General features: G+C 37.3%; 3 protein-coding genes across 6 annotated transcripts; 1 reads left to right on the top strand and 2 right to left on the bottom strand.

Annotated features, from left to right (window-relative positions):
* Positions 1-77,223: 77,223 nt before the first annotated feature.
* htra4 (HtrA serine peptidase 4) lies at positions 77,224-95,845 on the top strand. 2 transcript variants are annotated; one of them, XM_088624193.1, is made up of 9 exons: positions 77,227-78,111; positions 83,215-83,314; positions 84,335-84,539; positions 85,921-86,115; positions 87,258-87,290; positions 91,563-91,677; positions 92,537-92,594; positions 92,762-92,857; positions 94,596-95,845. In XM_088624193.1, the coding sequence occupies exons 1-9, from the start codon at positions 77,691-77,693 to the stop codon at positions 94,759-94,761; spliced, it is 1,389 nt and encodes a 462-aa protein (XP_088480319.1). In that variant the 5' UTR covers positions 77,227-77,690; the 3' UTR covers positions 94,762-95,845. The 2 variants fall into 2 exon arrangements, with proteins under 2 accessions (XP_088480320.1, XP_088480319.1); XM_088624194.1 differs by lacking the exon at positions 92,762-92,857 and having other exon boundaries at positions 77,224-78,111.
* A 200-nt stretch (positions 95,846-96,045) lies between these two features.
* On the bottom strand, positions 96,046-102,313 carry tm2d2 (TM2 domain containing 2). The gene is made up of 4 exons (XM_088624195.1): positions 101,794-102,313; positions 101,469-101,556; positions 100,663-100,778; positions 96,046-99,043 (listed from the first exon to the last, which is right to left on the bottom strand). The coding sequence occupies exons 1-4, from the start codon at positions 102,003-102,005 to the stop codon at positions 98,830-98,832; spliced, it is 630 nt and encodes a 209-aa protein (XP_088480321.1). The 5' UTR covers positions 102,006-102,313; the 3' UTR covers positions 96,046-98,829.
* Positions 102,314-102,874: 561 nt separating this feature from the next.
* Positions 102,875-143,565, bottom strand: plekha2 (pleckstrin homology domain containing A2). 3 transcript variants are annotated; one of them, XM_088624189.1, is made up of 12 exons: positions 143,472-143,565; positions 130,426-130,589; positions 128,980-129,036; positions 128,519-128,567; positions 128,109-128,206; positions 114,933-115,064; positions 113,554-113,682; positions 112,720-112,788; positions 110,359-110,429; positions 109,729-109,792; positions 106,387-106,464; positions 102,875-105,675 (listed from the first exon to the last, which is right to left on the bottom strand). In XM_088624189.1, exons 2-12 carry the CDS (start codon positions 130,564-130,566, stop codon positions 105,322-105,324), a joined length of 1,242 nt encoding a protein of 413 aa, XP_088480315.1. In that variant the 5' UTR covers positions 130,567-130,589; positions 143,472-143,565; the 3' UTR covers positions 102,875-105,321. The 3 variants fall into 3 exon arrangements, with proteins under 3 accessions (XP_088480315.1, XP_088480314.1, XP_088480313.1); XM_088624188.1 differs by lacking the exon at positions 143,472-143,565 and adding an exon at positions 143,256-143,402; XM_088624187.1 differs by lacking the exon at positions 143,472-143,565 and adding an exon at positions 141,766-142,109.
* Positions 143,566-144,179: the final 614 nt, after the last annotated feature.

The following is a 144,179-nucleotide window of genomic DNA, read 5'->3' as shown; positions in this document are numbered from 1 at the left end:
AAATACAAAGAAAATAATTTTAAAGAAACAAAACAAATTTTCAATATTTCAAATATTTGCTTTGTGCTTGAGGAAGGCTGGGAATTCTGAATGTAGCTTATAAGCTCCGAACAAACAGGTACCACACTACACAAGTTTGAGATTATGTAATTTTGCAAAAGGTAATCATATCAAGGTCTTCACCTACTGTATGAATCCAGATTCAAACAAATTAAAATACATATATAAATACTGAGTCTGTAGTTTGGTTGGTTTAGGGAGTTTTGCTCCATATTTCATGAGGTTGAAAGGCAGAATTAAATAAAAATTCTGGTCTGGGGGTAAGGTTAATGCAAAATGTATTACCTGTAGGCTGTTGGCTCATATTGGTCCAATATTTGCTTGCACTGGAGATTGAAATAAAATAGGTTTATGCTGGATCTATTTCTGCACAGTATATTGAACTTCCACTTCGTGAATAAGTCAAGGGATATGATATGTAACCCTTGGCCTAATCAGATTGAATTAAGACAGACTTAAGGAGTTGTGTTATGAAGAGCACCACAGATGCATTGCTTAGATCTTTTCTCATTTCTTAAACAAAGCAGACAACAAGCTCGATGCAGAAGGGAAAAATATTATTTTCATTCCTTTGTGATAGCCTGTTTGCTACAATGGGAAGACCTTTGGATGAATGTTATCATACAGTTTAAAAAAAAATGTGATGGGAGAAATGAAAATTTTATTATTCAGTTGGGTTTTCTGAAATTCAATTCTCAAACAGGAAAACTGTAGTATTGCTGTGCACAAGCACCTCAGAATAACTGGTGAGAAATGTGGAGTCAGGGCTCTCTAAAAGCTGTTCCTGAAGCAGAAGACATCGCTATGAAATCTTTTTTTTTTAATGTGAGTTAAAGAACCTTTTTAAAGGTCCAGAAAATGAACTTGCAGGTTTTGTAAGGTGAGGTCTAGTAAAGACAATGTGGCAGATACAAGTTCTAACAAGTGTTACAAGATAAAATAAAGAAGAGGCCTTAATATCTTAACTTATTATTAATACAAGTTATAAATATAATAATTTGTTATTAATAAGTTGAAAAACCACAAGGGAATACAAGGTAACTAAGCTGGAAAAACTGTTGGAATGCAGGAAGTGATAAAAGAAATAGGGGATATTTAGAATTACTGGGATTTCGTAAATAAAGGAAACATTATCACTCCTACTTATTTGCATTCTGGAACAATACATACTTTATTGGAAAGCGACTTATTCCTAATAAGGGTTAATGGTGACCCAGAGCTTATGCTAAAAAAATAGGGTTCAAGGTAAAACCCTAAATTGAACACCCATCCATGGTACAGTATGTTATACTGTATGTACACATGCACAGGATCCACACAGGTACAAATTAACCTACCTAGAATGACTGAAAGTGAAATCTGGAGCACCCATAGGCTAAAATAAAACCCAACAGTTGTGAGGGTAAAGTCCTAAATATTTTGCAATAAGTTTCCAAAACTTAGAACTGGAATAACTGAGTGTCACAGGTTAGTGGGTGTGACAAATCACAGGCTGTGCATAAAAACTAAATAAATGTAATTTTGTGATTTAGCTGTAAGCATTAAGTGTTCCTGGTACTTCATCTCTTTTGAAAAGACTTTCCTGGGGGGGGGTCAAGCTTTGAAGACCCTGAGTCTGTAGAAGATATGAATATTATGCTGACCTAAGCAAGGTCATTCAAGAATATATCCATGTCTGCATGAGATGATGAGGAATGGAATTATATACAACCACAGCCAGTGAATTGTAATAAATTAAACAGGATTTATAACAACACACTTTATATTGAGATGTTATCCGAGGGGATCATTGTTTCAGGATATGAAAGGACTGTCCTTGTGAAAGTGCAGAGACCATTCTCCGACTGTGTTTCCTTGAAAAAGCACTCGGCTGTTTCGAGAATTTGAAGGCGGCCTTCACACATCACAGTGGATGTTATGAAAGCAAATGGAGAAAGGGGGGCTGGAAGGTGAACTTCATTAATGCCCAACGCCTTGGTTCACCATGTGAAAACAAAATAAATTTGCATGCACACATACAGGGACACTACCCTCTCACACTGCATTTAAACATACAGTATTTCCAAATCAAATCAACTCAAGAGACCACAATTAAAAACAACATGATGTAGGATTTATTTAGCTCGATTCGTACTATGTAATTTTGGAAACTATAAAAGTGGTCATTAACCAACAGTATGAAAAGGCTTGGGGTCAGATATTCTTTCTGGTATTACATTAGGCTTGCTTGTGTCGGTGGTTTATGTAGTGTCACCTTGTGCCTCATGCATTCAGAAACAGATTGTGCTGCATAACACTGAAAAACACAGCAGTTACTGATGTTTTTAGTCATTCTGTTTTTCTACATATGGATGCAGCCGGTTAAATGTCTGTGAGACACATACAAACATCCAGCAAATCAAAATCTGAAATCACAACCTGTTATACAGTAACTAATTTCACGTGTGACTTAAATTGCTAAATTAATTAAAATAATAAAACAATTTTAAGAAAAATACATGCAAAAAGAAAAATAATGTAATCTTTTACAGTATAATTTGAGCATCATATTGCATTTATCCCATTAAAACACAACTCAAGTTTTGTACAAGACTTATTTTTATATTTAATATGAACAAAATAATACAGCAAATGAGCATGCTGTTAAGAGTTTTTGTGGTGATAATGAATAGAATAGAACCGCTAGAGACACTAAAGACACTAAAAATGCAACAAATGTTATTGGTTCCAATTTTCAATTCTTATGTTTTTAATAAAACTCAGTATATTAGATGTCCTCACAGAGTGTTATTTTATTTCAGGAAAAGGTTTTCGCTGTAACCTCCATCCTCAGTAAAAGAAAGGTCGCAAGAAAATGAGTACTGTGAAGTCAAGCCAATTTGAGAGAGACCAGTGTTAACAGGGCCATCAACAGGATGGTGCAGAATGCAGCCTCAAGCACCATTGATCCTACAGATATAAAATAATTCCTCACATAATTATTAAAAGTATTTGGGTTAGTCCAGCTGTCCCAGATAGAAGGATGTGCCAGAACAAGGCCCAAAGAAAGCTTCAGTAGGTCCAGGCATAGTAAGACTCTGAAAACATTACCAGGTATAAAGCAAGGGCTATGTAGCAAGATTGCGTGTACAGGAGCATCCCTATGTACTATACTATGCAGGTGGCCAGAAAGTAGACATACTACAATAGAGACCAGGCAAACCTTCAGAATGGAGGAGACTTCCCGTCCCCTCCAAAATGTAGCACAGTTGCAATGGGATATGTGACCCAGTTGTAGTCCTCCACCTGGCACTATGGTTCTTAAAATTGTAATGTAAGGTGCATGTAAATACTATCCCATAGGATGTGTCTAATAACTAGAAGTCACAAAGGTGACTGCCCTTTACAATGCAGTGGGAATTATTAGCATATCATTAGCACAATCACATGTGTCTTGTTGCCAGTATTTGCATGCTTTTTCCTCATTCACCCCCTCTCATCTCAGTAACTCTATCCTTTGTACATCAATGCGTCCTTATCAGATGAGTTCAAAAAGCTACATATTTCAAAAACAGCATACATGAACAGACTTCTGACATCAAGATGGACTTTTAAGACCACAGAAAAACATAAGAAATAAAAAATTCAAACAGAAAACAGAACAGGATCCGGTACAGGGACAGGGAATAAAAACAGGTTAACGAGGCCAGGCAGTCCGAGCCCTGGACTTGGGTGGTCAGGACGCCGTGATGAAGCCTATGCCGTCAGGTCACTCCAGGATCCGCTGGTAGGTGGGCTTCCATCTCCTAATGCTGAGCCCGGAATAGTGAGAGCGCCAGGCTTAAATAAGGAGGGGCAGAACAGGGGGCAGGTGCATATTGTCAGGGAACCAACTGGTAGAATAGGAGGATCCTAATGCATAACCGTGAATCCCGCAGACTGCGGAGTAGCACAGGGTCAATCCAAAAGACGTAATCCAGGGGCTAGGTTGATTAGGGAGGCAATGAGTCCGGTAACAAGAGAAACCCAAAAGACAATCCAAAAACGAAATCCAAAAGGCATGGTCAAGAGGCAGGAGCAAAGATTTGGTACCAGGAGATCAGTCCAAAAGGCTTAGAAGCACGCCCACGCCCACGCCCACGCCCACGCCCACGCCCACGAGAGAATTCTACTGGAGGCTTCTCAACAGTGAGCATGGGTTGGTGTGTGAGGGAACTTTAAATACCGAAAGGAAAGGGATGTGGTTGGATAATTGGTTCGGGAGTGAGAATATGTGGAATCTGGTGCATGTGGGAATGTGATGGCTTCAATTAGGAATGAGATTGTGAAACATTGGGTTTGGGAATGCAACGCTGTTTGCGAGGGAGAGTGTGGGACGTGACACGTATAATCAGCTAAAATATGAAAGAGCTGGAGCGCCATTAAGAGGAGGGATTCTGGTCATGACAATTATTATACAAACAATAGTATAGCAATTCACCTGCATTTACAGTATTATAAATAAATCCAGGTTCAGGTAATATGTAATGGCATTGATTTTAACATAGAAACAGACAGAATTTTCTTTTAGATTTCTAAAGAACAGTTAACCTTTCTGAGGGTAAAGGAAGGTAGATCACACTATGTTCTATGTTTACATCGAATACCGTCAGAATAAAGCATGGGTAAGTTAATCTGATTTAACCTTAATCATTATAATACCTCACAGTTGATAGCTGCACATGAATATAAATGTTTTTTTATACACATGCCTTTGACTGAGCCAATGACAAAATACCCTAATGTAGTGTTAATTCAGAACCCTGAAGCAATTAAGAACCATATGGGCTGTCTTTTGCTGTCCATGCCATTGGAAATGGGATAAATGCCAATGTGTTCTTCAGGCCAGCAGTGTCTTAAACCCTGTGGCCTGCCTTTCCTAGACTCTGTATGTTTGTCTCTCATTGCAATGCCTGTTGCACATTGTGTTGGCTTGCAAGCTAAAGAGTCACTTAGGTACAGAAACACCACAGGCAGTGAGTGCTCTACTTGTTCCAGCCAAGAATGGCATCTGTTTCCTGTTAAATTGTGGTTGTTATCATTGGTATGACTATTACATTTGTCCTTCTTACAGCGCAGATATCCTGCCGCACTGTCCATGAATACAACACAGATTAATTTCTACAATCAAGCTGCACCTCAGCTGTTCCAACCATAAAATTTCCAGGTAATTTCAATCTTATTTTTCACATTAATTGTTATTTTACATAAAGATATGTCAGGCTACTCATTATTCCAGTCAACACTATAAAAAAAGGGATTCACAACAAATTATAAACATACATTTATATGTATGTATACATTTATAATCCTTTTTAATTTAAGGGCTAATAAAAAACTTTCAGATATTTCTAAAGAGATGAAAAAAACAAACAATTTTGAGGTAAAAGTGGCACATTAAAAATAATAGCCTTTATAAAAAACAAATTAATACAGTAGATAGTAAAAGCCTTTTTTACTACAAAGAAGAATTTCACTATAAAAAGTTAAATTATATTTGATTATGGCACAATTCTAATTTTCACATGATGCAGGATAGCAGATATTAAAAGTGTCATTAGGACATCAATTGTATTAACCATGAACAGGCCAAGAATACAAAATCCCACAAAAAAGTATTTGGAATCTCAATAAAATAACTCCCATATCTAGCACATTTTCTATTGTGTTAAATCCTTTACTTGATAGAGGCATTTTTCTTACGGCCTTGATTCTTTGTTTAAAAAGATCTGGAGCTGACATCACCTTCTATGTGATTTTAATTTATCTTTATGTTGGAGGGATTTTTTTTCATTATTATTATCTTTGTATTACCAATTTACTTTTTTACATACAGTATACAGTACCAATCATCTATTTATCCACTGCCCTACAATAACAAAATCTGTTTTGTAATTTAAGAATAGCTATAACAGCAGATTCCTATGCATTCAACCTTGTCCTGATCTGCTAGTTGTTTTTTATGCTGATCCTTTTGTCTGTGAATCCTCAATGACAGTTGCTCCTTGCAAAGTTTCCACTTCAAGAGACAGAGAACTGCAGGGACTAGCCATATGGCTCAGCAGAAACTACAGGTGTTCTGAGAGGACATAATCAGGGTACTGTGATTTCCAAAGGTAACAAAAAAAGTATATTTTGTTTATGCTTGTGCATAATTCTAATTATTCTACTTGTTTGATTTTCAGCTCACTATTTATTATACTCATACATGCATTACAAAATATTTGCAAATGAGACTAATCATAAAAAACTTAAATGAACAAGAACTTCAAATTCAAAGCAGAGCTCCCCAAAGCACTGTGATAAGCAGAAGGCATTTATACAAAAAAAAAGATGTACTAAGGGCATGATGTTTATAAAATGTCTATTTTGTTTGGTTTTAGATGCAAAAATAAGAGAGTTTAGCATATAGAAAGCTTTCAAACATTTGATTTTTGACCATACAGGATTTTAGAAAATAGACACATCTGGGCCAACAACACACCAAAAAACAGTTATAAGGTTTCAAAACAATTGCAGTTTACTTGTAGTGCACAGAAAACAAAATCCCTAAACCAAGCCAATACAACAAAAGTCTAGGCTTCCCTTGAGACTCCTGCCTAAACGTCTTGCAGGTACTAACTATATTGTCGTGGCAGCCAGACACAAAACAAACCATTATGTTCTATCCCAAAACAGTCTCTCAAACTCTTCTCTAATTTTCAAACTACTACAAAGACTATTCCTAAAAACTTCAAAACTCATACATTATGTTCCTTGGTCCGTACTCAGTTCTTCTCCAATGATCAGTGGTGCAAACAGAGGTTCTACTTCCAGTTCCTCTCCAGCAGAAGGCATCTACTCCCCCAGACGGACCCAGAAGCTTCCAGTTCACTTTTTTTTGTTTACAGTCACCAGACAAATTGGCATACTGTAAATGGTCAGGTCACTGAAATGCAGCTCATTCCGCAGAGAAAACTATGGAATGTGATAAATATCGGGACTGTGCTCTTCACGAAGTTGTTCATTGATAAGCATGTGGGTCAGCGAAATTGGGAGAAATTTATTTTTTGAAAAAAAAAACACTTTTCCAACATTTCACATACATCGTAAAGCACAGCAAATGCATGACAAAATGAACACATGTTCATCAAACCCTAACCCTAGCCTGGGCAGTTCTAGAACATTCTGTACATCAAAAGCCTTGACTGAAAGATCTGTGTTTATAAATGTTACCCAAATGACTCCAGATGAGTCAGAATTGCAAAAAGTACCAGTCATAAAGTATTTTAAATGAATCTCCTTAAAGTACTGTTTTAGGATCCCAATTCTCAATAAAGTTTGGCTGAACTTGTCACTTTAATTGGTTTTAAATGCAAAAAAGGGAGTGTTTTGCCTGTGGAAATTGTGTGTTCAAACTTTTGATTTTTAACCATTTTTGATTGACAGGTAGCGGCTGTGCAAAAACTGCCAAAAATGGGCGAAACAAATGTTTTCAAGGAAACAACAAGACAACACCTTTCCTGCACTTCAAATGCATCCTTCAGCACAGTGAAGGTATCACAAAATGCCTAAGTGTTGTTCATAAAGAGATTGAAAAGCACAGTTCAAGAGATAGGTTTCTTCAGGTGGTCTAAGCAGATGTTTTAAGTTCACACCAGTCACACAAAGATGTTTTCAAGTTTTTTGAAAAGATGCTACAGCTTGGAATTAAGTTGTGAGTGTACAATAATTACACCAATTAAAACTTTGGAGAACTGTTCACCAATACATTTTTTCAAACTTTAATCACCAGAACTCCTTATATAAAATCGATTGAGAGAAAAATAGACATTCTCAGGATGACGCAGCATTTATCCCTGTTCCGCCTTCATGAAACAATACCCCCTCCCTTTCACAGAGCTCATTGAAAAATCTAAGTAACTCTCCAGGTGGAGATCAAAATGCTGCTTACAGCATCTTAAGAGTGAAGTCATTCAGACTCCTGGAGATGTACAATTCTTAAAGGGGAACTGGAGTTCCAGTTTCCAAGACCCGTTATTAAATCTCATTAACAAAATACATTCCTTTGACGTTATAGAAAAATGTTACAAATTTTGAATGAATCACAAAATTGTGTACTTTGTGAAAGTACTGTAAGTTACAGTTGCCATGTTGTCGCAAACCCCTGGTCTTGACACAGCCCAGAGTAAGTTTCCGCCAATTGTGACATGATGTGGCGCTTCCTGGTCACTAGTCATTGTAAGGACTAATGTAGTGTGATGTACACAAGCGAAGAGAAATGTTTCAACGTGATCTGCATGCAGAGTTAACAAGTAAGTAATGTTTCTCGGCAAAACCGTCTTGAGATCGAGAGCAATATTCTATTGCATTAAAAATTATGTATTCACAAGCCTGCTTATTTACAATGTAAAATGTCACATTACGTTGCCGGAAGTTGTGCTGGCGCTGCGCATAAAGTACCCAGAAATTTGGTCTATTTTTTGTAATGTAAATTGAAGGTCTTACAAGTTACTGTGTACATTTTACTTTTATTGTGGTTTGAAATACACTTATCAGTGCTGATTCTTTCTAACCCCGAAATATAAAAATAGCATTACAGTTTAACATCCGGACTCTAGTCTTTTTAATATTTGATCATTTATTTTTTCAAAAAATAAAGCAAAACAACAGCATGGAATTTAATAAAATTGACGTGAATGGTGTTAATATTTAAAGTTTATGATATAGTGCTCTGTAACCCTTTAAAGTAATAAAAAGTAGTTCTGCTTCACCTGTATAAACAGTGAGTTCTTTTGTTTTTTGTAAGTCTAAACCACAGAATTTTTAAATAAATTGGTGTATAGCATTCTGGCAGTACTTTTATGAAAAGTATACATATTTTCTGCATTATAATTGTTAATCTTTACAAGCTCCATAGCATCTGTCTTTTACAACTTAAAATAAGCCTGGAAGTAGATTGCAGTACAGTCAGTTGTACTTACCATGGAATCTGGTTTAGGGAAAATATTAAGGTACTGTAGTATTATTTTTAAGCATCATGTACAGTATTTGCATTTAGCGAGCAGCATGGTGGCACATTGGTTAGCTTTCTAATCTCACGGTGCCGGGTCCCTGGGTTTAATTCCAGAGGTGGTGGGGTGATGTCTTTGTGGAGGTTGAATGTTCTGTAACACATCATAATAATGCGCTCAATTAAAATATGTATTTTAGGAATATGGAGGGAAATTAGCTCCTACTAAATGCATGCATCTACTGTACATAATTGATAAAAACATCAGTAAGGCAATATTTCCAATTTAGGTATGCAATTTTAATTTACAGTGTGCAATTATCATTGATCTCTGAAGAAAATAAAAAAATAATCTTTCAATTGTCAGTAGTTTCTCTTCAAAACAGGAGTATCTAGAAAATTAATTCCACATTCAAAGCAATTTTAATGTAATAATTATAGAGGTCATTTAATTAACCACAATCACATTCCTTTTCAGATTAAATTATTAACCTCTAATCTCTGTTTCAGTATGTGATTAATTTCTTTTAAGAGACTGTCAAATTAGGTTCATCATTAACTCAATCAAGGTCTGAAAGCTACTCAGCACAAAAATCAGACACATTTGAAAGCTTTCCAATTTTTGACAGAATTAATGACACCTGATTGTTCACCATTGGTTTTTGTCCCACATGATGTCAAAGAAAAAGAATCACTTCAACAGTAATGGAAACATAAAATGAAACTTTAAATACCTTTGGCAGGTAATAACAAAAATATTTACAGTAAACATGTCTGGCCTGACAGATACAGTAGTTACAGACATCCTAAAGGAAATGGGATAAAACCTTTCACTCTGTCTATTGTCTGCAAATGTAAATGTCTTTTAAAATATATGTTCATTGTTTTCCTAATTGTTAACTTATAGATACGTTATTCAATGTTAGGGGTATGCATGTTGTTCTCATCTAGATTATTATATATCATTACATACTTCAATATTTATTTCACTGAACAAAAATTCTAGAAATACTTGCAAGCACAAATATCTCAAGAGACTTCTAGTTATACTTTTATATTAAGTAAGCATCTATAGACCCTTCACCCTGCATTCTTATTAGGGCTCATCAGATCCCAAAACCAGACCTGGGCTTCTTCATGTAGGTCCTTACGGCTTCTATATCTGCCAGTTTTTGTTTAAATTGAGACCCTGAGGATTTAACACATTTTAATAATAAATTACTATATAATTGTTTGGATCTTTGCAAGTACAAATGATTTTGCATTTACCTGTTTGCAGTGACATGAAAACTGCAGCTTTTTTGGAGCAGAAAACTATTACAGAAATCTATTCAATCACATTATGAATTCACAGCAGAGGTCCCCAATCAACATAGCCCAGGTGGAAAATGAGGCAACAGGTTTCCAACCAGCTAGTTTCTTAATGACTTGGGTCTTCTCATTATTGTCTTAATTGGACAATTTGGACAGTTTTGTTAGACCAGGATTTGAGACCTAAAGGTTGAATGATTGAACTAACCATTCAATTAAACAACCAAGAGTCCAGCTGGAAAAACCAACAGCAAACATTTGGGACAGAAGGACTATGAAACATACTGTACCAGAACTGGAAGTTTCCACTTCCACTGCTTCAGATACTTTGACTTTCTGGCATTGTGAAAAGGTCAAAGATAAGTAACATTACCCATGATTTACAGCCACTCCTGCTTGCTCTTACACATCATAACCCTGAAAGATGTTCATTGGAATTATATATGAGAATATAAGTGTTTTATACAGAGTACTTCCACCCATATTCTAAACTGTACAGGGTTTGGGAGACGGCAAAGCCTAACCAGGCAAGCAATGGGCATAAGGCAGGACACACCTGGACAAGACACCAGTGCATCACAGAGCACATACAGACTCACACTCATACTCACAGCAGAGTCAGTTTTCCCCACAAGCCAATTAACCTATGGGTATACTGTACCTTTGGACTGTGGGAGGAAGCCCACTTGAACATGTGGGAACATACAAACTTCACACGGATACCTGTAGCAGCCCCAGAATTGAACTCAGGGACCCAGCCCTTAGAGGCAGCAGAGCTAACCACTGCTCCATCATACAGCCCTATATGCAGTATACAGTAGTTAGAAAGGCTTTATATGTTAATTAGTAACAGATATATAATGGTTACTTTAATTTGTTAGTGTGAGTATATGAAACTTTTAAATATCTTACAATTTACTATTGTCTGGATTGGGTGAATCTATTTTCGTTAACTGGTGCTTTGGTGACTAACACCTACAGTAATTGTAGATATTAAAATAAAGCATGACTGTTTTGCATCTGAACCAGATTCCCTCTCAGTTGGCACTCAGGCTGACAAAGTCTTTGTTACAGATACAGGTACCTTCCTTAAATAGGATACTGCTTTTAAGGATGCATTCTGTGTTTCTGCAGGAGTGAGTCAGGTTTGATCCCTGAGCCCCCCTAGTGCTTACTCCAGATCTCTCCTCACCAAACTGTGAAGCTTAGATTATTTTAGCTGAGAATGAGCTGCTGAGCCCATCCCACCCATGACTAGGTGACAAAGAGTGCTGGAATCACATGCTGAGGGATAGATGTTATAATCACTGCACACTGACAATTGTTTTACAACAGAATGTAAACACAGACTGGTAACTGCCGGGCACAGAGTACACCCCATTATTAGATATGATTAAGTAAAGCAGCCTGAAAAACATATTATAGAAACATCCTGGAGCTGCTTAACTCACACTTGTAGGAGGTTTCGAGATAGGATGTTTTTTATCTTCATGTATAACACAGAAATTACAGCCCGTAGGAAGAAAAGCAATGTAAGTGCAAGTAATTACAGGACAGAGGACACCAAATGTTTCTTTCCATAAAAGCATGCAAGGTGTTTGTAACAGAATGTCAGTTCCTGTTGGGAAAGCTGAGGGCAAAGTATGGACAAGGTAATTGACTTATTAGGAAACTGGACATGCAAGATGGGCCTAGCAGTTTCCTCCTTACTTATGTTCTTATTGTTAGTTATTTGGTATATTTATGTGGTTATTAATAAACTTTGGGGTACTGTACATCTTGAGCACAGTTAGTTCCATATTTGTGTACCATACATCACTAAACACTGGAGGGTTTGCAAAACAGTGTCCTCATTTCGGAAAACAGAGAGGAAATTAAAATAGGCACCATGAAGAAAAACCTTAATAATGTTGGATTTTTAAAAAAAGACAAAAGAAATAGAATGTATTCTGAGGTGCTTTTGCTGTAATGGATTTATTTTACAAAATATTTACAAGTATTAAGAAATGATTTTCAAAGTCAGCAGTTGCTCATTGATGTTGGGGAGATTATTAAGGGGACTTGTGGCTTCTGTCTCTAATACATGTTGTATTATTGTATTGCTCTCTGTTTCCCCAGTAGGTGACGATTCATACATCCCTCTCGTTCTTTCACATGACTGATCTTAGTACAGTATAATGAAAGCAGACATACAGATTCTAGCAAACTCCTGCAGGAATTTGTTCAAGACTGAAATGGATATCACCTTTATATTTTATCTCACTAACATACATCAGAGCTGTGAAAGTCATTATTCCGCTGTCACATTTGCAGTAATTAAAGCCGTTTTTGCACTCTTTATTAAGGTTTTATTTTTAGCATTTAATAACCTAAAGAACTGACTTATAAAATGGCTTATGAGTTAAAATTATATTTGCTCCCTCCCAACAATAATGAAGCTTTTATATGATTCTTGATCATTGCCTTAATAGCTGGTGTTTTACTTAATAAATGGAAAAAAATAATGCACGTTTCAGCATAATTGCTTTTTTATAGAAATTTACATTGTGACAGATTATTCCCAAATGGCACTTCGGGGAAATAAAGAAAAAGTTTTTGCATTGTTAACAAAACCATGCTTTTATGACTTGTGAATTCATTAAACACTGTGGCACTAATTAGCTTGCTATAATAAATCTCACTCCCTGTCTGATTTCTAATTAGTTCAGAAGTTGTATTTCTCACACATCAACTTTAAAATATTGTTTGACGATTTGAATCTGTGACTCAGTACTCTGATGGACTTAATTTGCTCAGATTAAGTAACTAATCAAATAATCGAATTACTACACCCCTTTTAACCAGTTTGAGTAACAAGATTTTGTAGCTTGGATGTTACTTTATAGCATGTCTTTAAACACCATTAGACTACAAGTGGCATTGATGTTTAAAGAGAGTATGCATTGAATGCTTTTTAAAAATACATTTTTTAATTATATGAAGTAATAACCAATCTGTGCTCCTTATGTTTCACAGTTGTTTTATTAGTCATAGATAGGCCCAAAAAAGAGTGAGGTTTTAGGAGTCTAAATAGACAAGTACCAAATATGACAGCTGTGAAACCTACTCAGTTTCTTTGCTTTTTTTGTTTCATTATGAATTGTTAGAATCAACACTGAAAATAATAATACATATTATTTTCCAAATTAAAACTAATAATTTCAAAGCACTTAAAATCAGCATTATTTCTTAGATCAAGGCCTTTGCTATAACTGCATATCTCCAAACACTAGGAACCGAACAGAGAAACAAACGTCTCACACTATAAACGGATGAATCATGTAATGTTTTGTGAGCTTCAAGGCTCTCAGAAAAGTACAGTACCTAACAAAAATGTTTTTTATGAAGCTGTTTCTATAACTGACAAGCCTGTGCTCTATGGTTTCACGATACAGAAGTTACAACAAATTAGTTTTCTCGAATCAGGCATTTCTTCGACAGGTATTCCTTACGTAAATTGAAATTCACAGCATAAAATACATTAATGTGAAACTGCAAATAAAAAATAGCATCCAGCAGTATATTCATCTTAGCAATAACCTGATCTCTAAAGGTGCCTTAGAAACTCTATCAATCCAAAACAACAATCCAAAAAAGTCATGAACAGTGATCACCAAAATATTTTTTCAGAGCCAGTAAACATACTGTACTGTATATCTGAACCTCTCTCTGAGCATCGGATTTTGACCTGATTCCCAAACCAAAAAGTATGAGTGTGAAAAAATCTAAATCATTCATCAAAGCTCTTGCAAGTGAAAAAGATTAAAAAATGCTTGTTTACAACAGTTGATCAGACTGACTCAGTTTTGGGATACAATTACGGCACGGTGCACCGTGCCATCCAGAGCCCAGAGAGTTTCCGAAAAAAAAAACATTTCAAATAAGAGAAAATAATACTCATCCTTAACTTGACCTTTGACCCCAAAATCCAGCGCTGACCTTAAAAATTGTCTAACTAGTGTGTGAATGCTAACCCTAACCCTACCTGGGCAGTCAACTGACCCTTTCCATGATCTAAAAATGAACCTGTCTAGGCATCACATTTTGTGATTTTCCCCAGATCTATAAGTACAGTATGAATGAGAAACAATCAAAACCATTCATCAAAGCTCTTGCCAATGTATTAGATTCTTAGAACTTTTGTTCCGACCAACTCAGTTTTCGATACATTTACCACGCAGTGCATCGCACCATCCAGGCCCCAGAGAGTTTACGAAAATAAAAATTTCAGATAGGAGCGAAAACTCATCCTAAACTCGACCTGGGCCCCAAAATCCAGCGCTGACCTTATAAATTGTCTAAGTAGTGTGTGAATGCTAACCCTAACCCTACCTGTGGTGTCAACTGACCCTTTCCACGATCTACAAATGAGCCTGTCTAGGCATCGCATTTTGACACGTTCCCTAAATCTATAAGTATGAATGAGAAACAATCAAAATCATTCATAAAAGCTCTTGCGAATGTATTAGATTCTATAATGTTTGGTAACAACTTTTGATCCGACCGACTCAGTTCTGGTATACACTTACCGCGTGGTGCACTGTGCCATCCAGAGCCCAGAGCCCAGAAAAAAATTTCAGATAAGAGAAAAAATTACTCATCCTTGACTTGACTTGGACCCCAAAATCCAGCGCCGACCTTAAAAATGGTCTAACTAGTGTGTGAATGCTATCCCTAACCCTACCTGGGCAGTCAACTGACCCTTTCCATGATCTAAAAATGAACCTGTCTAGGCATCGCATTTTGAGATGTTCCCCAAATCTATAAATATGAGTGGGAAACAATCAAAACCATTCATCAAAGCTCTTGCGAATGTATTAGATTCTATAACATATGGTTACAACTTTTGATCCGACCAACTCAGTTTTCAATACATTTACCACGCAGTGCATCGTACCATCCAGGCCCCAGAGAGTTTACGAAAATAAAAATTTCAGACTTTGGCCACAAAATCCAGCACCAACCTTTAAAATTGTCTTAGTAGTGTGTGAATGCTAACACTAACCCTACCTGGGGTATCAACTGAGCATTTCCGTGATCTACAGTAGTTATTTGATTCATTAACCTTTTACTTTACAGTGCTTGCTTTTCAGCTGAAAAAGTAAAGAAAGCTGTAAAAAAAAATCTCCATTTTGATATACTGTAGCAGTATTGATTTGACAAAAAGTTGCTAGAGTATGGCCTTGAAAATATCATTATCTGCATGATATGCTATTGCGTGTGTTTGGGACTGGCCTGCATTCCCAAGGAAGGTACCATTCCTTTAGCAGTGATTCTGTAAGTGAGTGTACAGTATATGTACTGCAGATGATTTATAAGAAAACTCAATTCCTCATTGCTATTTTAGAACAAAATAGAAATAATCACATGTTTGAATGTTTGGACAGACTAATTGGATGCAGAATACTGTCTTAGGCTAACTCATGCATTTCAACCTTAGATTTTATCCAATGTCACATACAGTATGTAGCAGATAAGGTTATTCTGCTAAAACTTCAAACTACCTGTGTACCAGGTCTGAACACTCTTAGAAGCCCTGCGGATTTATGTCAATCATAATGACATCATGACATCACAATGATGTCATCTTACACGATAGACCATAGTCACAACATAGGTTGTTCAATTTTAATTGGCAACAGCTTCAAGATCAAGCAATTTCATGATGCATGTGAAATTCAAAAAATGAATACTTATCTTGCATAACTTCATGCATCTTATTATTATACAATATGAATAAACAAACCGATCCATACAGTTCTCTAATGTGTTAAAAGATTCCCGATCGGAAAAAAAGAAAAAGACAAATTTAATCATTCTACTCTCTCCTTGTGCTTTGGACAAACATACAGTAGGTTTCAAGTGGAATCTGTTCAGTTCTATAAAAAAAATAACCACTGAGAAAAACATTATTACAAATTTCTCTGTTTTGCTCTCTAGAGACTTAATCTACCTTGAACGTTTGGTGGATTTTGTTCTGAGAAAAATAAGAATAACTAATGAAAAGTGTGAGGCCTTTCTGTATAATCCAGTAGACATAATCAAAATACAGACATTAGGGTATGTAATTTAAATAACATGCTTTAATAATTAAATCTTTCTTCTTTTCTCTTTTTATTTTCCTCGACCAGCAGAGTAGAGACCAGCCAGGGCATAGCTAATTTATGACTCTGGCTCATGTAAATGCATGTGAGGAGAGCAGGAGACTTTTTTCATGCATTTTTCTCTCTTTATAAAAACCAGTACGAACAAAAAAAGGGTCGACCCCTTTGAATTCATTTCTAGTCAGAGAGTAATAGCCTGAGAATTATGAACCAACATGACACTTGGTATAGATGTTTAATTTACAGGGAGAAAATCAAACATATTCCATAGATATTGGGCTTTTGGAAACTTGTAAATATTCTCTTTTCAGTCACATGCTGAAATTATTATTTTTATTTCTTTGGTTATTGTTTGTTCAATTGATTTTTGTTGAGTCTATTTACAATCACCAGGGTTGGCATAGTATGTAGGACCTTACTCAAACACCTTTTGTAATCTATTATTTCCTTTATTTTCATTTTATAATTTACACAGTGAAGAACAGATGGCATGAGATGCCTTGGTTTTCAGTCTAGAACACACCTGAAAAGCTAGCTAAAAAAAAACTATCAGATACTTTGTGGTGACTTCATAAAGTGGTGCAAGTATGCCAATGGACCAAATATTTAATAAAAACTAACCTGTGAACAAAAGTGATGGGATACATTTCTTGAAAACACCCCTAGTTTAGCATTGATTCCAACAAAACCATCATTTTCTACACAAGATCTAGAAGCAAGTTCATGATTAGTACTTACAGTACCTGTTTCCCCATTTGTTTTTAAAAACACAGCTAATGACAAATACCTGTGAAAGTACAAAGTAAATCTTATTCCATTATAAGTGTCTAGCAATACATTTTTAGATCAATATAAAGATTTTTTCAAAGTTTTAAATGTCATTATAAATACTGCAATACAGCAGTATGTTATTAGGGGTCATTTAGCTAGCACACAAATGTCAACCAAATAAATTCACAATATTAATAACGTGCTGCTGAAATGGGAGAGCTCCAAGCAACAGTCATATTACACAACCCTTATTAAGTTGATTTTCTACACTCTCCCACAGATAAAGCTGAGCACCCTAGTAAAAAAGTAAAAAAAATTGTGATACTGCAGAATACTATTACATTTTTTTTTTATTTAATTTGTTTTTGGCATGCTCAGTATTCATCATAAGTGCTCTCACATGAGAACCTGTATCTGGACCTCAGCTTTGCACTCTGGGGTCAAGTGTCACACATTACTGTTGTCTCCAGTTGTCTTATCACCCCTTGAGGGCACTGCTACTAGCACGTCTCCCCTCAGAGGGGCACTCCTGATAGATCTTTCCAAATGAATTAATCATGAGAAACACTGACAGTAAACACAAGATGTAGATCTCGCTCTTTGTTTATTCATTTATGTAAAGTGGAGGTGTTGTTATTCCTATAAGCAGCAGTAACATAATTCTTTGAAAGGGATTTATTGTACTCTGACCTGCTGTCTTTTAAATTATAACAGCTACTAAGAAATTGTTTTATGGAATATGTCAATCGAATCCAATGTCAATAAACCCTAAAAATAATCTGTGATTTACAAGTCTTTTATATTATATCTTTACAAGGATCTCACTGTTAAATAGCAATGAATGCACACCACATCAACTTCTTTTTTAGGCTCCAGAGCACTAGCTTAGCTCAGTCATCCAGATGTGAGCTGTCATCTATCTGTTGTCACTTCAATAGATGATTATCTCCAGATCGAGAGATTCATTTTAAAACTGATTTCTACAACTTTCTGGAATTCCTGGAAGTGCTACAAATGACTTAAAAATAATATCGTTACACTTATATAGTGCTTTTCTGGACACTCCACTCAAAGCGCTTTAAAGGTAATGGGGACTCCCCTCCACCACCACCAATGTGTAGCCCCACGTGGACGATGTGACAGCAGCCATAGTGGGCCAGTACAGAGCGATGAAGCCAATTCACAGATGGAGATTATTAGGAGGTCATGATTGGAAACGTTCCAGGGAGAAATTTGGCCAGGAAACGGGAGTAATACCCCCACTCTTTTTGGAATGACTACAGAGAATCAGGACCTCCGTTTTACATCTCATCCGAAGGATGGTGTCATTTTACAGTATAGTGTCTCTGTCACTATACTGGGGCATGAGGACCCACACAGACTACAGGGTGAGCGCCCCCTACTGGCCCCACTAACACCTCTTCAAACAGCAACCTTAGCTTTCCCAGGAGGTCTCCAATTCAGGTATTGGCCAGGCTCACACCTGCTGAGCTTCAGTGGGTTGCCAGTTGTAAGTTGCAGACTGATACAGCTGCTGGCAATATCGATGGGTAGACGGGTTTTAACTTCCTCCTTCAGCCCATGCAGTACATGAGTCATTGCTATAAAATGACAAGTACAGATCCAGTGGCTATAAAATTGAAATTGTCTTGTTCTAAGGTTATATTGTCATGAGGTGGGGTCTGGAGATGAGCTCCTTTTTATAGACTTGTGTCCACCCTACTTAAAAGAGTACAAATACCCTACATAGATCAACTGAAAAATAAAATTGTGTTGCCATGCCTAGGCTTTTTTCATTAAAAAGAACTTACAACACATTAAACAAATTAAGGGGAGTTTTCTAAATCACTGAGATCTACAGTAGAATAAATAAAAACCTGAAATTCCTGTTAAAAATCAGTTCATTAACCAATCAACAGCTTCAGAGAAAAAAAACGTCCTTGGTTACATTCTAAATATTATTGCAAAAGGAAAGACTGTTTCAGTAGTGGAGTCCTCTACAGGTGTGTAGACATACACTGTACACCTGGAGATTTGTTCTACAGAGTGTTGTTTTTTTTCTTCAAAATTGTATTAAACTCTTAAACGCATTCTTAAACTTAGAATGGTTTTAAAACTCTTCCCTTTAGCAGCAAACATTAAGTTTAAGCATTCAGTGGTATGATTTGTTTACTTTTGTAATGTGTAATAAAACATGATTTTTAAGAGGTAGAAAACCTCTAGAAAAATGCCAAAAGGACCTAAATCTTTTACTGTATGCTCTGTGTTTCCAGCCTTTGAAATGAATATTCTGTCTATTTCGCATTGGCTTGACAGGCAATACGCAGTCTCTTCCTTTCATTCTTAATATTTAAGTATTACCAATGCCAATAGTAAGGTGAGATAGTTAAGTTATCTCATTAAATAAGCTTTGGGGACTTCAGTTGAAAAAATCCACATTTTGTTAGTTTGTTCCCCATAACTTTCTGCTGCCTGGAAATAGTTAGTGGCATCAATGAACCACCAATGTGACTGATTATTAAGAGAGCTCTTTGGTAGCCTACAAAGGTAATTGTGTGGATTTTGGAGTTGCATTAACTCTGTGTTAATTCATAAAATACCTGTAATATTTTCTCTAACAAAAAATCAGAAAAAATAACAGTAAAATGAAGTCTCAACATTTTTTTAATGATTTTCTGTTCTGCCCAAAAATGACTCTTCGTATGGCACCAAAACAACATCATGTGTCGAATCTGACTGATAGTGCATGTCTTTGTTACAATTTCCACTGGTTATAAGGAGAAAAAATTGTCAATGACATTGAACAGATACATAATTATAGACCCGTTTCTAACAGCAGGAGACCAAGTTGCATTTCAGAAAACAAAAGTCAGGAAAAAAGACTTGTGAACAGTGAACAGATCATGTGGCAATCTTCTGCAAAAGCTCCTAAAGTCTTTGCACATGCTTATTAATTTTAAATAGATCTAGTCACAGATAAAAACATTAACCCTCTTCTTTTAAACTTAATTTTGTATAATAAATATTATTTATTAAACTACTGAACACTGAATTGTCTTAGCTGGTAGCAATGAATATTGGCAAATTAATTTAATTCGAGGGGGATAGTTATCTCTGTGGCTATGCACACATGAAAATGTATATATTGTATATATAGAAATATATTGTAACATATAGTGTATGAATACTTTATACAATATACGGTATGTTTATCCTTTATGATTTCACAATTCGATGTCAATCTATTGAAATTGTAGATGTTTTTGGTAATTGTTAATCCTGATTTTTTTCTTTTAGCTTTATAGATATGCCTGTATAGTGAAGGGGGGGAGGATGTTAATGATGAGAAACACCTTGCTTGTCCCATTTTGGAAATTAAGATCACTTTATTAGCCATATACAATTTCTTGCATTATGAATTTGTCTTTTCGCATACCCCAGCTTGCTCTCCATGAGACACACAGACAGGGAGAGAGAAGCTTGGGGTCAGAGTGCAGGGTCAGCCATTTAAACAGCGCCCCTGGAGCAGCTGGGGTTAAGGGCCTTGTTTAGGGGCCCAACAAAGTAGGATTCCTCTGCCGGCTGCGGGATTTGAACCACAGGTGCAGATCCTTAGCCACAGTGCCACCGCTCTGCCCAAACTAATGACAACAGCTGGGTTAGAACGCCTGACTTCCAGCACGCAAAGCACACGCTTAACCCATTATGCCACAGACGTAATCACCCATTATGCTACAGATGTAAAATGTGCTTTACAGGCAGTTAAAATGGATACTTATAACACAATACCCAACACATTTAACATAGCATGAATACATTAACAAGTAAGAAAAATACATGCAGGATGAGAAACAGAAAAATATATACAGTATATACATAATGTAAAATATACAATCAGTTGTCCAAATTAAGCTGGTAAATAGCCATGGGAAAAAAAAGGATAAATTAGCTCTTTTGCACTTGAAGAGACACTCAAATTTAACCTAAAAATGAATCCACTGAAACACAAGTCTTTCCTAATAACACTGTGACACCAGCTACACTTTCTTCCAAATTCTCCTTCTTCCACTCATCTCAACCCTACGCATAGGTGGTGGGACCGATTGCTCATTTCCCCCCCACCCCCAGGAAATATTTTGAATTTCTTAACGTACCCATCACTCTGTCTATTAGCCTTTACTAGACATTGTTTTCTACTGCCCTCCAAGGAGCTTCTTGGATGAACTAGACATCTTATTAAGCACCTCTTCAGAAGATAGCACAGCACTGATTCTAAATGGGAGTATCAACATCCATCTTGACAGTCCATTGGTAAATGTGGGTGTTAGATAACCTTACCTACTGTACTACAATACTTCACATTGGCCACTCATGTATGGTTGACCTTGAATTATTGTGATCAAGTTTTTGAAGATTCAGATCAAAATGAATTGATTACTTAAGACTGCCAAGTGACATCCTGGTTCCTTGTCACCCTAACATAGCTTTATTAATAACATATAAAGCTGAGGAAAAACTAATGGAGGTCTGAGCAAAAGGTTGTGCCCACAACACAGCCAGTCAAATGGACACACTATTCTTGTGCTTCACCAGGTTACCTTAACCAAGGAACCTCATTTATCTAGCAGGGTCCTCGATGGTGACAGCTAGTACAGAGAGATTTATGGCCCTCAGCTTAAAATGGGCCTTTGAGCTGCAAAGTGCAAAACCTTTCCGGAGCAAAGAGTCTGTGGTTTTCACACAATTACCACCCCCATCAGAATCCCTCCTGGACCAACACATCTAGAAGAATGTATCAGATAACCATGCAGACACTCGGGATTATCTACATTTAACAACCCCCAACACCTACTGTATGGAAAAAGAAGAAAGGCCAAACAATAAGCTTGCTATTTGGAAAGCAATTATGCCTGCCTGGATGGATGTCCTGCAAGATAGCAACATGATAGAAACTAAAATAGGCTGCTTTTTTATTTTATCCCATATGACCCTTTACTCTAGGCTTGTGATGTCCCATTACTTCTCAGGTCCTGTGTCATTTTCAGACTTTTTTTTTTAGAATTGCACCATTTGCATTACAGTCTAATCATTCATAAAAAGCCTACTCAGAGACAATCATCCAAAAATGAGAGAGATAGACTGAAGCCTTTCTTCTTAAAAGAAGGTTGTTAGGATGCAAACACTGCAGAGGGAAAGTGCAGTAGCAATTCGTGAATAGAAACATTTAGGGAAGTCCAACACTTCAGCCATATCACCCTGCAACTCACAACTGGCATCCCACTGAAGCTCAGCAGGTGTGAGCCTGGTCAGTACCTGGATGGGAGACCTCCTGGGAAAAACTAAGGTTGCTGCTGGAAGAGGTGTTAGTGGAGCCAGCAGGGGGCGCTCTCCCTGCGGTCCCTGTGGGTCCTAATGCCCCAGTATAGTGACGGGGACACTATACTGTAAACAGGGGCCGTCCTTCGGATGAGATGTAAAACCAAGGTCCTGACTCTCTGTGGTCATTAAAAATCCCAGGGCGCTTCTCGAAAAGAGTAGGGGTGTAACCCCGGTGTCCCGGCCAAAATTTCCAATTGGCCCTTACCAATCATGGCCTCCTAATAATCCCCCTCTATGAATTGGCTACATTACTCTGCTCTCCCCCCCACTGATAGCTGATGTGTGGGTAGCGTTCTGGCGCACTATGGCTGCCGTCGCATCATCCAGGTGGATTCTGCACATTGGTGGTGGTGGAGGGGAGTCCCCATTACCTGTAAAGCGCTTTGAGTGGAGTGTCCAGAAAAGCGCTATATAAGTGTAAACTATTATTATTATTATTATTATTATTATCTTTCAGAATCTTGTTAAACTATTCTTTCAGAAAGTTATACAGCAGGATCCAATTATAAGCAAAGGTAGAGTAACAGATTTTATGCTTTTAATGTATTCTTTTTCTTTTCAGAAGACAGACAAATAATTTTCAGAATAACAGGTAACTGTAAAGTATGTGCTCTCTGTGTTTACATGAGTGCTTGTGTTTCCTCCTACCTTCCAAATACTAGCTAGCTACTGTAGGTTAATCTCTAAGTTGTCCCTGTGTGCATGTGTGTTGTGTGCCCTGTGATTGAATGGCATCTGATTCTGAGTCTAGTCCCTTCCTTTGATATGTGCTTCCTGGATAGGAGTTGTGAGTCTGCAACTCATACCAGGCATAAGGAACCTTCAGATAAAAATCACAGCACAGCATTTGTTGGATAAGTCTGAGCATCTAAGCAAGTAATTTGCTCATATACAGTACACTGTAGGAAAACAGACACAATCCAACAGTCAAATCCCAAATACTATGCAGAGACAAAGTACCAAAGAAATGAAGGATTTATTTTCTTACTTAAATGCATATTATACTTAAAGTTGAGAAGGGACTCAGTGCTGCTTATTTATAATATGTATCCTACTTATCTGCTATTAGTGGAGTTCCTAGAATAGATCATTAGAATGCCACTGAATGCACTGCAAAGAGAAAAAAACACCTCTCAGGACCTATTAGTTAACGTCTGTCTCATTCTTCTAACAAGTGAAGACCTTTCCATTGAAAGTAGTGAAGGGCGACTCTGTTACGAACCTGGTTGCTGTGAGACCAGGTTGCTGTTACAAGAAGCCTTTCAGAGTCAGAATAGCTGCTAATGAAAATCATGGAGAGTCATGAGCTGCACTTAGAGTAGCAGTCCTCTTCATGTAGATAAATCTGAAGTGAAATCCATACTCCATAAAACTCTTTTCTGAAAAGACCACAGATCCTCCATTAATGTTAGAAGAAAGGTGCATTCAGTTGTTGAAAAATATAAAAGCATTTACTAACCAAGAATAAACAGCATGGAAACCTAATGAAATCCTTTTATATAGTAAGACAGGTGCAGGCGTTCAAATCTCATTCACATATTTTTATGAGAACACTATACTGTGACAAACTAGTTTTACATGTATTGTTAACTGTTTCTACTTTGAAATTAATAATTATAAACTGTCTTATATTAGTTTTTCACCTGAAAAAAACACATTTTCTATATTAAAAACTATGTAGATGGGAAAATTACTAGCTGTGAGATTTTGTACACACCATGCAAACAAATGTGATTTTTGATAATGTAAATAAAGATTCATATGTCCACAGAATAATTCTGAAATTACTTATTTTCCAGCTGAACTAAACTACATTGTAAATGTATCCAGCAGAACACAGAATAGATACTTAAAATATTAACGGAAATATCCATTACAGATTTTATCATTACAGGTTATCATTTTCATTGAAAAGTCACAGATGCAATAAATTTAAACTGCGAAAGTTCCCAGGGAATTTTTCATAGGATTTTTCTTTTTAAGAAATAGAAAATAAAATTTGTCTCTCACGGAACATATACTGTATGCCTAAAAACATATGGAACCTCATTTTATACTTGCCCGCAATGTAGCAAAATTAAACATCTGTACATCTTGAAGAAAAAAGCAAATCCCAGCCCAAAGAGCATAGAATGTAGGGAAGGGAGTGAACCATTTCAGAACTATAAAATCTGCATTTGGTGTGCAGATGCTCGAAAAAAGTGTAAAATTGTCTTGTGCAATGGTTTTCTAAACCAAATCATTTAAATCAACACACGTCGCATAATGGATGTTAATGGCATCAAATTCAACATTTTTATGCAAAACTTTGAAAAAGATTGCTGATCGCATTTGCATAACAAATTTAAAAGAGTTATTTTACAGTTCTTTGTGCACAATTTATACTTCTCTGTAGCTCAGTGCAATTCTTCTGTGCATGCCAGGCTACTGAAATAAATGTGGCTTTTGGGTAGGGCAATTAAATATTTTCAGTTGAGACAGAGCTTGTCCTTTGAAACAGATGAGTGTGGCTGGGAGCTACACATTATTAGTGTGGGAGAACTGATCAGGGTTCCCTGATATTTATTAGCTGAAGGTTTGGCAGCTGTGTATAATTTATTACAGGGCATTCATGGTGATGATTGTGTAGCCTTGTAATAAAACGAATTGAGCATTGGCATTCTAATAAACTGAAAAAATATTGGGGGTGATAAATTATGGAACAAATTGTAAATAATGGATTATACTGACTCCTCGCAGGTCAATAAAATCATAAAGATTTTATACTGACTGGGGTGTTTCTGATTCCCTTTTTGTGCTTAGTCCATCTGAAGAGAAAAGGGTGTTGTGGTACAGTTTTGTCTTCAAAACACCGCTGCATGTACTGTATGAGCTGTCAAATTACGGAACATTACAGAATTGCATTTTTGGCACTCATCTGGCTTAAATTAAAAGAAAAAAATAGATTGTACACATCACAATGAGTTCAAAAGATTTAATTATTTTCACATAAAACTGACAATTCACTTTTACAAGACAACACCCAAGCACAGTCTGTTTGAAATGAGAATTCACTATCTCTTCCTTTCCATAATTTTCTCTATTTGTCTTCTCTTGTAAAAAAGGCTACTGTTGTTCCTTCTGTGTCTATCTCTAAGTATGTTCCAATCAATAAATTGCTTCTGGAAAAGTCTTTCTTCCAAAGAAAGCCAGTGAAGTGAGCAAGTGTGTCCGTGTTGTGTCAGCCCTTGAGAACAAAGTTAAAACATCAAACTTTTTCTCCTTGCTGACCCCTCATCTTTACAGGAGAGTTCTGAGAAATCTTTGAAGATGCTGTTTTTGATAAAACAGTTAATTGGTCTTACAATTAACAATTTTAGGTACAACAGTGAGAGAACAAATAGAACTGAAAAAATAGATTAATCTGGTTATTTCATTAAGCACATTTTTTTGTCTTACATCTTTTTAAATTGGATATTTAATGTTCTTCATCATGATTTAAATTGGCTACAAAGCGTGTGAAGAAATGTGCTTTTTCTGATTACTCTATATTCCTAGTTTTCTGAGTAGAAGCAAGTCTCACAAAAAAGCCATAATAAAGTGAATGCTCTCCACCCTGAGATATAACCTGAAAAAAAAACAGAAAAGAAAAAAGGGGGTAATTAAAAACTCCCCAAAGATATGTCATTGAACCCTAATCAGCTCTTTTTCATGAGGCTTTATTTACCCTCCCCAAAGCTTAAAGTGATTGTTTTCTCTAAGGGCTGTGCACTGTTCTAAAATCATAATTCCCTCTCTCTGTCAGTATATTGTCTAATGGGCTATTATAAATAGTAAGTGATGATTTACCTATTGCGGTTTATGCTACAATGCTACTTTATGGTATTGAATTGCAACAAACAATGGTTGCTTTAATTAAACTGTTTGTTTTTGTCTGTGTGTCTAAAGCACATTTGTGGAATGAAGCAATTAAGAGCAGGTCCGTGGTGCTCTTTAACTGTTATCTATTAAAATGTCTCCTGCAAAATAGAACATCCGTTTTTGTCAGGCAAAAAACTCTTTGTATTTATTATGATTTATATAAATATGAAACTGTTGAATTATGTTCTTTACAGCACACTCAATTGTTTCTTGTGAACTTTGGTTAATTCTATTTATTAGGATACCTTTAAAGTTGTTTAGAATACCTTGAGTGAAATTTCATACTGATTTTCTAACTGCTTGTTACCAACTGTCTTGTAGGTGACCAGTTTTCACAAGTTCACATGAAATTCTAAAAAAGGATGAATCTGAAGTAGCTAGGGTTTTCTACATTTATTTCAGGTGTAAGAATCCTTCCAGTGGCATTTTCTGTGTAAATGCAAAGTAAAGGACATCCATAATTTGAGTGAGCATGTTGCTTGGCAATAGGATTCCATTTATTAAACAATTTCTTGTGATAGATTGAGCCTTTGCTATGTTTTTCTTTAACATAACTTAGCTGTTGAGAACATGTTCTCCCATTGGAGTCCTGACTTGTTGATGTTCTGTAACAGGAGGATTTATTACCTGCCTCAGTGAAATAGTACCTGGAGGGCAGAATCTCTCACCAAGCGAGCTGTCTCCCTGCATTAAAAAGTCTCAGAAATTGCCATTTAGAATACATAACATAAGACTTATGGCTATCACTGTTCCTGTGAGAAGATTTGGCTTTTTGTGAACTTCTGCTACCAAGAGTCTTGAAATATTGTTCTCCCCAGGTTTGGAACATCATACATTTAACAAAGCACAGCAGTTTTCAGATTTGCATGAAAAATGACCTTGCGTGAATTGAAAGCTTTGAATATTTTTTATATAGCCAGAATAGGCAAGTAACTTTAATTTACATTTAGTAGTCTATTTGATTTGAAATGCCCAATTCAAAAGATTTAAAAGGCAAAGTAACAAGAGTGTAACAGGTATTTAACATGAAATAGAGCTGTCATGCTAGTTTCATGCAAGGTACATGTTAAGATAATGTAGCTATTCAGGGGTCATATTTTTCATTAGTTCAGGTGGGTAGCTGCGTCAGCATGCGTAGGCTGCAAAGGAACAAGTTATAGGTTTATTCCATGCTGAAAAAAAGAAGAAGAAGAAAGAGAACACAACGTTTCGGCCGTGGAGCCTTCTTCAGGTGTGTATATTTTTCATTAACTTAGGATTCTTATATTTTGTCATGTCCAGTAGGTCATTCACAAAACAAATTTAAAGTCAGTAGTGTATAACTCCACCACACTGATTTGAATTATATTAAAAAGGTTTTTTGTGGTTTAACCTTGATTCTTCTGTGTCCTAGTGTCTAAAAAAAATAGTCTGCCTTACAGTATAAACTGTGGTATAGTGGCTAGCATTGTTGCCTCACAGTGTTGGGGAGGAACTGTGTGGAGTTTGCATGTTTGCATGGGTTTCTTCCCACATTCAAAACACATACTGGTAGGTTAATTGACTTCTGGGAAAATGAATTAATTTTGTTAAATTAAAAAAGTGTGTGTGTGCATGTCATTGTGTGTTGGCAATTGGCTGCCATCCTGTCCAGGCTGTATCCTGCCTTGCACCTGCCACTTGCTGAGATCTGACTCCCCCATGACTCTGAATTTGATGAAGCAGTTAAAAAATGGATGGATATACCTCTCAGACAGCTTGCACTTTAGCCCTATAATTACACAATTAATTCAGATCTAGTCTTTGACAGAGAGATTCATGAACTCACAGCATAACATGCCCATTCTCCCATTTAGCATAACCATAAACTGCTTACAGATAATCTTCCCTTTTCAAATTTATAATGGAGAAAAAAATCCAAATTCCACACATGATGGTGTTAGTTACCTCCATGGCTTGTAAACACAGTACAAGCTTCCTGGTTCTTTTTTTTACTCATGTCTTTGTGCAGTGCATGTCTCTGGAGTCCCTTAAGGAGCTGGGCTGTCTATGCACCTAATGAATAATCTGTTTGACCTCAGGGGCAAAACAAAAGGGACTGACTTCTTCTATTTATGTATTAATATGGTACAGTATCGCAGTGGTTACTATCTGGGACCTGGATGTCATGGATGAAACCATTTCCTGGGAAAAATATGTGAGAAAATACCATTTCCGACTCCAGAATTCTAACCATTTTATAATCCACTTACTGTACATTTCCTTCACAGAGAGTAGCTGACTTCTCATAGACGGTATCATACAAAGCTAGTTCCTTATCTTTGTGTATGCTCTGTCCAGGGAATTTATTTCAAGAGTGCCTGGTCTCTTCTTGTTTCTTTATTGTCCTAAATAGGTGCACTTCCTGTTCACAGTTGATTCTTTTGCCAGGTGAGGAATCTTATCTAGGCTTCCACCAGTAGCAGATGTTGTAGCTGATGTAGCATTGATGTAGTTGACTAATCAGAAAGCATCAAAAAGATGCTTGTGCTGTGCGGAAACAACCATACTACCTAAGAAACCAAGTATCAAAAGTTTATTACAATAGGGCTGTTCTGTAACAGATTTACCTTAAATGACAAAAAAGATTACACTTAACATAGACAGCATCAAAGGTTAATGCATCAGTTGTGGGGCTCAGTACATACAGTATATAGGATTTGCTAATGTTTGATAGACAAAAGTATAATTATATGACAGTATGGTTAAGAAACAATATTTAATTATTACATAACAAAAAAACAAAAGACAAGGAGTTTTGATTACATCTCACTGACACATAAAATGTTTCATAGTCTTGTGTAATCACGTTCTGAAATGTGTAATAAAAGTCATTAATTATGACCCCACCTGCTTTTGCTGGCAGTCCATGACTGTAGGATGCAACCTGAATTTTTCAGCCCACAACAATCAAGTTATTACTGAGATAACCTTGTTCACAGCTCTGAACTCCCTATCATTCAATCTGTATTTGACATGTGTTCCCAACTTTTCAATGTCTGATTTTAGAAGACAGGTGTAGAACCATTTGTCTGAGGTCTCAGAGGACATTCAATACAAAGTTATAGGCACTGCTTGATCAAAAAATATTGGGATGCCATCCACCTTGTTCATCTTTAATAGGACAGAGATAATGTTAGAAACATGCTGAAAACATTTGTAGTCGAGTTCAAAGCACACTAAACTCTAGGAGCATTGTATTTTGACAGCTCCAGCAAAGCAAAGATGAAACCTTAGACACATGGTTTCCATTTCAATAAAATTCAATTCAGGCTTTATTATCCCCTGGAGGAAATTTGTTTTAAGACCAACACAACAACACACAAAACAAATAAACATTACCAACAAAGAGTTCAGGATAACAATATTTCAGGAGATAAAAGAAATATATTTTACATTAAGATTGAGATTGTAGAGGGGAGGCACAATTTCCTACTGTAAGTCCTCGGATGGGAAAAGTGTAAATTCAAATGGAGGGGGTGTGCCACACACTTACTTCTTGTTTGCTATTTCAGAATTGTTTGTTGACTGTAGAGCAGATTTAGGTTGACTCCAATGATTTGTTTGCTCATGCTCACTATTCATTCCAATCTATTATAATGTTACCAAGCCAACATTTGAGATCATATGTTAAGACACTTTAAATACATAATTTGTAGAAAAGTTCTAAAAGTTTCTAGAGCTGATCTTCCTCAGAAAAAAAGTATCTCTTCTTTTTTTATAAATGATGTCACAACACTAGATTTCTAACCCACCTTAGATCTGTATCTATAAAAACAATTGTCAATGCAAAAAACATTAAGAGGTATGAATGGGTTAATATGCATTGATTTTTTTTTCATTGAATCATGAGAATTTCAATTATCACTCTGACTGTGCTGACAAGTGTTAAGATTTTTTATTAAAAGGTGTTTTGTACAGTATGTTGGGCAGACGGAAGTATTGACAAAGCATGTCAGAACTACTGTAAAAAGTCCTGAAATGACATGTAGCACCTTGGAATTTAAAGAAACCAACAACAGACCTGGCAGTCACAAGTCATAAGCTTAATCTGCATTTTTCTATGGGTAAATCAGACAGAGGAGTCTGCATCTTCTCTCCATGTTTGAATTTGCTTTCTCCAAATGCAACAGTTTCCTTCTACATTCCAAAGACATGCAGGTTAGGTTATATTTTGTACTCTAAATCATCCCACTTGTGTATTCTCCCTGGTCTCCATTAGTCACCCAAATACAGCTTTAAAATGCTGAATTCCAGACACATATGATCAGCATACAATATGTACTCCACCACAGATCTAATCCAGCAAAACATAATATGCATTCTCTCTAGAAAACAGGTCATCGCTGTTCAGAATGCCCAATTTCAATGCTTTCCTCTAAACGCCTTTTGTTAATTGTGAATTATAGTGTCTGAATTAAATAGAAGCTTTCTCTGTGGACACCACAACCTACAGTATTTTTGCTTTACTACTGTTGCTAATGAAACAAAGGTGCCATACAAAATATTGTGAATGGAACGTCTCTATGAATAAAACAAAAGGAAAAAATGAACACTGCACTGGAATTCAAAAGCCTCACGGAAATAAATTAAACATCCACTGTCAAGCCAATGAATACTGCCTTATGAAATGTTCATTCTCTCTCTTCTTTCTCTTAAATGGGGCTCCATCCCAGTAATTCAAGTTAAAGCAGCAAAAATGAGATTAGATACAAATTAAAGGCACAGACTCCAGGGAACTGCAAGGTTTGCAAAAGAGCATCAGAGATTTGTCTTAACCATTTTTACAGTACATACTTACAGTATAATTTGTTTACCTTTTTTCTTCCATTGTTTGCACACCCTGAAGTCCTGCAAACCCCTGCAAAATGTATTGACCAAAAAACACACTTTTGAAATACTGAAAGAAACTTGCATGCAAGAAAAAATACCCTGTTCTGTGAGTGGCCGTGGATTTGCCTGCTGTGCTTCTCCTCTAGTCTGCTTTTAAGATTCAGTACAGTCTACTGCAATGCATGAGCAAATGACAGAATGTTCTCTATCACATTAGTTGCTACTGAGGAGAAAGATGGTACTGTATATTGAACTTTCTGTCACCTCCACTACAGGAATAATGTTTACCCTCTAACAGAATGCTATTTCCAAGGTGTTGTGACACTGCAGTATCACAATAACTGTGAACTGGATTAATGGTTCAAAGTGATGCTTTCAAATTCATGGCAGCAGTGCAAACTCTATTCATACTACTGACCTTTCTATGGTTTCATATTTTTAGGGTTTCTTTGACCATTTTTTTCTTTACATTTCTGCTTCTTCATCGGAAATGGTGGCAATATTCCTGAGGGCTAATGGTCAAAGCTTCCCCTAAGTATCAAGGTTTTCCAAAGCTACAGTAAAGTGAAGGACAGAAGAGCAGAGTGTTTTTTTCTCAAATTCCAGCATGACAGATGGGCTAGGACTTCATTAATGGAGACAACAGTTCAAATGTAAAATCTTGAGCAGAAAAAGGTAACGCAGCACATTCAGCCATTCAGCCATATTATTAATTCCTGTCCTTTGTGGTACTCTTGGTTTAGCAGCAATATGGAGTGGTGGATAGGGGATCTAGACTTGTACCAAGGAAGGTTGTGACTTCAAATATTGGGCAGAGTGCTGCCTCTGAGCAAGACACACTACTCCAACTGCTCAAGTAAACTGGCCAACTGTATAGACGGGCACTCTCCAGCCTGCCAATGACATACAGTATCAGACTTAGCTAGTTAAAAGTTTTAAATGAAATATCCCAGACTTTTCAGTGAGAATTAAAACTTTTTAATAGGGCTGAAAACACTAAACAAAAATCTGTTACTTTATATAATTTACTGCTTACCAATAACAGCAACAAGTCTCTAGATCTGAAGTTGGAAAGAATTTGAACACTATCGAACACATTCTACTTGGGTTCATTTAGAATACATGAACTTCAACGGAGCAGGATCAGTACATCTACAGTATATTGCCAAAATTTTAATGAGTGCAATGAGGGTTCTTTCAGTGCCTTGGGGGAATGGTACAGAGCATAGCTTGTGTTTAATTAGTGTGCACAGACGCTTCCATCTCATCTACACCACATCATTGGTATCACAATCACCTTTGTCTAAAAACAGATATGTGACAAGCTTTCCAATGACTGCTGTCTCTCTAAAAGTCAATTGATCTTGAAGCACAACAGGAAAAGCAGTATTTTAGACTAATTTGAATACCAATTCAGCTTTTCAATAGACCCACAAGCTGTAACCTGCTCTCCATAAACTGTATCAGAATCAATTGAGGTTATTTCTGCAGGCTGTGCCTGGAGCATTCTTTCCACTAGCACTGATTGTCAAACATAATTGCAGAAATTGAACACCACCATCTGCATGGGTATCTGCGGCTGCCATCACTGCCACACGTAACTCCTTTTTAACCTCCCTTTCTACGCAGTTGTACCACTGAGAAAGAGAGAGACCCATGTAAAAATCTGGAAACTTCAATTATTAATGTTTACACAAACTATCCAGTTCACTTTTAATTGGTGGCTTTTAACTAACGTCTTCTGATGTCTGGACAGGTCCCTATTGCGTGTGTCTATTGAGATTGAATAGTTTTATGAGTCTGTGTCTTACTTCCTTTATCTGCCAGCAACAGAACAAACATACTTCAATGCTCAGGAGAGATTAACATTACCTCGCTAGGGACAACAACGTCCAAAACTGAGCTGATTTGTGATTTGTTTTATTATTTGGCGGGATAGGTTTGGCTTAACCCACTTGGTTATTGGGCAGCCTCCTGGCCACAGGACAAGAAGGCTTGAAACTGCACTCAAAGAGGAGTTAATCAAGGGGTAGCTGCAAGGTGGAGATGGGTTGGAGGAGGGATGCTGGAGACGAATGTGAAGAGAGGTGTTTGTGTTCGATATACAGGCTGCATAGCTAATTTCCATAATGACTGTGATTAGGAACAGCTGTGTGAGATTGACTTGCCATTGTTATCCCTCCCAAACTTCAGTTAATAACTTCCATATACTGCACTTACTCCTAGCATTAAGAGAGTCAAAAAAAAACTGAGATTGTTATTTTTTTACATGGCAGGTAAAGTGGGTAATAATTTCTTAGAAGTTAGAAGAAAAAAAAGCTTTTCACTTTTGTTTAATGTCTTAGAAAAACACCTTAAGAGAAATGTGTCAAAAAACATTGCAAATAAAAGCCTTTTTAATGGCAGAGCGTAGGAGTTATCTACTGCATTTTTACAGCTGATATCAGCTCCAAAGAATACAGATGTGACTGAAAACACTTTTAATACATAACCTAAGTTTATGTATTCCTGCATCGTAGATAATAATCCAGCAAAGAAATAATGAGCTGACTCTTTAAGAGTCAATTGGATATCATTGTAGTGCACCATTATTGTTAGTGGAAAAACGGTGCCAGAATGGAACATTTTATTCCTTTTTTGTCTTCCATTACAAATTTCAAAGTAACTTAAGAATGGGTTACGGCAACCAACTGTTTGTGTTCTGACAAAGTTGCCTTGGCTTGCAGTTGTAAATTAAGAAAAAAAAACACAGAAAAAAACAGCGTTGAAGTACAAAAACAGAATATAAGTTCTGCCAACCTAAAGGTTGGCCTTCCCTATGTAAAAGTGAGATGGCAGCTGATATATGTTCACATTCCTAGGTTTAAGGGCTGCAATGCATTTTAAGCAGGCAAGGCAATGAAATTCATTATATTCAGGCATTACCTATCTTAATATCTGAAGCACTACAAACTCTAGGAAGCTGATGAATACTCCCTTCAAAACTGCCCAGTTATTGCTTTTTCTTATTGAAAAAGAAAGATGAACATTTCATCTGCTTTATCTCGTTCAGGATATCATGGAAGGATCTGTCTTTAACAGAACTATTAAGGTGGCCATCTTTTCAACAGTTAGCTCTGTGTGTCTGAGGTGTAGTGGTTTCTCCTTGGGTATTTTACACACTGGTGGTGTAGCCATTTCACATGTCTTTTGATTTTTCTCTAGTCATTTCACATCACTAAGAATAAGGGTACTGTTTCAGACATTGCCAAAGTTTCACATGGACATTTAGATGAAAACCATACTGGTAGCAGCCCTAAAAAACTATTCTTCAAGGAATTGAAAAATTGATGCTGATGCACCTCTTTGAAGAGTGAAATTCCAAACATGTTCATTCACTTTGGAGTACGAATTTCTGTCCATGAAGAAAACCTTGTTAAAGGTTATTAAATGAATGGCAACCAAACAGGAAATGTACAGTATGTTTCTATGAGCCATGTGAATACTGAAGACTGAGATCTTTCTTTTACAATACATATATAGAATATTTTGTAGTTTTAGAAATTATTTAGGTTATTATGGTTCGAAAGTCTTTTTTGAAAGCCCCTGTATTATGTGAAAAGAAACTCTGGTCTAAGAAAATGAAACCAGTTTAATTGAATGAATATATACAGTAGTAAGAGTCTTGTGTGAAGATCTGCAGAGCTATTTTGATCAGGAGCTCCTAGCATATGCAATGTAACTATTGGATTTACTGCTTCCATCAATCATCAACCCAGGAACTCAAAACTCTGCTTTGAATTTCCATTTCTCAAAGAATTAAAATAAGCCTATAGAATAACAAGGACACTCCTCACAATATGAATACAGGACCAATTCAAATGTTAGAGTGCAGATGATTCAACTATTACAGTACATTCAAAGATGGAATCAGTTGGAATCACTATGAAGACAAAAGCCAAGGTTTTCTTTATAGGTTGTTAAAATATTTTAACATTTCAGAAATGACCAAAGGAAAATGAGCTATCAGGGTTTAAAGTCATCTTGTAACTAAATTAATCTCAAATGAATTTAAAAGTCTTCATTTGTGATGATTACTTGAAACTGACCAAAGCATAACAACATTGTAATCATATTTTTCTTATTTCTCTATGAGCTTGCATTCTTAAGTCTCTGGATGATTTGTGCATTAAAAATGAATTTGGGATTAAATAATCGATTAGAATATATAATCAATTCAAAAGTAATAAGTAAAAAGTAATAATACAGAGATGACTCATCAGGTACCGTGTGAGCAAAGAGTAGTGCTCACTCTGTAAAATGCAGGCAGTTGGTGCACTTTAAGAATAAATTGCTCACCTACTTGACAGAAAGCAAGTTCTACAAATTAATAACTTGAACTGTGTCCAGAAGAATATATGAGTTTAGGATCGTGCTGATAAGAGTGAAGGGAATATACAGCTCAGGGAGATTTAAAAGGGACGAGACAGGTACCTTCAAGATATTTACTGCATGACCTGAAGAGGAAAAAAAAGTCCAGTTCAAGCAAAGGAGACAAGAAACCTCTCCATCTCTCACAAGACAAAAATGAGACCTGTCATTTTTCAGTGATGGAAAATAAATCCTCAGGTATGACGTGATCTTTTTGTTATGAATCTAATCTTCTTCAGACCAGGTCTGTGACTAATCTCCTTTACCCGAAACATCTTTTTTTTTTTTGCTTGAAATGATGGTATTTTAAATCAACCTGTGGAGCATGAAGTGGAAAATTCATTTGGTTTGGAGTCACCCCGACAGTCCACTAGTGCTTGATTGGTGAATTTGCTCTGGACCGGGCTGACTCAACAGCTCTGGATTAAGTAGTCAGCTCACATCTCGCACAACAGGACCAAGAAGACCTAATGCTCTTAGGTACGAAAAGAGCTCATAAAAAACAAAAGATGAATCCCTGTGAGAACTGAGCGTGAATAACCAAACCAAGTGAGACTTCTATTCTTTCTAGATGGACCCTACACAAACACTCATATGACAAATTGTTCAGGAAAAGACAATCAGGAGCGTTTGCAAGTTTGTTTTTGCTGTGGTTAGGATACTGAATAGTGTATGAAAGACATTACCATAAATATGCTTCACAGTGAATAACGACAGTACATCCAAGAATCAAATGGTTTGTAGATATTTGAATATGTAAGCATGGCATATTTTGGCTTAATCCACTTTCGGTTTTGGTTAAGAACTAGCCTGGCCATGGGATGAGGAGGCTGGGACCCCCCATTTAGAGAAAGGACTTAACCAAGTAGTAGCTGCAAAGGCGGAGTTGGGTTGGAAGCAGGATGAATGTGTTGAAATGTGAGAAGGCTGGGTGTAAGAGTTATATATAATGGGGTTATATATACTGGGTGAAATTGGCTTGTCTGTTGTTATCTCTCCTAATTTAGCTGAGAACGTCCGTATAATGTGATAAAATCAACATTGATAAAAAAAGAACCACTTAATAATTTATTTTTCCAAGCAGGAAACATTGACTGAAAAACTCTGCTATATACCTTACTGTATGTCATATTTGTAAAAGAAAAAAGAATTGATACACTACTGTTTCCACTGATCTTAGACACAAAAAAAAACTGGGGCAGGTGTTTAGTCTGTACAGTATATATATCTTCAGTTAGGACATAAACTATAAAATAAAAAGCAGTTGATCCAAAAACGGTCCAAGTGTTTGAACTGGATAACTCAGGATAATACCCAGTTCCCCTCTGGCCACCTAAAAGTTGCTTGGTTTAAAGGGAGCTAGTAAATTAACCTGATTAAGTGCCCCCATTAACCAAACTACAACAGACTATTTAAACTCTGGGCAACAAAGCAGTGTGGAGTAATGATTGGGGAATCTCAGAACTAGACAGTTTCATATTCCATGTGGCCCTGCTGTTTTTTTTTTGTTGTTGCAAAAGTCAGGTAATGCAGTAACTACTGGGAGGCAAGAAAAATATATAAGACAGAGCATCTACTGTATACTGTATCTACGTCATATAACACACCAGGGAACAACAGAAGAGGAGAAAGAAAAGTGAAAAATAACACAATAAAAAAGCCAAGGCATGCACAACACAACAGTCATGCAACAACACAAATCTGCATCAGTTAAAAATTAACCTAAATTAGTCCAGTACAAGTCAGCTTATATAATATTAACTAAGAAGTATTTAACATAGAACAATAACTAAGGTCACTAACTGAAGTAAGTGGTCATTGGATTGGATTGTACCCAGTTCTCCAAAAGTTGTGTCACATTTTCTTATGAATCTTATAAGAATTCCATGCAGTCTCTCTTGGTGTGCTGGACAGAATCTGGGTTGGCATGACTTTTACCAGTAATAAGCAACTTTCTTTAAATGGATCAATGAGATTTTTAGTAATGAAAAGTAAATGTATCTTTTGTCAGTAAATGCAGCCTTCATGTGATATCAGCAGCCCGTTATCCATGATCTGATGGCATTTTCATATGAAGAGTATCCCCTTCTTAAAAATCTAAATCATCCCTGCAACTTACAGTATATCTTTCAGTATAAACTCCACAGAGGAAGGCTTACATTCCACATATGAGAACTTAGGGGTTTTAAGTATTCTAAAATCTAATCCTTAATGAACTGTATGGTATTTAAGCAGACTAGGCCAGAGTTGGATCTGTGGAATCCCATTAGATTTACTTTAATATCCTAGATGGTGGCTCTTTAAAGATGCGTAAGTTTGTTTTGAAATCCCTTGAGACTCCAAATAGAATATCCATTAAATACTTTCTTTTTTCTGTACAGACTGCTCTCTTAACATCTATTTCCTAATCCTTATTGTAAATAAATCAAAGTTAAAACTGTGTGGAACTGGGTCATGAAATCAACTCTTCCTTCCACATACAAATATACACTACAATATCTTTGATGTGGCTGTGGCTTTCCTTTTGTCACAAGCTGTGCATCTCAAATAAACATTTATTTTATCAAGCCCATTACCTCTGTTACCAGATTTACTATAAAGCCTGGTAGCATTCAAATGGCTCCATTAACTTCGGGGGAGCTTTCCACTGTTGCAATGTGACCAAGGTATTCACACATTTCAATTTCAAGAGAAGCAATAGGCACATCTGTGAATTTGAAATAATGACAGTTTAACAACTCAAAATGATAATGTTGTAAACAAGCCACTTTTGTGAAAGGCCCTTTACAGATAAACAATAAAGTTTCAAAGACATGTCTGTACTGCTGACTTTTTCAGTTACCTTATAAATAGGGACATTGTTTACTTTTGAAATTTTACTGTTTATTCTCATATATTTTTCATGTCACAACATAGTGCAATACATTTAATAATGTAAAGAACATTTCCCATATTTCAGCATGGTAAATAATTTTTCGATTTAATCATAATATACTGCAATATTTACATCTACTTCAAATACTTAAATACTTGAATATATTATAGTGAAATTAGTATATTGATACACAGTTTTGCATTACATAGATTATAATAGTTTTACCTTTCCTTTTGGACTTAACATTTTGCTTAGCTGACTTTTAAATAATAATCCATAAAATGACTTTTAAAATTAATATCAAACAATGTATTGAGCATCAAAAGAAGCAGAACACTTTTTACACTGTGGTTAGTTGAAACAGACAGCCATGGTTACCAACAGACAGGAATGCATTTGCAGGGGCTATTCCGACAGGTCGCAGAGAAAGATGAAGGTACTCAGAACTCGTTGGAAACAGCCAAAGACGAGCAGGATCGTAGTTGAGTCATGGTGGACAGAGGGAAGGAATTAGAAGGACAGGGAAGGACAGAGGGAAGGAGGGAAGGAATCTGTAGACTGGCAGGTGGTTGCATGAAAGACGCCAGTCTTTTACAGACATAGTTGTCAGGAATTCAGGCGGGTTTCGGGTTTCAGGTACCAAGTCGCAGGTTTTAGGTCTCAGAATCTTTTGGGTTTTCTGGTGTTCAGACTGACGCATCTCACAGAGCAGAATGGAGTGCAGTACTTTCTGGGAAAGCTCAATGACAGAGCACAGATCAAGTGTGTTATCGATATTCAATTGGGAAAATTACATTGGATGAGAATTAAGTGGATAGATTGGATCCCTGTGAGATCAGGGAGTGAACTGGCAAAGGGCCCGAACATGTTCTGATGCGATTGCTCATGGGAATGTTACCATGTCCCAGGATAAACCTGGACTGCATGCTGCTGCTCACTGGGGCATGACAAATCTGCAATAGATTCACACATCCTGAATCAGGAAAATACGGTTTTGTTCTAATCTATTGAAATGTTATTGAATGGACATGCCATACTGTAAGTAGTAATCATACTGATAAATAATTGTCAACAAGGGTGATTCATTTTATCCACTGACCCGAGCTCTTCACAGTGCACTTCCAGCTGTACTTCACATACTGTATGTTGCACACCAAACTATATTTTTTTATCTGTGAACTTTGGAATCATTTCTTATTTTGGGTGACATTTCAAAACCAATTTCTCTTAAGTCCAGAGATCAGGCATCAAGCACAATGTTGATAGAGAGAAATGATCAAATTAGTTAAAAATGTCAGCTGACTGCTAACAAGTGACTGCATGCAGCCTGTCTCAACTGTATTTATAACATAAACTTCTATTCAAGTCCTGTTGCCATCAAACACAACACAGATTCACTGTAAATCATCTTCCTTCCAAGAATACCACAATATTTTTAGCATCTGATTGAACATTAAATGTCCCACATCTCATGAACATACAATTATTTTGTTCCTGGACCACAAAAACAGGAACCCTGTATCTTCAAAAATATAAACCTCTTGTTAACCCCAAATATTCAACATACAGGGTAAGCATGCTTTAGAAAATGTATAACAGTTCCTGTCACCAGCTGACTAAATCTATAAGTTTTTCATCCTAAAATGGAATGGTTTCAAAACTCATGAAGGTTTAAAAACTCATAATGTCTAGCTCCCGGCTAATGGACTGTCTACCCTACATTGTCACTTGATGTACCTTAGTACAGGATATTACCATATTATCCCAGCACTAAAGGGAACAATCAGATATATACAGAGTTGACAGGGAGATCCTTCCAGTTAAATGTTAAAATATTATTCCTTTGTTCTGTCTATGCTTATTTCCAAAAATATCTTCACTAAAGTGATCAGTAGCTCTTACTGCATGTCACATCTATATTTTAAACTTTTTTTATTCTTTTCTTAGAATCATCATCCATTACTGAGGTAGCTGCAGGCACAATCAAATCTCAACAGCATCTTAAAGAGCAGCCCCATATTAGAACATCCCTGCAAATTCTTTTTTTTATCTTTTGACTTGTGCACCCTGTCGTGGAATAAAGAGGTTTTTGGCTCCAGGTTATTTAAGAAGCCAAAACCCCCACACATTGCCCAGACAAAAACAGCAGTGAGATGAACACAATTCACATGGCCGGTGCCTTTTTGAAGTCAACAGACAGCTCTTTTTTTCCCAGGAGGTGGAGAGAAGTTATTAATATTAACCACATATTTTAAGACATTCTAAAGTTATTCAGTACAGTCTCCTATAAAATCATCTCCATGCTGGTCAGTAGTGTTAAACGAACACTAGGAACACTAGGAACATTAATAGCCAGGCATGTTTTCAACAATACGTACATAATTTTGAGTTTGCAATTCAACTCTACAAAGTTTAACTACCTCAGACATACTCACATCTATTACATGTTAATAAACACCAAAGCTGTGAGTAATGGACACAAAAGGTCTTTGGCACTGTTTTAATACTTGAAAAACCTTTAGTACAATCTTCCTAAAAGCCTTGTTTATTGTATTTCTGCTCCCAGTTAAATAATCATGTACTGTGGTAGGTAAGGAAAACAAGCTGACCCAATCCCAAAGCACATTATTATAGCCAGTGCTGTTCTTGCATGTTCAAAAAAGTAATAGTTTTGATTCATTCTGTGCTGTTGTCTACAAGGCTCCAGAATTGAAATGGACAAAGAATAAAATTTATTTAAACAACTAGAAAATAAATACACAACAAAGATTACAATTATATTCAAATCCAATATATTTGTTCTAATTTTCCACAATTAATTTACTGGCATTTCAACTCTTTACAATGTGGTTTTATTTACTGAACCCATTGTACCTGATTTATGTTGTTACAAAAACGAGTTATAACGAGTTACGTTATTAGAAAAAACGTATGGGACCTGTGCGCTAAAACAACATTTAAAAACATTTTTTATTAAGGCTAAAAAATTATTCATTCACTGGACTTTAAAAATGGTAAAAGCTAGTATGAGTAAAATGTATCAGAATGCAATGCTATAGATAGTGTTTCCTCACATCAATATTACATTGATATTCCATTGATAAAGTGCTTCCTCATAATAACAAATATTTTTCTGAAATTAATATTAATAAGACTAATATAACATTTGTTAACAAAATTGCAGTGTCCATGAATTATGATTTAAGCAACTATCATCAGCTAGTCTGTACTGTATGTTGGTTTATTTGATATTTAGCTATATTCAACTGAATATTTATTTAAATGTAATGTACTGGACATTTTGTAGGTTTAATTAAACTAAAGTTCACCCCTGACCTATTTTGAGTTAAGAACATCAGACATTCTGTACATTTCATGATTTTTGCAAAAAAAAATGCAAAAAAAATGGAAAACTGAAAAAGCAATTCAGTTATTCAAAACATCTTAGCTGAGAAGAGGAAACGTTTTATGTATACTTGAGTGCAGTGGTTTTGACCTTTTGATTTAATGAGAATTTTGTGGTCTGCTCTAAAGTTTTATAATCTTATACATCATAACCGACAAGCATAAAAATATCATATTTTATTCAGTAATGAATGGTGGAGGGTGTGAATGTTTGCATCTTTATCGCAAAATGACAGTCCCTAAGATCATAAGCTGCACAGTTTCATTTTCCTAAGCTGCTCTGATTCTCTGGTATGTACTGCATAGTATGTATTGCTATACTTTTATCTATTCACTTTCCTTATAATAACTTTTGAGAGCACAGGCTTCAGTGGAGGCAGAGCTTCATACATTTCAGTAATTCCCTTTGAATACCTAAAAGGTTCTTAAGAAGAATAGTCTCCCTTTATAAAGACTAAATGCCTTATTCCATGACCTGGGTTAATGTTACCTTGTTGCTGAATAATAGAAAGATTGTGACATAGCAATAAGGTACCTCTTCTGCACTTCGATAAGCAAGCCCAAAGGTACAGTATGCACTATATCTTTAGTTGTGTTGTAAAGCAAAGGTTCTGCTTTTTATTCTCTGGAAGAACATTGTCATGACCATGCTTTCCACTTCCTTTCACAGAATTCATCCTACTGAATGTAGCTTGCTCTTGCAGTTCATACACACAATATAAAAACAGACCACAGAAGGATACCTTTGCTGGATGCTAAGTCAGCTCGCATATAAGACGCTAACAATGCAACGTTGGCACTGTATTCACATGGGCCCATAAGTAGCCTATGGCAAAAATTAAATGTACTGTAGACAGTTTTAAGTGAATAAGCTATGAGCTTTTTTAGTAAAATGGATATTTATTACTGTGTATGTGTACTGTATATGTACGGCCCATTTGCAAGTCTTAAGCAATAATCAGATGTTTTGTATTTTAAAATCAAAGGCACAAATGTTCTCCTGATTTCATCAAATTAATTTTAGAACCGATAAGAACAAAATAATATAAAAAAAGATTACAAATGAGAGGAGGCCATTTAGTCCTTCTTGTCTTTTTGGTAGTTATTACCTTAATAATTCAAGGATCTCATGTGGCAACAGCACTTCTTAAAAGAAGCAAGAATATCAGCTTTAACACCATGGTAGTAGTTTGTTTTAATACTCCTACAACCTTTTGGATAAAGAAGTGCCAGTTGTTCTCAGTTATAAACGCACTTCCCCTTATCAAAGAGAATTATCCCCTTATCTCATATCAAAGATAATGGATTCCGAGCTCCAATACAGGTGAACCATTTTATTTTTACTTTAACTTTACAAATATCTCTTGTGTTTCTTCAAAGTGATCATATTCATCCACATTTTGGTGACCAAAGGCGCCAGGTAACAGACAGGACAGCTGAGAATTGACTAGTCTGTAATCCATGCAGCCCTCCCCATAGAGTCTGTGGGACAGTAACTGGAATTACAGCACAGCGTTTATTCTATGTTGTGAAGTTCTGATTCTTTTAAATATTTAGTTAAATTTGTTTCCCTGTATGTTTGTGACTCCATTGTGAGTGTGACTGATAGCCCCTCCCCCCCCAAGTGGATCTGGACTCTGGAATTTGGGTAGGGCTGGCAAGCAAGTGAACATTTTAATGTAATGTAATTAATTGTGTACAACTGTACAACTGCAAGGAGTCCTGTTTGCTCCTGGTAATGGTATTGCCATAATTTGCAATAAACAGGGTATTGCGCCCCCTTGTGGGAACTGCAACACACTGCAATAAAGCCATTTTCTGTGGTCCTGAAGAAACCACACTTGTAAGTACTACAGTATTTTAAGGCCTATTCATTAAAAATGACTATGAGCAAAACACAAAACACAACAAAACAGTTATTCTTGCTACTTTAAACCAAATGAATTTGTGAAATTTCACTGAGTAAATCATGTAATCTCACAGTGTTATGCTAACACTTCACTCACTAGTAAAGACAGGTATTAGGCCAGAGCACTCCACAAAAGCACCTGACACAAAATAGAAACACACAACGAGTAAACATGAAACAAGTAGAACTGCTTACAAGCAGAGGTCATAATTGTTATTCACCATTTCTGAGACATGGAAAGAGATTTAAGAATTACTGTAAACTCAGTTAAAATTCTTGTGAACACCACAATTGACCTCTCTGAGGCAGAACTGTACAGTAGCTTAAAAATACTTACTAAAGAAAAAAGAAGACACTTTGAAAAAAACGGAATGATTACTGATACAGAGTAAAAAATAAATAAAAGTAACAAGTAAATGTGGACGATACCATTTACTCCATCATTGGCAAGTATAAGAGGGCATTTGAGGACAAAATATATTAAAACAAAATCTATGAAGTGAATGAAGAAAAGAACTTCCATGTATTCATGTTTTACAATCAGAGCATGTTGTAACTGCCAAGTAAACTGTGTATACATTGAAATTAATTATGCAACAGAGAAATAATGGGATACCAATGGAAGGCAACTCCATGTGACAGATTGCAGCCTGTCTCCATGTTTTAGCAAGACTGGTAGGTTTTTGCTATTGATTTACAGAATGAGCACTACTATTACTTCCAAAACAGAAAGGTATGCATTAGAGATCTCAATGCATGTATGTGTACAGTAGGTCCCCAAACTGTTTTGCTGTGGAGAGATAAAAACAAATTAAATCAGCACCAAAATAAATTAAATGTATCAATTGAGAACACTTTGGGTGGGGATTCTATCACATTTATCAGTGTATATTTCTTCCAATTCTTCTGTTTCCATAGTTAATGTCAGTACTGTATACACATATTGTACATATACACAGTACATATTTCCAGTCTGATTGCTGTGTCAAATTTAAGCCTGAAATGAATTGCATCCTGGCAATCTGAGAACAGCCATTACTCTATCCAGCTATGCACCAGATATGCTATTAATACAGCAAAGATATAGAAAGACTGACCTTCTCACCCTGGTCTACCTTGCATAACTTCAGAATACCAGCAATCAGCAAATGACATAAATTGAGCCTGGCTAAAAAGAAACATTCTCAACATTTAAGTCATCAGCATTCAGTCAGTCTTTAAATGGACGTTTTTTTAAAAAGCTCTTTTCGATTTGCTCATTACAGTGTTCTTCTTTTTGAAAATGACAGAATCGTTATTTTGTGAGAATGGAGACTGGAATTCATTAGGTTAGGAAGAGAGAATCTTGCTCATTTGTGATGGCGGTGTCTGATCCAGGCCTGTTGCTCAAGGGCACGCAGATCTGTGATTACAGCAAACAAACATGTATTAGGTCATGTTTTTTTTTTTTCAGATTAATGAAACTAAAATACCTAAATTTCTTCACTCTCAAAATGAAAGTAAAGTGCTAAATTAGTCCAGCATGCTTTTGACCATTTTGAAAAACAAGCACAGGAGTATGCTTCTTCTCTTATACAGTATGTTGCACACAATACATCGCTTAAAGTTTGTGAAAATGATTTGGATGGGGTTTAATTGTGTAAATACATATTCCTTAAGCATTTTAAAAGCAAAGAGTGATTTATTTGAAATTCAGAATGTGATAATCATCTATCAAGGGAAAAAAAACCTCAGCTTTTCAAGGAATGGTTGGAGGAGGGAGTTCACTCCCTTGTCCTTGTCATGGAACTTGGGCAATGAATAATGTAAAAGTCAGTATCAACACGGTGACGTACAGAGCAAATCCTTCAGATCTGGAATAAGTTTGGGTACAGTAAGGACCAGATACTCAGCAGAACAAGCAAAAGAAGTACCAACTGGAATATTTCAATGGCTGTCCTGGTGGATCAACACTTTGGAAAAAGAGCCTTCACATAATCTTGGTATCTTTGGGTGAAACATTGTAAGTGTTTTTGCTTTTAGACATACAGTAACATGGTTAATATATGCAAAATAGAATGTCACTAAAATCTCTTCTGTGTAGTTGTTGTTGGATTAGAACCTACCTACAGTACCTGCAAGATATACTCCTGCATTTTCATACAAGGAGTACTAAAAGCCCAAATGTCTGAGAATCTTAGCCTAGGTAACAAGAGCAATTCTACTGTTGAAATATCTAACATGGCTTTCTAAACAAGAAATTAACCATCATGGTTTAATTGGTCAGTTTAAAACATCAACATCTCATCATTTATCTTTAAACACTTTGAACACATTTTAAACAAACAACTTTGTCTCACATTAGACATTTTAACTCCAAGATTTTTTTAATATTAATTAATATGTATCACTTTAGAGTGAAACTTAAGGCACATCAAAGCTTCAAATGCTAAACCACAATGGCCAAACAGAATTTTGCACTGGGTTCAACACCCTGTTACACTAGTGTTTATTCAGGTGTAACTTCATGTGTGTAGCAAGAACAGAAAGGGGAATGCATTTCTGCAAAGAACCGAAAAAACACAACACACACACCAGCTATGGCAGGTTTTTGTTTGTTGTAGAAAATCACAATCATTACCTCAAGGTGTTCAGCAAACCTTTATTTCAGTTTGTAAAGTAGTAGTTACTTGAGTGCGAGTTTTTAACAGAAGGAGTCTAATTTGTTTTTAACATAAAATATATCACAGAAGCCCTTAAGAGTTTGTGCCGCTTGTTCTCTTGTACACCAATGACTATACAGTATAACCTTTCATCACTGAAGCAAATCAGGACAGAGCTGCATGGCGATGATGGGGTGTTCCTTGCTTTGATATGGTGCTCACAAGAGCCCGCCAATTTGAACTTGGTGCACAGTCAATCAATAGAAAGAGGGATAGAGAGGGGGTTCACTTATATTAAACATTTATTCAATCAACTTTCGTCAGGCTCCAGGGTCATATTACAGAAATCTATTTTTATTTTGCCACCCATGTCACAATAAGCCTACTAACTTGACAATTTATATCTGATTAAACAAAGAGGAAATGGGGAATACACAAGCAGGTGAGCTCCCCAAACTGGAAGCAATATAAAAATATAACCATTTGCTGACAGCTGCACGTTTGCAATCAGAGCCCATCAAGTGGAGAAAGCACCGTTGGAGGTGATACATAGTCAAAGAATAAAATGATCTAATTCCCCCAACAGGATTTCAATCCAATCTGGCCTTTTAAAGGAAGATTTTTTTGTCTTTTTCACTGTCAAATGCCAACATTTCCAAATCTAAATATTGATTAATGCCTCAGGTGAACAGGTTAATTAAATGTGAATTGTAAGCCAGGAACAAAATATTGAATAACAGGACAGGAGAGAAGAGTCAGTCTTTTAGATGTTTAAAACACCAATCAATATGGCATAACTGGGGAATATCTGTCAACATGGTTTGAACTGATGATATTCTGAGTAATCTACAGAAGGATTAAGTATCTCGCCTCAGACACCCTTGGTCAATTGGAATTTGTTTGGCATTTGTAATGAGACAAAAAAATGCCATATGAACTTGAGAATTTTGTCTTTAAAAGACTTTGTATTCTGGATATATTGTGTCATCTGCAACATACTACACTTCCAAGATATATCTAGCCAAAGGGGTTAATGGTTTATTTGATCTATTCTGTTGTTTTTACCTATCTGACCTCTCTCTCATGACTCCCAGTAGTTCCAAATGGAGGAAACTCTAGAATTTAATGAGATTCCTGCTAATTGCAACTACTAAAAATTCCATGAAACTGCAGGATGCTGTCTTTTACTGGACCAATTTACATGGCAAGTCAAGAACGCACACTAGGCAGCTGATGCCCTAACCTTACAACAGTAAGGTTGAAAAAAAATAGAAGTACTGAAGTGTTTTTGCAGAGAAAAGTTCATACTTGCTTCTTATAAGGGGTTTATAAGAATACGGGAGTTTTTAAACCAAAAGTTTCACAGGCAAGCCCTCCTAAATAAAAAGTGCAAGAACAACATTAGATTTGACATTAAGTAGCCTGAAAAGCTGGAAAAAAACAGTATTTCACAATTTAAAAGGGATGCGTGGAAACGTCTCTTTGATACTGGAAGTGTCTGGTCTGTTGGCGAAACCTAACTACATAAAGATAAGTAAAACTGTTTTTAAAAAATGGGCAACAGCAGTCAGGAGCAATTACTGTAAATTTGCTGAAACTAAAACCCCTGACAGCTCATTCAGAACAAAACAGACTAAGTACGCAATTAAAGCACAGAAAACAAACAGCAGGACATTTATTATTGTTCTAGGGAAGTACAAGTAAGGAACCCATTGAACCAAATTATTATGGATTCCTATGGGGCTGCTTTTCATCACACACTATCGAATAAATAGATCTCTTTCTGTCACCTTGACTTAAAAATACATTCACATTCACGGGGATTGGCATGAAACATTTGCAAATCTCTTTAAAGCTGCTTGCTTTTCATCTCAATGGGTGTTTTTGCTTTTTTTGTATCCCTTCACAATGCAAAGAAATGCATGAACGAAACTGTTCTTCAGGGTTACTCAAATAGTAACAGAGATGTGAAGTACCAGCTCCTAACCTGTAGGCAGGGAGAAGGCTTCTGCATGCATGGCTGAGAACTGTGCCTCACATGACCATGTAATTCATCATCAGTAAATGCACCACATTGAGTGGTAATGCTTCCTGAAGTGATACTGATTCACCTTAAAAGATTCACTGGCAGTAGTATTGATCTATTGATGAGTCCTGTGCCTAAGAACATTACTTCTATTATATGCCAAAGGAGAGGACTGGGGTTTTGTTATCAAATGGAGTACTTCCATTTGGAGTAACGACATGCTGTGAAAACTGATGATGAAAAGGGGAAAAATTATTTTGCAAAGCTATGCTTTTTCAGCATAAAAATATAGCTTTATCAATTATAATTATAATATGTTGTTGTTGGACATACTGCTAAAAGAGGCTAGTTCTGAATCATTATTCCCATCTTCAGTTGTCAAATTAGAGAACAAAATGGCAATCAGGCATTTTGCTTTAAATTGGGAATTGAAGGCCTACAGTACAATAAGACTACAATGTTTGACCAAAGCCAGGTTGATATTTAGAAAGTAACAAAAATAAGATGGGAAAAAGGGAAAAGCCTTTCAGTCATTAGAGCTTCCCTAATGAAAACTAGATCTCTTAACTTGCAGTGATACAGTACAGTATGTCATTTGTCTTCCTAAAGTGAAAGCACTGCTACTTAGAAAGAGACTTCTTTTATCTATCACCGATGTACAGTGCACTATCACCATTACATTCTCCCTGGTGCTCAGGTTTCTATTTGATAATTAACAGTTCCTGGAGAAAAGTCCTTCTGAAGAGATTGCCCATACCTGAATAGGAGGAAGTCAGGATAAAGTTCATAATGCATCACTTACTGTATGCTCAAACGGCAGTTTTTGCTCCCAATGCCTTTTTCATTTTACAACGGACTGCTGTGCATAGAAGGGCAAGCAATGGGATCTTAGGAGCAGAAAAATCAGAAGGAAGTCCCACTGATCACAAACAGCAGCACATAACATAAGAAGTGAGATCAACAATAACATGAGCACACAGTTTGTCACGGCTGCCCTGTCCTACTAGTGGGAAAGGTGCAGTTTAATTTCAAAAGCTCTAAAAGGCAGGAGTATAACAACACAAGAATTCTATTTAAATAATACAACAGAAACTTTTTTGGGAATAAAACGGCACCTGTGGCACAGTGCTTTAATTATTGAGCATAGCTACAAGACAGACCTTTGAATTCCAGGAGAGACGAAAGGATTAATTAGCTTTCTAATTATACCTGGAAAGATATTAATAATTTATGGGTATGCTTTTCAAAGGAGACACTATGATGAATTAAATATAGGACATAACCAACACTGGAAATTTTTCTCTGATGATGATGATCATCCTGACTTGTCCACAAATTATCAGAAAGCTGTTTATTCATGGTAATTAATCACAACAACCCAGAGCCTATCACAACAATAGGGAGCAAGGCATCACTAGATCCTGGACAGTCCATAGTAGTCCATTGCAGAGCTCTCATTCCCAGCAGGTCCTCTGAAGATGAAAGAAAACCAAAGCATCTCAAGAAAACCCACATGAACCAGGGAACAACATGCAATCTTATAGAAGGTGTCCCAGTCTGGAATCAAACTTAGGACCAAAGGGCTGTGAGGAAGCAGTGCTACTAATAATAATAATAATAATAAAACCAATTCTACCAATCGTTCTGCAAACATAATGGCAACTTTGTCACTGAGATAAGCAGGTTTTAAAGGTTGTTTTAATTTTTTTTCTACAAATGAGACAGGAGTTAAATTTACTCTGTTTATCAAATGTCTAATCAGGTTACAATATCTGATTAGAGCACAACAAAAAACAAAAGGGCCTATAGCTCCGGGAGAGCAGTCTGTACATTACATAAAGCAAAGAGAATCTTCAAACAGCAACATTTCAAGAGAACACAAAAACAAACGTTTGCCATATAGAGTGACTATGACTATGGAAGCCTATTAGTGCCATGTTTATTGAGTTTAAACAAGATAATAGTGCATTTAAATTAGATAACACTGCATTTAAACAAGACAATATTGCGTTATGATGAATATACTGCTGCTAACACATCCCCAGCAAGAGGACTCTCTTCATACTGTAAATGCTTGACTCTGTTGGCTATGGCAGCAGCTTGTGTGCCATCCTGGAATTGTTTTGGTTTCGTTTTGCATTCTTGTATTTCATTACATTCTTGTCTGTGCAAACCAACACAGGAATACTGTTTTTCCCCCTTCACATGACATGTTTCATGCCCTTTGCTGTTTAATTCCAAATTCAAACACATTTGATGTATACTATACATAGGCAGAAAGCTTTTGGGGGGTTTTGATGCTTAAATATTCAATGATCAACCAACAGTAACACTAAACCATAAACAGTAGGTATAAGTTTTACTGTTAAGTCATTGTAAATGGATTCTGTTCAGTGTTCAAAGATAAGACAAAAAACTATCTAACGTGATTTTACAGTTTCACATGGAGAATAAAATACATTTCTAAAGGCGTGACATTTCTGCTTTTAACAGAAATTGTGAAAATGACATACATTTAACCCAAGAATGCTCATGAGTTTATTCTTCTTCATGTGTGCAAAAGACATTGCACATGCTGCTTAAGAGCATTAATTCATTAGCAAAAAGAGTAGTGTGGTTACATGCTTTTGCTGTTAATGACAGTGGTACTTTGCATAGGACAATATTATTGCAATATATTAATATATTAGACAATATTGTTGATTGTTGACAAAGTAAATATCACATTTAAACACAATGTTTTCTCATTTAAAGGTAATATCATATACAGTAGTACAACGCAATCATTTTTTATACCGTGTTAGGTTTGCTCCAATCGTTGGCATTTAAACCAAAAGTTCCAGTTTGCTCTCATCTGACAACACCACCTTTTTACCCTATTTTTGCAGGATCTCTCAATTGCCAAAAGGAATAGGAGACAGATTTCACATACATACCAGACTGTGTGTAGTGACAGGGATGTTGTGGACTGGTGCTAATTTTTTCCCATTTGAACTCTGTAGCTTTCTCAAAGTTTGGGTTGGCCACACCAGTTCTTTCCTCACCTGGCATCTCAGTTTGGAGGAATGGCCTGATTTATGGGGTGTTTGTGTGGTATGATGCACCTTCCATGCCTTGAAGATTGAGTAGACTTTCCTCACAGGTGTTTTCAGAAACTTCAGTATATTTTTTGTACTCACCATCTAATCTATAATTTTCAATTACTTTATCCCTGATTTGCTTTTAAAGCTTTTTAGACTTCATGGTTGAGTTGTTGCTTGAAATTCACTACCTGACCTCATAGAGACAGGCATTTGTATGTTAAAATCATGAGAGCTACTGTACTATTATTGCATAGAGACAGAGGAATCTCAACAAACTGTGTGACTTGTTGGGTAATTTTATGCAATCTTGACTTTCCCATTTTTCTTTCATATTGATTATCAGTTATACAGTATTTACTTATATATCTGCCAATATTATATTTACATTTCTACTATATTCATTTTTTGTTTTATGCGTTGAATGTGTTGAAACATTGTGCTTATAACTTATATAAAATATTGTTATTTCAAAGTGTCATGTCTACAAACTTTAAAGAAACAAAATGTGAAAACTGTGCGAGGGTCTGAATACATTAGCAAGGCACTGTAAAATAGACCTTCATTAATAAAAACATCCTTACTGAATCATTACTGTGACACTTTGTCATGTAGCAGAAGTATATTATTTGCAAAATACAAGATTTACAAGGAAGAAATAATGCTTATGGTTATCCTTAATAATGTTTGTGGATGCAAGGTGTGCTATTAACAATGGATTAAAGTATGAATGTAAACTTATATATTATGCCCATTAGAACAGTAAAAAATGCTGGGATTAATGAGTACTTATAAAACTTCCATTTTACACACAGACATATACAGTTCAATTTCACGTTCAAATTACTGTGCAATTAGCTTAAGAATTCCCATCACAATGACAGAACTAATGGGTAGAAATTTCCATATGAAGAAAGCAGTTGGGAAATGAAGGTGTTTTTGTAGCCTGATTGCTGTGAGTGATCTGACATTAATTTCATACATCCTAAAAAACTAATAGATAACACCTTTTCAGTGAAGTATAAAGTGAGAGATGTTTGCATTTTTCGGAATATCCTGCAGCTTCCTTGGAAGTGTCCTTCTGTGTTGTTCTTACAATGACTTGGACACACGCAGCTCTAGACCCTCAAGTTCAATGTGAATTAACATTGCTCAAGAAGAAAATAATTGTGTCAATCCAAGCCGTAGACTGCAGTCATAAAGAAAAACTTGCCCTCTGAGCAGCACAATAGGAAATAATGCCTTAATCGCTAAAAGACTACGGACGATCTGAAAGCTGTGTTTTTGTTTTTCAATTGTTGCAGGTAATTGTTTTGCTTCTCTCTATACGGGAAACAAAAACTGCACATGGGTTTTTTGACAAATCAGTTCACGATACTACTGTACCTGAAGAGCTGACAGATTCACGGGATATCGAGATCTTTCCTCCACTTGCTCCTGTGGCACTGTGCTAGAAACTCAGCTGTTCAGATTTTAACATACAATTCAATACAGACCAAGACTGACGACCAAACCAATGATGATCTGCATTGAGAAGCAAAACATGGACTTACAGAGACAACTCAACAGACAGACCACGATTTCATTATCATTTTTTCTTTTTAGCATTATCATGTAATACATCATAATAATATTACACCTTTAAAAATGCATTTTGCAGCACAAGCACCAATTTTATCATTTTTAGCAAAAGAGTTAGGAATCCCTGAGCGAATTATAACAAATGAAAAAGACAAAGCTACAGTACAGTAGATATGAGCACTTAGGGAATATTCATGTTACCTGTAAAATAAAACCAGCCACTTTCCGCTACTGAATAATGCAGTGTTTTAAACAAATATTTCATGTGTGATGTGCTATTATGCAGGGAAAAGAAGTGAATAAATATTATATTATGCAGAGATACTTGACACATATGGTGTTAAGGTATTAGCACAAGCCAATAGAAAACAATGAAAGATTTGGATTCCACAGTTTCTCACGCAATAGAAAATCCATTAGGAATGTACAGTAGGATGAGCTCTACAGTCCAGGAACTGCCAATCCAAGTATGGGCTGCTGTGAATGTATGCCAAGCAGTGGCATACAATTGGTGAAGTGTGCAACAATAAAACCAGGGCCAGGAACTAGCTAAATGCCTATGAGCTTGCAGTGTCATCAGAGATAGATATATAACTGCTCCAATCAATACCAACTCACCTGTTGGCACTATGGAACTCACAGCATGCAAAATACTGAGAATGTCTCAATGGAATCTTGACAGAGGCATGTTTACAATTCTAGTTTCCCAATGTTGTTTGCAGAGACTGCAGCAGCGAGTATAACTTATCACCAATTATTGACCCCAAATGAAATAAATCAATGAAAGAGAAATTATTCAAAGGTATGGGTTACCAGAAAGGTCTTCGTCTCTTCAGTGAACATAAACCAATGAGAAACTTTTGCCACAGGATAGCTTTATAGACCGCGGGCATTTTCAGCACAGTAATTTTGGTTGGATGCGTCCAAATTAATTTTTCTTAGAATCAGACAAGAGGATTGTATGCAGCCAATCACAAAACAATTTTTAACATGGAAAGAGAATTGCACAAGAGATGTTCAGGACATCTGCTGGGGATTTTATTTCTGGTTCCAGTAAAATGAGGATCCTAAACATACAATATATCAACATCTGAAATTCTGTTGGAAAATACTTTGAAAACTCCTAGCATGAAATCCTAAAATATCTAAGAATGAAATGTTTAAAAATGTCTTAATATATGCCACACTTTAAATGAATAAGCAATATTTCAAGTATTTGTATTTTATTTTAAATATTACAGGAATATAAGAAAATAAAAACCCCTGACTAATTACACTTGCAAGTTAATAAATTCTAATTGGTTGAGTCTGTCAAAAATTATGGCTTCATAGTTTCTGAAATTTAGATTTGATAAGGGATTATGCCAAATGTAACACATTCACTCTGTTAATCCAATTAACCTATCTAGAAAGAGGACACGTTTCATAATACCTTCCATCTGTTAAGACTATCTCATTCCCATTACTTATACTCCCCCAATTTTGGCAGAGCCACTACCTTTTCACATGAATCACGCAGTGGGTTGGTCTCTGTCCCTCTTCCAAGTGGAAAGGCTTGAGTTAAATGCTTACAATAAATGTTTGTGTTATTATCATTGCAAACAATTTTACAAAATAAATTAACACCAAACGTTTATTTGTCAGCCATCAAACTGTATAATAACTATATAATCTCAAAAGAGTTCCTTGAAATTGCAATTATCATGATTTTGGCTATCATCAACACTATTAACATTTTTGTCTTTATTCCTGCTTTCCTTCTTATTTCTTGAAGGAAAGTAGTAATGCTGGACATCCTTTGACACATGTTAAAAGAAACAGCATACTGTACATTTTGGGAGATAAAGATGGAGCACTCAGAGCTGGACTTCAATAATGAAAATAATGAAATTTAGTACTACAGTAATGAGGAAATGAGGAATGTAGATCAGGGCAGCTATTATAAGAAAAGAGAATTATTCATTGTTTTAGGAGCACAAGAAATGATTGAATGACCCTGCAACTGACATGCATACTGCACCGATAACTAATGAGCATGAGCCAATCACCTCTGGGACCACCCTGGGAAAGAGTACCGGGAAATGACAGTGTTTTTCAGAGGTGCTAATTACTCTGGTAATTGGAGGGAGGTACAAGAACTGTAGTCCTAACCCTGAAGCAGGGGCTGTATTTTTAGCTCAGATGCAGATAAAACATCACTTCAGAAATGGCGCAGAAAAGACTCAAACAGACAACAAGGCCTCTGCAATACTTTTTTAATGTGCATGATAATATGAATCCTTTGCATTTGCATAGCATTTTCTATCCCCAAAATTTCCAATGCAATTCACAAGCACGAGAGGGCTTACTGTACAGGTAGGTCTTCCACCCTGCACATTGTCTTTCACTATGAAATGAGAGGATGTCCCACCTGTAACTACAGAAAAGCAAGGAGCTGCATTCACATCTTCTAATGCATTCAGTACTGCTACAGGTATATGCAAGTACTGTACATACCATCTGGCCTCTACCTTTTTAAAAAGAGGATGTGTACTGTATATACGTAGAGTGTTGGAGTGGCTTTCACACATTAACAAGGGCTTCGAAGATGTCAGCTTCAGTGCTGTCTTTCTGCAAGCACTCTTGGCTCAGAACACTCATGAAATGTGTAGCGATAACCAGAGAGAAACTACTTTTTTTTTCCACCAAGACAAAAATGAACTGCGACACAAAACAAAACATTCACCCTCTCATGCCATTCAGCCATATTAAACAACACTTTGTTGAGCACAAAGAATCAGAAGGGTATTTTTCTTTAATGGTAGAATTTTAGCATCGAGCGTGCCTTGTGCCTTGTGTAATCCACGCAGCAGGAGATGTTTTTTCTTACCCTTGATGTATTTTCCTACCTGACAGGTTGCGCTTTTTTTTGCAGTCTGAAGCCCAGGGTGGCCCTCTTACTTCTTATGGTTTTTGTTTTTTAGCTCAAGGAAAACAACACAGAGGAGCCAGGGACAAAGTTCAGATACCTGCCACAGCACTGTCAGCTTTTGCAAAATATGCAATATTCATTAATCGCATACATAATTCTGTGTGGATTTTCTGCCACTTTTCCAAAACTCCCTCTTGCTTTTTAGGGCTCTGCTACACTCTAGAGCAAGTACTGCATCACAAGAAGCCCCAGAGAGATCTCCTAAAACAAACACAAAAGCCTAGTAATCTGTCATTTATCCATCGCAAACTGTGCAGAGCTTCATTCAGTGGTTGACAGCCAGTTTTTTGTTTTTTTTTTCTTTTGTTTTGGAATTCATCCACTACTTCTCCCCGTATTTAATAATATGTGACATTAAATATGGCCAGTTGTAATTGCACCAGAGTGTAGCTAATAACCAGATTGCAGCATTTGTGTTCTAGCTTTGTGAGTCACAGTGAAATAGCAACAATATCTCCCAGATAAATACTAAATCTAAGTAGTGATGTATTTTATCTCACCAGTCTGTCTGTTATGTAGATTACATATGCTGAAAATGTGTTATTTTGGTAAGTAGTACATGGAAGCTTACTAATGATGCCTGTGTTATGACTATTGGTGGAAATCTGTCATGGGCATGATGGGAGAATACTGTGTGTGCCGTGTTAATGTAAAATGAATGTTATAATTGCAATTGTCTCTGTGAAGTAAAAATACAATTAAATGACCTGTGTACCATTAGGGGCATGCTTATTCAATTATGTTAGAAGCCTTTATACCTAATTAAAACTTATTTAGGGTGACAAAACTGCAAAGCTATACAGTATTGAAGACAACCTATGAATAACCAAACACCAGGTCATGGAAAGCAGCTCACTGCTGTAAATGCTGCAGTGGCACAATGATGATTCACTGACTCTGCCAGTGAACAAGAAGATGCAGTTGTCCTACTCTACCTTTGAATTTATTCACTTATCTTACAATTATCATATCTATTACCTGCTTTATGTTGCTTATCCCATTAATGGGCACCAGGCAGGATACACCCTGGACTGGATGCCAGTCCACCACAGGGCACACGCAGATATTGACACTACACTTACAGCAGGGCCAATTTCCCCCGAAGCCAATTAACCTATCAATATGTCTTTGGGCTGTGGGAGAAAACCGGAGCACCCAGAGGAAACCCACGCCAACACGGGGAGAACATACAAACTCGACACAGACAGCAGCTTGGGAACTGAACCCACGGCCCCAGTACAGCAAGACAGCCATGCTAATGACAGCACCACCGTGCCACCCCCTTTTACAATTCAGCTCACTAGCAATTTGACATCAAGGGCTGTCAAGATCCAAGAAGGGAAGGTTTCCTGTGGATGCTTTTAAATTAAAGAAGTGGGAACTCAAAATCCAATAATCCACCAATAAAGCACCGACCCACATACACACACACACACACACACACACACACACACACACACACACACACACACACACATTTTAAGGAAATGTTTCATTGATTCTGACCGACTCTGCAGGAGATCAGTTCAGCCCCTGGCTCAGGCTGGTCGAGTAGAGTGTGCGTCTCCTGTGCCCCTGCATTGCCCCAGGAGATGCAGTAATAAGCAACAGCTCCCAGACTCAATAACCCCCCACGTCCTTCACCAGGCTCTAGGCCAGTTCATTTTACTCAGCAGATGTGATCATAAAAGAGTAACGTCCACACCTTGCATATTGTTACAGAGCTTCATTCAGAAACTGAAATGCCTGTCCATCTGTCTCAGCTGAAGGTGCTATAATAATAATAATTGCTTACACTTATATAGCGCTTTCATGAACACTCCACTCAAAGCACATTACAGGTAATGGGGACTCTCCTCCACCACCACCAACTAGACGATGTGACAGCAGCCATAGTGCACCAGTATACACACCACACACGAGTTATCAGTGGGGAGGAGAGCAGAGTAATGAAGCCAATTCAGAGATGGGGATTATTTGGAGGCCATGAATGGTAAAGGCCAATGGGAAATCTGGCCAGGACCCCAGGGTGACACCCCTACTCTTTTCTAAAAACACCCTGGGATTTTTAACGACCACAGAGAGTCAGGACCTCTGTTTTACGTCTCATCCGAAGGACAGCGCCCTTTTACAGTGTAGTGTCCCCACCACTATACTGGGACATAAGGACCCACACAGACCACAGGGTGAGCGCCCCCTGCTGGTCCCACTTACACCTCTTCCAGCAGCAACCTTAGCTTTCCCAGGAGTCTCCCATTCAGGTACTGACCAGGCTCACACCTGCTTAGTTTGAGTGGGCCAACAGTTGTGAATTGCAGGGTGATATGGATGCTGTACACGTTTTACTTTCTTTTAGAAGTGGTTACCATGTCTTCCAAAAAGAAAATCAGCAATTGAAGAAAACCACAAGTCACTTCTTCCTTGTCTGCTTTTTTTTTCGTTATTTTCATACCCGAAATTGTAACATCATTCGCTGAACATGAGATGCTGACATAACCAATATTTTGGCACAGCTACTCAAAACATACATTTTTTCAGTGGTGGCGTGCCAAGGCATAATGTTTTTAAAAACAAGCATACTGAAAAGAAAAAGAAAACAAATTAAATAACCTCACATAACAGAACTGTTGGATGAAAACTGTACAACCAATAAACACAACTGAGTATTGCCATCTAATCTAAAGGTTCTTTTTAACAAGATTTCAATATGAGAAGCACAAATGGATTAGTTCACAAGCCTATACTATTGCCTTTGTAAAAAGGCATACCCACAGATGGCTTGCCATAAAATACAGGACTGTGCCTCAACACCTGTGAGACACAGGAGCAATGGCACAGCGTTATCAAAACTGGGCAGACATCTCCCTCTACTGCCACCACATTGCAATGACCAAAGAGGGAAAGACGGGGTTTTAAAAAATAACCAGAAAGAATGAAAGTCTAAAAAAGCAAACCTGTGGACTGTTGTAAAACAGAACTGGCATTCCAAATATTAGTTACATTTAAAGGGGGTTGAATAGAAATAATCTGTCCATTGGAGGCTACAGTAGTGTTATAAGAGGACAGTTTATGAGCAAAAAAGTCTACAGTGCACACTGTCTTATGCAGAAGCTTATATACAGTATTAGAGTGACACTACACATTGGGGTTACAGATGGCATTTTACAAAGGAAAAATGTCTATAGCATTACTAGAGCAAACAAAATCTGATCATAATAACCAACCTCCCTCTAAGTTAAATGGCTACTAAATCTTAACTCTGACCATAAACTGAACCATACTTCTAGCCTAACTCTAAATCTTTAGGTGCACTGTACCCACAAATCTTCTGAAACCCTTTCTAAACCCATTAATAACATGCTAGTAGATTGTAGACAATTAGAATAGAGAACTAAATTAAAGTATGACTAAAAGTAAACAGAACTGATTTAAACTACAGTTTAAACATAAAATTAAAAGAGCAACTGTGAACTATTCTTTTTTTAATTCATAATGTATAAAAACACACTCCCACAAGAAGATTAAGGATGAACAAGAGCCGATCATGGCTGCACTAATTCTCAACCTTTGTAATGAGCTTATAAATTGCAATTATTTCAAAGGAAATAAAATAGAATTGCGAGGTGAATGAGATGGCGGTGACTATTAAAAAGTGAGTTATGCCGTTATATTTTCTAATTATACTCATGTCATGTCGCATAATCTTTCTTCAGAGAACTACGGCAAAACAAATTCACAGTACATCTGGACAAGCAATGGAATTACGATATCTCAGTTGTCACGGATCAAGAATGCAAATTAACTTTACAGCTATAGACATTGTAGTACGGTTCTGTGTCCTTGTCATGCCTCTCTGACCTGAGATAAAACACCTAGAAGATTATGAAAGCATTTCCTGCTCAAATGCAATGTAATTAAGCATAAGCTGAATTTGAATCACAAGGTGATTTAAAAACAAAACTTCTCCAGATTTCTAAAGTAGATTGCTTTGAGGTCCCTACTGCAATTCATGACTCAAAAAAGAAGTTAATGTGTAAATGTCACCTCCTTTTAAGACAGCAAAAGCTTAGATCTTTTGTTCTTATTGCTTTTCTTTCCCTTCTTTCAGAAGTCTTTTAGATGGAAGAGTAAAAGACAACAAACTGTCAAAGAAACAGGCTTTGTCAAGTTCTTTGATATTACTGCAGTGTTCTCTACTTTTGACACTTCAAGCAACTTTACTGCACACAACATCATCCGCATTTGGTGCCTCAAAGCACCTTTTTTGTATTGTTTCAAACAATTCAAACAACAAAACAGTAAAAGAGAAATACTGATAATAATTCCTTGTGTTTTCTGTCCATGTGGATCCCAAAGTTGCACAGCAGATATACAATACACTGCAGTGGAAAAAGTAGTCAGGAATTCTAATCAATGTTTCATTCAAAGGATGGACTATTCTACACCAATCGGTCCCGTCACCACACTGTAGCTCTGGTATAGAATTTTTGTGTCACCTCTGTGTGCACAAGCACCACTTCCAGCAGCAACCTGATTTTTTTTAGACATCTAAGCATCCAAGTATCGAACAACCCTGTCATACTTAGTTTCTGACAAGGCTTCAGTGTGGTATAGCTCCTGACAAAGCTCCTGGGTGCCCTTTGACTTTAAAGCTACGAAATTCTACACACATAACAACCTGTCACTGCTGTGCCTCAGTGACATCTGAAATGAAAATTAGATTTGAACCAAAAACCATGAAAAAGCAACTTTGTGAATATATTGTTTGTTACAGCGTACCTTGGGGAGAGGAGAGGCTGGCACAGCACAGCACCAGCCTAAAGCAAAAAGTCTGCCGACCAAAGGCTAAGAGCAAGGGCCACAAGCATGCCACTCCCTTCAGTCTTGGAATGGATTCCTGGGGCCAGGCTCCTGTGGCCCAGTAGAGGATGATAGCCCACTAGAATCACCCGAGGTGCAGTCAGGTGGACTGACAGGCTGAAACACAGGGAGGGGTAGTGCAGGGAAAGCTGAGGATGGGGATTAGCTACCAAAGTCCAGGGCTGTGCTTTGTCCAGAACTCATCACAGAGTGGAGGGGTCCGACCTTCCGGGCTGGGCAGGAAACTCAGAACAGAGCCAGTCTGACCGGAGGGGGCTGATTCAAGATTGAAGACACATGTCCTTGGCGGGGGGGGGGGAGGTCTCCTTCAAAGACCAGCCCAGGCGTGCACTGTCAACACGGTCTCCCGGAAGGCAGTCCTTTGGTGTGGTGCCTGAAAGAGGATGGAACCGGTCTCCCAGGTGCCGTCAGAACCGGACAGATAGAAACATCTGCTGAGGTCAGGTATCCACTTCCGAACTGACCTCTAGCCCCCTCTTGACCACAGCACAGCCCCAGGCAGAGGGGACTAGAACCAGGGCTAGAACAAGAAGGGCTCTGCTGGGACACTGGGCAGTGGCTCAGAACTAAAGAGATGTTACCAATGTCGGATTTCCAAGGAGAGACTGAACAGGGTATATATACCCTCAGGGCACCTGCTAACGTAAGAGCTCACATTAACCCCAGGTGCTCTGCATCAGCCGTTTCCACGGCGATCAGGGCAGAGTTCAGGCATGGCCACCAGCCACTGAAAATAAGACATGCCCTTCTGGAGAATAGCGAGGGCAAGCATAACAAAATGCAGTTCTGAGCAGTCTATACACACCCCTGAACAGTCTATAACATTACAACTAGTTCCCTTGTGCAGATGGTTTTTCTTTAATTTCAAGCAGGGATAATGCATGTGCACGAGCACCACACAAACCTGTCTTGCATACCAAAGCTTAGTAATTCAAAGATGCTGATGCGCAAAGGCAGTGTATTTCTCTTCTCTGCTACACTGTAATATGCTATTCAAAATGCACAGAGCAATATGTCCTATTTTGCTGTGTACAACAACCAGACAGATGTAGAGATCTTAGAAAGGATGTGACTAATATGGAATTGATTCATTGAAAACCACATAAGCAACCAACAAGGCATTACACTTAATAAATGACTGCTCTCAACTACTGAAGATGTGGGGCTTTAATATTAGGCTTTCTTCTGGTTGTCCCCCAAAGCACAATATAATAGTCTTAGTGTATGATAGTTCTGACTGCGTTTTAGCTAAGTGCTTCTGAATGCATTTTAGCTAAATCAAAAGCTCTCATTGTTTTTACACTAAGACTATAGATTGAACATTCATGAAAACATCAAAGATGAACTGGAAAAAATAATTTAACAGAAAAGAATGATCACTAGTTTCAATAGTTTGCCGATGTGCCTAAATCATAAAAACCGATGCTTTTTTGGGGAAAGGCATAACTTGAAAAAAGGACACTGTAAAAATGGCTTAGGCACAGATCAAATGAACACACTGGCACTCAGTAAGATGGGTGATGTTTTGGTTTTCAATTCCACAGCAATGTTTACAGTACTTCTGTAGCCTGCATCTGAAAAACAATTGCTGACAGCATCTAATGATGCTTTATTTGCATTTAGCTCCTTTTAAGAAAATGCCAAAGAAAACATAACAAGGTTTTCTGGTGTTCTTTTTAGGAGAGAGTGGTAGATGATCAAGCAAATCACATGGTACCAGGGTTTAGAGTTCTACAGTATATGAAAAAGTCACAGTCCTCTTTTTATCTTCAATGCTATGATTTACAGTATATTGAGTCAAAAACGGAAAAGGTATTTGATGTTATGAGGTTATTCAATACAAGACATGAAAAAACTGATAAGAGTAGATTTTTAATCGGATTTTCTTGAAAATACAAAACCTGTATGTTTTGCCATAGGCAACAGTCCTTATTTTACTATATTTATAACATAAATACTGTACATACATAATGTACCTGAAAGAAAGGCTTCAAACTGTTTGAGCCAAGCCTACTTAATATTAATTTCTTCAAAAATGCATGATTTAATTAATGCATTGAGGTAGCACATTAAAAGATCAACAATGACTAAACTAATAAATTAGGGCTTTCATGTTAATCAGACTGAGTTAAAAGTCACCTTGATTTCATTAGGGCTGTAATTTATTTATCAGAGACTCCAAAATCTTATTAGCTTTATCTAGTTTGTCCTTGTCTTGTTGTGCAAAGAGTTCAAAGCCAAAGCTTCAAATTATATTAGAGAGTGAAATATTAAAGCAGCACTGACATCTAAGCAGGCCACATCTTACTGGATTTGCACAGCCATTCAGTCTATACTGCCCAATGTTTTGGAACATCTCAATGTGGAAATATGAAGAAAACATTAAGGCAGTAAGAAACCATGACTCTATGAATCAAATTTACTTAGATCATAGGTAATGCAAATGCAAATGTTTGCAAATGCAAAAATTATTTTGTCATACAGTATGTTTTCCTGTTTTCACATTCTGAATTCCCAACCTATTAAGAACATAGTGTAAGAATAGTTAGAAACAAGAAATAGCCCTTCAGCCCATCTAGCCTGTCTGGTAGTTACAGTAGTAGGTAATTGATCTGAGGATCTCATTCAGCTGTTTTTGAAAGAAGCAAGGGTATCAGCTTCAAAAACTTGGCTGGGAAGCTATGACCTGTGGCTCATGCTTCACTGTTCTTGCTGAAGAAGTCCATTTTGTTGACTTTTTCAAAGCCCTTGAGTATCAGTTCCCCTCACAATCTCCTCTGTTTCAAATGAAAAAAGTTCATTTCCTGCAGCCTGTCAGGACATTCCCTTAAGCCCCAGAATGCATCTGGGACTCAATCCAGAGCAGCAATGTCTTTTCTATCACATGATGACCAAAATTTCACACACTATTCTTCATGCAGAGAAAAATCTCTTTCACAAAATTCATTATTTCTAATTAAACAGGATTTAAAATAAAAAAGCATAAATTCAATGTATGTCATACAATCACCCTGCAGTTATTTGAAATATGTTTTCAGTTAAACTATATGAAGAAAAATGAAGTAAGCAGTATATAGAGCACACAATATACATCACAATAATAAAACGTACAGTACGTGAAAGTCATAAGCTTTCCTGGTTTGTCGCTGTGCTTAAAGGCTTAAAACTATTGTGAAAAAAACATAGCTGCAAACTGAATTTGAAGGACATTATGACAGTTTCCTATTAAAGTTGCTTGATCTGTTCTTTAGCAACAATGAAGCCTTTTCAAGATTCAGGCTTTTCATGTCTCCCTTTTCAACAGCCAACAGAGTTTCATCAAAAATCTTCAGATCACATTGGGTTTCTTTAGCATTGTTTCATATAAGCATAAGAATTTGTCATTTTGCATTAGGTATTTTGTATCTTTAATAAACACATCAAATGCACAGCATACGTGATCTTATTTTTGTCCAACTTGACAGAACTGAGCATTCCACTTAAAGCTATGGCTGTCTAAAGGTCGAATCCATGGGGCACACACAATATCACACTTAAAACTGAGACAGCTGAAGAACAGAATCAAAAGCGGACCTGCTACTGTGGTATTTTAAGCAAAGTTAAACACATTGATCCCACAGTGCTGTTTCAAAAGGTAATGGTATAGATCGTAAGGAATCCATGGAATTCTTTAAGCTCCAATTAAAAACAAACTCCCTGAAACACTTTAAACTGCATAAAAATTCACCTTCAGAGAAAAACACAGCATTGAATTCCTTAATAAGCTGCCTTGAGATTGAAACCTAAAGTCGTGAGATTTTTGGCTGTTCAGTGCAAACTGCTTTAATTTATATAGATATTGTTAACAATTAATAAATGCATTATATAAGCATAGATACAACAAGGCAGAGTTTTACTTGAAGTGAGTCATTGTAATAAGCTTAATAAACCCAATCTAATATGGGTTTTGAGAAGTAGCAATAGAAATCATAAAGCAATCTAAATAAAAACTAGGCCTGACTACCACTGAAAAATGTAATGACCGTTATCTATGTTGAGACGTCTATGTTTCCGTTATCTTTGTTGAGACGTCTGTTTCCACCTTCGTTTCCCTTGGTACTTTTTACCCTAGAAAGAGTATTAGGGAGAAAAGGAGTTCTTTCTTCGTAATGAGGATGTGTTCTGATATTAAGCTGAAGCTTAGACAAATAAAAATATTGTACTTGTTAAAGCATGTTAAATGAGATAGATAAGACCATTGTATTGGATACAGTACATGCTTTAAGTGAATAAATGTAGGGAGAACAACATACTGTTAGAGATTTTCAATAGAAATGTGAGTCATACAGTATATATGTAGTGTGTTTTATATCCATGATGTAGGCTGAGAAATGAAGACTCCAGTTTCAATGCTCAAGGTTATCTGTTCCATGAGGAGGTCATGGGTGGTTTGAATCTTCAAGAATAGAAACAATGTTTGATCGTAAACAATATTTAGTCTTTTTCTTAAGGTTATGTCTTAAGACAGGCATCCACCAAGGTCCTGTTCATTGCTTAGTCTTTATATAAGCATCCTGCTGAATGTACTGTATGACAAGTGGCTAGCCTCCAAATGCATACGGAGTCAATAAAGCTACAGATCAGTTCATGAAACTGGATAAAATTTTCTTAATTAATAATCCATTTGGTGGTTGTTTTATCCAAAGTCTCTTTCATGTGCACACATTTATATAGCTCGTTATTTCATTGGAACAATTTGGATGAAGAGCATTGCACAAAGGTACAACAGAAGTATCTGACATGGGTTTCTATCCCACAAATTACCAGCTACATGTCCAGACCCCTAAACATTACTTCATTCTACTGATCCTCTAACAAACTACTGCTCTTCTTACATCGATCTCCACATATCTTCTTTCCAGATAACCTCCCAGCCACTGCTGGAAATCTCAACGTCAACCTTTGCCACTCTTTCTCCAACTCTCCACACATCTCTTCTCTGGCATGCTGTTGCTGCTTTTTGTTGCTTTGCAGCAAAACAGCTGAACATCTACAGTATTTTTCAAAGTTGCTTTTTGAGTCCTAAGCCTAACCCTTGTTTCCTAGACTAGTACACCTCTTTTTTTAGCCAGCCTCCCTACTTCTGCTTTTCAACTACTCCAGCTCACCCAAAACTCTGGAGGTTGCCTTTGTCTTCTCGTTTCCCCATTTCTCTCATGTGAGCACACTACACTGCTATCTTCGCTGGCTACCTATTGCAACTTGAATAATAATAATAATAATAATAAACTTTATTTTATATAGCGCCTTTAAAGGTGGCTTCTCAAAGCGCTTTACAGGATGACAATAACAATAAATAAGAAGACTACAACAATAAATAAGAAAAATTTCACAAGACAGGACACAATTATAATTACAGCAATACAACAATAACAATAGAGGAGACCGTGGAAGATGGTATTAAGAAGAGCAGAGGGGTGAAGAATGGAACCAGTTAAGTAAAGGCTTTTCTGAAAAGGAGGGTTTTGAGTCTGGATTTGAAGGAGTTTAGAGAAGGTGACTCTCTAATATCCTTGGGCAAGGAGTTCCAGAGCTTGGGGGCATAGCAGGAGAAGGCCCTGTCGCCCATACAATGTAGACGGGCTTGGGGGACAGTAAGGAGGGCAGAATTTGAAGAGCGGAGGTTGCGAGGTGGGGAGTAGGGCAATAAAAGTTCAGACAGGTATTGAGGTGCCAAGCCATGTAAAGCCTTGTAGGTGAGCATGAGGATTTTAAAGTCTACGCGGAATTTGACCGGAAGCCAGTGCAAGGACTCCAGGATAGGAGTAATGTGAACACTTGCACTAGATCTGGTCAGGATTCTGGCTGCTGAATTTTGGACATACTGCAGCTTGTTCAGAGTAGATTTAGATACCCCAGGGAGCAGAGCATTGCAGTAGTCAATTCGAGAGAATACAAATATGTTGATCAGCTTTTCAGCCACAGTTAATGATAGCATAGGGCGTAGTCTTGCGATATTTCTAAGGTGAAAAAAAGATGTTTTGACAGTATGCTGTACATGTGGGTCGAATGTTAAGCCAGAATCGAATATAACCCCAAGGTTTTTCAATTTTGATTGGAGCTCAAGTACAGAGCCATCTACAGACAGGGTTACAGGACTGGCTTTGCGAAGTTGATGGGGGGTACCAATAAGCATGACTTCAGTCTTGTCACAGTTAAGATGAAGGAAGTTTTGAGTCATCCAAATTTTTATGTCAGAGATGCAATTAGATAGAATAGAGACAGCCACATCAGTGTCGGGTTTGGTATGGATGTATATTTGAGTATCGTCAGCGTAAAAATGAAAGCTGAGGCCATGTGATCTTAAAAGCTGACCAAGTGGGAACATTTAAATGCTGAAGAGCAAGGGGCCCAGTATTGAGCCCTGAGGGACACCAGACTTGACAAGACCAATTTCAGACCTGTACCCATTGAGAGAGACAAAGTGACAGCGATCAGTGAGGTAAGACTTAAACCATTTGAGGGCAGTGTCAGAGACTCCAAACACAGTCTCGAGACGAGAAAGCAAGATGTTATGGTCAACAGTGTCAAAGGCAGCACTGAGATCAAGAAGGATGAGTATGGAAAGAGAACCAGAATCAGAAGCTATTAGGAGATCGTTGGTGACTTTGACTAGGGCGGTTTCTGTGCTGTGAAGTTGACGGAAGCCAGATTGGAGGGGTTCGAAAAGGTTGTTTGTCATGAGGTGGTTATGTAACTGAAGTGTGACAGCACGTTCTAGAATTTTAGAGAGAAAGGGTAAGTTGGAGATGGGGCGAAAGTTGTTAAGATTGTCGAGAGCCATGTTAGGCTTCTTTGGCACTGGGGTTATAGCAGCAGTTTTGAGGACCGTTGGTACAATGCCGGTGCTCAAGGATTCATGTATTATATTGAGGACAATGGGACAGAGAGAAGAGAAACAGGACTGGAATAAAGTGGTGGGAATGGGATCTAAAATAGATGTGGTGGGTTTCATGCGCGTAACTAGTTTGTTTAGGGATGCTGAGTCAAGAAGAGAGAAGCTGGAGAGACGGGAACCAGAGAAGTTGGATGAGGAGGGAGGAGGTGTGGAAATTATATCCGTAGTGGAGAGAATGTGATGCCGGATGTTGTCAATCTTAGAACTAAAGAAATCTAAGAATGTGTTGCAAAGTTGTGATGAGGCAGGTAATGTGGTGGGGCAGTTTGGCTTGAGCAGTCTGTTGATGGTGGAGAAAAGATGTCTGGGATTGTTTTGGTGATTTTCAATGATGTGAGAGAAGTAGGTGGATCTAGCAGACTCTATAGTAACCTTATAATCAGATAAGTAATCTCTCCAGGCCTGATAATGTACATTTAGGCCGGAAAGACGCCACCTACGCTCAAGTTTACGAGAGGCTGCCTTCATGAAACGCAGATTCAAAACTCTTATCCTTGCCGTTCACTCTCTCTATGGCTCTGTTTTTTCCTACCTCCAATCCCTCCTTTTTTTCCCTTTGCACCCACCTGCTTCCTATGTTCCTCCCATGCTGGATGAACACACAACTTTTTTTTCCTCCTCTTCTAAAGTCTCTGCCTTTCCTTACCGTGCTCCACTCTGGGGGAATGACTTGCCTACAGAGCTCAGAACTGTGGAGGCCCTGACCGCCTCCAGGTCCTTCTCAATACTCGCTTGTTCTGACAAGCTCCTGACATCGCTTCGTGATTATTTGTAAAAAAAAGACCTGTAACCTAGCATCTCGGCCGTATTCTGGAAAAGAGTAACTTCCCAAGTTTAGAAAATTGTGTTTTCTCATACAGTATTTGGAAGATTTTTAAGTGTCCGTGTGGTTTTGTAAACGCACAGCTAATTGAACATGTGCAAAGATTTTCAGATGTAACTTCATCTTCAAAAGAACAGGTAGTGTGGGGTTCCTAATGACAATTGTAATTGTAAAAGTTTTCAAACTATTTTACAATTAAGGATGCACCATCAAGGTACTCATTAGCAAGTCATGAAATGATTCTGATGATTTTTCTAGTAAAACACTGCTTAAAACAATATAAAAATGCATAAAAATTACTTTTAAGAAATGTAACTTAATTATTTACTTATAAGTATAAATTCTTTTTACAACATTCAATAATATTTGTATTTCTTATTTCATACTACTGTTGGCTATTAGACTCTGACTAAAAATGTGGCTACATTATCTTACATGTGATGCTTAGTTTTTCACACTGTATATTAAGTCAAATTAATAAGAAAACCTGTTTTGCTTTTTATCACAAGATGTAAGAGAAACAAATTCACCATAATAAACAAAGGACTGACAAACATGACTGAACAGACAAATCATATCCATTTTATATCAGGAATAACAAGGAAGTGTAACAATTTTTATACAAGTGGCCTGATTATTATCAATCTTTCTATATGCATGTGAACATTTTTTGTGCATAAGAAGATTATTCGATAAATGTTTCTTTCCAGTATGACTGTATTTGCCTTCCAGGCCTGTATGTCGTTTGCACATACTGTAATTTGCAGTGAAGTGGAGGTCTTGAAAGTTCTGACGGCAATCAAACATGGCAGATACACTATGAAATAAAAGGTTCAAGTTCAAGTTCAAGTTCAAGTTTATTGTCATTACACTCATATACATGGTATATGGTATAACGAAATGCTATTTAGCTAGCTCTCGGACATAAGTAGTACAAAGAAAAAAAACACAACAACAACAACAATACAATTGTGTAGCAAAATTCTTATTTGGTCAGAGCAAGCAGTGAATAGTTTTAGAAAAGTGCTTCATGGCCATCCCATTAATATAAGACATTAAGCTACCTTTACTCATTAATCCACTCAGCATGTACGTTCTCCAAATACAACAACGTTTTTTTACTGATTACAATACTAGTAAAATTACAATGTAGTATATTATAGAGGCAGATTTCAAGTTGTCCGAACAGCCCAACAAAATTGACCTTCATAATTGATTGGATATTATTCATCTTAAACACACAAGGCATGTTTAATATTTAATATTCTTTTAGTGTTTTTTTCAGATGACTGTAGTTGCTTCACTTTAAATAACACCAAATGTAATTAATGGAATCACACAAACAAATTTCAGAAGATGCTTCTTTTTGCTCATTAAAGAAAATCAGGCAGACGGCATTGATCTCTGCACACATTAACATCGGTATGACCTGCATATCTTTCCTCAGAGCATGATCAATTCATGATAAAAAACAAGTGATGACACCTGGCCGAAAAGATACCTCCAGTCATGCTGACTGTAATTTTTATTTCTTTTTTTATTTCCTCCACTGGCAAAGACATTAATATAATTTCAAACACAATATTGCAGTTTGTAGAAAACAAAATGGAAGGAGTATATTACAGAAAAGAGACCAAGTACTGCACCAGATCTCACAGGAAAGGAGGCTTGAATCAAGGATAAAAAACTGTATTGGCAAAGTCAATCCCATAAACATCTTCAGGATCAAGAGTGAAATACAACTAAGAGGTCGCAACTGGAAACAAAAGTACACTTAAGACCAAGATCATTAAAGGATGTTGGAGTCTGGAACAAGCTACGTATATAGCCATGTTCTTGAAACAAATACAGTATCTTGAGTTCATTAAAGAAATACAGTACCTGGAAGAAGGCTGCAGAAATCACCTACTAGCAACCAATCTATATACAGTGCCTTGCGAAAGTATTCGGCCCCCTTGAACTTTTCAACCTTTTGCCACATTTCAGGCTTCAAACATAAAGATATAAATTTTTTATTTTATGTGTAGAATCACCAACAAGTGGGACACAATTGTGAAGTGGAACGAAATCTATTGGATTTTTGAAACTTTTTTAACTAATAAAAAAATGAAAAGTGGGGCGTGCAAAATTATTCGGCCCCTTAACTTTCAGTGCAGCAAACTCACTCCAGAAGTTCAGCGAGGATCTCTGAATGATCCAACGTTGTCCTAAATGACTGATGGTGATAAATAGAATCCACCTGTGTGTAATCAAGTCCCTGTATAAATGCACCTGCTCTGTGATAGTCTCAAGGTTCTGTTGAAAGCGCAGAGAGCATCATGAAGACCAAGGAACACACCAGGCAGGTCCGTAATACTGTTGTGGAGAAGTTTAAAGCCGGATTTGGATACAAAAAGATTTCCCAAGCTTCAAACATCCCAAGGAGCACTGTGCAAGCGATCATCTTGAAATGGAAGGAGTATCAGACCACTGCAAATCTACCAAGACCTGGCCGTCCCTCTAAACTTTCAGCTCAGACAAGGAGAAGACTGATCAGAGATGCAGCCAAGAGGCCCATGATCACTCTGGATGAACTGCAGAGAACTACAGCTGAGGTGGGAGAGTCTGTCCATAGGACAACAATCAGTCTTGCACTGCACAAATCTGGCCTTTATGGAAGAGTGGCAAGAAGAAAGCCATTTCTCAAAGATATCCATAAAAAGTCTCGTCTAAAGTTTGCCACAAGCCACCTGGGAGACACGCCAAACATGTGGAAGAAGGTGCTCTGGTCAGATGAAACCAAAATCGAACTTTTTGGCCACAATGCAAAACGATATGTTTGGCGTAAAAGCAACACAGCTCATCACCCTCAACACACCATCCCCACTGTCAAACATGGTGGTGGCAGCATCATGGTTTGGGCCTGCTTTTCTTCAGCAGGGACAGGGAAGATGGTTAAAATTGAGGGGAAGATGGATGCAGCCAAATACAGGACCATTCTGGATGAAAACCTGTTGGAGTCTGCAAAAGACCTGAAACTGGGACGGAGATTTATCTTCCAACAAGACAATGATCCCAAACATACAGCAAAATCTACAAAGGAATGGTTCACAAATAAACGTATCCAGGTGTTTGAATGGCCAAGTCAAAGTCCAGACCTGAATCCAATCGAGAATCTGTGGAAAGAGCTGAAAACTGCTGTTCACAAACGCTCTCCATCCAACCTCACTGAGCTCGAGCTGTTTTGCAAGGAAGAATGGGCAAGAATTTCAGTCTCTCGATGTGCAAAACTGATAGAGACATACCCCAAGCGACTTGCAGCTGTAATCGCAGCAAAAGGTGGCTCTACAAAGTATTAACGCAAGGGGGCCGAATAATTTTGCACACCCCACTTTTCATTTTTTTATTAGTTAAAAAAGTTTCAAAAATCCAATAGATTTCGTTCCACTTCACAATTGTGTCCCACTTGTTGGTGATTCTTCACATAAAATAAAAAAATTATATCTTTATGTTTGAAGCCTGAAATGTGGCAAAAGGTTGAAAAGTTCAAGGGGGCCGAATACTTTCGCAAGGCACTGTATATATAGAAATTGGTTTGTCTCATTGGTGATCTTTCTTAAGGTAACTTAAATATATCATTCATTAAATTCACTTCATAGAATGTTCTTAAATTGTTGTGTCCTTTATTTTTTGTTTTCTATAGCTTTATACAGTGTTTATAATGCTCTACCAGACCACAGATGCAAAAAGAAGCCTACTGAGCAAATATGTTTGCTGGCTCAATGTTCAGTATCTTTATATTTCATGTCTCTAACACTGAACTAATGTATAACTTTCATTTGTATCTACTAGCTTGGGATCAATCGAAATGAACACAATCATAATACCAGAACACAATAAGCAGATCTACAGTATACATCCAAAAAAGGCATATCTATTATCCTGTTCTCTGGCAAATATTGTTGCTTTAAACTGTCATTTTATTTAGTGACAAATATACAGGCCAATTTGTCTACATTATTTTAGGTGTTAGATTTTTTGTTTGCTTTTATACTGTACTGTATCTTTGATCCATGATAAAATAAATATTATATATTAAGATTGATTCGCACATGAGACAACATACTAGGTCTCTTCTAATATTAATCAAAAAAACCTGTAACACAATTCCATACAGAGTGGTTCCTGAGCTTGAGAACAGAAAGAAATAGGAACATAAGGACAGTTACAAACAAGAGCAGTCCATTCAGTCCAACTAGCCTATTTGGCAGTTCATAGCTACAGTGATTGATTCAAACATGTCATTAAAAATGTTGCATGAAAAAAAAAATGTATCAGCTTTAACAACAGACCTGGACAGTTTGTTCCACACTCCCACAACCCTGTGGGTAAAGAATACCTCCTCTTCCACATAGTTTCCACTTTTATCCTGTGGTTTGTGTTTCACTGGACATTCCGAAAAATAAATGTAGCAGCTTTTTGTCATGAATTATTACACACAGCTAACAGGATACTGCTTATGTGCATCACATGTAGGTGTGTTTAGAGATTTGTAAATGCTGCCCATGTAAGAATAAGCAACAAAGCAGGAAACACCAGACAATAACTGTATCTATGTAATTATGCCTGTGCCTCGTCAGCAGTTGGGGAGAATACACAAGAAAAATCGGTAATCCTTACATAATGGCTCCATAACCCCAATATAACTGCTACATAAGATGTTATAATCACACACATAATGCTTTACAGGGATATGTGATGTGCAAATGACATAACATGTGTGTAAGAGGTATTGGAATTTGTTATAGCACTGCATTCTACCAAACTCTATAAATAATGTATTGTAAAACTAACTCAGAGTTTGTATCCTTTCTTTTAGCACCAATGCCTTGACACAATACAACTAGATTTTTTAGACTGTCTAAATAATTTGAAGGTCTTGATTGCTTTTGAACTTTTTAAAGTGCTACAGTATTTGAAAATACAGGCCTAGTTCATAGGTACAAAGAAACAGGTAAAGGTTTATTCCATGCATAAAAGAAAAGAGACATAACGTTTTGGCTGCGGAGCCTTCTTCAGCTGTCATTTAAAAATGTTTCGGTCTCTTTTTCTTTTCAGCATGGAATAAAACTTAACCCATTCCTTTGCAGCCTTCGCATCCTGACACAGCTACCTACTTGAACCAGTTCATAGGTACTGTATAAGACTTGATAAAAACCCTCCTGTCCAGAGTTTTAGGAATGATAACCAATGTACAAAAGGACCAGGCACAGCTGCTGTAGAGGAATTGCTATACCTAATGTCCCTATTAATATCAGAGGGTTAAAGAAAACATACTGTATTCATGGTTTTATTATATTCAATAGCCCTTCACAATTTGTCTCAATTACATCACATTTGTCTTCATATCATCTCATGCCAATACCACTAACAATATGCACTGGTGAAACACCTGGATATTTCACAAATAAATCAAATCCTCTTCATAAAAATACGATTTATATTAAACATGTTACACCAAATGAAAACACTGTCCTGTATATGAATGACTGTGTTAGCTTTCCAATAAAGACGAGATTGGAGAGACCTGGCTGTGAAAAGATCTTCTTGACTTGGGAACATCTCAATATGTAACAGCTCAAAGGAATCACGTTTTCAATGTCTGTGACACGTTCGCTGTATCCAATAATCTAGGAACTCCAGTACAGAGTATTGCACCAGAGTGATATACACAACAAACGTGGCAAATGAGATTTTCAGCAGCACATTCCAGAGACCGGGTGTAAAGAAGACAGCTTCTTTGTAAAAAGTTCGATACAGTGCTCCCGGATCCACAAAAAAAAGTTGGCCAAACTGTACACTACTAAAATGTAAAGCGATGTCACACATGAGAGTTAACATGCCCATCACACAAGGAGTTTGCTTGAAACTGAAACTTTAATTTATCTTATATTTATCGAATTTATTCTGCAGCTCTTATGCAATATTCATAGTCTCAGCTACAGAAGAACAATCAAACTACGTTGAAATCGTTGGTTCAATATCACACAGTGAGGCAGTACAGCAGTGTGGAAGTCTGTTCCACTGCCTCACAGCTCTACGGTCATGATTGATTCTGGCCTTGAGCTTCAGTGTATATTTCTGTATTGGAAGGCAAAACCACGATCCATTCTTGTAAGTCTTCTTAAAAGATAAAATGAGGCAATTAGGTTTGACAGTAGTACTGTGAGTAAACAAGGTACTGTACGTGCGATACATGCAGAGGAATAAAAGGGTCATCATGGGTTGTGAAATATTCATGGAATGAAAAATATGAAGATATTGCAATATCTATATACTGTAGCACTTCTCCCCATTAAAAGAAAAGATTAAGATTTTTGGCAGTTGGTTGGATAATGTCAGATATACTGTAAAAGCTATTAGACAAATTAAGTTATTTATATATGAACATTGCATTAGTTCTTTGTTAAAAAATAGACAATGAAATCCCAGCTTCAGCAACAAATGCGTAAAGTGACCAGATACCTAGAGATTTAGTACATAAGAAGACATTTTCACAATGGCCTAGTATTTTGTCTACAGATATAGCCCAACAAGGAGTCTCCTTTTATTTCCCCCTTTTCGTCTTCATTCAGGACAAAAATCCAGCAGTTTTTCTGTCTCTGTATATAAACAGATAGACATTTGAAGAAAATGGTTATATTAATCTAATTAAGCAACTCAGTTACGCCTTAATCCCTCACATTCAGGACCCTGTCTCAGTGGGTTAATCATGTTGAAATTCTTGAATTTGACAGATTTGCAGAGTATTTTACCTTCAGCAATGTATTTGGCAATATACTGTATAACTGCCTCACTGCTTCAGAGAAAAAGGTAGTTTTGACCTGGCATGTGTGCACATGTTTATAAAAAAGATCAATTTTTTTTTCTTCATCTAAGCCTAAATGTTGACTTTTTCCACAATCAACAGTAAAAACTTTCTCATTCATTGGATTCTTCAGCTCTTACATTGGCAAATTCTATTGGCAGCTCTTTATGTCTTATTATTTTTACACTGGGCTGAATCAGAAGTGACTCAGAGATATACAGATTCACAACCACTTTGTCAATGTTAAAAAACACAGCACAGCAAAACTACGGTATGTTACCAGGCAAGGATGATGAGAACTCATTGTTTAAGGAGATCAAGGCTTGAAGGGAGCTGCTTCAACAAGGAGGGGAAAACAGAGGTGTCAGATAAAAGCATATAAAAATTAAGAATAGTTTTTAAATACAAAAAGTACCTGAAAAGTGTACACTGTTTAAGAAGACTGCTAAAGTTACAACTTAAAACAATAGAACATATTTAATAAACCCTCAATTTAAACTTGTGTTAGAAATTTAAAACACAGACCAAAAGGCATTTGTATTGAGCTTGCATTATCCCAGTGGTTCTATTACATTATTCCCTTAATTACAGTACAGTATATCCTTCTTATCTAAAATGATTTAGTCAATATCTTCTCTAGTTGGTACGTTTAACAACCTTAGTTAAGAATCAACCATTAACCACAACAGTTTTAGCTTCAGCAACCCTCATTACAATGTCTGAACCTGAATCTATCAATATCAATATCTGGATATCTGATATCAGAATATCATTATTACTGTACACACTTTCCTGATCACATCATAAAGTAATATAGTTGTCCCTATTTGTACATTAGGCAGTCGATATTACATTGTCAGGGCCTTAGCATTACTTTTCAGGTTTAACCCATAGACATACTGAACTGCCTGTACCCTCCTATTTCAATTCTGCACTCTGTAAGTTAGCTATCCTGCCTGTCTTTGCAAAAAGGTGTACCCATTAATTTTATATTTGACCCTGTCATCTCCCCAACCATGAATTATTCCTATAATTTCATTGTTTCCTGATAACACAGTAGCCTAGATTTAAATTTTTTCTCCTTTTGCTTCTAGCATTTATATACTGTACATGCATCTAAAAATGTATGTGTTATGTGTTGCTCTTATATGGTATGTCTTCCTACTGTCGTTAATGTACAGTACCTTCTTTTGGGAAAAAAAACGTCTGTAGTACTATTTTAGTTTTTTTTTTTTAAATGACCACGAGTCAGTACATTTCTCAGAAATTACGTACTTTAATTTTAAAGCGTTCTGTTATTAACGATATGTAAATGTACCAGCTCCAAAATGAGGGTGCAATTAACAATGAAGCGTTATCTCCCCTATTCGTGGACAGGTCGTAATACGGTTTCTAGACATCCTCCCACACACTAGCACACATACGTAAAGAACTTGGAAAGCAAGTTTAATTCCTGCATTCCGAGAGACCTTGCCGAGGTCGTTTTAAGGGCTTTGAAGAGAGTCTCAAAGTCAAAGCAGACGAAAACAGAATTCAGAAAGACATGTTAGAAAAACTGTGATTATGGTACTCCACATCGCAAACTAATCATTAGGTTTGTCGGCTTGAAGTGAAACTTTTTTTATTGTTTCATCCAAATAAACCTTTTTCCACTTTATTTTAGACTTGTAACCTTTTAACTGGAAAGGTTTGTGCCGCTGTGAAATATATTCTGTTTAACTTGCTGCTCAGAATGGATTACATAAATTTAAGTCTAAGAACTGAGGACTCTTTCCACCCAAAACAATAAGTCAGTCGATATTTTATTTTGATGACATATATTCAAACGACGTTACTTTTTGCGATTCAGACAAAAACTGTTCTCAGACACCTCTCAACATGACGATCAAGCTGTTGGCCCTTATCCTTTTAACATCTGTGGTTCATGCACGTTTATTAAAGAAAAGGCAAACGCTTTGCCCGGAGATATGTGATATTTCCCGCTGCCCCCCACTCCCGGATTCGTGCTTCTACGGGGAGGTGAAAGACGACTGCGGGTGCTGCGACATCTGCGCAGCGGGAGAAGGAGACCTCTGTGGCGGACGCGGTTTGGGGACCTGCGGCGAGGGGATGGTGTGCGTCTACCCACCAGAGAAGCGCAGGCACCGAGGTACATGCGTCTGCGCTGCCACCGAACCGGTCTGCGGCAGCGATGGAAGGACATATCCCAGCATCTGCCGACTGAGAGCCGAGAACAGAAGAGCTGAGCTAAACCAAACCCCTCCCGTAATCCTCATTCAGAAGAGTCCCTGCGATTCTGGTAAGTGAACCAGGACGTTACAACTAGGTCTTGAATATAGAACATAGAATATAATTTAATTGGCGATAAATAGGAAAATACAAATATAAGTTTCACGTCAGTTTTATGCATTAATTGATTATAATGTGTAGCATTTTTTTTATAAAGAAGCTTCACATTTCTATCTATTTTTAAATTAAAAAAAAGAATGCTAGGTCTGTTTACTGAAGTTTTTGGCACTGCTATTTCGACAACGTGTTGTTACAGTTGTTACTTATTTAAAATGGAACTTCAAATATACAGTACATACAGAATAAAAACAAATCCTGTATTATACAGTAGTTGTACTTGTTCAGCATTCTTATCATCAAACTTTCAGCCACAGGAAAATTCAAAATTTTATTTACTTCCTCCAACATTACATTTCTGCATTAACCTGCGTTCAGTCCAAGCAACTGCACTTCACATTTGAAGGACTGAATTTTATTTGTAATCAGAATACTTCTGAACATTCAGGATCTCTTACAATGTGATTGTAGAAAATCAGGCAAAGATAATCTAGTCACACATTATGCCAAAAAGCAATAATTTATCCGATTTTTACTGTGTGAAAAATTCTAGCAGAGGCTGATACCTGCCTCAGATACTCAGAAGTATCCAAACTAGGATTTATCTAAACTATGAAAGAAGTACATCTATGCACTGCAACCTGGAACAACAGCTAGATAAAGATTTAAACACTTAATTTGTCTTTCTCTTTGGCAGTGGCTTTGCAAAATGTTGATTTATTTATTGCACTGTACTGTGTTTAAACCTAACCCCGTTTTCTTTTTTAAGCGAACAAAATGCACACATGAAACATTAGTATTGTAACGCAACAGGGGTTCAGGCGGGCGCCCTTGCCACATTAGGTCGGCCCCGCATCGTCGGGGGCTCGAACCCGGGACTCCCGCGTCACTCAGCAGGGACCCAGCCCGGTGAGCCAGTAGCTATCCCACCCCGCTCTGACACCAATGTAACGCAACGGGGGTTCAGGCGGGCGCCCTTGCCGCATTAGGTCGGCCCCCCACCGTCGGGGGCTCGATCCCGGGACTCCCGCGTCACTCAGCAGGGACCCAGCCCGGTGAGCTAAAGAGAGATCTCCCTACAGCCCAGTAGCTGCAGTCCTGCTATCACAGGGAAGGGCGGTGATGTCACCGCTCTGGTAAGCCGGCTCTTACACAGTGTCTGTCGGCCGTAAGCGTTACACTCTCCCCCGCTTAAATCGCCGTCCCTGGCGAAGGGCTATCCCATCCTACTTCTCACACCAATGTAACGCAACGGGGGTTCAGGCAGGCGCCCTTGCCGCATTAGGTCAGCCCTGCACCGTTGGGGGCTCGAACCCAGGACTCCTGCGTCACTCAGCAGGGACCCAGCCCGGTGAGCCAAAGAGAGATCTCCCTACAGCCCAGTAGCTGTAGTCCTGCTATCACAGGGAAAGGCGGTGACGTCACCGCTCTGGTAAGCCGGCTCTTACACAGTGCCTGTCGGCCGTAAGCGTTACAGTATCATCTTTCCTTGTTTGGGGGTGTGAATAAATTCAACTCACTTCAAAACTAGACCAGGTGACAGAGAAGATGTCATAGGTGAAAATGCCCAAACTCCTAATGCATAACAGTTAGATTCTTTCAGATTTTACAAATTGAGATTTGCTACAGAAGACAGCAACAGGTGTTACCGAGGTCTTGTTCTGTCATTACATTTAAATTCATTTTAAAAGACAAACATGAGGTTTAAATATTAGATATAGTCCTTTATGTTTCATTTTCATTAATATAATCTGTACAAATGCCTGAGACTCAAAAAGCTGAAATGGACCAGATTGCTGTGGACATCAATAACATCAATTTTTTTATTCCTCTCATCATGTAATATTACATCTCTTAATAAAACCTGTGCTGCTGCCAGCTCCATCCAGGAGCCGAGTTTCTCCTTGATGTTGACTAGCAACAAAGCAGTTTGGTAACTTTGTGTTCTGTAAGCCGATCATGAGTGTAAGCGAGCCTCTGTACCCTGAAGGGACAATGAGGGAGTTTACCAATTCTTTGCAATTTACTCTTTAACCAACACACCTAGGGGTCTCAAACTGTGCTTACATTACTTGCTTCTCATTACTTAGATTTCGAAAGATGAAAAAGTATTTGGCATGCTGGAAGACAAATCGTGAGATATGGCATGATGGCCATTTCCATTTCCATGTGAGCCCATTGGACATGTTGACATCACAGTCAATGGGGCATGAAGTGCAGAGATGGGTGATGCTGGTGGTACTGTAGACCATTAATATGTCTCTCTATTTAAAAGTAGTTAAAAGTTACTAGAGGGAAAACGCAAAAAATGTTATTTATGTCAATAAATGTCAGCTGATGTGAATTGAATCTTTCCTTAAGGAATGGCATGTCAAATATTCTCAGTTTCCATGTAGATTCTTATTAAATCTGCGAAACACTTTACTTCATTAAGCAGTCTCTTTGAAAATAGTGCTTAATTATAATAGGCCATTTTTATCTAGAGTCTTATTTTGTATTCCTTTCCCTTCTTCCCTTATTATTAAGAACCCTTTGAAGTTCACGTGTAAAACAGCTTTCTGGTATAGTATAGACAATATTATTGGGTTTGCAACCCGGTTATAATAAAATAAACATTTTAGTAAAAATAACATGAACAGCAATGCTGTTGATTCTGATAGTCCTGATGCCCGCTTTGCACGTACTGCAATACTTAAAGTAAAATCTGTATGCTGAAATCTTTAACTCTCCTTATCAGAACCCCAGGTACTCAGGCAGTCTTGCCAAAGGTTCTGCAGCAGTCTGACTCAAGAGCCTGGAGGGACAGAATGCATGGAGCAAGGAGATAGAGTTTGCATATCTCCCTCCCTGACATCAAACTCAGCTGCCGAAACAAGACTTGGCTTGATTTTACACACTGGAATGCGGTGTGCATATCTATCAAGAACAGAATTGGTTTCTACTAAAACTGAATGTGTATACATATATATGTATACTGATTATGTATTTATTTTTGCAGATAAGTCAATAGAAAACAAATTATCTTTTACAGTGGTCTGGATAGGCATTTTCACAGCAGGGCAAAACAGCTGTATTTTGCCAAGCACCCAAGTGTCAATATACAGTATAAACAGATTGAAGACATCAACTTAAATCATTCCAAACAAAAGAAATGATGGATTTTGAAATATGTTTACCAAAAGTAAATTTAACCTTACAGAGTTCATGAATTCTTCACCCATAACTTATGTTTCTTGTTGTCTTACATATGCTAGAGGTCAAAATAAGAAGAAGGAAGCAAAGATTTTTGTCTCCATAGACTACAGAACTCATGTTTTGGAACAGCATGTAATATCATATTTTTGTTTATCGGAAACAGACTTACAATGATAAAGACCTTCCTAATTAATGTAAAAACACATCTAAACCAGAAAGTTTAGACAATTTAAGTCAGTTCCCCTTCTGAAAAAGTTTTATTCATCATAACTGTTTCTTATGCTTTCTGAGTCGAATTTGTGTTAGAAAGAGTCACCCCTAACTTTAATCTGTTACAGTACATTTACTGTACTGTATGTCAATTAAACCGGTGTTTTTATCAATTTCCTGGGACAGTACCATCACATTTTGCCAACCTATAACAGTCTATCGCTTATAATTGGGTTTTCATTACCTATGATGCCTATTTCCAAAATATTACTCAAACTGATCAGCATTACAGAATACTGGAGAATCACACTAATTTGTGCTTGTATTGGCAGCTGTTTGTGTCTGCTGATGTTTAAGTCATACTGTAAATATCCAAATAGGAAATAGTGTAGATCAACTTTGAATTCCCTTTTCTACTAAGCAATCCTTATTAAATGACTTAAAATCCATTGCATTTACAGTAAATATCAAAAAGCAGTTAACATAAAAGATAACAATTCTGAAATCTAACACTTAAAGGCTGTGTTAAAAACAAAAAATGTACGTTTGGACAATTATTGCACTCTGTGTCTAAACACACCTTATTTCTTCAGTGTGTGAATTTCCAGTGAAACCCCACAGGGCCAGAATGAAAGATCTATTGAGTTTATTAATTGAAGCACAAAATTAAAAAACACTGCGTCACTCTGAATGCTTTCAATTTTCCATTGACAGCTCCATGAAAGAGTTCTACCTCAGCTTTGGATCTCTTGCAATGAATTTGGTTTTACAAGATATGTTTAATCACATTGAAAAAAGCCAAAATTCTCTTTGTTATCATGAGATGAGTTATCAAGTAATCATGAGATTCACTCCCTTTAATAGGCACCTCTGTAAAAAAGCCTCTGTTTTTGCTTTTTTTTCCCCTTGGAATCATGTTGGGATTTGTTGGCCAAGCTGATTTGTATATTGAAAGCAACACGTCATGCCAAAACCAACAGTCTGCTCTGCTGCAACACTTCAAACTGTACAGTATGTTTTGAATTCTATTTAGTCTGGCAAAACTTTACGCACTTGTGATTTGGAAACTGCAGACCTCTCTCAAACAAGCTTCTGGAGCATCTTAAATAATTACCATACTGTACATTTCTAACAAATATCTTAATAATAAAAGACTCTTCACTGGTACAAACAGCGCATTATTTTCTTTTCTAAGATGAAAACATGGATGTACTGTACAACACATACTGTAAATTACCAAACTAGAAATATGAAAATCTCTGTTACTCATCTCAAGTGTAATGTTTCTTACAGTGTTCTGGTCTTCTAATACAAAGTGAAACATATTTTCTAAATGTTCTGTCTAATATGAAGTTCCCCAGCAGGGCATGTTAAGGTGTCCTAAATATCACATATATTAACATCACCAAAATGCTTGTGCTATATTACTCTTTAAAACTCACCTACATTTTATTTACCTTATGAGACAATAGGCTTAAAAAATAAAACAAACATTTCTAGAAACTACAAGAAAGAATAAATTACCCTGTCTCCCAGGATTCTAAATGGACATAGGAAATGTTCCTATTTTTAATCCATTCTTGTAGTGGTCCCACACCTTTTCATTCAACATGTACTGTAATTAAAATCTGCACATGATTCTCATGCCCAGGTCCCCAGAATCCTGATAGTCTCCGGTACAAGTTCAACTTCATCGCTGATGTGGTGGATAAGATTGCCCCAGCTGTGGTACACCTGGAACTGTTCCGTCGGTAAGCTGTGGCTCTGGGGTAAAGAACTGATATAATGAATAAATATCCTAATAATTTAATGCCAGTCAATTTAAAATAGACCTGGACAAGCCATTTTGAAGTTTACAGTGCTTTAACAAAGCAATCCCCGTGTGTAGCTCAAGAGACTGCCATGGCTCATATCATTAACTCTTTGGTTATTCCAGCTGCCTATTCAATAAAATGGATCCCATAAATTAGCTGACTGACCACAGTGCACAGGGTTGAGTGCATCACATTAAGTATCATCAAACTTTAACATTAACTCAAACTTTCTTCAAGGATCTGAAACAATACGGTTCATGTACAGTAAATGGAATGAAATCAAGTTCTTAATATTTTAGCTCATTCAATCCCCCAAAGATCTACACCAGACCTTAAAGTAACTTTATAGGCAATACTGCTTTGCCACTTCCTAACTTTCACAAAAACTGTGGACAAAAAAAGGACATTTAAAAATGAAGAAAACTGATGAAATATAGCATTTTAAATAATATCTGAGACTGGTCTGCATAGGCTTTGGTTTCCCTGGCTGTTTCCAAGCTTCAATGACTGGGACAGATTTTATGGCATAACAAATAAAAGAAATTCAAACCTAAAACAAAACTAATTTCCATGCTTAAATACAGTCTTCCATTTCTATGATTATTATGTCTCCCTCTATAAACTAAAATTTCTAGAATGACTAGTCATATGCATACATACTGGCCCCTGTTTAAACCTTCAGGGTCAGTGTTTCAGTCTGCTTGTCTTGCTAAGGCTCATGGCTAACTTTAAACAATGTTATTCAATAATTCAAAAACTGAAATTAATACAGTATACAGTATAGTATACTTAGTACATGTAGTTTATAACATGGTATTTGTTAACCTACTGTATACTGTATCTCTGTGTGTGTTTGCACACAAGCATAATTGTGCCTGCAGTAAAGTACACTTTGTACATAAAGAAGTACAAAACTTTAGCATTGGTATCGATCTTTTAAAATACATTTCTTTTTAGACTGCCCTTCACCAACCAGGAGATTCCTGTGTCAAGTGGCTCAGGGTTCATTGTGTCCGAGGATGGATGGATTGTCACCAATGCTCACGTTCTGACCAATAAACAGCGCATCAAAGTAGAGCTGAAGAGTGGCGCCCAGTATGATGCCAAGGTCAAGGATGTGGACCAAAAACTGGACATCGCACTCATTAAAATTGAACCAGACGTAAGTCACATAGTCATGTCAGTCAGTCAAGGGCCAGTCAGACTGAAAGCAGTCTATTAAATCAGTTCTTTGAAGAAGAAATCAGTCCTTCGAAGATTTTGCATACTGTTCTTGTTCAGTATGTTACTGTTCTTTGTTTTGTTCCATTCTGAAGTCCTGAAAGTACTTTTTCTAGTGGTATGAAACACTGCTATTTCAAAGTTGTTGATAGTTTGACCATCTCTGCAATTTAGCAAATTATTTTTTGTTACATTATTGAATAAATTGGTCTTTCTTTTAATTTCCCCCAAAATATTGTTAACTCTTTTAAAATAGTAAGAATGTCACAAATAAGGATGCCACCTTATAGATCTTCTATATTTCTATGCACAATAAAACCCCATCAATACTCTAATATTACAATGACTTTGGGGAAGAGGAGAAAAACTCCCTGCGACTGTAATGATGAGGAAATCTTTCAATCTGTGACAATTAAACTGTCACGAGTTCCTAGCAGGGGATCGAACTGTTAGCAGTGATTGAGTGGGATTTCATGCCCTCGGGCCTGATAAACCACAAGCATGAGACTCAGGCAGTAAAATCACATTTTCCTCTAATAAGAGCAGACAGGCATTGACAAGCCAAGCAGGTGAAGGTGTTTCTTTAGAGACTTGTGAGACATTTGGTTAAAATTAAAACAGGCTTATTTTACATATAGCTTTTATACAGTTATGCTACTGATAAGATGCAGTCTCCAGCTGGCAGTCGTTTGCTGTGATTAACCAGAAATCAGACAGCAGTGTCAGCGCAGTAGCTGGTGAGGTAGCATGGCAGCTCACTGCACATCTTCGTGTATGTGATCCCCAGAATGCTTTAAAAATCCCACCCTACCACCAAAAATCAACACCAGACCCTTCTTATTGTTTTTCCAACACTGCTGAAAATTGACTAATCTAATGGACAACACACAATCTCGCAGCCTGCCCACCTGAGACAAATATCAATGTCAAAATAAGTCTTTGCCAATATTTTCAAATAGTATTACATGATGAGTCACAGGTCTTTTCATATCAATAATGGGTAGTTGACTAGGACATGTTCTATAAAGAAGCAGTTTGAGTATCACCTGCCTTTTGAATTAAAGGTTATATGAAATGTAGGTTTCTGACTTAATTCTTCATATATCTGTTTAAACCAGCTAGAAAATAACATAAAGTGTTGCCTTGTAACAAATACTTTATTAATAAAGATACTGTACTGCACCTCCCTGTTTTTATTTGCAATATACAAGGAAACCCTAACAATATTAATAAAACACAGTTTCCCCTAATTTTGCTATGCCAAGATTGTCCATTTACAACAGTGGAAAATCAGAATTTATACAGAGCCTTGTGTGATTTAGAGCCACCTGCCAGTGCTCCTACTGGGCCGTTCTGCTGACCTGCGGCCAGGGGAGTTTGTGGTGGCAGTGGGAAGCCCCTTCTCTCTCCAGAATACAGTGACCACTGGCATTGTCAGCACCACCCAGAGAGGGGGGCGAGAGCTGGGACTGAAGGACTCTGACATGGAGTACATCCAGACTGATGCCATCATCAATGTGAGTTTTCAAGGGGGTGGTGCAAACTGCCACGGCTTGGGGAATTTCAGCTTGAACCTGCAAGACCAACCAGTTCACAAACTCCTCAATGCTTTGTCTTTGGACGATTTCCCCAAAATATTTTTTTTTATATATTGCATTACCCATCTGGTACTGGAGATCCTGGATCATGCAGGTCCTAAAGTAGGGCTCTTCAACTTGTGGCCTTTACATTCATCTCCATATCGGCCATATTGATCCTGCTGATTATCAATTCAAATAATTGAATTGGTTATAGCTGGTTATCGCAAAATGGTGAAATAAAGCACAGTGGCCGCAGGTTGAATAGCAGTGTTTTAGAGATTTCTTTAATCTATATCCTTCTAAGGACTTTAGAAAAATGACAATAGCAAAGGTGCAGTTAAAGGGGAACACGTTTTACACGTTAGGTGTATATATTTTGTATATAATTATTATATTTTGGGGTTTGAAAGAATCAGCATTGATGAGTGTAATTCAAACCACAATGAAAGTAAAATGTACACAGTAACATGCAAAACCTCCAATTCATGTAATGAAATAGACTATATTCTATTGCCAGATTCTGCAATTCAGAACAAGGCAGCAAAGTATCCAGTGAGGTGAAGCGGCCCTTTCACATTGTAAACAAGCAGGCTTGTGAATACATCTCTTTTAATCCAGTAGAAATATTGCTCTCGACTTTGACACAGTGTTGCCAAAAAAATACAACATGTTAACTCTACATGCAGATTGCGTTTAATTTCTGCTGCACAACCCGTCCTTATCCTCTCGTACAGTTATAGTGAGTAGTGACCAGGGAGAGCCAATTCACGCCGCAATCTTTGCAAACTCCGGACAGAATAGCGATTATACAGTATAGTATTTTCACAAGTAAGTTCACTATTTAGAGCTTAATTTAGAATTTGTAAAATTTTGCAATGCTGTCATTTCATTTATTTTGTTACCAAGATTTAATAACCTGTCTGAGAAATTGAGACTGCAGTTCCCCTTGAAGGAGATTAGAGTGAAACAAAAAACAGAAACATTGTGCCCTTAACACTTTGAGGGCCCCCATACAGTTTTTATATGTGAGTATATCAAATATCATGCCTCTGTTACATTGTTTTTATATTCTCTTCCAGTATGGGAACTCAGGAGGACCGCTGGTTAACTTGGTAAGAAATTGAAAAAAAAATATCATATCTGAATTCTAAACATACACCATACTGTATATTCTGAAACACTCAGTTAAACTTTGCATACCTTCGACAACTTTTCAAACTTTGTGGAATTATTATGTGGAATCATTGCAAGAAAAATTTCATTACAACATACCAGTAAACCACGACTTATTGAAACTGACTGTAAATCACACTTAATTGTGGAATTTAGTTTTACCATCTGCTGTAACATTGGCAGCTGCTTCTAGACAACAGGAAAGATTTGTGAATATGCAGGTTAAGCACTCTTACAAAGGTCATGCTAAACTGATATTGATGTAGTCTTGGCAAGTGGTCACTTTTCCTGATTAATCAGAAAAAAATGTCATTAGACGTTTCTTCACATTCAGCAAAATAAAAAAATGTATAAAGCAACTGAACATAAATAGCTTCTGATTTTTGTGACAGAAGGGAATATGTTGGTTTAGCAGACCAGAGTTAATCGAAAACTGAATAAATAGAGAAGGTAGGTAATGGAGGTTATCAACTTAGAAATTACCCAGGGACTCTTTCAGGATTCAAGGATTTAAATCATTAGGAGAGGACAAGACACTGATGCCCTTTTTTCAAGTTTCTGAACATCACGCCAACAGTTCAGGAGTTCAGAAGCAGTGACAGATGGCGCAGTCAAAACCGACATCACAGCAGCACAATCCTTTCTGCTAAATCATGCTGGCAACCCACACTTCACTGTAAATTAAGGTGGAAAGAAACACACTGTGCTGGGAATGTTTCTCCTAGCTGTTGTTTTAAGACTGTCTTGGATTAAAAACACCTTGCTTTTTGGGCACAAGCTGCCTTTATGGGCAGTCCAGCTGCAAACATGTGGAGTGTGAGAAGGCCTGCAACTGTTTTTTCTGTGAGCTGGGGTTTTAATTTTCTGCCATTACTTAAACCTGGGAGCTATTTGGATCATCTTCTTTCAGGACAGAATGGTTTTTAGCATGTCTAGATCTATGATAACTGGAAAAAAGATTAGAATACTAAATTGTTTAACATTCCAAATTGGAGCACATATGTTTCTTGTATGATTGTGCTTTTAAGTGTGTGAGAAGTATTGTGTCCCCATGCTTTTACTTTCATCTTTCGTTTTGGAATATTCAGAACTAAAAGAGAAGCATAAACACCTAACGTGTAAAACATAGAAATGATTACTTTTATGTTTATGAACATCTCAATATTATTTAACCATTTTCGTCCACAACGAGAAGTCTTCAACTGAGATGTGATTAAAGTAATCCTTCAATATGACTGGAGATTAAAATAGAATGTTGTGTTTATTTTTTAACCTTATATATTACTCGATATACAATATGAAAAACTTCAATTTCATATTACTCTTTCAGAAAGAACATAACACTAAAATAGCTTTAAAACCCTAAAACCGTATATCTTCATTGTAATCTTAAACATTATAATCTTAAACAGTTTGTGTGACTTTCAGATTTTGTTTGTAAAAGATATTTGTTGTATTTAGAGTTTTTCTCACAAATAAGGACAAAAGCAAATTTACAAGGAGTCTTCTGCTAATATATTATCCTTTCTTTTGAATACAGCTCAAAGGATTAGAGCCTAATTCTACTTCTTACTGAGTCTGTGTCAATGTGAACATGATTAGAAGCTTAGTACTCTCCTAGTTATACAGTATATGAAGAAATTAACTGACGGGGTTCTTAAAAAACACTACACATGCTTTTTAACAGATGGCAACTATAATCATCAAAGATGGCAAAGAAGGGATCAAATCTGACTCGTTTTATTATTGAAAAATAAGTAAGATTTTGGAAGTCCCATTACATTTAAAATATCTGCAGTGAGTCATTTCTTTGTAGTGTCTGACAGTAAATCCTTCAAGGACAGTATTTTTTTCTACCTTGCAGGCATTGACAGTAAAGAACATTTACAAAAAAAAAACAGTACAACATCTGTGATTTCTGTGAGTTGGACATGAATCATTCTGTGCATTTTTCTGTTTCAAAAGTTAAACTGTTCTAAATCTTAAAAAATGCAGATAAAATCACCTGCATGATAAGAGTGTGCCCAACCCTGTACTTAGCACTTCGTGCTTTTGGCAGATTTCATTTTCATCCTTGAAATCGGAGAGGGAGAGCAAAGCATGAAATTGATTTATGGTGCCACAGCTCATGTTTAGTACTTAATAACAACAAAGGAATCTATGTGTTGACTAAAAGTTAAATTCAATTTTTATTTTTGTAGAAAAATCTTTTTTTCACTCCACATCAATTATTTAATAATTACTAGATTGGTCACAACTACGATCTTTCAACTTCTTTAGCATGATTTTGATAACCAGTGCATTTGTTCAATGTATATATAAGGCTCTTGCAATAACAACAGATTGAAACCAGAAAACATCTGTTATTCTGCTTAAAAGATCTTAAGACACAAGATACCCAAAGTGATTACATAGCAGGACAGAGTTTTGTGTAGATTTGTAGCAAGGTTTCTGGTTCTCAAATCAAAAATGAATTTCTTTTGGAAGACTAATCTACCATTTTGTATCATCTCCTGGAATAAGTTATCGTTCCTCTTGTTTTGGTTGGGAATATCTCTTGGGTGACGCTGCATAATACCAAACAGGTGTTAGAATTGCTTGTTATACAGACCCAGTGGGCTCTTTAAAGGCTTCTAATTAAAAATATTATAGTGTGAAAATCAGTCAAAATGGTGTTTAACATATTAAATGTCTTGTAATGGGAAGGCCTCAAAACTTTACTGAAGCTACATGCTAATAAATCTTCTTACATTTGATATAAATATACTCCTTATATACTGTATAACACCTACGTACAATACAATAACAAACCTGACAATGGAATACAGGTTGTTATAAAGCACTGTCGTAGTGCAAAAATATACTATATACAGTACTAAAATATATAAGGAACAAGTAATAGGTTTATTCCATGCTGAAAAGAGAAGAAAGAAAACAACGTTTCGGCTGTGGAGCTCCACACCTGAACTACTAAAAATATAATATTTACTTAGTAAAAGTGTATTTTAACAGGAGAGTGTAAGAATTAAAATTAATAATATATACTTCCCATGAGCAGCTGTGGAACCAATCAGCTGGAGTAAGGCATTTATTTTCATTGCCTCAGAGTACACATTTTCACTTTTCACTGATTTTCCTATTAAGATTTCTAAGTGCTAATCGGGTGCAGAATGATAGCTACAGTACTGTATATTCCAAATGGCAGCAATTCAGTAGACACCCAGTTGTGTTTTTTATATAATTCACTTCAGTTAAAAGTGAGATGTAAGTGCTAAAGAACTGATTTTTTTAAGTATTCAGAATCCATCACATCAACAGCAGGAGTCAGTCATGTTTTCTGTTAACTACTCTTTTGCGCTCAAGGCTATGGCAGATGTACAATACAGGTAATAGTTCTTAGAGACTATCCTAATAAACTCGTAGTGAGATATACAACTTGAAGCATACCTTTCTCTTAAACTGCTTCACATCTCTCACTATTTTAACATTTGTTTTGAAATCAGCAATGTACAAGCTGGAGGAACATAAGAGCCAACACTCATTCTACATTGTACATTCTCTAAAACACAAAATGCCAAATTCTTATTAGATGGCAACTTCAGAAGAGAGTCTGTCTTGAAGTCTAGGACACCAGCAAGTGGCACACCCAGCCACAGTTCCCAGCTCGCACACTGTAGATTGAACCAGTCAGATCTAGGTAATAGGCAGCAGGACTGATCCAGGCAGAAGGCAAAATGAGAAAGAAACATACAGTAGAGGCTTTGGTCCTTATTTTCCCTGTGGTTAAATGATGATCAGATTAGATTATACTAGATTTAAGATTTCTGTTTTCTTAGACCAGGCTTTTTAAAAGATTTCTGGATACAACTAAGTGAAGTTAAAACATTGGTTCATTCAGAACAATGATAAATAAAAACCTAAGGAACCAATTTTCAGAAAATGTACAGCTGATGATGTGCTAGAATAGCAAAATTTGTCTCCCTATTAAGGAACAAATTGGTCCCCTCAAGTAACATTAGAACACTGTGTGTTTTACAGATAAAATATTCTAGAATTAACATTTTTCTGAAGCTTTTTTTTAGCTTTTCTTCTGTTTTGTGAGTTTATCCTAATCAACCTATGTTTTCCTCATATTTTAGTGCACTATGTTTTATCAGCTAACAAGGACGGCATCAGTTTTGGTAAAAGTATGTTTTGTTGTTTATTTGAAGGATGGTGAAGTCATCGGAATAAATACTTTGAAGGTAACAGCTGGCATATCCTTTGCAATCCCTTCAGATAGAATACGCCAGTTCCTCGCAGAATCCTATGATCGACAGATAAAGGGTAAGAGGGACTGTAGTAACTCTCAAAGCTGAAGCATTTTTAGCTGTTAAAAAAAACAGTCGACAGATAAAACCACAACTAACCCTGTAAACTCCAAGTAAGTGCTAAAATTAGTTAAATGGTTTACAAAATAAGTGCTCTAATAAAGCAACTAAATGTGTGATACCTATTTGTAGTGTATGATTAATGAAGCACTTTCTCTGGTATTTTCAAAATTAGAGGTTTTGAACTTTAAGGCCATGATAAGAATCTCTCCACCTAACCTAATAAATAAATTACACCCCTAGCCTCATCTTAGGTCATGACTTTGTCCCCTCAACAAGATTGACTGTAGGTGAAAGTCTTCTGCTGCTGTTCACCTAGGTTGCAGAATACAGTTCTTTGAGATCAGGAATTCAGAGCTCCTGTTTCCAACCTTTACCTTAAAGCATGTTTAAAGTGAAATTTCTATAGATTAATTATTTTCGAATGAAGTAAAGTCTCATTCTTTGATTTCTGTTTTCCTCATTTTCATTGTACTTTACATGACGAGATTTGTTATGAGAAGCAATCTGTAATGTAAAGTTCATTACTATTACATTAGTGAGCTAGACCACCAATAGTCAGACAGGTACTGTATAACAATGTAACAGAATGTAGAAATACAGTACGAGATCCACAAAAAAGAGATTTAAGTTTATACTGAGAGGCATTAAAAATAAAACGAATGCCATTGGTTCCAATGTTAATTGGATTTTGTGAAGCATCTCAGTATAGTTAAGAATAACCAAAAAATACAGTACATAAATTTATAATACCAACAGAAAAAACATCCTCTTTCCTCTGCTTTTGGTGCAGTTGATTTTTGTTTAAATTCCAGGGAAGACGCTACCCAAAAAGAAGTACATGGGAGTCAGAATGCTGCAGCTTTCTCCAAAGTAAGGCAGAAGACTAGAAGCGCATTTTGACTTGTTCTTGCATATAATGTGATAGCTTCCATTATGACAGCAGTGGTACTGTATTATGTGCATATGGCTGGTACAGATTCTACAACTCATAACAAAAACACAGAGATTGAGTGATTTGCATTTTCTGCATTCCTCAGTTTAATTAGAGAGCTGAAGGACCGGGACAAGGATTTTCCAGATGTAAGCATGGGAGTCTATGTGTTTGAGGTGATTCCAGGGACAGCCGCAGCGAGGTAAGGACTAATGAGAGTCCCAGAACTCAAATATTGTTTTTATTCAACATACTGTAGAAAATCAAGAAAATGCTTCTCAACTCGCCTAGTTATTGACTAGAATATGATCTGTTCTCTCTGGGTACAGAGATAAGCTAAGGTTTTAGGTTTTCAATTTTTTACTCAGCTGTAGACTTTTAAAAAAATTAGTGTGTACAACTGTAACAATAGCCAATACATGTTTTAAATCTCACACACTGACAAATGTTGTTGTGAAACAACAGACACAGAGCAGAACGCTGAGGAGAATGTATGAATGATATACGAATGTACTCAACCTATTCACTAGTTTCTTGAGACAACTGGATAAAACCAAAAACCAAAAGAGATTTTCAACATTCTGCTAGGTTGAGCAGCTGTCTTGGACCCCCACTGAAGAGAATATTAGGCCAAGGACACCAATCCAGCTTCCTTTTTTATGATTCGTACTTCAATCAAATCAGCAGTTGGCAGCTTTGCTGGATATTGTCTAGTGGCCCTAAACAGCATGCAGAGTAATCCCAAGCCTACAAAAAGTTTGGAAGCACATCTATATGACTCAGAGATGTTTTTCCAATATTTCACCAACAGATCTTACCAGATGGAGATTGATTTAAGGTGCTTCTTTGTTCATTCACAAAAGGCCCAACATTATCTCTAACTGAAGTTTCTGGTGGTGGGCTAGTTACGTTTTAATTGTATTTGTGTGTTGGATCACAACAGTCCTTCTCTGCTTTATAAATATAGATCATTATGACCACTGGACTTTCTGCCAGGAGTGTCGAAAAAACAGCCTGCTATTATATTTGTTAAAGCTGAAAGGAAAATAGCATAAAAGTCATAGTCTAAATAAAAAGCTATAGAAAATAATTATGATAATATCACTTGACCAAGCAAAGTAGCTCAGGGGAACTGGTTAAAACTTTTAGTGAGCTTTCTCATTTTGTTTCTTCCATTCAATTACAAAGTGCTACATTTGGGGAAAGAAAAGACTACTTTTATAAGCAGTTGGCTTTGGCAGGCCATTTCAGTTTTAGAAAACATGAGAAAATATCTACCAAAAGACACATTTCAGTACTCCAATTTAAAAAGTTTCGGCTCTTTTTTATTCCTCTGACTCCCGGAAATAAGGCAGATGCTGCTACTGCTCCAGCAGCTGCTGCTGTGACAACATAACCTTTCATTAAACTTGCTGGCAATTGGGTAAAAGTATGTAAACAAACACTGATAGGCAGAATTGAGAAATGAGTCAGTCCAAGCACAGTGGTATCAAGGAAAATGCAAGGAGAAGGATGGAAGGCACAGATATAAAGAATGTGAATGAGCATGCCATGTTCCTGAATCCAGATTTCCTAGGCTGTCTGAAACTGAACTCGGGCCACGTACACTTGGCCCAGACACAGTCTTTACAGCAGTTGATCAGCTGTAACCAAGAAGCAGAAAGCTCAGTTTTAAGTGTCTTCCAAACATTTTCATTCAGCTGCTGAAACAAAAAACAAAAGGCAGGAAGGAGATGGTCATTCATGGCTGTTGGAGCTCAGGGGAAGCTCAGGGCAGCTTTGAGCCCACTCAGTGACAGTGCCTCCACAGTGTCATGTTGAGATCAGGGTTTGTGTGCTCAGTGCAGCCAGCACAGCCCTCGGGCCTCCACAAAGACTGGTCTATCAACCAGGACCCCTAGTACAAACAGTCGTCTTTCTGTTGTCGTTTCTTCCCCTAGCTCTGGCATGAAGGACCACGATGTGATTATCAGCATCAACAACCAATCTGTGAAAACCACAGAGGATGTGAGCGAAGCGGTCAAGTCCAGTAGCACGCTCTCTGTGGTGGTGCGCCGGGGAAATGAGGACATTATGCTCACTGTCGTTCCAGAAGAAATAGACTGATTGAAATGGACAAAAACTGGGTCTCAACAAAGACCTGCTGCCTTTTTCTAATGTATCCACAGAAAAAAATGTTCTTTAGCAGGTTTTCTGACTCCTCTGCCATACTGATTTTTGAACCTTACTTGCTGTTTGTTGCAAACAGACGTTTCTCAACTACTTTTCTGAAATAATCCATGCGTTTAGTTACGTTTCCCTATAGATGTGCTTTCAGATATTTTATGTAGACATCAATGGTTTGATTGGGGAAACTGGGTAAGGATATTAAGGGTTAGTTTATAGATTATCTCGTGATAAAGATAGATAGCACATCTTAAAAATGACAAAACATAATATAAAAGAGGATAAACACTGGAAAAAAAACATTGCTGATACAATTAATTTTTAAGGTAGCTTAGCCTTTTTTCTGATTTTTTCCTACAAGTTTTCAAGAATGATAATTGCAGTATTAAATAAGTTCAGCAAAGAGCAAAGATGTTTTCAGTTGGACAAAATTAGCACAATATCAAGATTCACACACAGCATATACTGTGTATAACAGACAAGAATAACTGAATACTGTTAAACTATGCAAAATATCATGCAATAAAGTTTAACATTAAAATGTAGGATTTAATAAGTTTTATATATGTCATTATTAGACTGTTCTAAAACAGAAGTTTGATTCTGACCTCTATTTCTTACTCTCCAATTTTGCAATAGGAAGCTAACTTTTGTCTTTGACAACAGACTGATTTCCAGTTACCCAATTCAGGACAAAGCATAAAAAATGAATTAAACAAAAAGCACTTAATCTGCCAAATTCTCAACAGCAGTGATATGTAATAACCTACATTCTATGAGTACAATGGTTCTTGCGATTGTGTGTAATGTTAAGGGTAATATACAAAGCACAGAGGCCTAAATGGACATTTCAACACAATTTAAAAATCAATCACAACATATTTTCCATATGTATTATACAGTCATTTTCATTTTACGATGACTTTACCTTAATAATTCTATGTAATTAATGAAGAATATAACCAACTGTGACGATACTAACTTTGAACTGAAAATCACAATAAAACCTTTAAGAAAAAAGAAACTACTGCCCTTTTTTACTACATAAAATTGCAAGTAGCAAGAGGAAGCCATTCCATCAATTATACACAAGTATCTAAATGGTGTATATGAGGATACAGCACAATCTGATCCACTCCAGTGGCTTGTAAACCTTTTTGTAAGTTATTTTTTTCTTAGTGTATCTGCAGTCAATAATTGATTTAAAAAAACATAAGACAACTATTTTTTAAAATAGGTTTTGGTTGTATTTAATAACAAAATTAAGCATAACAGTGCTGCACAGCACATTACTGTCTAGGGGAAGACTTGAGGCATAAACATTACTTACAAACCACAAAAAAAAAGTTTAATGATGACAGCAAAGGGTTTCAAGGCCCCGAGCCCCTTTAAGAGTTGCAGTAACAGGAAAAAAAATGTTCAAGCTTTCGTGCCAAGGAGTTGCATGAGTCTGTTAGCTCATGCTATCCGGCTTTTGAGTTTCTATACAGCGAAGAGAAATGCTGGAATTATCCTGTAATCAGCGCTTTACTTTATCACAGCACCCTAGAGATAGTGTTCACTGTACACAGAAACACTACAGTTATGATGCCTTGCCAAATAAAAACCCCAAGCATTGAGCAGACCCATATAAAAGCATCTCCACCTTTATAGCTTAGTGTTACAAGACTAGACAATCCCCCTGCCACCAGCCTCTTGAAGAATCATGGCATTTTAGGCTGACTTCTTCTTTCTTTTAAACAACTCCCAAAAAAGTGGAATTTGATTAGTTCTGTTATAAAATCAAGCAGCCCTGTGGTTTCACAACAAAAAGGAAAATATGAAACATTTTCAACACAAAAGCACAACGTTCAAATTGGACAGCTTATACAGTAGAATATAAAACTTTATAAATAATACACATACAGTAAACACCTGCAGTGTCTGCACACACACCTCTGCATTCAAACTACCCTTTTTTAATATTAAATATTATTAGTATTATTTTAGAATTTAATTCAGCATGTACACTTAAATTGCTTTTATGTTTTAGTAATTTAGTATGTATTTGCCAGGGCATACAGTAACAGAGGCAGAAATCAGACATCCGCAAATGTTGTTTATATACCCATGTGATAACTTACCTGTACACTATATTGATGCTAATATTGTTAATAAGCAGTAAGAATTTACCTGGATTTCTGTTGCTTACTATCTCTTTGAGAAGCCACAATGTTACACACCTTTGTACTGCAGTTATGCCTGAAAGACCAATAGATGAAGACTAAACACTGTCAGAGGTCCAGTGAGGAAGAATAGCATGCTTGAGGCAATATTCTATAGGTCATTATTACTATTGTTTTGCCACCCACATCTGTTGTGAAAACCATGTTTCTGCAGATTTCTAAAAGGATGAGTGTCCATGCAATACTTCTTAACCAAACAGCAAAACTCTACATCAGTTTCCTTAATGTCAACGAGCTCCCATAATAATAATAATAATAATAATAATAATAATAATAATAATAATAATTATTATAATGTTTCTTTATTATCCCTACACAATTTCTTGCATTAGGAATTTGTCTTTTCGCATACCCCAGCTTTTCTCCATGGAGACACAGACAGGGAGAGAAGCCTGGGGTCAGAGCGCAGGGTCTGCCATTGTACAGTGCCCCTGGAGCAGTTGGGGTTAAGGGCCTTGCTCAGGGGCCCAACAGAGTAGGATTCCTCTGCTGGCTGTGGGATTTGAACCAGCAACCTTCCAGTCACAGGCGCAGATCCTTAGCCACAGAGCAGGACACTGTTCTTCATCAATTTCCCTACGGGATTAATAAAGTATTATCTATCTAAACAAATGACATGTGGTCAATCTACCACAATACAAATGTATTATATCCATAAAAGAAAATCAAATCCTCTCCTAGAAATGCTCAAATGTTGTTATTAGTTGAAAAGCGATGACCTTCGGGATGCAATACCTATTCAAAAAAATACTACTACTGAAACACATTATTACCTGGCATCTGGTTCCCAGATACAGCACTTCAGAACAGGGGCTCCAATGGCGATACAAATAAGCAGAAGAATATATTTTAAAAAAACTATTTTATTAGCATGTCTACCTTCAAATGGAATACCTCGGGATTTATCTCATTTTTCTTACGGAATTTCATTCTTGTTCAGTTGGGCTCCAGTTATAAAAACAAATCATTGGAACAGCTATTAAAGGACATTTTGGAACTTACACTCTTACCATCACAAAATATAAGACTTATGGAAGAAAGTAATAAAACCTGGGTTTTGGATCATTTACAAGTAGTGGCTTGACTTTTAAACCTGCAGCAAACAAAAAACATTCAATTCAAAGGGAAAGAAATGGACCTTGTTGGAATTAAGATCCTCCATTACTAAAACTGTCAAAGTAAAGGAGTAAGTGTAAATAAACCTATATTACACAGACCAAAGCTTTTCACAAAATTACCAGTTTAGACACTCCAGAACCCTATTAGTTTGTCAGTTTATTTGAGCGCCTCCAGTTAAAGCACCTAGACATGCAGTTTTAAAATTAAGACTCAATTCCAACCAGCTTTTGTTTCTTTAAATCTATCGAACTGATCACACTCCTTGCGTTCAGTCTGTACTGGGAAGGACACCAAATCTTTCTTTCTGCGAGATAATCAGCTAATCAATCTTGCGTTTCTAAGAGGGATCCTTGGAACAAGTCAGTGGTCCTAAACTTCAGTGTGTTCCAGAGGCTGTCCTTGATCCAGAAGAAAAACAGCACATGAGAAAGTGTGTGTGGGTGGTGTAAAGCATATTACAGGAGATTTCACACATCTTCAGCGTGTCAAACAGAAGAAGTCGCAAGATATCACAGTGTTACTTTTCCTTTTGCACACTCATTCCATATCCGAGAACTATCATTGCAACACACACCGGTAATTAAGAGACCACTGAAGTTAGTCGCAAAAGCCTCTGCTTCGAAGTTCAGAATATCAAAGCGACTCCTGTCCTCTCCTGCTGTCTTTAATAAAAAGTACACCAGTTGCTGCCATCGCTCGGCATCAGTCCTCCAGTGATAAGAAGGATGAGGTCCACAAACCACCAGATGCCCAGTCCTCCCAAGGTCAGCAGCTTGCCCACAGCTGTGCCCGTGTGGCCCAGACAGAACCGATCCACCCCAAAACAGCCCAGGAAAAAGGAATACAGCAGTGTGGTAATGAAGTAGTGTCCCGTGTACCTGAAACATTAAACAAGTCAGCTCAGTTATGAACACACTCCAAGGTGAAGGATGTGCAGCTGAGCTACTGCACAAGGCTTTCTGTAAAGGAGAGACTTAATGTGATTTAACTATGTGATGCTCATTCTGTCTGAAAACAATACTGATAGCAGAAGGGTTCAAGTGGCATAGGAAAGGGAGGAGATATGTAGTTCAGTTTGGAAACTCTTCTCTTTAACTGGAGAAGGCAGTAAGTAGTATTACGGATGCATGACTGTTAAATTTTCTAAATGCACACGATGGAACAGTAATTGTTTTGATTAAAGCCCAAACCTTGGTAAAAAGGTTTACTTTATACAGGAGGACCATTCCTAAGAAGCAAATGTAAAGAAAGTGACTACTGACTATATTATGACACATGATCTGTGAATATAAACCACAGTTTTAGATTTGTAACTGTTATAACAAGATGCATATTATAAACATACTGAACTACAAAAAGAGGAGACTCTGAAATTACCTGGATATGAATTATTACAAAGGGGAAACACTTTTGTTAGATTCAGTTCTGGTTCAAAATAATTTGATAGTTTTAGAACTATACTATTTTTCTAACATACTATTTTAACCTTAAAGCTGCTTCTGAACTAACATTATTGCAAAGCATATTTAATAAGAAATGTCTCCTCCAAGTGGTCAGAGTAAGAGTTTTTCTTTTTAACCTAGCTGTTACTCTTTAATTACCATGGTTACAATCCTGGACTCCAATAATCATTGTTTATGTCTTCATCTATAACTTATCCTCTTAAAAACTAAGAAACAAATATCAGCTCAGTTACTGGTTATAGTTTTCTTCAAAACTTCTTGTCTACTCATTGAATATTTCACTTGGAGATCTGAAAGTTTAATGTAGGGTTCTCTAATTCTTCAAGTACATTTCGCAAGTCTCTGGAAGTCTTTCTGATAGATGTTTTTAAAAGAGCCTTAAAAACTAGCAAAAAGCTCTTAAACTGGTCCAGATCTCATTAATATTTACAGGACATGAGCCGTTAAGAGCCAAATGGGACTTGCACTCAAAACAACATCTAGAAAAGTGATAAGTAATGATTACTTGATTTGCTTACCTGTTTTGACTTTTGATTAATTTTGTTCTTCGATAACTCGAGCTCTTAGTAGTTGATCAACTGATGAACTGACACAGGGTTGTTGAAACAACCCTGTAGCAGACACGCCCACAGAGGGCATGACATTGTATTGGACACGCCCACATTGGGAATGACATTGTATTGGACATGCCCACTTTGGGAATGACATTGTATTGGACATGCCCACATTGGGACTGACATTGTATTGGGCACGCCCACATTGGGAATGACATTGTATTGGGCATGCCCACAGAGAGTGTTTCTGCCTCCTGCTGAGGTTACATTTCAGGCACCACACCTGAATAACAGCAGCTCTAAAATCAGTAGGGGGTTGATTCCAATTACAAATTCCATCTGACCTTTTAAAAGCTGAAATAAAATTTACAGATACACCCCAAATAGAAAATTAAAATCAAATAGCCTTATTAAGAATGTTAAAATGAAGTGTTCCAGTCTGTGGACAGTTAAATGTAGTGAATTCTATAAAATACTTACTTAATGCAGGGCTCATTCCCCCTCAAAAACTCACGGGGTCCAGCACACTCAATTTTCTCCAGTGCTGTGCACAAAACCTTTGTGTGGTCTACATCTTTGTAAGCTTGCCCACCAAACTGAAAAGAGAAAACAAAATTGAAATGAGTTTCTCTAAAAGAGTATTCTCGTTTGTATTTGAATCACAGAAATCAGATGTTACCTCGAAGTGAAATTTACAAAGGAATCAAAAATAAACATGTGCCAAATCCTAAATGTGACTAAGTGAAAAAAATATATATTTTTTAAATTTCTGTAATGAATGCAATGTATATATTGGCAAATGCATAAATAGCTTACAATAATCTAAGTTAACCTTCACTACAGTATTTAAATACAGTTTACAATGTAAGATTTGAAACTGGGTGATTAGACAAAATAATGATTCTCCTATGTCTTAGTTGCCATTTTGCTTAATATCAATTTATATTATAAAGTATACAGTACATACTGTGTGTATGCATAATGCAAATCACACTGCATTTGTTTAGCATGCTTTAACTTATCTCTTCAGAAGTCAAGAAATTAAGAGTTGTCCTTAAAGCATATAACATTCTAAAAGGCAGGCACACGTAACTAAGTGAGACACGTAGTAAAACCTTAATTCATTAAGAGTCCAAAGACAATTTCAAGACATTATTTAATATATTATTGTTTTTAACAGCAACACTTATCGAATCCTCTTCAACTGTCATGTAGAACTTGAAATGTACCAAAAACGGTCTCTGAGTATTTGGTTCATCTCCAGTATATATATTAAAAATAAAAACCTTCACACATCCATGACCCATCTCCACAAAAGCTGTATGATTTCCAGCATGATCCACTGGCTCCTGACAGTATATGAACTCTTCTGGCCTTTATGGAGAAAGAGAAAAAAACGTGTTTTGTTTTTTATTGGTTCACAGAACTTTGTAAATGTAACATATTTAAGTTTTTCTTTAATGCGAAAACATTTGCCACACGTCATTCAAATTCAAAGTGCAGCACGGACAAATATTATGTTATTTCTTTCATTTATAAGATGCGACTGTGGTACAAATAGAGCTTAGTTGTCTGTTTTTTAAATTGAAGCGTATCAATGCATCAACTTACAGATATTCACAGAGAACTACCGGTGAAGTTGGGTCTTTGTATTCCAAGTCGTTGAAAGGTTCATCCGTTGTGATACGAGATGTAACGTTATTTCCAGATGTGCTACTCTCTATTTGAGAATTTATTTGACCAAAGCACTGTATTAACAACACCGTCAAAAGCAACAAAATCTGCCCGCACAACAAAATATAATTAACCGAAACCCGAGGCATGTTTTTTTTTCCCTCTAGTTCACAACCATCATTTAAAGAACAAACAAACCTATCACTAAAAAAACAGCTGATCTTTAAGTCTTTTGAGACTAAGCGGAAGTAACGACCGCTCTACAAACTACATTGCGCACGTATTAACATTTACCGTGTATTTTAATTTGTCATGATTGTTTAGAAAAATGATTACGGTCATAAATAAATTACAACATAAAGCCCACATAAGAAATAATGTTTTTTTAAACCAATATCACGCTTTCAGTCAGATTCATCCTCCATCTTGCGAATGGAGGATATGTCGTCATTACATTAGGGCGGAAACAGGAAGACGATGCCTGAGAAGAAGAAAAAATACTGTATATATTTTAGAATTTATGCCACTAGGTTGGATTCTGCTTTGTACTCGTTGCTTACTGGGTTAGTCTCCAGCTCCCTCCCGTGACACTGAATTGGAAGAAGCTGTTAGAAAATGGATATGTGTATTTATATACATACCTTTTACAGTACAGTATCCTAATCCTAAATATACAAAACCTTAAAGATGAGCATAATGTTTCACGTGTTTTATAAACTAATAAATGTACTACATTTATTCACAAACGTAACTATTTTCTGATTAATCTTTCAAATAAAACGATTCTTAAGTAAACAAATGTAGGCTTGCATTTAAAAAAAAAAGATTAGCATGTCAATGCTAAAATTTTTTTAGAATTCTAAATTACAGGTTTATCTTACTATGAATCAAAAGTACAGCATGCGTGTAAATATATTTGTGTGTGTGTTTATTACGTCTTCATATTCCACTTTTGTGCTACTTTTATTGTGGCTTAACTTTCCTGCTAAACGGCTAATGCAAACGACACATACAAAAGTTAAAGAACACAGGAAGCTTTAATGTTTTCACATTGTTCAATTTCTGTACATTGTACTGTAGCGAAAGAGTTAAATTCATTAAGATGTATTAGAAAAACACAGCAAAGCACAAAACCATATAACATCACACTTTAAGGTTACTGGGGAGTTCACTAGATACTGTACATTCAGGAAGGCAAGAATATTGAACTTTTTCATTATCATACTTGCTTTACAAAAATGCACAAAATGAAGAGCAAATTGAAAATAAGAAATGTAACAATTTACAACATTTAAATGTGTGTGAGCAATGTTTCCTAATAGCTCAAGTTGACAATATTACCTAAATTTTAAAAAGTACAAAGATGTTTGCTGCACACAAGGCTAGTACAGTTTATTTTTCATAAGTGGAAGGAGAATGCTGTATAGCTCCATACTATAAACAGAAAAGGAGTGCTCAAATTTAGCAAAAGTGCTCAAATAAAAAAACCCACTTTATTTAACTGTTTTTTATGTACAGTAAGCTTGTAAACGATTTCACTTTTGTATACATTGATATTTTGAGTCTACTAGTCTATAAATAAAAACTTCCTTCATTTCATTATCTTATTTCTAATTCTAAAAAGACAATGACATGATAATTATGGAGTAGGTAGACAGGCCCACTTTTTGCTTTCTTGAACACAAAAGAGATTATGGTCCAATGTTATGGTACAATACGCTTCAGACTGATAATAGGAACACTAAGACGGGTTAAAGAAGAGGAATCAAGTTTTCGAGATGCATTAATGTGTATTGAATGAATGAAAAGAGAAAAGGGAGTAGACCATCTTTAGTCACACTAAAAAAAATCCAACACTGAACTTACAGAACCGGAATATAATATGGAAACCAAAAGGCTGTTTATTCATAGTTGTCAGTTTTCTAAAGTCAAAACCAGAGCTTTAGATGTAGCTGATTAATGAAGGTAATACTATGAATGCATGGTAATAGCTAGTATCATTTTCAGAACAGAAAACTCAGGTGTGTACTACTGTATGTGCAAAAGCAGGCATCAATACTGTACTCCTTTTGAAAGTTTTTTAAGTACCATTTGGCTCGTTGTTTAATTTAGCATGAGAGGATCTTGTAAAATACCAACCATGTTCAAGCACGATAGCGGTCTTTATTGTACCATGGAAATACTAAATATGTCCAGCATGTACTGAACATAATTAACATTGCTAATGTGCAGTGGCTAAAGGAAACAAGATGCCACATACTAGAAATTGGACTAAAGAAAAAACATGATATGTTTTGTTGACTGAGGTACGCTGAACCTCAGCCTCATGACTGAGATAATTGGCCCAGTTAAATATCCCAAAAATAGGTGTATTGAACTGGAGTGTCTGTCAGAAGTACAGTAGATAGTATTTTCCCTGCCTCTGTATTTTATGTACCAATCCATTCTTATAGGATGATTCCAAGGTTTTTAAAAAATGAAATAGTAAAACAAAAATCAAGGAAATTAAGTTTGGCTGATTCTATCTTGATTTTGACATAAAATAGAATTCTGGCATGCCCACATTGGGATTTAAATGAAATCGCAATTGTTATGCATCATGGAATTAAATTAAACATAGCCATACTTTTTACTTAAAGTTTTTCCTGTTTATTTTCACACGTACCTTAAAGAGAAAAGTTACAGGTATACGGATAACAGTTATTTCTTCAACATGTATACATGAAAAAGAAGTATATAAAAATAGCTTAGCAGCTCTTAAACTTTCAGTTCTCCCAGGTTCATTAACTTAACCAATGAACGCCTTCTGTACATTAGGGCACCCTAGCTGGCTGCTGGATATGCCTTTTTCACTTGAAGTATCAAGTTCATAAAAGAGAATCTTACATTTAGTGCTCAAAATGGGAAAAAAGGACAAACCAGTTATGATTAGGTACCATGAAGCCTCGCTTTTCTGCTGTACCTTAATAAATAAATGAACTGCTCTAGCTCAGCCTTTACGTCAAGCTCGATGCTGCCACACATGAGTTTGCTGGAGCTATGTACTGTATGTCAAATTCTTTAATGCCGTGTTTGTGTCTTTGTCGGGCTGATGTCGCAATCGTCTGTTGAAAGCAAAGCCAGAAATCGCATTTACATAAAAAAAAAAACTTAAGCTCTGTAAAGGAAAACAAACTTAAGATTTTTAAAAGTACGCTTTCTCAGGTTGCACGATGGGAAAGGAAAATTTGCTGTTTAAGCGGCCAAACCAGGTTTTTGTTTTACATTGTATCAGTATAGAGGCGATTAAAAAAGAAATAAAAAAGCTCAGTTCCTGCGTCAGGATTTGCCACTTGTGAATCAGTCTATTTTGCCACCCTCTTAGCCAAGCGAACTTCTGAGATTTCCTGATGGAGGGTAGGCTCTACCTTCTTTCTGATTCCTCCCTCACAACATTATAGGGGTCAACCCCCTGCGAGCCTCGGGCTACACGTCGGTGGTACGAATGCCATCGTCGTCGACGTTGAAGGGGAAGATCTTTTCACTGGGTGGCTGTGGCTGGGAGCGATGCCGCCGGCGTTTGCCCAGCGAGTCCTGGTCCTCGCTCTCTCCCTTGTGCACAGTGGGCAGAGAGCTGAACTGGCCTGTTACTTCCTCCACAGACGTCATCTCTGGGCTGGCTTTGCTGACTGCAGAAGGCACCGGTGTCCAGGGCTGCCAAGATGGCGCCACCGAGCTGGACTTGACAAGAGGTGCCTTCTTGTCTTCCCGGCCTTGCCAGCCGCGGGCACCGCCACTCTGGTACCTATACAGCGAGGAGGAACGAGTGAAACCTGAATCCTGAGGATAGAAGAACAGGAAGGAAAATAATTAATGGAGCACACAACGGACAAAAACAAGGGCATCAGAGTAAATTTCTTAGCTTAGTAAACCCCAGATCACACCTTCTCCCTCAACTCATGAGGGACAAATATCAAATGTGCTAGCTGATGTCTGTTTTCCGAATCCTCTCCTACCCAAATGGAAAGTCACTATTTAGTCATTGTTATAATTTTGCTATTGACGAGGGATTTCAAGGTTTGATTGCATACACGCTTAAAATCAGCACTAGTTTCTGCTTGTTAAAATCTTAGAGAGCCATACTGAAATATTTATTAAAGACTGAATTGTATATTCCACAGCGCCATAGGTTAATTTCCAAGTCAGACATATTTAGACCATATTTTTGCAACTTCAAATTTAGTGAAGCACATTTTTACATTTAATGTCCATTCTAAAAGCATCCCCTTAAAATTAAAACATAAAAAAGTTATTTAATTTACAGAATTCTTCAAAGAGGGGTCTGCAGCAGTTCTCATTTTTCCAGTAACAGGTTACCTTTGAGAAACTGAAAAGGATACAGATGGGTATTTTACAGATATATTGCATTGATTTACTGTACAAGCAGGCTCATAAAACAACAGATCAAGTTCATAATCTTGAAAAGGTTATCAGATGGGTACTGTACTTTACGTATACATTGCGTGGATTTACTATATAATCAACCAGTACCTTTACAGGTCCTCTTAGAGCTTGGATTGCCCCAGAGATAGCCTTAATCCAGCCATGCATGTCCTCTGGAGTGTAGGTCTATAATATAAAAACACAACATGTACAAATTGTCACAATCACAAATCACAAAATACGATTGTTAAGTTTCCCATATTCTAATAATAAGAACAAATTAAGAAAAATACTGATATCAGAATAGGAAGAGTCCCAGCTGAAGTTTCAAACACCCTATTTCATTTGAGCTTCCAAAGAAGAGTTCATTTGTTCTTATTGAGAAGCTGTTTATCCCCCAAAAGAAAGGAAGTTACATTTAAAAAGACAACAAAAACTGGTTTATTTTATATTGTTAAATGCACACTAAATATTTGAAAAACACTTTAATGTTAACATTTTGCCAAAACAAACCTTTTCAATTGAATAATGTAATGATGACCAACAGATCAAGTTCAAGAATTAATCTTAGACTGGTAACTAAACCATTACTTTGTCTCAAAGGTTTTGTATGTATCAGCAAGGCTCTCAATAAATAGTTCTGTACACAGTAGATATGGTTCCATTGTTGTTGTTTTTTAATATTGTGTTTCTTAAGCTGCAGTACTAAGACCTCAACACTAGATGGTAGTATTTGATTAGTCAACATATTCTCTGGTCACCTACACTCAAATAATATGAAATTGAAAGGCAGAAACGTTCAACACATCTTCAAAGTTTTAAGAAATATTGCTAGATTGTAAATAATTAAGCGCCCATAACATTCTTTCTATATCAGCTGCACTGTGCTATGTCTAAAACAGAAGACATGTTTAACTTGATTAGTTGCATAGAATATTATAAGATAAGATCAGATAAGATCACTTTATTAGCCATATACAATTTCTTGCATTAGGAATTCATCTTTTCGCATACCCTAGCTGGCTCTACATGAGACACAGACAGACAGACAGGGAGAGAAGCTTGGTGCAGAGTGCAGGGTCAGCCATTGTACAGCACCCCTGGAGCAGTTGGGGTTAAGGGCCTTGCTCAGGGGCCCAACGGAGTAGGATTCCTCTGCCGGCCACAGGATTTGAACAGGCAACCTTCCAGCCACATGCACAGATCCTTAGCCACAGAGCCACCTTATTATATTATGTTATTACATATTATGTTCTGACATCAAATTCGAGTTGAACACAAATAGCAATATTTTTGGTAATCTACAGTATGTCACAATGCACCTGTTATGCAAGTTTAATAGATAAATGTTGAGATAACTGACATGCAAACATACAAGATAAAATTTCACTTCCACCCTCACATTACCATTAAAAATTCCAGGTAAAAATGAAGGCACTGGCCTGGAAAATCTTGCAGTTATAAGATATTGGAGATATAAAGAAATAGTTTGTATGAAGGGAATGACAAACTCTTCATAGTGCGTCAAGTCCACCATATACTTCTATGCTGACCTTGACTTTGGCTTGGAAGCAACTCATTGCTTTGGACCAAAAACCAAATGTCTTGCAGTATAAACATATTGTCACAGCACCAGCTCTGAAAATGACATAATATTTATCAGTCGTTTTTTTTCTTCTTTCTTACAACATCTTGCACTGCAAAGCTGACAAAACAATTTCCGTAGCACATCTCCCGTACAGAGTAACAGGAAAAAAAAAAAGAAATGAAACTTCCTCGTTTAGGTACAGTGTGCTGAGCATGGTTAAATTTAGCCTACAAAGCCTACAGTTACACCAGTATCTGAGTCAGTCAAGCTATCTGAATTAGCCTTCATCCTCAAGGGACTGTCAGGATGCTGTTTTGTTTCTCTAATGAATAAAAACGACCGTTGCTGGAGACATGGTGTTGTTAACTCCACACATGGGCAATGGAGCATTTTAAAAAAATAATCTGTTTTTCTGTAAACACAGATGGAAGGAAACATGCACCAAGTAAACAGGCCTTGAGCTGTCACCCAGTTTCGGACTGACTGTTGCTGAGGCCTTGAAGATAAACACAGGTGCATGTCTGCAATACAGCCAGACGTAGCGTCAGAAAAAGTACAGTCAAACCACGTTCAGAAAGAAAGCAGAACTTGGTTACGGGTCTGCCTTAGGATTTCATTTACATGTTTAAGAAAAGGTATTTTTTGCACACCATTTTGTTATTTGTACTGTAAATTACTTTTCTGTGCTTCATTTTCAATCTTGACTGCTAAATATTTATGATGTGCTTTACACAAACCAAACCGTTCAGCTTTTTGTTCCGTTTTTTCTTCTGCTTAAGCAGAGTTTAAGAGAAACCAGCTTCATCAGAAATACAGCTTCATTAAAATATGGGTGTTTTCCAGAACTAATGTTACGAGAATCCAAAACCAGCTGGGAAATTCACCTGGAGAATGTGGAAATTGTTTATTTGGGGAATGGCAATGTTCAGATAAGTGGGTTCACACCCTTTTTTAGTTTTCACACAGAGCTTCGTGATCTTCACCAGACCAGCATTGCTACAGTAGCTAGCCAGACTACCAGACGGAGAGCTTTTCTCAGCTCCATTTGGCGTTCGGCATTTTGTCACTCTTGTATCACAGGGCTACCCGGGATAATACAGTAGAGGGCTATACGTCAATCAGTCTCTTAATCTGCAAGTGTCACATTTTCCAAAATTACGTCAACAAAACATTTTCTACTGATGTGAAGCCACCATACCACAGTATTAGTTCACTTTGCAAATAAAACTCCCTCCCCAGTGCCCACGTTATGATTGAAAAGACAGAAAAAACCTCAGTCTTAAATTATTCTGTTCTAGTCATTTGCTCCAGTGGAAGAACCTGAACATTAAGCTACTGCCCACACCCTGCTGAAGACCCCATTCACCAGCATTCTTCTGACCAAATTCTCCTCAATAATAAAAAATAAATAAATCTGGTGACCATTATTGCAATAGTGTGCATCTTCTACCACGTTTTGCAAAAGAAAGGAATACATTAAAACAATCACAATAGTTTAAACATTTCTATTTGCCTGAGTAAAAAAAAAAATCCTTCACACACAATACAGCAAAAAGCCATACAGAAGTGTATTTTTTAGATTTTACAGCACACCCTCTTAGACTTTTTTAAAAGAGTTTAAGCTTGATTCATGGATAATTTTTGGTGTGATTCACTTGCATTATTCTCAAGTTTTTTGTTCCTGTAGTTGCCAATATTTTTTAAGATTTTCATATTCCATGGTGTGTTTATTATTCACAGAGGGTGTTTTATACAAGAAGGGGGCTTTTTGAAAGTTTTACGATGTGCCTAAGCATGTGTGTACTAACCATAGACATGAAACTGACATGTTGTGAAAAATGCATCACATTCAGTCCTCTTACCTGGATGTAGAACACTCTAGAGCTAGTTATGATTTCAAATAGGTTGTCCCTCATTAGCAGCTCTCTAAAAAGATGACAAGAAAAATTCTAGATCAATACACAGTGTTTAAAATACAACAACACATATACATGCATCTGTAATTATATGGATAGAACAGACAACCTGTCTTCAATAGGTAATGTACTGTACCTAAAATCTAATAATTTCTAATGGCAATATGCGTTTTACATTCTCAGATGAAAAAAGACAAATGTGTAAACAGGAACTTGACTGTCACAAATAAAAAGTTTTGGTATTGTCCTAATGCCTGGAATCACAGGGGAAATTTTATTGTGAAGGATTAACCAAAATGTTGTACATCAAGAAAGAGGCTAAAATCAAAGCAATGTAATGTGCCTGAAATGAAGCCCTCGGAGTACCCATCCTGCTTGATTTATGAGATTTACAGACATCGGTGAGTAAAGCCCTGTAAAATATATTTTAACTTACTAATTTAACAAAGCATTTGGCAAATTTGATCACTAAGATTAAATTGGATGCAAAAGGCAATTTGGCTCTTAGAGATGACTAACGCATGGCAGTAATTCAAGAATTTCATAGCTTAACCTCAAATGTGGAAGTGTTCTTACCCTGATTTGACAAGGCATTCATGCACTTTCTGAATATCCTTCAAGAGGATTGAGCGAAGGGGATCCTTGTCCTGTAAATAGGTCAGCAATATTAGCACAACCTGGCTACACAGCTATAAATCTACCAACTGCATCTGTTTAAAGTTTTTTTTCCATATAAGGTATATGAAAATATTATTTTCATATAAACACTTGCACTCTTAAATTTCTGAATTTAAAAGAAAGAGGAGAGGTTCTGAATTTCTTCCAGCCAGCATTTTGTATGGTGCACTTTTGCCCTTATCAGACATGATTATTTAAGGTCCTTAATTTTAGAATTCCAAAGATAAGGTCAATAGAATGTCTCTTTCTTTAAAAATTGGACTCAAATTCAATATATATTTTATCTAGATATCGTAGTGTATAGATAATCAGATTCTACCCTGATCTTCAGTTGCAAATGGATATCCAATTGCAATATGCAGCAATACTTGAGGTCCTGCTGTTGTTAAAAATGGCTTGGTTCTAAAAACATTTTAAATCCTTCATCTCCTCCTAAGCTTCTTGCAGTTATTTTCCCAAATCTAAACCATAAATTTAATAAAACTGTTATAAATCAGTGTACAGTAGATATGTGTGACAGCATGTTAAAATATCACTGCAGTGCAGTGGCCATGATCCTTATGAATGACTTTCATAAATCTTACTAATTTTCGGTATTTGGGATATAGGGATGTCCCACCTGGGATTTGAACCCACAAACTTCTAGTTATGAGGCCAGAACCCTGACCACTGGCTCACAAAATCAAATTTGTGATGAAGAACAAAGCAGTGTTCTCTTTAAGCAATTTTAAGCAATTAAGCAAATTTAGGACAACTGAAGTTACAGACCTTTGTGGAGCAAATGCTTGGAATGAAAAGGTGGGTAACTTCTCCCAGAATTAGAGCTACTGTATACCGCAAGTTTATTTTTCCACCCTTCCTGTATGTAATATTACTATTACATGGGATCTGTTCTTTACACAATTCCTCAATGCTGCTTATGTAATGACCTTCAAAGTAGCATTGCCAGTGATGCTTCTGGTTAAAAAGCCTCTTATAACAGTCCAATTTTCTATACCAAAGCAGCACATTTCATTCCAATTAAGAGAAAAGCAAAGCATATGTGATCTTTAAATGCATAAATATTGAGCTAAATTCACATGCTTTGTACCCCAATCTCAGCACTTTGTTTTTTATTAAATACAGACTGCAACATGCTTTGGCCTGTGGTTCTGTGGCACATCTCTGATACAGTACACATGAAGGCAGTCAAGCTCACTTCCAGGATGGATGCTAATTCTGCTGTATTGAGTTCTAATGCAAGATCTAGTTATTGTCTCAACTGGACATTTTAACAATCTTTCTTAAGTTTATTTTTTTAAGTTGATAGTTGAAAGATCCCCTTGAATTGTGCTACAGTATAAAACAATTAAGTAACTGAAGTCTTTTATGCAGTCCTCCAGATACTAACTCTGACATCCCTGTTAGAGGTGAATTTAAACATAGTGCAGAAAACAGTAAAGAGTTCTTGAATGATATCGCCTACTGTGATTCATGCATCAGATAATACAGAACATTTCTGATAATTCATTTGCGTATGCTTCATAGATGGAAAGAGTTAAATTGCTGATGTGGCTGCCCGATCATAGCTAAACGTGGGCTTGTATTTCTCTCTCCTTTGTTCAATGTAGTTACATCCTATACACTGCACATGGTCAAGTACTTTCAGGAGAAGCCTGACATGTTTGTGCATTGTATATACAGCAGTGACAGCATACTTTCTGAATAAAACATTTGTCATGAAAAGTACAAAAAACACACAATGACTTTGACAAAAAACTTATCTGGTAGATATTTAACCATTCATTCCATAAACACATGTTCAATCTCCATAACCAACAGCACTGGTCTTATGCTATAAAGCTGTCTGACAAATGTCTTGTTGCAATAAATTTGATGCACCATAACAAACCAAAAGCTTAGCTAGGGATCTAATGCTTAACTGGAGCCTAATGCATCATAGTTATGACATTAGGAGAAATGAGCATATAGAGCTGTTACTGAAATGCTGAAGCAGCAGGAAATAATTCTGTCAATAAGAAAGGTTTCAATGATCTTGTATAAAAAATGTCAAAAATGAAAATTTGTATAACTCAGTAGATTTACCTTATGTAATTATATGTAAAACACAATTACAGTGTACTGGAGTAGAGATGACAGCACAGGAAGGATTTTCTGAAATATTATAAATAGCTACATATCTAAGACATGCTTTTTTTTCATCTTCTGTGGTTAATACCCAATGTAAGTTATGCAGACTGGTGGTATCTGATTACTCACCGTTTCACATTTAAAATAACTGACAGAACTGTTATCCAGAGTAAAGAACCTCCTTTTCCAGCTTTTCCTCTGCAAAAGAAACAGATCATTTTAATGGCTCCATACATCTTTTAAAATGCCCATGCATTATCTCAATTGTTTAACGGAGCAGAATGATTGTGTGGAAGCATCAGTTGGCTGACTGGCAGTTAGATCAAGAGATGAATATATAAACAAAGGCACGAGCAGAGACTGGCATTAACTCATTGGGGTGGATTTAAAAACAACTGTTCTTTATAACAAATTAACTCACTATATACTGTATTGTCACTTTATTGACGTTTCTCTAAAAATTCCTAAGGGACTAGGGACTTACACATTTTTACTCATCCACATCAGGGGATTATACAGTCTAAAATAGAGCTCTTACTTACAGTACATAACACAAACTTACCATTAATCAGTTAATTTAAAAATATATAAAACAACTAGATTGTTGTCCTCCGGGAGCAGAAATGCACTAATAACAGGAAACAACAACAACACCACCACCACCATTGTTGATAACATCACCATTCAATGTATACTGTACCTACAGAGTCCTGCTATAATTTTTAGACAGCAATGCTCAAAATGCACATTATGCCAGTCAGCCTGAATGAGCGGATACAATGCTGCACAATTCGTGCTCAGGTTTTTTTTACCTGATCAACCCTCACAGACAAGAGAGTCGCTAATCATAATGAGGCCTTTATCATGAGAATGCGAGACGTTGGCTATCACCTGAATAATCCGACTGGCCCCGATGTGAACCTAGGAGATTTGCATTATGCTGTGGTACAGATAGGGACTCACCACATTTCCTTGTTTGACGCAGTAACCAGACTTGACAACTCCTGGTCTGACTCCAGCAGAGGAGGGAGCTGGTCTCCTCGTGCTGCCATGGGGAAGACCCTCCCCCAAATCCATCTCCTCTCCTTCATTCTACAGGCCAGCAAACACAGCCCATATCAGAGGTAAAAACACACTTACAGTACAGAGCAGCTGGGGGACTTTTAGTGGTTGGGCGATAGTTGGTCTAGATAGTGACAAAATCCTGGTCTAGGAGTTACCTTTAGCAGGTTACTAGATATCTGCATGCTGGACCCTTTGGATAGCAGCAGCAGTAGGTGACAAAAGTGTCTCCATAGTGACTAACTCCTATGGTTTAAATTACAATGGGTTATCTCTGAAAATACAAAAGCAAAAATCGGTAGATCCTGAAGGTCAAGGAAAAAATGGGAGTTTCTTAATACCCAACACAAACCTAGAAGGAAAGAGACAACTGTATTGCAGCAAGAGGTAATCACTCAGAGACAACCTGTTGTTTTGAAGTCATCTGTAGCAAACAGAAAGACGATGATGCTTTTTTTAACCCATTGCCTGTTATTCTCGGCTCACCTTTTAAATCTAATTGTTAGAAAAATTGAAAATAATTTTATGCACAATATCCTGGAATGAAAAGACAAAATAAGTGCTCTCACAAAATCAATGTATAAATTTAGCCTTGCTAGGTGTTGCAGTACTAACCACTGCTCTCAGGCAGTCAGGAAGTGGTACAGGAGCTTATGAATGCAGAACAGAGAAGCTGAGAAAACAAGCACTGTCAGGCCCTAGCCGGCAAAGATTCTGTGGGCTAACTGCACAGACGAGCAAAGCCAGATAAGCATCTAAAAACCTCAGCACATTCGAATGGTTTTGTCCTTGACGCCACTGAGCCAGGCCCATCCCTCACCCCTCAGTGTCTCTCTCTTTCTCATCTACGTTGGTGGCTCAAAAGTCCTGTAGACTCATTTTTTGGACACCTTCCCAACACAGATAACCAGAGACCCACAAAGAAGTTTCACACCGTACACCCAAGTGTAAAAAGATCTGTGGGCAACTCTTCAATTGACCATTGCGTGTTTCAGACTGAAAAGCCTACCGTTTTTCTACAGCTCTCTCCAGACAACAGATGAACTCTGTATACAGTCTGCAGAAGCTGATTATATACTCTGCAAAAAATTTAAAACAACCTACATGCAAGTTAGATTTTAAGGCTGAAAATATGTTTCCTTTAAACAAAGGACCCAACCATTAAAGTAAATGGCCAGGGAGGACAAAATGCTGTATGGCTCTGATGCTGAGAGGAAAATAAAAAGCCTGAAATCAGAAAGAGAAAAACATTGTTCACTGAGAACATGCAGGAAATGTACCTGGATGATAGGGGTGTGTACCACCACTCCTCCAATTATCTCTGTCTTGTAGGCCTGCTGTTTTTTTGGCTGGAGATCTGTTGCCACTCTAGTAATTTCTGCAGTTTGTGGAATGCTCCCAGGTTTTGGTACCTGGAAAACAAAATCACCAAATCCCCGTATATTTAACAATCTTAAGTGGGGGTTCTTAACATGATCCTGCAGGACCACACACCTGCCCTGCTGGTTTGTGTTTCAGCCAAAGTCTCAGCTACACAGTGACTGAGCTCTTTGACCAATTTCAGCTTTAAAACCTGTTGGAGAGCCTACTCCAGTAACATAAAACTTTTGAGCAGTACTTGCAAATGTCCCAGTCAAGCAACTCGTATGTTCAATTAAGAATTTAATGAAGTAATTAAGCTTAGCTGGAATGAAAACGACCAGGTTTGTGGGCCTCCGGGTCTAAAGCACTTAACAGCCAAGGCAGGCCTGGCGAGTCCCAGTCCAGCAAATATAATGCATCACATTACACTTATGAGATTGCAGAAACATGTTAGTTCTTGTATCATTAGCAACACGATATGGTAATCAATTCTCTACATCGAGAGAGCCCAGCTCTGGTTCTGAGGATTTACTGTATTTGGTGTGCTGGATTTCCTTCCAAATTACCTCAACATGGCTGAAATCACAGACCTAACTGCCCAAAATTAAATTTACTAAACTTATAAACCAATTCTTTTCTCAGTATAATATAATATATAATATGAATTTTATAACACAGTACTTTGTTATTGTTTAAACTACCAATTAAATTCTTAAATTCTAAATTTGTCCAATTTTGCATTGAAGGATAAAAAACCTGTACTGCATTGGGGGAGCTGTGCAGTGCAGTACAGTTCTGGAATGTTTAGTGTGATTTTTGTATCTTTTGTTACTTCACTGCAGACAAACAAGCATCACTGATAAAGACAGGCTTCCAGATACAAGTTAAGGCCGGCTTAAAGTCTTTTCTGTGCACCGCTGACAACTGAGGAAGCGCAAGAGAGAGCGAAGATCATCACTTCCTGTCGCTCAAACAGCCGTGCAGCTGGCGAAGGCAGCTGATGCGAGGAGCCCGTCAGCGGAGGTGACAGGATTAGCCCTCAGAGCCAGCAAAGGTGCAGAAACAAACAAATCTCAGACATCTGATGCGTCTGTCTGTCTTCCCACACCCTACCCTGACCACCTTTTCAAATACACTGAATCTCAGAAGAATGGCGTCTGCGGCCTTAAATTGCTAAGAAAACCTTCAGAACAACACAATACAGTACCGGCCTCTCCAGTCTCATCAGTCCACGACACCTCTAAGTGTTTCTCAATAAGAACATACTGTAATTGCATCCTTTATTAGAAGAGCATTGGGATTTAAAGGCTTCTAAAAACTGCAAAGCCTTCAGCCTGATCTTTTAAAAAAAAAAACCCAGGAGCATTAGCTTTCCAACACACAGAAGGCATCATGTTTCCATACAACAGGTTCAGCACGACTGAAAGACAGCATTAGGGCAGTCTGACAAATATTCCTACATTTACAAAGGCACGGGCAAGCCCAACATGGACAACTAAACTTTCAATAAACAAAGCAAAATCCTATAGTATATAGTGAAGCTTAAATGGAATATGGCTGGATTATCAGTAAAATCCCAGTTTATCGAGCTCCACCCAAGTGCTTGTGAATAGAGTCAATTCATATTTTAAACATGCGTACAGAAAAGCTTTGTTTCAAAACTATACATTTACAGGCATGCACTTAACCAGTTATTAGATCCTTGTGATCACTGCAAGTAAATAAGAAACTTCCTTTCATGTTGTTAGATAGGAAAAACTTTTTTCCTTAGGATGCTTTCTTGTCTGCTGTATAGTGAGAAATAAGACCAATTTATTTTGCCTTAAATCCGTTGCTCTGATAACCCTCTGTCACAGAAGCCTGGAAATTACTTTTTAGGCAAGAAACTGTGTTCTTGCTAGACATACTATCCCTAAACAAGACATTTCAAGGTCAATTCTTAAGTTTAGATTTTTGTGTCAGACAGGTTATTTATAAGGAATAACTTGAATTTGTACGGATATATCTGCAAAGGTAATATATAGAAGAAAGAATGCTACCCATCTCTCCTTTGAAGTTGTCAGATATATTAACAACTTACAGTAATAGAATAAACCAGGCTTGGGCTTTTTGAGAGCAGGTCACGTATATACTGTAATATACCCTTACTGTACATTACATATTAAGTTAATCATTATGATAACTTTGCCAAGCACATTAGTAAGTCTTTGATGTCCCACAGACGCATTCCTGCTCATTTTGCTCTTGTGGGTGGCAGCGCTGACCATGTGAATCACCGCTGGTTTCAAAACACAAACCATTAATCTTGCCAGTGACCATTTTGACATTCAAGTGACGCCCTTTCGCTCATTTCCACTGACGACACCAGTGCTGAGGCAGCTCATTCAGAGCCCAGGGCAGATGCCTATGGCTGGTCTGTGTGTCTGGCAGGGTGATCAGTCTGCACGTCATCCTCGATCTATAGTAGATGCAGTGTGCAGGGGTTCTCAGAGGGTTTTCGTCATTTGAGGTTAACACCTCAGAATAGTAGCCATGAGAAACCTTCTATTCAACAATCCATTCACTCTTAACACACATTCTCTTAGATTAATGAATGACAAGCTGTCCTCATTAGCAGCAGCAAAGAGCATTAAAATTACAAAAGAAATACATTAAAATTAATTCAATTTCTACATGTAAGTGGAAGATAGCCATGTGATTCTGTCTTCAAGGAACACCTTGAAAGCCAAAAAAAATGGATTGGCAGTGCTATGCAAAATGCTCAGACAAGTCACATTCTTCTATGTACTCAGTGTTAACCCATCTTTATGCAGAAGCAATTCTTTGGCAACCTACTGAAATTTTAGACAGTTAATCCTGATCTGCATTTTGTAGCACAGATACAGACATAAAATGTATATTTTCCTCAATGTTATATGAATGAAAGCCCAGACAAAGAGTCAATCAGATTTGATTCATAAATACACTTGCAGCTATAGTATAGTTTGCCTTGGGTTACTGTGATCATGTTTTTGAAAAATCCAAATATCATTTATTTTAGATCAGTGTGAATCACTGTAATAATATAAAACTGAATAATAAGCATGTTTTAAAAATTTGTCCATTAGGATCTGGTGGGTAGCTGAAAGTTTTGAGTTAATTGTTGCCCGTGTGTTTTTTTTCCTTGCAGACTATAAAATCAGTCTTTAAAATGACCCACCCAAAGAAATCAGATTTTAGCTCACATATTTATAAGGTTAAAGCAATGCACCAACACTCAACTTTTGAAAACACAAAAGTACAGTATAAACATTCATCACCAAAAATGGTTTACAAGGCACTAACTCTTTAGTTGTATAGCAGTGAAAACGATTTACATTGGGGAAAATAAGTCTCGCTGTTAATAAGAAACTTTCTGATTTTATACAGTGCATTTGAAAAGCAATCATTTCAAATGGCTTTATGGTACCTAAAAACTAAATTTCACAAAATAAAAGCAAAGAACATTACAAAAGTAACAAAACAAAGCTAATACAGAAGATAAAATAATCATGAAAAAGCTTTTTCTAGTAAGCTTTTAAACTAGGTTTCAAATCACCTGATGTGGCTTAATCTCCAATTTCTTTAGGGATGGGACATAAAAAGATACTTTCACACAGACTACCAGACTAACATATATAATACATAGCCAGTGCTTTGAATACCATCATGACTTTAAAATCAACTCAAAATCTGACAGGAAGCCGGTGCAGGGACTCTAAGCCATGAGTGATATTATCACCCATGCCTGGCCTAGACCAGATTCTTGCAGGACTCCAGCAATCTGGGCATTACTGCAAACAATCTTTGAAAAAGCAAACTCCTGAATCGATTTTAAAACTACTGACAAAAACAGGAACCCTAAAAGAATTAACAGGTATAGTGGCCCTGAATCAGCAAATGATCAAACACAAAGGTGAAGCATCATAGAAATGTAAGACGTTGGAATATGAAGTTTCCCTAAACTAAAATCAACATTCATCACCTTAGCTGCAACGCTCTGTGAATTCAGACCTTGCCTTCTGCCTGCAGGAGAAGAAATACAGTATGCAGACAGAAAGGTTAACAAAGCTTGTACAACTGGCTGGGGCAAATCTAAATCACCCCAACAGGCAGACTGCTCTTTCAAAGCTAAATAATTTGCCTTATGCCTCACATTTTTCTTCTGCTTAGCTCTCTGTGTCAGGATTCCCTCTTCTCACACCTCATCCAATAGCCATTTAATTTGATTAGCTTTTTCACACCATGTTTTTTTTCCCCCCTATTTTCTCATAGGGTATCACCCGTTATTTTCGCTGCAGCTCCCCGATTTGGAAAAGCCGATTGTGTGTTAAATATATCCCAGTTTACAGCTGCAAACCCCATGACAATGTCAAGTGGGTAATGAGGAACTACAGGCAGACTCCCCTTTCAACACGTCACAGGCAGCACAGCCTCTTAAAGGAGGTCCAGTGCCAATAGGAAGCGAGGTGTGTCCTTCCCTGACAGCATCACAAGGCTGCAAGTACGCAGCAGGCTGCTGGGATAGCTGTGTCACTGAGTGCCAGGGGGAATGACAGTCAGCACTCAGTCAATTGTGTGCCACTGCTTGGGGAATCCAGGTTACTGCAAAATGGCCCCAGGCTTGAACCTGTGATCATGGAGCTCAGCCTGTGCTTGGGAAAAAGCCTTTAATGGTGGAGCCACTTGGGTGAAACCACTGATTGAGCCATTTTCTAATGGCATACCAATACCATTACCTTTTCCTCCTGAGCTTGTGCAAACCTTCTTCTTTAACCACAGCAGTGTTTTATTAAAGGCCTTACTTTAGGTTCAGTAAAAATGAAGGACACATGAAAAATCCATCAGGACATGCAATTAAACTCCTTATATTCCTGCAGGAATCCTCTATTCTTTCCTGTGAGATAATGCCTCCATATGACTGGACTTATTTGCAGGTTGCAAGCAACAATACGCTTAGCGATTTAGGGAAACCACGACAAAACATTAAAGACAAACACAATACAAAGTACGGTAAACCCCAGGTTTCGGATTTAAAGGACAAAATCTGCTAAAGAGGAATTTTGTCTTGTTAAATCAGAAATATTGCGGGGGAAATTCCATAACGACAAAATGCACAATTAATAACACAAATTATAAAAATAAATACTACAAATTCGGGAATGCCGATGGTGCCCTGAAGTGGCAACGCAATTGCTGACAACGAATGTCAGTGGACATCAACGGACGCTTTTTGTATGCTTTGGTGAATTATATACAGTATATTAACGATTTAATGAAGAAAGAACTTGTATATTTAGTATGAGAAAAGGGACAGGAACATTTGTCATTGATTGCAATTGTTTAAAAATATGTCATAAGATGCAGTAAACATGTATACTGTATATATATATTTCTATTAGTAATTTTTTTCCCCAAACAGTAGGGTGTTTCCGTGCTGAAAAAACAAATCATGATTTGACAGAAACCTGGCAATAATGGACATTTCTTTTTCCCCATTAAACTGAGGGCTTACTGTAGCTCCAAGCATAAATATTGTGTTTTGATATTGGTTCCAGGTCGTTGCTCTCCCTGCCCATGACAAAATGAAGGTTTTTAACAATGTCTTGTGGGTGTTCCCAAGAAAGCCTGGGCTAGCACGGCACATTGCTCATGTGACTCCCTGCTTGTCTGTCTTCATACAGGCTGCATGGATTCGTACTTTGCTGTGATACAAAGACTGCTGTGTGCAGGGAGCTGTCCTCAGTCACAGGGCATTTTGTTATGCTTTGAAAGGAAAAAACAGAAGTAAAGGAAGAAGTGAAACCCGAAAGCAGGCCGCACTGTGGACACTTACACGGTACTAGTATTCCCAGAAAGCTGGAATACTGTTCAGGAGAAAGGAGAACCAGGCAAAAAAACTCAATTGAAATGTTATACATTTTTCGGTTTCTTTTCATGTATTTAAAATTCCCATCACTACCCCTGGAGTTCCTAAAAATATTCTACAGAATGTAACAATGAGTCAAAGGTATGGAAAAATCCACAGTCAAGAGGTCCTTACATGTGGATCTGCAATTCTAGGAAACTGCCCTGAAACAAACCTCCATGTCTGCTTCTCCTTTTAATCATTCTCGTGTCATCTGAGCTGTAGAGGAGGCTGAGAAAGGTGCGGTGAAGACTGCCCCCAGATTATGTGGTAGGACTGGCAGCTAACACATCTGTTTATTTATAAGTGCTCATTATGTTTGTGATACCCTCCAGATTTGTAATAGCCAATTGCGTGTTTTTTACATCTCGGTTTGCAGCTCCACACGTCATCACCTCACAAAGGAGAGAATGAGGAAGTGGAGGTAAAACCCTCAGACGCGGACACCTCAGAGAAACCCCGTCTTTTAGCACATAGCAGGTTACCTCGCCCCATTCCAAAGGTTCAGCACCGAATGGAGGAGAGGTGTCTTTTACCGACAGAACCACATGCCTGCAACCACCCAGGTGGCCACTGGGGTCACTGTTTCACTTTTAGCCGAATAAGCCAAATCCCCCTACCCCCACATGCTCGGCTTAGCCCAGTTGTGCTTCCACTTAGGGAGAAGGGCATGACTCGAGCTCAGACCCATGATCACAGGGTCTTAACCTGTGCGCCTTTTGAGCTTTGTGAGAGGTCATACAGCTGTTTTAAATTAACTTTGTTTTGCTTCCTTTTGACAAACATAAGTACATCTAAGTAACAATAAACAGACAAAAAACATACAGTAGATCCCCTACCTAGCAGCAGGAAAAGGATTACATTAGTCCAATTAAAGATTAACTTAACCAATCCTTTGCACAGGTTAAACTCAGTTAATGATTTAAAGAACCTTAGAAAACCTGAAATACAGGAACCTTCAAGCACTACAATTGAGGATGCAAATATAAAGTGACACTTCATTAAACACATGGGAAGTGTTCTATACAAATTTAGAAATTCAGCAAGTTAAAGTACTACCCACTGTGTTGCAGAACTCATCTAGTTATATTGTGCTCTCCATTAATAAAAAGTGGTTTCTGTGATAGGGGTGGTACAGTGACACAGTACAGTAGGTAGCATGGCTACCTCACAGTGCTGGGGCACCAGGTTCAATTTCTGGGCTGCTGTTTGTTTAGAGTCTGCATGTTCTCCTTGTGTTTTCATGGGTTTTCTCACACAGATCAAGGACATGCAGGTATGTTAATTGGCTTCTGTAAAATTTTAGCCGTGGTATGAGTGTGTGCGTCCTTGTGTCTATGTGTGCCCTGCGATGGAGTGGTGTCCTGTCCAGGGTGTGTCCTGCCTTGCACCCAATGCTTTCTGGGATAGGCTGTAGGGCGTCCATGACTGTGAATTGGATAAGCAGTTATTGAAAGTGATGTGATGCGATTAGATGGTTCTATGAGTCCAATAGGACTCAGAGGACAAATCAGCTGGGCTTTGTACTTGTTAAAGTAGAATGGCAAGCCTGAAAAAAGTGGGTTAACCAATAAATCAGATTAGGTTCAAAGGGAATATGGCTGGAGAACATGAGGAGTTGCTAATCCTCTGAATTCAATGGGTTGAAATAATGGTCTTAAGAAGGAATTCTAAATGGGGTGATGAGTCAAAACTGAGCTAGGAGGCAAAAGCTATTTTCACAATGTTTTACTCTAAAAACATTACTGTCTCATAATTTTCTAGAAAATAAAAGCTAACAAAAAACTGTCAAATGTCCAGCAAATTCATTAAAAAAATAACCTAAAAACTGCAGCACAGAACAAATGAATTAATTATACTGTTATTTTCCTTCATGGTCAATCCCCTTAATTTACTACTGTACAGCATTCAGATGAAGGGCACAACTGGTGTGTCTTTTACAAGTGGCAGCCAGCGTTCACGGACATCAACACTCCCCGACACCAACTTGTAGCTCAGCTTCACAAAACGCCACTCAGATCAAACTGTGCACTCAGAGCTGCCTTTATCAGCAACCGCAGCATTCCTGAACAAGAAGAGATCAGGTTTCCTGTGATGTCATCTGCCTGGCCTCACCCGGTGAGTGGGTAATGCCATGTGCAGCTTGTGACCTGTGGCCAAAAAAGAGGCTTGCAAAAATGTGTTGATGTATTGTGCACTGCAGTATTCAAGTGGTCTACTGCTCATAAACATAACGCACCGAAAGAATTAAGAGAGAAGGGAATGCAAAGCACTACTATGAGGAGTAGCAGCTTGACTGAATTTCAGTACTGTGGTTGACAAATTCTGGTCCCAACTGTTCGCAATGCGGAACTTGTGAAACACCATACTCTGGTTTAGGCTACTTAGTACTTAAAATGTGTGGCGCCTAGTACAATTTTGTAGAGGTCCTGATGAAAAGAGAACACGGGAGTTTTCAGCATTCAGTTTCCAGGTTCATAGCAATGTTCATCAAGGTCCACGCCATTTTAAAAGTTCCGTGTACCATTAGCACTTTGTGTTACAGATGCATGCCATTTCAAAACCGTTCAAAGCTATTTCTCCCCAAACGGTTCTGATTTGCATGAGGTTAAGGGCTAACGAAGGATTTCCTAATGATAAGGCAAGGCTGCCCATGAGTAGAGTTTAAAGGGAGAGAAGAAATTTGAGTACAGCCTTTAATTTGCAATGATGAAAATCCCATTGGCTGCATCTGCCAAGTTCTTTTCTTCAACAGTTTAGTAATCTTTCCCAATTTCAGGCTATACCTTTCAGGATGGTTGTATAGTTGAACTGCCATCTCGGGCATATCTTCATGTGCACAAGCCACAAAGGTTCAGTGAGCATTACTAAAGGAGCTACCTATGCCTGCAGAAAAGTTTCTGGAGTGGGACATTTGAACATTCAGACAAACACACAAAACCTAGGGTCAATATAAAAGGCTTGTTGTTCCTATTCTTACAAACACTCATTACCCACCCTGGTGTGTTTCCATACTTTTTAGAGGTGTTGATGGATTGAGTTTATTATTGTTGGAGTTTAAATATACTCTTACAAAGGTTATTGATGCAGTTGTTGCACTAGGCTTGCAGCTGCTCCATCAAAAACAGAAAATATTCAGTTGGACATTTCCATCAGGCAATGGGAATGCTTTACACACCAAGATATGACCAATAAGGCAAATAACGGCTCTTTGGAAACCATTATTCTTACCACTATCCTATCAAACTCAAATTTGCAGAATTAATGATAACGTCCAAAGGATAAAGCATAATGATTGTTTTTTTGTACTATTTTTAAAACTTTTCTTCACAGTGTCTCAGCTAAACGAATGCAACAGATTCATCCCAAGCAAGAACTTAGTAGCTGGTTTAAATACTCAGATCGATTACCTACTGTACTAAAATCAAACAAGCCTGTTGGGCCAAATGGTCATTTCATTTGAGGCACTATGTTATTATGAATTCTGCTATTAATCAAATAGTTAACCAACCATAAATGAAAAGCGATTCAAAAAAACCATAATGATCTGTGGTGTTGGAGCAACAGAATGGGTCATTTTAAAGAAACTCTTTAGCTGGAACAGAATAGTCTGGATGAAGAAGCCAGAGTAAAACAATAACACTATTAAAAACTTTGATGCTTACTTAGAGCATGTTATTTAAATGTTTCCTATTTTCTCTATATTTTATCAATTCATTAACACCTATTTTAAACCCACTTAAAAGAAATTCAATCTTAAAACAGCCTATGCAAAAATAGTTTTATGGGGTCAAAACCACATTCCCGTCCTAAATGTGTCATGTTGGTTATTACTCAGAGCAGTGAAAATAACCTAATTGCATAGCAAAGTTTCTAACGAACGAGAAGGACAGAATGTTAAAAAAAAGCTTGAGCTTTCGAGCAGAGGAAAAGTTGTTTAAGGTGAAATAAAGAAATATGGCGGTAATATGGGTAACCCCGGTGGTAAGCTCCTGAACTGCACGGATTGTTCATTCACGTTATTCAAAGCTGCACCTACTTAATCGTGCAGGCAATTTCACCAAGTTTCCCAGGTTCCTCCAACCTCACCTGCCTCCAGAATCAAGCCTTTCATTTATACCTACAATTAACACAACCAGCCTGGCCCAAGTTGGAGGAGATGGTTTTCGTGCTTTTGTTCTGTTAACCAGACGTTTCGTGCTCCAGCACTTCAGTGCTTTCACTGGTTGTTTGCCAGAATAAACAGATGGGTTTGGTTACTTTCGCCTTTGTTTTTCACGCACCACTGAATGAGACTATTTTCCGCGCCGAGTCATCATTGTAAAGTCCCAGCCGCAAACTCAACAGCGACAAGGTTTGCAAAAAAAAAGGTTGTTAGACGTAAAAACTGACATAGATCACTATTTCATTTATTCTCGGTCACAATTGCAGCTGTGCGTTTGCTTCTAGCATTTTAGGACTGTTTCGGATTACTTTCATAGACACAAGAGGCGTGTACTGTTTGTGGAGGAATAGAAACTGAACTTTTGATGATGATTTTATGCATCACTTTTTCTTTCACCTGGGCAACAAGGTACTGTATCAGGGGGATGAAATAAGTTCTGGTAAAATAGCTAGACACAAGGGATATCTACAGCACAGGCAAATAATTCAACAAATCATCAAATTAAAATGGCATATTTTGAGTCAAAATACTTTTACATTATAATATTACAATGTAAATACAGATTTTACACTTATTTAACTGCACTTGAAACAAATATTCAACATTAATGTTGATTGTAAAATTTCTATAGCAATAGCAACTCTCACTATCAGAGAGGAGGAGGCCTGTCTTTCTGCTTTCAATCCAATCAAATGCCTGTGTTCCACTTACACCCAGCCACTCTTACTGTAACTGTCCAATAGCATCTGGGCACAATTAATCCTTCAATACTGTGGTAAGTTATAAAGTTTAAAAGATACAGATCTTCAGAGAAAAAGCAGAAAGCCATCATAATCATAGACAAATGGAATACCAAGATCTGGATATATTTAATGCTAATAGTCTTAATTTCTCTTTGTTGGCCATATCCAAATGATAGAACAGAGGCTGATGTTATTAAATATAGTAGTCATCAATAATGGCAGAGAGCCAAATCGAGCAGTATAGAGAAGACAGAATGACAGAGAGAGACCATCATGTACTAAAGGAAAAGAACATGTTGTTCAATATCAACCAGGCAGATTCTGCATAGCTTTGACATCATCACCCACCATACTGTCCTCTACATCATTGTATAAAGCAACACATCATTTTGCTTTACATGTGACAATAACGTGCGTTTTTTAAGCTTGTCAAAGGCCCTATTTTTTTAGCAAAAGCCTGTCATGTCACAGCCTTTTTCCCCCCCCCATCTCTCTAACCCCTTTTCCCAACCATGTGATGCTTGTCTTCCCTCTGCCTTGGAAATCACCAGCCACCACTGAGAGATACTCTTTTGAATGAAACAAGACTAAATGAAACAAACAGTGATATAAGTAGTTTATCTCATCCACGTCTTCCTGTTAATTAACTTCCTGCTTGATTTGTGTTGCTCATTGTGGCCTGCATTATGTTCTGCTGTGCATGTTTAGTTGATTGCCTGCCTTGAAAATAAACCTGTCCAGTAAAGGCAGCTGTTGGAAAAGGGTGCAGGGAAAGACCATCAATGACACAGCAAGGGCTGATGTGCTCATTGTTTCAGAATTATGGTGCAGCACTATAATACTTCTAAATCTAAATGTCTCATTCAGTTGCAAGAATGAAATAAATTCCTGCTGGAAACAGTATGGCAGTGTAACAAGAAACTTTAAATAACAAAAACAGAACCTTACCAAACTCAAATCAACACCCACCTTTAAGACAAAAAATGGAACATTCTGTTTTTCCAATTATAAATATCAGCCTTATGCAAGACTGTCTCCATCAGTCCAACCCAGGAAAATCTGGTATGATTTCTCTTCTCCATTCTGAACTAGGTGTCACGGTGGCTCTGTGGCTAAGGATCTGTGGGAACCGGCTGGAAGGTTGCTGGTTCCCAGCAAGCAGAGGAATCCTACTCCGTTGGGCCCCTAAGCAAGGCCCTTAACAGCAAATGCTCCAGGGGTGCCATACAAATGGCTGACCCTGCGTTCTGACCCCAAGTTTCTCTCCCTGTCTGTGTGTCTCATGGAGAGCAAGTTGGGGTATGCAAAAAGAAATTGTATATGGCCAATAAAGTGATCTTTTCTTACACCTCCACTTTCTGTCATAGCTGTTTATTTTAATAAGACAGGGCTCTTTAGAGCAGGATACACAGCATCTGTATTACCTTTACCTATGCACTGGACATATCCAAAATATCAACTAATCTTTAAAAGAACTGCATACTACTGACCGACTTTAAACACTAAACCACTAGTGGTGATACAGAAGGGGTATCACCACAGCCTGCCTGCTCCATCCCAGTTTCTATATCTGCAGTTACTAGCAAGGCCACTCTGGCTATCGCAGACCAAGACCAAAGCACCTGCATTTATCTTGGTTGTTCCCAGATTCAGCACCAGGACCAGGCTCACTGTTTCCTCTCTCCCTGCAGAGACTCCCGTCAGCACATTTAAATGTCACAAATGAAGCACAGACAAATGCATCGAGCCATCATTTGCGCTGTCTGTAGGGGGAAAAAACTTGGATTTGACTAACTGCTCTGCATCCTTGCCCTCAGATGTATAGAACCTATGGTTCTCTCCTTAGGTGTGACTTCTGGTTTCTGTCCATTCATAAATTCCTTATCCAAGCACATTCATTACTCAAATTCCTACAGCCTGTAATTTGTCAATTGTTTCTCACCTCTCAAAATGGTCTGTTTGTATCCACTACCGCTATTGTTTTTTAAATAATTCAAGTACAACTCTCCTCTTCTTAATGCATGCTGACCATCCCTTACATTATTGCCATACAGTTTAGTTCTAATTAACTACTCTATACTCAATCTGAGCACCTTCTGGTTCCCACCTTAAAAATCAAGAAGAACTGTGTAAGGTTAATAAAAATCACAAAAGATCCAATAGTTTATTTTCAAAGTTAAACAAAAACGAAAACTGATGTATGTCATTAGTTGAAGAGGCAGTACGTCAGAAAAGCCAGTGAAATATGTGGCAAACTTACTGTAATCTTTGTAGCTTTATTCAAAGCCTCCACCCAATTCCTCAAATCGTCAGGATCGTTGGCTTGAAGGAAATAGCGTCTAGATAAGGCATTGATCACTGCAAAACAAGACGACTGTGTTGGTCACAATCATGAGTCATGATGCAGTAAAGACAATTTCTTACATCCTAGTTCATTTTACACATGATACTGTATTAATACTGCAACTACTGTATACTACCTTCAGCATTGCTACAACATTCACCCACAGTCTCTGTTCACACTCTCACTCAGAGTATTCCAACAGATGTTACCATACATAGACAAAGCAGGGTAGTTTTGGAGACGTTGTCTGGGTGTCATGGCTGCCGTCCTCAAAAAACTCAAGGTAAAGTAACACTGCTCCTCTCCAGTTGAGCTTCTGTACTCACCAAAGCAGAATTCAGCCTTCGGTTTCTGTTTTACTGTGGCTTCGCTGACCTTTATCACATAAGGAAGAAGAGGTAAAGACAAAGAGTTCACATGTATACAGCACAGTACTGTCAGTACTGCTGAGGCAATCAGTACTGCTACAATTATAATTCATACACCACTACAACTGTATGTGTAATGATAGTGATATACATCTGATTTTTTTACAAGATACAATAAATCAAATATCAGTCCTTTGTAAATTAGGAGGAGCAACATTGGCCCTGCACACTACATGGAATAAACAATGGATACTGCTGTGCTTGAGCCTGCTCTGTTCTGTGCTTGGGGGTGTTCCACATATGCATTATCTATGATTTAAGGATATTTATTGCAACAAGAAAAGCTTCCTACATTCTCAAAGGTTTCAATGAGTTTTTGGTTTAACCAAATTGAAAGGAAACAGGTTTTACTTCTATACCTTGGAGATGTATTGCAACTGAAGATTCCCCACGGGCTCTGTTCCACAGGGCAAATTCTGCAATTAGATTTTTAAGACAGATTGTGACAATGATATTTCTTTTGACTTAAATCCACATCTTAAATCTGCAAGTAGATTAAATGTTTAAAAGTAAAACTTTAATTTTCTGGGTACCATTTCAGAAATTCTTGCTTTTCTGGGAAATAAAAACCTGGCAGTGAACTGCATTTTTAGACCTGTTACCCTATGACAGCCTCATCTGAATACCTGAGAACTTTAAGTGGAACCTCAAGGGATAAACAGCTGTGTTTTGTTTTTAAATTTTCACCAAATAATTAACCAAATTCACCAAAAAATTAACACCATATAATCAGTTTCCTAAAAGGGCAAAGCTCAGTGTTTGCCCTATCACTGACAGACCACATGGGACACTGTGGAAAGACTGGATAGTACTGTGCCCTTCATGGCACAATTACGCAATAAGCTCCATTGACAGTTTGTGGTCCAGACAAAAAAAAAGGCAATACTGTCTGAACTTTTATTAGGCTATTTTTGTCACACTTCCTTTTCTGAAGTATTTTGGTACCTCAGTCTCTTTTAAATGCGTTTACTACTTCTCCCATCTTGTGTAATTCAGAATGGACCTCATACTTATTACTTATACAAATGACAATCTTTTGAAGTTATTTCCTCAAGCAGGTCAGGCCAAACTGAAATCTAAGCGTACCATGTAAAGTGAACTTTGCACCAGGAAAAAAGAAACACACATTGACCTTTTATCATTTCCTTCAGAGCAACAAGAACAAAGAACATGAATTTATCTCTAGATTTTTGTTGCTGTTGTGCGATTAAATATTTTGAAATAAGAATATGTGTCATTTAAGCTAAAAGAGTATCAAAACCCATTTGGTGGCAAGCCTATCAGATGATTGACTTGTACAATGCAAATGTGTTGTACTGTATAATAAGTTCTTCCACACAACCGAAACATGAATCAAATGGAAGCTGGCCAAGCAGGGTGCAGTGTGTTGACTGCCGTTTATTTCCACCACAGTGCAAAGTTCTAAAGATGTTTTTGCCTCACACAGTAGAGGTGCCTTATGCTGAAATGCTGAAAGGGAAAGACTTCATCACGCCAATTTGCCATTTCAGCCCACTGTCACGCCTCTGTTTTAAGTGGGTGCTATAAGCTTTACAGTATATACTGCCAGCTTAGTCAAGATGAGACTGAAGCGGGGTTCTGAGAAGCAATCCTTTTAGATCATTTCTAAATGACATGTACTGAAAACATTACAATGGGCAGAGCCTCAGAAGAGGCCTTTTTGATGTGGTGAAATCAAATAACCAGAAGGAGCAAGAATAAAGTAAATAAAAAAAGAACACACAGACACTCGGAAAGAAAGAAACCAAAATCGAGTATTCTTCTCAGAGACTGAGGCACAGTACCTGTGGGTTGTCCATGTACCAAAGCAGAGAGTTGACCTGTGTGTCCAGTATGAAGTACCTCCTCTGGAACTTGTTGCTGTTCTCATTTTCTTCAATATCCAAAAAGCCGCAGACACGCTTCTGTCGATCCACATAAGGCATTCCTGGCTCTCTCTCTCATTACCCTTTGTGTGGAGGAAAAGAGAGCATTGAATCAGGTCTTCACTTTAAAAGCTGCATTAATAAACTATGTGATAAATACCAGCCAGACACATTGGACATTGGAGGTTGGAGATCACTTATATAACAATGGATGTACAGCAACAGCCCACCTTCCTTCTGTATTTCATGTGCTACCAGAAAAGAACAAGAGAGAACAAGAAGAGAGATTTAACACTATCAAGGCCTAGGCGCCTCATCTGCCACTGTATGCATGCCGTGAAACCTGCGCCTAAACCGTGGCAAAAAAAGAAAGCAGAAAACATTTTAAAAACTCATTTTCCCAGGGATCCCAACATTTACAAGCCATCAGTTCTCCCACCAAGCTGCTATTCCCTCTGATTTGCAGTAATGGATCAGAAGAACTACTGTAGGTAGGACAGTACAAGCTAGAGCCACATAGCTGCAATTATTGCACCATATATTAAAAACCAAATTATAGCATGTGCAATTTTCCCACCATGCAGCACTGCTGACCCTGACATTATTACTGTATATTGACACAATGGAAAAAGAACATTCCTTTTAAGTCTGCTTTCAATCTGATGCATTTAACCACCACACATGACCAAACAGCACCTCAGGTTGATAAACCGCAAAACAGCATGCCAGTTTTGCTCTCGGAAGCCAGGTATCATTTAAATATGCTGCTTACGCAAATGAATCCATTAACACCTTGTGGCAGAGGAGCATGCCAGTCTCGACAGTGTTGATAGTCAGGTCACGTACTGCAGACTTGACTAACCAATTTCTTTAGTGCAAAAATAAAACACTTATCTTCCTTCTAAGATTCAGTATAGATATATTGTTCAAAAGAAAAGCACTCAGCTTAACACTACATTAATGCATCTGTACCATTTTCATAAAGTGTAATAAACAGACCAATTTCAATTTGCAATCTTTTCTTCTTCATGAAATCTAACACCTCATTGGTAAGTGTGACTATACTTCTTAAGATCTGAAACGGTCACTGGTCATTTTGCAGGAGTAACAATTATTATTTCAAGGCAAAATACAACAAGCAATATTAATTCACTGCACTGTTTTCAGCATTTTTCAGTCAGCACATCGACTGTATACTAAGCATCTATTTAGGATGAGGTCATGTTACTTTAATAATGAGTACGAGAGGAACTGATAGTTAACTGACATAACACCGGCCCATCGCTTTAATTTGTTTGAGTGGCTCACCCTAATTTGAATCATCCCTTACAACTTAACTGGAAGAGAGAAAAGGCTGTCTTGCGTTTCCATTTTTCTGTAATACTTCAAGCAGCTGACAAAACATTCCAGTCCAAACTACAGTACGCTGCCGCCATGTTCAATGATTTTTAAGGCACCACAGCTGTCAACTCCATCGGCCTTGTTTAACAAAGAACGAGTCCACCATTTTATATTTCTTGCATGTATTGTATTCTCAGTTTGTAGCATAATTCACTCGTGGTACATATTCATTGAAAAGTGCACAAATTTAGCCTTTTACTCACCCAACGGACTGTTCACATTACCACTTTGTATTTGCACTCCCTGCACATGCTGAAAATTATTAGCACACTCACACTTCATTCAATTGTTTCTGCACAGACCTCACATCGCACTTTCTCCCTTGGAATTATTGTACTTGCCTTTGCTGTAATTGCCAAGTACGTGCGGTGACTTGAAATCATATTTGTTGTTTCCTTTTATATTTGCATTAACACCACTTTATACACACGGTACTCTACCCTGGATAATATTGTCGGATGAGCTACTGCTAGTCATAATAACTGCTAATGATGATAACATTAGGTTACCAGGTCTTGCAACAGGTATACTCTGCTCCACTACCAAGCCCATTAAAGAATATGAACTGTTACATTGCTGCTTTCTCCAATTTCACAACTTACCTCATCAACATATCAAAATAACTTCAGGATATCCATTTCAGGTTGTCAGCAAACCACATATGAAAACCTCATCTTAAGAAATATTTTCCATTTTCAAAAGATAGATCTAGAAAAACCTAACTTGGCATAAACTTTTTTTTCTGAGGATAAGTAGCAGGCAGGATCTACATTACCAGGTAATTAAATTGTCTCAGCATTCATCAGAAACTATGCATAAAAGATCAAACTTGTAATTCAGCCCACGTTTCTGAGGCATATATGCAAGACCGACAGCTTTTGTAAGGTATAGTCACATCGACAGCTGTGGGCTGCAGTCATTTTCTACCATGCTTGTTTTCTCCGAGTGACCCCAATGCACTGGAGAAAGTTACCATCTCTGCAGAAATCTGAAATACCAAAGATGGAGACAAGACCCAAACCGAAATGGGTAGTTGTGAAATGAACTGATGACAACAGCGATAGCAATATGATACTGTGTGAGAAAACACAATGTCATAGTCTGTCTTTATTTCATAGTGGAACAGGAAGCCTGATACACTCAACTATCAAAATAACTTACGTAGATCAATGTATTAATAGATACTTACTCCCTGCTGAAAACCTTCCTGCAGGGACTGACTGAAAGTCACTCAAACTCATTATAAATTCTTTAATAGTTAACTTTGTTGGAGGGGGAAGTGCCGATTCCCTATCTGAGCTTCTGGATAGAAACCAGCTTGCTCCAACACGTACTGTGCTTTTCAAACCTTGAACATGTTTTGTAAAATACAGAATCTATTGTTTAGGTGATCCGTTTTAACTTTTGCTAATAATCCCACTTTGCATTGTCTTCATTAATGAAACTACTGCTGGGTTGTCTCAGACTCCTTTGATGCATGTAATTGTGCTCAGAATTCCGGGGAGCTTGCAGCAGGCTAGCAGACTTGCACTCAATTCAAGTGTAGGCAGCTAACCACAATTTCTGTTTGAATGACATGAACAGAATATCAGTAAAGACTGTAATTTGGTTTAATACAGCAGACAGCACTCCTGACCTATATCCATGCTAGTTTTACATTTAAGTAGAATGCCATATTTCCTCATAATAATTTAAGATTTAGTTTAGGGGTAAGGGGTAAGTTTCAAATTAAAATAAGATTTAAATAAATTAAATAAGATTTAGTTCAGTTTAACAATCATGATGTTTGCCTTCTACCAAACAATATCACCATCTCAAAGCATGTTAAAACCAGGAGTATGAAATGTATCATCAAGGATGACGTTTGGAACAGATGATTATATGATCAATTACTTTGTAAATCAAATACTGAAAGCTTATGAACCTACTGGATGTCTGATCCAAGAAAAACCTCCATTAAAGGCTTCTTCTAAATCAAGATGATACAGTACATTTTCCAGAAAGTTTTTAGCCAAAGAGATGCTAAAAAAATCTTCGTATGGGTTCCCTAGCAGTGAAATCGGTACTTACCCGACCGAGACAGTGACGGCAATTTAAAGGTTTTAATGCATTGGGATCTAGTGAATATGCAATGCGTTCCATCTGCATATAAAATGCAGGGCATTGTAAAATAAAGACCCAAAGCACTGAACGCTAGCAATGTTGGCTGAGTAATATTTTTAAACATCTTAAACCACATATTAAAGCTTGTTAACATTCCCAAAAAGAGGTTTCCCTTTCAAAGAAGCTTGTCATGACCTTAATATGCCTGATAAGTGCACAACGCGTCTTCTTGTTAATCTCAGCACTCAAGTCTTGGTAAATCTCTTCCAACTTCATGATCTACAGTATCCAGATGTACAGTAAGTGCAAGTGAGGGAGGGATGAGGCACATACAGGTAGGAGACGCTCGAAAACATAATCTCAGTGCAGTTTCCCTGGAAAGCTTTAATAAAAATAGTAAACTATTTTATATTGCACCTTTAAAAGAGGCTTCTCAAAGTGCTTTACAGTAAGAAAAAAAATGAGAGGAGACAGAAGAATTATACAATTACAGTGAGAGTCTGGAATACTGTAGGAAAGCAAAGGAGCAGACATAGGACCAATTAAATAAATGCCCTTCTAAAGAAGAAGGTTTTGAGTCCCGAGCTGAAATTGCTCAGGAAAGGTGACTCTCCAATATCTTTAGGGATAGAATTCCAGAGTTTTGGGGCATAGCAGGAAAAGGCCCTGTCACCTACAGTATAGAGTGCACACAGACTTGGAGACAGACAGGAGACCAGAATTAGACAAATGAAGGTTGCTACAGTAGGTGGGGAGTAGAATAATGGTACACCAGACAGGTACTGAGGTGCCAAACCATGTGGAGCTTTATAGATGAGCATGGAGATTTTGAGGTTGACACAAAACCTGATAGGAAACCCAGTGCAAGATTTCCAGGATAGGAGTTGTGATCACTTGCACGTGACCTAGTCAGGCTGGCTGCCAATTCTGAAAGCTTGTTCAGTGTGGATTAAGATACCCAAACTAGAAAGAGCATTACAGTAATCAATTCGAGAAAAGAAGGTATTAACTTGCTTTTCAGCAAGCAACATAGAATGTAGTCTAGCAGTATTTCTGAGCTGGAATATTGTGGGTCAAATTTCAAGCCTGGATCAAATGGATCAGGGCTATCCACCAACAGGGTTACTGCATTGGTTTTACATACTGTAGTTGACAGGAGGTGCTGAGAAGCATGACTTCAGTCTTCCTGAGTCATCCTGTTTTTTTCCCTCAGAGATGCAATTAGTACAGAGACAGACACACCAGTGTCAGGTTTAGTATGGACATAGACATCATCAAGCATAGAAATGATAATTTACACCATGTAATCTTAATAGCTGACCAAGTGGGAAAATGTAAGTGCTGAAGAGTAGGGGGCCTAGTATCGAGCCCTGAGGAACACCAAACTTCAGAACTGAAACCCAGTGTCAGCAACCAGTAAGGTAAGACTTGAACCATTTAAGAGCAATGTTAGAAACTCCAAACACAATCTCAAGATGAGAAAGTAAGATATTGTGGTTAATAGTGTCAAAACTGGCAGTCAAGTCGAGCAGAATAAGGATAGAAGGAGAACCAGAAGCAGAAGACATAAGAAGATCATTAGTGACTTTAACCAGGAACGTTTCTGTGCTGTGTAATTATCTGAAACCAGACTGAAAGGGTTCAGTTAAATAACCATCGCATTTATAATTTTAGAACAGCACATTCTGAAATTTTTGCAAGAAAGGGTCGGTTGGATATGTAGGGAGAAAATTGTTTAGGTTGTCCAGAGCCATACATTATCTGGTTTTCTTGGCACAGGGGTAACTGCAGCTGTTTCAAAGGCTATTGGTACCACACCAGTGCTCAAGGTCTCATTCATTATCATCTGTTTATTTTGTACTTTTTGTAATGTACCGTCTACAATTTGTGGTGTTGTCTGATGTACTGTGTATGTCCTGAGAGATTGGTGCAAATAAGAATTTCAATGTACATGTACATATGGCAATAAACTCCTCTACTCTGCTCTGCTCTCTACTTGCAGCCCTGATCTGCTAACATGAGAGTTGCTGCAAGTATCAGCCACACACTATAGCAGTGTTACACTTGACACCTGGACAGCTTGGAGCAAAGCTGGCAAAGATCCTTCTCTGTCAAGGTAAAGACACCCTGCAGGCCTTCAACATTCCCATGCCAGGCAGGCAGCCATTGCTATAATCTACTTCAAGGTAGCTGACAGGGTAAAAACAAAACCACTCTAGAAGCCTATATATACAAATGATCCAGTGGGTGAAAGTCATGTGCTGATAGGAATCCCAGAACACAGGCCTAATTTATAAAGTTCCCCCCTCCACAGACAAGGTGCTTTCCCCCCACCCATAATGTAACAGAAAACAGGAACACATAATTCATTGGCCTTATCAGGCTAGCTAAGCCAGGCAGCTCCAAGTTGTGTAAACAGGGCTCTCCAATACAGCGCTCTGTGTGGACAGGCAATGTGAACTGAGCAACAATATTGCTTCCTGGAAAGAAAAATACACATAAAACTTGGGATTATCCAAACGAACAGCCCTCTACAAGCTTATGCTTAACTCTTAACTGCAGACTGGCATAGTAAATACCATGCCAGAGATACATCGCTTGCCGTCGCAGGCTTTCTGGAGGGCCATGGTTTCAAGCTGATTTGTTCAACAAAAAAATGGCTTAGAGGTCATTTAGAACGAAAATATGTGCACCCAAAAGGGCAGCAGCACAGCAAAAATACCGTAGGTCACTCATGATTTCTCTGATATAACTTCATAAAATTGAGTTTTTGCAAAAGGTTAAGTACATTTCGTACTTATCGTCATAAATTGATTTGATGATGGACAATAATGTCTGCTGGACTGGGGCTCTTCAGAAGGTAGGTTAGGCCCGCTATGCTCAAGTTAACTCAAGCAGTAAATATTTCCATTAAAAAAATCATCGGAACTCACATGCACACAAAACTGCACATTCATGATTTAAGCAAGTTTTTCCAGGTGTTCTGGAGAAGGTTTTGCAAATCAAACCAGAGATGGCTTCACCTGAAGTTATGAATGGTGCTACTCAAGGGCAAAAAACTCCAGGGTAAGACAGTGAAATCGTGTGCCAACATATTTCTATAATGCCACACCACCAATTAAAAAGCACGAGTCTCTTAATGTAGCCTCCTGGGACACAACGTGTGCCCTCTAGTACAAGTGGGAGAGTTATTAGTACTAAAATGAGATACCCATGGTCAATGGACAGTAAACATTACCACAAAACCCCATCATTGGGCAGGAAAAGCCACCAGCAGGTGGCAGCACTCCACATTAATAGCCTGAATCTCTATAACCATGATAAAATATTATATAAGCTATGGAAATACCTTGATTGTGGTCAGAAATCCCTAAAGGCTTTACATAAACTAATGGTTTCTTATACCATTACATTTAACTATAAAGATTAATCCAATTTCCACCCATAGAAAGGAATCTTATCGATGATCTTATCAGTCTATTGTGAAACAAGAACTTAAAAAAGCACACTGTCACGAGGTAGCATTTCTGTGTATCTACTGTAAAAGCAGCGTAGATCTGAATATTCAGAGGTAAACTTCACACACATCCATTCTTCACAGGCAGAATGCAACAAAGCAGCATTATTTTATTATCTGCCATCAATCTTTCCTCGGATGCAAAAATATTTGGATTATTGCACATGGAAAGTTTGACATCTCAGATGCAAAATGAAAAAGCTAAGATGCTGCAACTGGTGAATCAAGTCTCTCAAACTCATAATTCAAAACGGTTTCCTGTGTTTCACTGGCAAAAAAAAATGAATTTCTAGGATATGTTAACAAGAGGAGAGAGAAATGGGACACACCTTTCTCACTGCAGTGGTATAAAACTAAAATTACTTTCAACCCTGGTCTCAGGCAGGTTAATACTTCTATAATACATGCATTCTTACATGAAAATCACTCAGGCTAATATATAAACCATTTATGGGCTGTCTTTGTGTGCTATACTGTATGCACATTACATGAGGCTAATGACTGAATTCAACTTCAGAAAAATGACTGCAGAACGAAACTCCCCATGTAGCATGGTAACAGTAGGAAATAAAAGTGGGGGGAAAAGTACACAATAGATATAACCAGCTTATCACCAATCACCAAATCTGGATTTTTGTTAAGATTTTTAAGTCTCAATTCTGTTCAAAAAGCAGGGGATGTCCAATGGAATCCTTCTAAATATTTCAACCACCCAACACCTTTTCCTTAGAAACTACCCTACTGGACTCCAAAATCCCCAAATACAAACTGATGAACTGTTCTGTTGTTTAGCTCAGACTGTAAGTTGGCACCAGTTTTTAATCAGAATCCTGCTAAAAAACATTGATCGCCTTTGTGAACAAATAGCATAAAAAATGAATTTGAGTTCACAACAGCCATGGGATTTACCCATCAGATATACACAGCAAAAAGCACTAGGATCCGCCATCTCACATTAGTTACACTGGTCATTGTCTAGATGTTATGATGTTTGTAAAATATTATTCTTCCCTTTGCCAGTATTTCTGCATGCTGGAGCTGCAGACCCTTCTCAGCAAGTGATATTTCATTTCTTGCCATACTTTAAGAGCATACTGTATTCCAGTTACACCACCATGGGACTGGAAGACGCCACATTAGAGATGCCTAGATTGTATCATAGTTTGGGCACATCTTGTCAATGTCAAATTCCAAACCTGATAGTTAATTCTCTCTAGGCAAACAAAAAAAATAGGCCAAAGTCTGATGGGGACAGACTGAAAAATACAATTCCCATTAATTTGAATGTGGAAATCCCAGCTATAAACGCATATAATCTGAAACCTAAAGCTATATTACACTGGAGTGCACTTAGTTTTAAGAAACTGGGCCACAAAACAATGTGGGTGTAGAAATGTACAAATGTCAATAAAACTTGCAAAATGGTCAACATCATTCATGAATAATCTATATTTCTAATCATCTAATTTTTACCTGCAGCACATGCCTTTATATGCAGCTTCTATCACCCTTCTTTTCTGCAAAGGTGGCTAAACTAAGTCAACTTTAACCTAATAAAAATATCTGCTGCACCAGCTAAACACCATAAGGCTTCACATAATGACCCGTCAGAATGTATTTCCTTTTGCAAAACCATTAAACTGCTGAAACACATTCATGACACAGAGCATGACTAAAAGTACAGTACATGCTAGCCCATGACTACATATACTACCGATCAAAATGTTATTGTGTTTATTGCTTGTCTGAATATACAAAAATACATACATTGCATACTATAAACATGAATAGCATCTCTGTGTAATAATTACATGTTGAAAATCAGAAAAGAAAGTAAAAATAAAACTATGGCAGATTCTTTAGGTGTGAGCAAAGAAAGCTCCACCACCAAAATCTCATGTTTTGTCCTTCCTTTACTCTTTCCTACTTGGAATTAACCTCTGCTTGGTCCTGCACAGCTCGCATGCTGACACAGCTCCCCACTCGAACCTCAATAACATACCTGGGCTGATCTTCAAGGGTCATTTTATTCATATACAGGGTAAACTGTTCATTCTAATCAATCTTTTTAGAAAGGACCAGGCAGCATGCAGGTATCTACTGTATCAGACAGACACATAACTCATCTTCTTTTCAGACTCAACATTTTTGAAGTGGCTTGACTTCATTTCATGAATAACTACAGCACTGCTTTATCAGAAAGCCCTTTGTGAGGCCATGTAAAATTTGAAATGAACTCACACTTAGGGGGAGCATGTCTGTTGCAAACAACGGCACTTGTCACCATCAGCCACAGAACGGGTCAGGTCAAAACCATTCACAAGTAGCAGAGGACGCCTAATTATGAAAAAGGTCTCGGAGTATTTTCAGATCATTCATGGGCATTGCAGTGTCCTCCCTCACAATGCAGGGCCATTGGCTTTAATCAACTAAATGTTATGCGTTTCCGCATCACAAAACTGCCCTGTTTAAGGAATTAAAACAGTGCTGTCACCAGGCCTATAATTACATGTAAGCATAACTGGTTACTCAACTTCCAAAAATAGTTTCCAGGCTTTACAAGGCCTCAGAGCTGGAGATCGCTATTACAGCTTTCTTATCAATATCTATGCAAATAAAATATTTTTAAAAAGTAAATCCTCTTGGCTGTTGCTGCACAACACCAGGAAATTGTACTATTACTAAGACATGCATTGGTAAAAATTACAACTAACTAGAATGGAGGTATAATTAAACAACCCTTTTTTAACAAGAAATATTTCTCTTTTTCTGTTTTGCGAGCTAAAGACATTTCAAGACCTTGACATATCACGCCGGCTAGAACTCACAACGTACAGACAGATGCTGTACTTCTGATCCAGTCCATTGGTGTATTTTAAAAATATACTGATATCCAGGATATGCAGAAACCTTTAAAACAGGGCCATGGGTATAAAAAGGTCCAAACTAAAAGGCTCTTGGTACAAGAGTGCCACTTACTGAAAACTGCTTAGAACTCACAAAGCCTGATGTCATTTACCCACAGTAAGTACGCAGGACTTCTAAGCATAATTACAGCATATAAAACCACTGACAAAGGTAAAAGATTATATGACGGAAATTTTCCACATATACTGTATACTGCATCAGTATTTTCTCTGGGTTCAGCACGTCGCCTGGATTTGATCGCAGTCTGCAAATACAGTGTTCGCACCCCTAATAACTTCCAACCACTGAAGTGTAACAAGTATGCTTTTTAAAAGACATCCTCTGCATTACTGATGCTGCAAGGAAAGCATTTACGTTCGCAAAATCATTAGAATTCAAGGACACATCGTGGCCTTGCTGCAATAATAATTTTAAGACTCTTGTTAAAAGTCTGCAAAGTTTCCGATAATTCACGCCGATTTTCATCATTCGTAATTGTCCCTGCACAGGAAGCTGTGTGTACATCATACGCTTAAATCAAATATTGTTTAATGTGTTAAAACAAAACATTATTTAAACATCTGTTCGCAGTGAAAATACTATTACTTCAAAGTGTTCAAATGTAAAACTACAGTATATATACTGTGTATATGCACTTACTTGTGATTTAATTAATGGCACAATTAACATAAACTCGGCTCAGTTTTACTGAAGAAACTAATCCCTGCCAATTGAAATCATCAAAACGCATGGAAAACCATTTTTATTTTGGAACATAATTTCATAACATTTCATTTAGATAGGCAAAAAATCGTATTATCTTTCTGATAACACTACTAATTGATTCATTTCAGAATGAATGAACGTTCAACATTACAATACGTTCAGCTGCCAGTTTTGTGTTCGAATATGCATAAAGAAAAACAAACGTTTTTTGTAAACGCTGCAATACTAATCACATACAGTACATTTGGAAATGCGAGTAATTATTCGTAGTAAAATACTAATCGTTGGAAATAAAATGACGTGTTCTTCCCGGAAATGTATGTAGTATTTGAAAGGTAACGATGTCTCCTTAGCTATAAAGAACAGTGCAATTTTATTTGCAGACTTTAGTTGTGCACATTACAACAGCTGACATCGTGAACGCAAACTTTATAATTCGATATCCTAAAAACTTATCGTGGAGAGTTTCAATTTTAGCGGCGAAATTACCAAGCCTGCAAATGAACGGACAGGTTGCAAGCAGTCACCTAACTGTACATAAGCACTTTGACCTGCCACACCTTTGTCATCAGAAGAGCTGTGTTAAAAGAAACCATACCACTTACCCAACTGCGATATGGGGAAAAGTTTCTGAAGTGCAAAATTCACTTAGTTCCACTGATTATAAAAAAAAACTAAACAAGTTACCATTCCGTATTTGTTGACCAAACAAAGCCTTGATGTTTTTATTTCACATTTTGTGAACGTGTATGAGAGGCAAAACGCGCAAGGTCTCGTTTTTTCCGGGTAATAGCGATACAGATTAGAATAAACCAACCCCGGATATGATCTAGTCTTTTTTTTAAAAGGGGAACTTTAAAGATTGATCTGCATTCTGTTGTCCGTCTCTGAAAACAACAACAAAAAAATCTCCAAAGAGTGTGCAGACGGACCTAAAACTGAGACCGACCAAAGGCAAGAAGTTAAATGCCTTTGTAAAACTGAGAGAACAGGTTGACAGCAAGTGGTTGGTTGCCTGTCTGTGTTACACTCAGCGGTCCCAGCTGTGCCCAGTTTGGCTAAATAAGAAATCGCTTTTGAAAATACATAGTCCGGTTTCAAACGGTTTCATGATAGCCGTGGATTTGATACGGTATTGTAAATGACATTCAGCGATCACAGTGTTATTTTTCTTTTGCAGTCCTTCATGTGCATCTTCCATTTTGTTGTATTTCTTTATAAAATGCGAAAAACGTATAATTATGTCCTCTTTCTTCTCCGATTACTGAATATGCATACGTGTACGTAGAAATGTATATTACTTTAACTTACATCCTCCAAAAAACAGTTTATTAAAGAAAAAGTGATAAAACAGTAACGTGCTTTCCAAGTTGTTGTTTTTTTTTCTTAAAGGCAGATGTTTTGACAAAGCCTTGCAGTTTTGGGGTATGTTAAACACATAACTGCCTTGTAGCCCGCAGCACACCGTAATGTTTCGACATTTTGTATTTATTTTGGATGTCAAGAATTAATTTATTTTCCCCTTAATGTCTTTTCACTCTGTTCAAGAAGAAAGAGAAAAGCTAGGAAAAAATGGTGGCACTTTCATTTTACAGGCGATTACAATATGTAGTATTCATACTGTAGTGTAAAAACATAAAATCATAACAACCAAAACGGATTTTCTGAGAAGTTAATCACCATGTTCTCAGTAAAACGTTACTTCAATTCAATAACAAGACCAACATGGAAAATTAAAAAAAAACCGATGGTTTTCTCTTTAAATTTTCTTATATCTTATTTCTAAATTCAATTACAAGTTAGCTATTTATCACAGCGGTTGCTTTAACTTGCTAGTTAACTCTTTCTAAATCGTAATATACTGTACTTCACACAGATCTACACACTAACATAAAGTAACACGTGTAAATTCAATTACTGAGAAGGTTGCAAAACAGAACAATCAGAAACAGAAGTAAAGAGAGACCTAAAACGTAACATGTTTAGTAGTATCTTTGTAATAAATTTAGAACAGAAATTTTGTATGTACAGTAGGTCTTCTCTGCTTATTCGTAATAGAAGACGGAAAAAGGTATACGGTGTAATACCTTCCTACCTGTAGCGTATCTTTTAAAACATATTTTTCTAGTACAATCGATACTGTTCCTCTGTTCTGCCACAAAACGCTAGATTACGTACTGTACACCTACTATTTTGAAAGTGGTAACAAGCTGTTTGCAAAGTGTGCCCTTTTCTAGCACTGTTCAATTCATGTCGTGCACAGTACCGTACGCACAGTTAAAATCTCTCTTAGGACTGTGGATGCACCTACTGTACAATGTAGTGAGTGTCTACAGCCGTGCAGGGCAAAGAGTGACTTGTAACAAAGCCCATTAGCGAAATTCCTCTTTTTTCTTTCCCGACGGAGCCAACATGACTGCTAAACGAAGCAGAAACAACAGAGAATGTCGCAGAGCACCTTAAACAGGACAGGCAACTAAAACACAGGGAGGTACATGTGTCATAACTTACTCCTTGAAGGCTTTTGCACACTTTGGTAGCTGAGGTATTCTCAGTCTAGCACATACAGTATTAGTTTTTACTTTGGTGACCCTTTTCTGATGGGTGGGATTGAAATACCTGGTAACTAGGGCTGCATTGTCCGGGGTTTTACAGAATCGTAGCACATAGAGATTTCAAAATGCTGAAGGGAGTTGTTACCTTTAATACTTGGTTTAGGTGGAACACAGGTTTGCACTATACCTTAAAATTGGTTAGAAGCAAATTTAGGGAACAGCACATCTACTGTATATACAAAGAGGAGTGAGTGGGATTAAATGTACAGTAAGACAAGGCTGCAGATGTTGAATGACTACTAAAAACATACTACGATTTTCTAATATGCTAAATATAATAATGAGTACTACATTTAAAAAAAACTAGCTGGCGTGAGTGAACGCAGTCTGTGCAGGCACGTACTGTATTTCAGGGTTTCTGGGTAGTCCAGGGGCAGGGCAGTTAGTACAGCTGCTTCACACCT

Source organism: Lepisosteus platostomus, chromosome 3, assembly GCF_059453375.1.
Source record: "Lepisosteus platostomus isolate fLepPlt1 chromosome 3, fLepPlt1.hap1, whole genome shotgun sequence".
NCBI classification, from domain to species: Eukaryota; Metazoa; Chordata; class Actinopteri; order Semionotiformes; family Lepisosteidae; genus Lepisosteus; species Lepisosteus platostomus.
This window is presented reverse-complemented; position numbering and strand designations above follow the sequence as displayed.

What these genes read in the sequence shown, in the direction of transcription:
- plekha2 (XM_088624189.1), bottom strand. Translation starts at nt 130,566, where the DNA reads ATGCCTTATGTGGATCGACAGAAGCGTGTCTGCGGCTTTTTGGATATT. An exon ending in AGTTGCAATACATCTCCAAG is followed by an intron (nt 128,568 to 128,979) that starts GTATAGAAGTAA and finishes TATGTGATAAAG; the next exon opens with GTCAGCGAAGCCACAGTAAA. An exon ending in GAATGCCTTGTCAAATCAGG is followed by an intron (nt 109,793 to 110,358) that starts GTAAGAACACTT and finishes TCATCTTTTTAG; the next exon opens with AGAGCTGCTAATGAGGGACA.
- tm2d2 (XM_088624195.1), bottom strand. Translation starts at nt 102,005, where the DNA reads ATGCCTCGGGTTTCGGTTAATTATATTTTGTTGTGCGGGCAGATTTTG. An exon ending in TGGGTCATGGATGTGTGAAG is followed by an intron (nt 100,779 to 101,468) that starts GTTTTTATTTTT and finishes TTCTCTTTTCAG; the next exon opens with TTTGGTGGGCAAGCTTACAA. An exon ending in GGGAATGAGCCCTGCATTAA is followed by an intron (nt 99,044 to 100,662) that starts GTAAGTATTTTA and finishes TTAATGTTTCAG; the next exon opens with GTACACGGGACACTACTTCA.
- htra4 (XM_088624193.1), top strand. Translation starts at nt 77,691, where the DNA reads ATGACGATCAAGCTGTTGGCCCTTATCCTTTTAACATCTGTGGTTCAT. An exon ending in CACCTGGAACTGTTCCGTCG is followed by an intron (nt 83,315 to 84,334) that starts GTAAGCTGTGGC and finishes ATTTCTTTTTAG; the next exon opens with ACTGCCCTTCACCAACCAGG. An exon ending in AGACTGATGCCATCATCAAT is followed by an intron (nt 86,116 to 87,257) that starts GTGAGTTTTCAA and finishes ATTCTCTTCCAG; the next exon opens with TATGGGAACTCAGGAGGACC.